Source organism: Pezoporus wallicus, unplaced genomic scaffold (assembly GCF_028554395.1).
Source record: "Pezoporus wallicus isolate ANWC-B61680 ecotype Strahan unplaced genomic scaffold, APGP_CSIRO_Pwel_v1 contig_4684, whole genome shotgun sequence".
Taxonomy (NCBI): Eukaryota; Metazoa; Chordata; class Aves; order Psittaciformes; family Psittacidae; genus Pezoporus; species Pezoporus wallicus.
The window spans coordinates 5,300-144,042 of record NW_026637499.1 but is presented as its reverse complement, the minus strand read 5'-3'; the positions used below and the strand labels follow the sequence as shown (position 1 = coordinate 144,042).

The 138,743-nt window shown below is 53.2% G+C and overlaps 5 protein-coding genes across 11 annotated transcripts; 2 read left to right on the top strand and 3 right to left on the bottom strand.

The window, feature by feature from the left end:
- Positions 1-23,027: 23,027 nt before the first annotated feature.
- TMEM268 (transmembrane protein 268) lies at positions 23,028-31,653 on the bottom strand. 2 transcript variants are annotated; one of them, XM_057405874.1, is made up of 8 exons: positions 31,498-31,653; positions 29,815-29,924; positions 29,194-29,301; positions 27,394-27,543; positions 26,397-26,507; positions 25,165-25,245; positions 24,110-24,295; positions 23,028-23,338 (listed from the first exon to the last, which is right to left on the bottom strand). In XM_057405874.1, exons 1-8 carry the CDS (start codon positions 31,601-31,603, stop codon positions 23,159-23,161), a joined length of 1,032 nt encoding a protein of 343 aa, XP_057261857.1. In that variant the 5' UTR covers positions 31,604-31,653; the 3' UTR covers positions 23,028-23,158. The 2 variants fall into 2 exon arrangements, with proteins under 2 accessions (XP_057261857.1, XP_057261858.1); XM_057405875.1 differs by lacking the exons at positions 25,165-25,245; positions 26,397-26,507 and having other exon boundaries at positions 31,498-31,630.
- A 10,224-nt stretch (positions 31,654-41,877) lies between these two features.
- ATP6V1G1 (ATPase H+ transporting V1 subunit G1) lies at positions 41,878-45,740 on the bottom strand. Of its 2 annotated transcripts, XM_057405873.1 has the most exons (4): positions 45,722-45,740; positions 45,567-45,656; positions 44,356-44,456; positions 41,878-42,630 (listed from the first exon to the last, which is right to left on the bottom strand). In XM_057405873.1, the coding sequence occupies exons 2-4, from the start codon at positions 45,646-45,648 to the stop codon at positions 42,457-42,459; spliced, it is 357 nt and encodes a 118-aa protein (XP_057261856.1). In that variant the 5' UTR covers positions 45,649-45,656; positions 45,722-45,740; the 3' UTR covers positions 41,878-42,456. The 2 variants fall into 2 exon arrangements, with proteins under 2 accessions (XP_057261856.1, XP_057261855.1); XM_057405872.1 differs by lacking the exon at positions 45,722-45,740 and having other exon boundaries at positions 45,567-45,712.
- Positions 45,741-69,355: 23,615 nt separating this feature from the next.
- On the top strand, positions 69,356-107,756 carry WHRN (whirlin). 4 transcript variants are annotated; one of them, XM_057405869.1, is made up of 13 exons: positions 69,356-69,946; positions 81,642-81,857; positions 88,388-88,513; positions 95,734-95,936; positions 96,342-96,378; positions 97,503-97,715; positions 98,218-98,430; positions 99,884-99,916; positions 103,080-103,151; positions 103,485-104,085; positions 105,883-106,061; positions 106,563-106,685; positions 107,342-107,756. In XM_057405869.1, exons 1-13 carry the CDS (start codon positions 69,365-69,367, stop codon positions 107,522-107,524), a joined length of 2,781 nt encoding a protein of 926 aa, XP_057261852.1. In that variant the 5' UTR covers positions 69,356-69,364; the 3' UTR covers positions 107,525-107,756. The 4 variants fall into 4 exon arrangements, with proteins under 4 accessions (XP_057261852.1, XP_057261851.1, XP_057261854.1 ...); XM_057405868.1 differs by having other exon boundaries at positions 105,883-106,067; XM_057405871.1 differs by lacking the exon at positions 99,884-99,916.
- A 5,477-nt stretch (positions 107,757-113,233) lies between these two features.
- On the top strand, positions 113,234-122,803 carry AKNA (AT-hook transcription factor). The gene is made up of 21 exons (XM_057405867.1): positions 113,234-113,703; positions 113,818-114,659; positions 115,051-115,125; positions 116,034-116,178; positions 116,267-116,418; positions 117,247-117,306; positions 117,413-117,510; positions 117,581-117,743; positions 117,832-117,959; positions 118,042-118,215; positions 118,391-118,589; positions 118,668-118,774; positions 118,958-119,172; positions 119,365-119,548; positions 119,860-120,033; positions 120,240-120,343; positions 120,484-120,588; positions 120,667-120,768; positions 121,767-121,880; positions 122,097-122,259; positions 122,542-122,803. The coding sequence occupies exons 1-21, from the start codon at positions 113,250-113,252 to the stop codon at positions 122,786-122,788; spliced, it is 4,005 nt and encodes a 1,334-aa protein (XP_057261850.1). The 5' UTR covers positions 113,234-113,249; the 3' UTR covers positions 122,789-122,803.
- Positions 122,804-125,744: 2,941 nt separating this feature from the next.
- On the bottom strand, positions 125,745-136,273 carry STXBP1 (syntaxin binding protein 1). 2 transcript variants are annotated; one of them, XM_057405864.1, is made up of 19 exons: positions 136,128-136,273; positions 135,867-135,948; positions 135,200-135,276; positions 134,937-135,015; positions 134,743-134,846; positions 133,522-133,670; positions 133,077-133,161; positions 132,766-132,896; positions 132,130-132,237; positions 131,987-132,047; positions 131,500-131,565; positions 131,275-131,355; positions 131,030-131,168; positions 130,697-130,806; positions 130,451-130,552; positions 129,098-129,183; positions 128,106-128,260; positions 127,126-127,249; positions 125,745-126,054 (listed from the first exon to the last, which is right to left on the bottom strand). In XM_057405864.1, exons 1-18 carry the CDS (start codon positions 136,254-136,256, stop codon positions 127,140-127,142), a joined length of 1,854 nt encoding a protein of 617 aa, XP_057261847.1. In that variant the 5' UTR covers positions 136,257-136,273; the 3' UTR covers positions 125,745-126,054; positions 127,126-127,139. The 2 variants fall into 2 exon arrangements, with proteins under 2 accessions (XP_057261847.1, XP_057261848.1); XM_057405865.1 differs by lacking the exon at positions 127,126-127,249 and having other exon boundaries at positions 136,128-136,272.
- Between the last annotated feature and the right edge of the window lie 2,470 nt (positions 136,274-138,743).

Here is a 138,743-nt window from a genome sequence, read left to right as displayed (position 1 = left end):
GGTGTGCAGGACAGCTACAGGACTGTCCCAAGGGAAAAAGAGTAAATGTTCCTTACCAAAGTGATGCTGTCTAGCTTCCGTTCCCACCTTTAAAGGAATTAATCTGAACACAGATGCACTCTGTCAGCCACATGGGGCTATTCCTTCCCATGATGATTTGCAGTGGTGCTTCTGGTGCTTGCTCCTGGCTACTGTGAGATGAAGTTAGTTAGATCAGACCTGTGCCAGTCCAAATATCCCTCCTTTTTTTCCCAAGCCATTGCCAAGCTCTCCCGAAGTTGCTCAAGACAAGACAGCAATAGGAGCGCTCCAGGCCTTGCATCTGCTCAGCCTCCTGCTAAAAGCACGATCTTAGATGAAAGACTGATCCTTATCACCAGGATGTCTGATAACAGATAGGAAACGAACCAGAGCCGGATTTTCTCCAGGGAAGAGTGATGGGGATAGCCTGAGCGCATTCCATCCACATTGCTATGGTGGATGTATGCAGACACGAGGAATGCATTCAGGTGAGATATGCCTGAATTTATACCAGTTTTACTCTCTGCAAACACTCTAGGGGCAGCTGTTTGGCCAGGTCTGTTTAATGCAGGACAGTGTGCTGCATGAAGAATCCCCCAGTCATCCTTGCTAACCATTCACAAGGCATTCAGTCTGATTTTCTCAAACTTAGCTTTGGATTTTACATCTATTTATAATATAAATTAAATACATCATATGGCATAAAGGAGGTAAATACCCTCAGTTAACTGCTGTCTACTTTGAGAGTAAATCTGTGTTCTTAATTGAAACTTCCATATTGTTATCAGCAATGGTATCTCTCCTATCTCAACAGTTCTAGCACTAACTTTTGTTTTCCAGCATGACACATCTCACAAGCTCACCTTAAAAAGTCTTTTCAAAGAGACTATAATTTATTACTTGCTCATCTCCCCAGTGTCTTGGGGGAAGAAAACCCTTCCTGCTCCTGCTTAGACAATCAAAGAAGTCTGGCTCACAGTCCAAAGCCAAAATTCAGACACAAAGACCAGCTCGCAGAGATCAAACACTGACCGGCCACCCTGGAAAATTATCTTCACACCTTTGTTTAAGCTGACGAACCCAAACCCAGAGCACCTAGAACCGGTGCTCACACTGGCTGAGAAGGGAAAACGAAGTTGTTAATGAAAGCAACCAAGCAGTGGCCTCAGGAGCTCACGCTCAGGGACCTGCTGCTGTGTGAATAATACCCACAGAGCAAGAAACCACAGAGCAAACCTCTCCCAAGCCTGACCGAGAGCCTTGCTTGGTTTACTACCATCGTTTCATGCACCACTGGTTGAGCCACCAGGAGTTGGGATGCTCCGTGAGAAGACAGCTCAGCTCATTTACCAGCCTGGAGGGAGAAATGGAGATAACCTCTGAAGAAACATCTTTAGAAAGGAAGGCAAGATGCTGAAGGTGAATTACATACACAGAGATCAAGTCCTGAAAGCTTCACTCGGTCTGCACAGCACCAGGAGAAGCTGTGTGAGGAGACAGTAGTGGTATTTCTGTTCTAACTATGGGATTTTGGAAGCAGGGCTGGCTAAACATTTTACTTTCAAGAGCTGGTTTTGCACCTCTGCATAGCCTTCGGAAGAAATGCATCTTTGCAAAACCAGCGTGAATTGATACCAAATTAGAGCTTTCCACTTCCACCGGTGGAAATGCATTCACTTTCTGCTGGTAACATTCATAGCAGACAGGAACTTAATTCAGACTTAATTTTCACTTTGGTAATGATAATTCACCTCCAGATCTGTCTAGATCTCAGCTAGCCTATTCGAAACGCATACCTACTATTTGGGTTGTGTGGATGACTGTATGAGTAAGTGTTTCTGCTCCCTGAATATGTGATGGAAAGCATGTAAGGAAGCTACACTGAAATAGATGAGAGGATGGTAATTTATGCTAATGTTTGTAAAGTATTTCCAATCTGCAAAGAGCACATCGCTGTGCTGCACAAATACATATTGCCTATCATGCCACCAAATGCTGGTTTAGTTTGTGGAGTTTGAGTATTGCATTTTCCTTCTAATCATAGAAAGAAGACAGGTGTGAGACGCAAGAAAAATCACTGCTCTTGAATCTAGACTATTCTGTGTATTTCAAGGAAAGGCATTAGCAAACTTTCCTTCCACCCTCCTGGTCAACAGCTTGGGCATAGCAAGGTGTGAGCTATTCCCTGCAACTCTTTGAAGGAGCTTTCTTCCCTTTAGAAGAAAATTGGAATATATTTCTAAATATCATTGAGAGAAAGAACAACCAGTGAGGAGAAACAGAGATGGCTTTCCTTGCACATATATAGGTGTATTCCAGGAAATCAAAACAATAAAAACAGGGAATCTTGCAAAAGCAGGTATTGGAACTAGATGATCTTCCAGTCCTAATCATTGCAGTTTTATACTTTGCTTCCACTGAAAACAGCATTTGCAAATGGTTAAAATATGGCTGAAGGCAGCAGCAACACTGGGGTTTACAGCTGAAAAGGTTGGCAGAAGGGGAACAATCAGAATAAAGGTTAGCCAAAGTTCAAAATAAAGAAGCTGAATATTGGTCTGGGAGCTTTATCCCAGCACAACCCCAGTTCCCTTTCTGACGGTCATGACAGGTAACGCAGGAATATAACTGGTCACTGTGGAGCCATAGAGCAAAAAAAGCAGCATCTTGCCCACTGGAAGCTCCACCGGCATGTGGAGGAGGGTGCCCACAGGACAGTCAGCACTGAAGATGGAAGAAGCTGTTAATCTTGCAGAAACATTCATGGTAGGGGGAAAAAAGCAAGAGAACAACAGGTTTGAGCTGCTTCTGATGGGTTTGGTTTAAAGGAGGGACAGGTTCATGGTGCAAGAGCAGTAGAAGAAGCTCTAAATCATGGTAGACATCATAAAAACATATATGAAGAAAAAATGGTACAAAAGCTAAAGAAAAAATTTTCTGACTCCTTAGGATGGATTTTTCCATTTTCATCCTGCTGTATGGTACCACCTGGATCATCAGAGCTAAAGAGGCAGTCGTTCGTAGGGATGCTCACCTGCAAAGAGCATCCAAACTGACATTTCACTGCTCGCAGCCTCTGGGCATCTTAGCTCCAAAGTTAAACAGCTCAGTTGAAGTGCAAAGTGGGGCACGGCCATTAAGAGAGTTATGAGTCAAGTGAATGGTGGATGCATCTTGTAATGGAAAGTGTATTGCTCTAATTGAGTTTCCTGGCTTTGATGTTACTGGGAGAAGTATTTCTCTATGTGTCAGCTTTACTGTCAAGCTGCAGCTGCATGTTCATTGTAAAGGCTCAAACTTGTCTTTGCACAGTAAGATTGACAGCTATTTCTAACTGGCATTCACACAGCACCACTCCCACAGTACCTGCTCCTACATCCTCCATCAGGGATGGAGGGACAAAGTGGTTAACCTCTTGTCCTAACCATGGTAAATTAGTTATCCCCATGCCAGCCACTTAAATCCCAAATGACTGCCTTAGCTTTTCGAGTCTATTTGCTGTGGTTTAAGGTAGACAGAAGTGATGGGAAATAATAAAGAGGTGCTAAGGTTGGGGCAGTTGCATGCTTCCTTGAGCAACAGAATCTTCTAGACCTTTCGAGTCTGGAAATTGCTCAGTTACAACATTTCTTCTTGCTTTCTACTTCCAGTCAGGCTAAAATCAAAGTCTTGTGACAGGCTCCTTTCTGCTGTAACTGTGCTCATTTCATCAGAGTTAAATGGGGTCAAGGATGGGCCACTACCATGTTGGTTTTCAGCAGTATAACTTCCAGTTACAAGCAGAAGAGGGAAATGGAGGGAAATGGAAACCAGCATCACTCTATTGTGCTGCTCACTGCCAGGTCTCCACATCCTCAAAACTCACCCTCATCATCAATTCCAAGGTGTCTCCAAGGCAGCTATTAGCAAGACCCAGCTCAACCCCATTCCTATAAGGTCCCAGCTTTCTCTTTATTCAGGGGCTGCATGCAGCTTAAGGAGGTTTCAAGCTGTCTTGGTTTTGAAGGGCTCTGTCCTGTCCTTCCCTGTCTTCTACAAAATCAGCATATTATTCTGCTCTTGTTTGCTTGGACATGATTCATTTCTACTGGAAATGGTGTATGTGGTGCAGGGCTTCTGTCTGCATGATCTTTTTCCAGGTATTTCTCCATTCCAATAAAATGAGCCCTCCCACAGTGGTATTTTTAGCATCTATGGTACCCGTCCCAGTAACCTCCATCATCAGAGCTCAGGGGAAAGCCCACAGTGTGGGGATGGTTTGCTGCAGCAAATAGTGATAAGAAGGAGACCTCCCACTCTACCTTCTAACACAAGCAGCACAGGGAAAGATGAGCTCTCCAGTTTGGAAGCTGTGTACATTAACAGAAGCCACAAAAGGCCCTTAAATACCTCCTAAAAGAGGTTTCTGTTTTGCTGAGAGCTTGCTGCATCACTGCTTGCTCTTGTGAGACCTCACCTGGAGTACTGTGTGCAGTTCTGGTGTCCTCAACATAAAAAGGGCATGGAAATGTTGGAACAAGTCCAGAGGAGGCCACGAGGATGATCAGGGGACTGGAGCACCTCCTGTATGAAGACAGGCTGAGAAAGTTGGGGCTGTTCAGCCTGGAGAAGAGAAGCTGTGTGGAGACCTCAGAGCAGCTTCCAGTATCTGAAGGGGGCTACAAGGATGCAGGAGAGGGACTCTTTGCCAGGGACTGGAGTGATGGGACAAGGGGTGATGGGTTCAAACTTAAACAGGGGAAGTTTAGATTGGATATAAGGAGGAAATTCTTTCCTGTTAGGGTGGTGAGGCACTGGAATGGGTTGCCCAGGGAGGTTGTGAATGCTCCATCCCTGCCAGTGTTCAAGGCCAGTTGGGACAGAACCTTGGGTGATATGGTTTAGGGTAAAGTGTCCCTGCCCACGGCAGGGGGGTTGGAACTGGATGATCTTAAGGTCCTTTACAACCCTAACAATTCTATGATTCTATGATGGAAGAGGAGAAAGGAACAGGTCCCAGCTTGGGTGTTTAAGAAACCGGTGAGTCAAGTACCTTTGCTGAGCTGCTTGGGTATGGCCATAATCCAGGATACGGCTTTTCACCTGGAGCATTTGGTGAGTTCCTTCCTAACCCCACACTGCCTCCCCATCCTTCAGGCATTTTCCTGTACATCTGAGGAATGTCAGAGAGCTACACTCAAACACAAACCCTTACAGACATACTCAAGACACTCCCTTTGGGGCCTTCTTGCACGCAGGAGAAGATGCTCCCATGGAGAAGCCACACCACTCCAGCCTCATTTGACATCCGCAGCACACCTCCACTCACAGAAACAACCTTTACCATAGCAAAAGTGAAACTTCTACCAGCATAAACAGCACTCCAGCCTGTTTTGAATTGAATCCTCGCCACCCTCCACCAGGTGATGGATGGCTTCAGCCAAATGGAGGTGGTTTTGGTCTCTCTTTCCCAGCTATCCATGTCAGCATGGACCTGCACAGGAAAGATGCACGCTGAGCTTTTCCCTGTGGCCAAAGGCTAAAGTCGAATGTGAATTAGTCAAGCAAAAGACATCAGCAGTTGACAGTTTCTGACCTAGTGAAACCTATCACTGTAAACCTTAAATAATTGCCACCTAAACCTCATCCAGTTTGGTAGAGGCAACTGTTTTCCTTCTGCTTTTAAAATAATGTGAAACCACCAACACCTGGTATTGAAGTCAAGCTCAGAAATAAGAGTAGCCCCACCAGACCAGCCTGATTTAGATTAGATATTTGGAAGTTCTGTTCTGTGAGGGTGCTGAGGCGCTGGCACAGGGTGCCCAGAGAAGCTGTGGCTGCCCCATCCCTGGCAGTGTTCAAGGCCAGGTTGGACACAGGGGCTTGGAGCAAGCTGCTCTAGTGGAAGGGGTCCCTGCCCGTGGCAGGGGTTGGAGCTGGAGGAGCTTTAAGGTCCCTTCCAACACAAACCATTCCATGACTATGACTCAACATACCCTAATTTCTCTTTCGGATGTGGACTTTCTGCTCTAAGCTTAGACCAAACAAGAGAGATGTGCTGAAACAGGACTGACCTTTCACTCTTCAACAAGCATTTTGCCAGGAGTTTATGGCTCTGCACTCTGTGACAGCAGAGCAAGACCTGAGTCAATTAAGTGGCAAGCAAATTCCTAACAAATAAATGGGAAGAAGCCTACATGGGCTGTGTTGTCAGCACAGGAAGGAGATAAGGCTCAGCTCCTTCGTGCAGGGATTTCATGAGAATTGATGATTTTAAACCCTGGCAATGTCTAGCAGCAGTAATTACATTTCACACCTTAGATGAATAGAAAATACCCTGCAGTATCACCTGGTTTCTCTGACAGGGTGAATATGGAGCCCTGCATTCCCCTGGGAAAGGACATGCAGATCAGCAGGAAGAGAAAATATCAGTTTAGAATGCACGCAGGAGCTGAAATATCTCCACATTTTACCTATTTTTCTAAACAGTTCTGAGCTGGACAAATAAAAAATAAAAATTATAATAAACAAAAATCAATCCTTTCAAGCCATGGCTGGGAAACGTTCCAAAATATAAGCAGAAACCCTTGGATCTGATCTTGTCCTTGTGCACTTTCCTGCAGACAGCCCCGTGCACTTCAACTGGGCAATGATTTCTAAGCTGCACCACGGGTATCAGTGGACACTCCATCATCAGGACATCAGAAGGACACTTCGCTTATGTATCCCAAACATCAGCGTCAGGACCTTGGGACATAAAGGGCCAGTTTCTCAGTCTGCTGGCTCTTTCTTGTTTACTGCAAATGACTTCAGCAGCCACCTATTAAATCATTTCAGAAACGCATGGAAATATTACGCAACCAAAAAGCATTCCACATGCATAAGTAAACACAGACAAACACATTTGGGGCTGAACGTCATTTGTACCCTTGCGTTCCTGGTAAAAGTCGCCTGTTGTGTCTTCGGCTGCAAGTTCCCAGGGAACAGGTAGAGGGGCCAAAGCTTAATCAGGAAATCAGAGATTGGGTAGGAGGGAAATGCAACAAACAAGGTTTGTTCTGAGGTTAGGCTCATCACCCAGCCTTGGGACCGCTTCCCAGCACATCGCGCCACTGTGACCTTCAAGACAACCACACGAGAAAGGGCTTTTCAGCCCTCTGAATCCTGAAATGACTGACTGCCTACCCAGGCAGCAGCCTCCTGGGCACATTACTCACTTTGTCACTCCTGGTTTCTTTGCAGTCTCTCTGCAGCGTGGCACCGGAAGGCACCTCTGGGTCAGGCCCATCTTCAATGCCCTCGTGTTGCTGTCTGCTCAAAGGGCATGTTAGTCACTCGGGTACAGGAAGGATTAAGATCGAGACTCTGCAGGACAGATTTGTGCACACCAGAGTGCTTTTGCTCGTACAGGGGTTTTCTTTAATGATGCTTTGTTTTCCTGGCTATCCTTAGCAATTTGCACCCATCCATCCTTTCCCAGAAATCCACCTACTACTAAATTTATCTCTTCTGCACCTCTGTAAAGTGCCAGGGTCTCAAAGAGCAGGAATAAGCATTTTACCAGATATGCCATCCAGCCCATCTGCGGCATTGATGCTAAAGCACTGCGTGGATCTCAGCTGGGACCCGCAATGACACTGCAGGGAGTATTCCTACTGCAGTATGAAGTGGACCCGCAACTGTTTGCACAACTGGATTTTGACACAGATGTTTCTTTCATGCAACTGGGAACCTCAGAGCTTCAGTGCATGGATATCTCCAGCTTGACAGGGACAAGGAGCCTCCTGCCACCAAGCTCCATCACCATAGGAGACTGCAGTGCTGAGCCTTGCCCTGGTACAGTCTGTGCTCTGCTGGCCTATCCCTAGAGACCTTCCCCTTCTCCTGACACCTCTCTTCTGCACGGCCCCGGAATGCTTCCAGCTGGCATCTTTGTTCCTGGAAGGTGGGCAATAGATACCAATTAACCAACTTCATTAATCATAGAATCATAGAATAGTTTGGGTTGGAAAGGACCTTAAGATCATCCAATGATCTAAATGATTATCCATTTAAAAAGAGCTGGGATGAAGCTTTTCTGTGAGTTCTTGTGCTCCCTCCTGTCACTGCTCTGCCATGACTATCTTGTTATCACCTTGCTGGCACTAATATCACATAAAAAACTATCAGCTTGCACCAAACTCATTAAATCTCCCTTGAACTTTGACTTTCTTCATGGTATCTTTCACAACCAAGGTTGAAGGGGGTGACCTGCATAAAATCTGTCCATTCACGCTCAGCAGCAGCCACAGAAAGCTTGTGCTCACTTCCCTCTTTAAGGTGTCACAGTTTTGCAAGTACAGAGGGCTTGTCAGGTGATGTAGTTAGTTAAGATTGGCAGCCTGATTTTCCTAATTGTCCTGAGATTTGGAACCACCCCAAGGAAGCTGATGGCGTTTTGGTTTGGCTCTCAGTACTGGCTCAGATGCTCTAATGCTTTAACATGAAGCAGAGGTGGCTGAATGTTTACGCATGCGGAACCTGAAAGGTTCATACATGAACAATTACTAATCTCAAGAGATAAATCACGATGGGATGTATCAACACACAGCAACTCTGTTCATCAGCAGATCAATGATGCTAACAATGCTCATAAATCTTTCCTGTGACTCGTGTAACACGTTGATGTGCAAGACCATTCATCTTGTATGAACTCAGGTGGAGCGATTAAACCTGATTTTGAGCTTTTAGCTGATATAAAACATGGATTATTCCACCCAAAATTGTTTTCATTGTTTTGCCTTTCTTTTCTTTGCGTGGCATGTGCCAGGAGTGAATTGATCCCATCACCACAGTGAGCGTACACCGCTCACTCTTGGTATGTTTTACATTACACTCAGCTGCGAGAAGGAGGTGACATATTCTCACTTTGGTGACTCACTGTGATGAACTCTCCTTGGGAGGGACTTCTGCTTGCTGATAGGGCACTGCAGACTCATCCAACCCAGCCTGGGACCTCCATGCCTGTGCTGGGGAGCACTGTTGCCCATGTGCCCTCCCGACCCATAGGAACTCTCTTTACCTCCAGTGAGAGAACAAGGTTGCATTGGACCAAACTCATTCCACACTCTGCCCCAAACCCCAATAAGAATACGGTCCTGTCTTTGAGCTCCCTGTTAGCACAAGGTTCATGACTGTGGAAAAAAGGAAAGATCAGCCCGGACAAAGGAAAGGCCCTGCTAATGGTGTAATTGAAGCTGATCGATTGACTTATAAACAAAAAGTGCTTGAGGAGAAAGCAGGCTGAGTTGAGGCTGGTTCAGTCAGCATCACCAAAACAGCTCATGGGAGATAGAGTAACTGCAGTGCCCAGAGAGCAGGAGCAGTCAGGGGCACTGGGTCTCCCTGGAGAGACCTGGAGAACATAGAAGTGCCTCTTAGAGAAAGAGCTTTCCTGCAACTGGAGTACATAGAATCACAGAACAGTTTGGGTTGGAAAGGACCTTAAGATCATCCAGTTCCAACCCCCCTGCCACGGGCAGAGACACCTCACATTAAACCATGGCACCTGAGGCTCTGTCCAACCTGATCTTGAACACCGCCAGGGATGGAGCATTCACAGCTTCCCTGGGTAAACCATTACGGTGCCTCATCACCCTTACAGTAAAGAACTTCCTCCTTGTATCCGATCATATATTACATCCCAGCAGCTATACTTAACAGAGAGGGTGTCAAATGGCTGTTTGGAAGTGCTGGTCATTATGAAGTAAATATCACCAGCACCACCAGGCAGCCCTTGCGCTGAGATTCAAAAGTAACCCCCTGGGATGGAGACAAGTCTCTGCTCTTAACTGTACCCTTCCAGGTCCACATCTGCCACTTTGCTAGGAGTGCTTTGCAGCAACATTCCGAAGGTTTGATAGGATCCGTTGACACCCTGTACTGGTGATAGATTGTGTGAGATCTTTGCACAGAGCTGATGCCATTCTCACACTGCACCAACAGCACCTTGGAGCAAGCTGCTCTAGTGGAAGGTGTCCCTGCCCATGGCAGGGGTTGGAACTGGGTGAGCTTTAAGGTCCCTTCCAACTCTAGCCATGCTGTGATTGTGTGATTCTCCAACCTCAGCTTTATCAACACTGCCTTAAAGTAGTCCTCAAAGCAGGACATGCTTAAAGGAGCAGATCTGGAGCAGACCTCTGTTCCCACAGCACTCAGTTTGCCTTCTCCAGCCCTCTGCCCTGGTTGTGCTGTTAATTTGGGATTTCCACTAAAGCATAGAGCTATACAAAACCAGATTGTTTGCTTTCCAGCTTAATAAATGAACCCCTTTTCCAAGACTGCTGTTTTGATTTGCCAAGTGGAAGCTGCTGTTTGAACAGTATGATGACTATCTGAAAACACAAAGTTCTTGAATAAACCATTCCAAGAGTGCCGAGGTCAGATCCGGTAGCCGGGGCTATCTTTAAGTCTTAGTTTTAATTAACACAGCTGAATTTCCATGTTAGCCCAGAAACACAGTGCTAAGTCTGGGGTATAAATAGAAACTAATCTAGCTGCAAAAACAAACCAGTTTGAGATGCTTGGTTCTGGCTATCTACTGGAACCTGGACAAGGAGCCAGCCAGGAGGAAGGGCCTGAACAGCACGGCTAATGTGACCAACTGCTAAGCAAGCCAGCTAGGATGGTTACCTCTCTGTAAGGGGAAAATGCTTTACCCAGACCAGAAAGAGGATTGGAAACTCATCCTGCACATAGTTTGGCACTCTCTTTGGAGAGAAAAAGCCCATGCATACCCCAAAGTTTGCTCCATTTCTGCTGCAAGCTTCTTTGGGTTTGGGAAGATGAAGTTAAAAAGTAGTTAAGAATAATACAATATTTTCTTCCCCGTGCTTGGCATCAGGCTTTGGATTTTCATTTTTTCCTGTGTACCCATGGCTTGAGGACTTTCAGCACCCAGAGGTGCCCAGTGCCTTTCATTGAGGTATTGAAAAAGCATACAATCATGGAATGGTTTGGGTTGGAAGGCAGCTTCAAAGCTCATTCACTCCAACCCCCTACAATGAGCAGGGACATCTTCAACTGGATCAGGTTGCCCAGGATGACATCCAGCCTGGCCTTGAATGTCTGCAGGGATGGAGCATCCACCACTTCTCTGGGCTAATTGATTTCTTCCTCGCATCTAGAAGTTTGCAGCAGAAATGGAGCAGACTTTGCTGTAAGCACGGGCCTTGTCACCCAAAGAGAGTGCCAAGCTACGTGGAGGTGTGTTTCCAATCCTCTCTTTGATGTGGGTAATACATTTGTTCCTTATAAAGAAGAGACCTCACCCTAGTCACTGCCATAAACGCTTCATGGTGGGATACCGTGGTGGAGGCAGAGGCCATGCTTCCAGTCAGAGGCAGTAAGTGGAGAACAAGCAGTTGTACTCATGACCCTCTAATCATCACGGGCAGAATCCCCAAGCCCCAGCTCCCATACAGTCCCAAAACACAGGCTCATAGACAAGTGCTAAAGCCTGGATAGAGCCCAAATTGCCCAATGAAATCCCTACAAGCCACAAGACTGTGCACTCCCTGACATCAGCAGCTTGAGATCTGCAGAGGAACCACGTTGATGAGTTCTTTTTGCCTTCCAAGCATGTGCAGTATCTTCTTGCCTCAGTAATTTGTAATACAGCTTTCAGTCCTATCTCGGAGTTAATTCAACCCTGTCTCCAGTGCCAGTGGACATGATACAGCAGAGCTGCTGGGATGGATGGATTAGGTACAGAGGTTTTTACCCACAGACACATGGAAGAATGCAAATGTATAAAACCCTCTATCCAGCAGCTTGTCATAGGAAATGAATTCTAAGCATCCTTCAGCAAACAACAGTATTGGCAAAACTCATCAGAATAACATTTAATCTCCTTGGTACTTTGTCATTTCTTTTATCCCATTTCTCAATTTGCTTGCTGTGGTTTTCTTACATAATAAGAATGATAATAAGGTGGCCAAGGACAAAAAAAGGTAGCTGGGATTATTTCTATGAACAGCTATAGTAATGGGCTCGAACATTGAGTGAAAGCAGATGACACCACAATTCTTAACTGCTATAGATTTAGTAATCCAAAGTCTACTGGGAGATGATTATTTGTCCTTGTAGGGAATTATTTATAAAGATTTATACCAATGAGGAAATAATACCCTCCTGAAATTGATGTTTCTCTACTAGTATGCTGAAAAAATGAATGAAAATCATAACCTTTGAGGCCTCTCTGTGACAAAATCTGTACCAACACAAGTTAACTCCCAGACGTGCCCTTTTTCCCTCTCCCATCCGAGTCCTGCTGACACCCAGGACCTGGGCAAGGTGTTGCAGCAGCAGCACTTTAGGGCCTTTGAGCTGCTGGTGCTGGGGATCCTGCACGAATCGGGTTGGAGACCTGCAGCAGGGTCCATGCCATAGGGCAGTGTGAGCCCTGGGAGTGAGCTGCTTCTCGCACAACGCGGTGTGGGTATTCTTACCCCATCAGTTTCTCTCACAGGCAATGCTTCACCCAAACAAAACAGAGCACTGCTCCTGCCCAGAAAAACATCTCAGCTCATCAGATGTGAAGGAAATGGGGAAGTGAAGCTGCTTGTGTAAGAGCACAGCGAGAGCAGAGCCAGGATAGGAGCTGGTGTCTCTTGCCCTGCTCCTGGAACCCGACTGTTGTGGAAACCTTCCACACGATCTGTCACACCCTCCAGGTCTGGTTTGCCTCATGAAGAAGGAGAAGAGCAAGAATTAGAAAGGAGGGCTGTGTCTGCAGGGTGCTGAGTGGATCCACATGGATACAGCTGAGCACGTTTGGCAGGGCAGCCTCAGGGTACCAGCAGAGCATCGGCCTTGCACCAACTTGTGCATCAGTAGACCGTGCCAAATAGGAGAGGCCTTTGGGGATTTCTATACCCCAGGAGACACCATCTGTTCCTTTTAGGGAAGATCTGAAGATCTTCCTGAATTCAGGGATAGCAGATCTCCTAAAGAGCTGTTATCCCTGAATTCCCTCACTCCTGGATGGGGAAGCTGGTCCTAGAGACATTATCTTTGACATAAGGCCAGGTTGGATGGGGCTTGGAGCAACCTGCTCTAGCCGAAGGTGGCCCTTCCCATGGCAGGGGGTTGGAATTGGGTGAGTTTTAAGGTACTTTTAATTGGCTCCAAACCATTCTATCATTCTATGAGTCTGTGAGGTGGAAATCAGATAGCAGAGAGGAGAGGCTGGGTGTAAAACCTTGGTTGAGAAGCTAAATGTGTAGGCAGCAAGAGGTGTTACCTAGTGATGATAAAATACAGACTTGGGGAGACCAAGTGCAGCCCAGTCTCAAACTGAACAACACAGACACCTCTCACAACACAGATCTCAGTCTTTTCACTCATCACAGTCAACTCCAGTGGTGAGACTCTTTGTAGAATCTCACTTAGGGAGACAGCACCTGCTGTGCAGACGGGAATCTCTTGATTTCTTCTTGATTAATAGTTGTTAATATTAATATTAATAGCTATTAATCCATTTTTCCTAGGAACACTTGACTCAGAGACGCTGGGATACGTTTCAGGTTCAGGCAGCAAGTCCTGGCTCTATCACCCTGCCAGAAACTGCTGCAGAAGCAGGACAGGCACCATCAAGTGCTGCTGCCTGAAAAGGAACTTTTCAAAGGGAGAGCAAGAGCATGAGCAAGAGCAAGAGCTCGAGCTGGCCCATGCTGCAACAGCAGCTTTGACTCAGCCTCTGTTTCTCAGTGATCATGAACAACATCCCTGTGTTCCCTGTACTCTTCAGCAGGCATGCCCGGTGCATGTCTTGGGGTTGCACTTAATCCTGATTTCCTGCCAAATTTCCTGATCTTCCCAATTTTTCTCACATATAAATGAAACAGCGTGATTTCTCAGGCATCTCACGCCCCAAAGCTTTAGCTGAGTCAAGCATCACAAGCCGTTTTCCCTGCCCATGCCAGGGGGATGGAACTAGGTGACCTTAAAGTCCTCTACAACCCAAACCATTCTGTCATTCTATGGTTCTGACCCCCCCTTTTTGCAAGCCCCATCATTACCTCCATTGCACAGCACTGCACTCCTAGTGTCCACCAAGAGACAAGTGACTGCATGCAGCAGGCAAGCACCAGGTCTCATCTCCATGGTCACGCTCAGCATCATCACTGCTTATCTGGAGTCTACCTGAAATATCTGCAAAGCCTCCGAGTTTGTCACAGATTTTCTGCACTTCCCAGTTGTGGTTGGGTAGAATTATGTGATGAGAAACACCTGATGGGGGCAACGGCACTGAGATTCCTCTGTGGTGCAACAGGCACTCGGCTGGGAGCAGCGTCTGCTCCATGGACCGCTTTACCCACAGACCCGCTTCCTATTGCCATGTCCCTGTGTGAGAATGACCTTAACCTCCTCATCTAAGGGAGTCACTTGAAACCAGGTTGTCTTAGTCAGGCCTTTGCTGGGGTTTTCAAAGGCTCACAACCCACAACATGGGGATGCTGGAGGTGTGCTAGGTGGGTCTGAAAACCCCACTGTCACTCTGCTCTGGGATGCCAGCATTGCAGAAGCTTTGGCTGGCTGGGCTCTTCACAAATCCACCAATTTCACCTTCTCATAGGAAAAGAAAACTTGATTTTAGCCCCATTTACAAAGCTGCAAAACCAGGCTAAGCATGTTAAGGTCAAGGGAGCTGACTCTGGAGACTGAGAATGACTGAGTAGAAGTCACATCAGGCCCATGCAGTAAACAGCCTGGTCTACAGCCACCCTGGGGTTTGTACAGCAGCCCAGAGAGGTTTTTCCCTTAACGTTCCATTAACAGCCACGTTCCTGGCCTGCTCTAAAACACTCTCCCTCATTTAAGGCAGTATCAATCATTCTTACTTCATTTGCTCTCAAAGCTGACAGACCACACCATCAGTGCTTGCAAGCTGATGTAGTTCCCCTGAAGTCAATCAAATATAGAATCATAAGTATCAGGGGTCTAGACAGAACCATAGCTAAGGATCTTCTTTCAAACTATGGGACAAAATCTGATCAGAAACCACCAAAGATTTCAGTTCTATGAATTCTACCGTGATTTTTCACTCAGTAAAACCTCACTCAGTGGAAAACTTCCCATGAGTTCTGATGGGTTATTTCCCCCCACAGGAAATTACTTTTGAGGCTTTCTAGGTATTCTCCCCCCACAAGAAAGTGGTGGGAGCCACATAAGTAAAGCCTTTAAGTAAAACACACCCTGAGGCTGACACATCAGTCCTTGGATTACGCCCAGTACATGAGAGATGCTGGGCAACATTCACCCAATGGATGGCTTATGATTGAGCTAAAATCAGCAAGTGAGCCAGCCGCCGAGCGCAGCCCTGGGCCATACTGCACGTAATAAATCCTTTGGCATTGATTTCCCACAGCTCTTTGTGATGGTGAAGCAGAGCTCAGCAAGGCTGGAACTTTCTCCAGTTCCCTACTAAACACATCCCAAACCTTCTCTGGGCACCCTGTGCCAGCGCCTCAGCACCCTCACAGGGAAGAGCTTCTGCCTAAGAGCTCATCTCAGTCTCCCCTCTGGCAGGTTAAAGCCATTCCCCTTGGCCTGTCCCTACATCCCTTGTCCCAAGCCCCTCTCCAGCTTTCCTGCAGCCCCTTCAGGCACTGGAGCTGCTCTCAGGTCTCCCCTTCAGGAGCCTTCTCTTCTCCAGGCTGACCCAGCCCAGCTCTGTCAGCCTGGCTCCAGAGCAGAGCTGCTCCAGCCCTCGCAGCATCTCCGTGGCCTCCTCTGGGCTCACTCCAGCAGCTCCACGTCCCTCTTGTGGAGGAGCATAACAAGAGACACTTCCCATCCTGCTACTGTAGTTTCTCATTACTGGAAGCTCTGCTGTGCTTTAGAAGCCATGGTTTATCATGGGAAAAGAATCTGCCGTCACAAAACCCCTCGGAATACTCAGTGTTGAGCCAAAACTCCTATGCTCATTTGGCTGCCCTGCAGCACTGTAACATGATTGAATCACAGAGGCGCTTCTTTCCTAAGGGAAGTGCACCACATGAGATGGGTTGCGGACATAGTGGTAACAGGAAGGTTGTGGATAAATGCTTTCTGTTTGCCTATTAAAGGATACCAAAACTGATTTCTGTCAAAAACAGTTTCTCTCTTGAAGTCAGGAGCTCCAGTTCTTGGTGACAAGCAAATCCGGATGCTGGAAGGCTGGGAGGAAGAGCATCTTCATTGCGCTCTGCCATGGCATGCTCCAGGCAGCCCCTGTCAACACAAAATCCACCCTAGGGACTGGTGTGTACTGGTGCGGTTGCACTGATGCCCACAGAGAGTGAAAAACAAAACCACAGCTTCCAGAGAGCAGGCAAATTTCTGCTTCTAAGATTGCTCCAGGTCATGTGAAGGGGCAGTTTTAGTTTCAGTTCATGACGTGAACGGGCTGAAAATCTGAAACCAGAAAGCAAGCAAAGAGAAGCAGGAGAGTGGGCAGCTCGGCAAAGAGAAGACACACTACCAAACCCTCCCCGTGCAGAAGAATAGACATTGTTAAGAAGCACCAGCACAGCAAGATATACAGCAAAACATGAGGAATGTATACATCAAAACAAAATGCATCTAATATTTGGTAGTGCTGGAAACACTGGTATCTAACGGGTGAAAGACTGGAGTTCCAGCAGCCATCCCAAAATCTCCTTGAAGAGACCATGATCTGGGCGTCAGAAAGGCAAAGCGGAGCACAGGTGCAACGTTAAACCCTACAGGAGCCCTGTGATGACAGCTCAATTACAAGAGAGCCAAATAGCATTTGCCAAGAGCAAACTGGGTCACATAAGAACAGGCATCTGGCTGTGTGGGTATGAAGGAAGCAGATATATCCAGTCTGAGCAGGGCTCTGAGCACTGTTTTATACAGCTGCCTGCTTTGCACAGGTTTTTAAGGCTGCCCTACGTGCCAGCAGGCTGCTGAGGAAGATGCAGACGGGTCTTTGCAGCTCTGACTTACGTGTTCACTCATTTATGTGCTTCCAGAGGCGATGCTGGGGAGTGATCTTGATCCTGTGGGCAAAGCACCTCAAAATACGCTTCCTTGCTAGCAATTAGCAAACAACAGGAGGTGAAATACACCCCAAGGGAGCTCCTCTGTTGGCTCTGCTACTGGTATTTGCTCAGAGTACCTGGGGATGAGCCAAGCCAGGCTGGCACCCATCTGCCCTGGGACAAACCACCCACTGCTCTCTCCCTGGGGCTCTTAAAGCTCCCCATCCTCCCGAAGCCCTTCCCATGTCACAGTTGTTGATTAACGAGAGGTGTCTCTTCCCTCTCAGCAAGGATATCACCTTGCCCGGGGTTGGGAATGGCACAGGGGAACACTTTGGGGGTGTTTTGCCATGAAATGCTTGCAGACACCTTCATCTACCCCCAGACTTGCAAATACCACAAGCAGTTATTCAGAAACAGGATTCTTACAGTGATTGCATCCAGGCTGGATGAGGGAGGAAGAGCAAAGAAAAGAAAAGAGCATCATGCCACTGCAAAGAGGTCAGGGAAGTGACAAGAACATTCCCACGTGAGGAATGCTTGATTCAACAGGACTTCCCCACTATTGATGCCAAAGTAAAGCCTCTGGAAAACATGATGACAGCTTTGGCTCCAAAAAAAGCTTTTCCCTGTGTTATTTATAGTCAAATATAATTGCCATTGCAAGCGACTCAGCAGCTCCTGCACACCAAGACCCCTCCATCCCTGCCTGCCAGACCTCTGGGGCAAAGCCATGTTTGGGCTTGCTCACATTTTGCTTACATCTTTACTACTCCTTTCACCAGCAAGGTTCTCCTTGTGGCAGCTCTACTTTCATTCACACTAAAGGTATCTTCAGGTCTGCCTGCAGAACACACAGGTCATGGATGTGGTTGCAGCAGAGATGCACTGAAACGGACCCTGATGACATGAGGTCCCTCAAGAGCTTCACAAGTCAATGTTGTGTGGTTATGGGCTATATCAGAGGTTTCAGCGGATAAGTTGCCTGCAGCCCAAGGGTTGACAACTCATTTTTAAGAGGTGTTTGCACTTCTTGAGAAGGAGAAGCAGGAACCTGAGGAGTCTCATCTTCAGAAAAGCTCAAGTCTCACATCAGCACTCAGGTACCTGCCCTCATCTTCCCAATGTCCCTGAGCACTGGGTGATGTGCTTTGCAGAAAACAAGTCCTGGAACAGGCTCATATAAATGGCAAAGTGCTGAGCACTTAGGACCATAATTTGCTGCTTAAAAGGGGACAGCTGTTCAGTCTGCTCAGCCCAGATTTGGGGTTTCAAACAGCAGAGAATCTGTCCCTGAGCTCTTAATCTAGCTTATAGGCTCCTCATGAATAGACCTGAGCCATTCTTGGAAGGAAACCTTGACAAAAGCAGCCTTTCACCACTCCATCAGTAGAGACCATGTTCAAAGCTCAGGCCAATAAACCTGGATTGGAGAGTAATCAAAACCTGCAACAGCCTCTCTCCATACGGAGGGAAGGGTGATATCAGGGCAGCAGGAATGGCACAGACACCAAAACCCACTTGTCAGCTTGCTCTCTAGGTCAGGCACCTGGATGGGAGCTGAAAACTCCTTGGCTCCAGTTGAACCAAGGCTGCTTGTGCCAAAGAGCTGCCTCCTGCAGCCCTATGTGAAGCAGCAGGTTGTGCCTTAATGCCATCAGTGCTATGAGCATCTTTTCCTTCTGCAGACAAGGCACAGCGAGAGGAACTTAGTTGCCTCCCAGCAGCATTGTATCAGTATCATGCTACCGAGATGAGCAGAGCTGTTCTCTCCCTATGTATATTTAGTCAAAAGAAAAACAGACCTGAACGTGGCTATTCTTCTTGAAAATGCTCTCCTAACAATAGCTCTCTTTCAGTAGTTTATTTACTGCCCATCTGTGACTCCAAAGTAAAATCTGTTCAGCTGCTGATGTGGCAGACTTCTCCTTCATAGCTAATCCTCAATGATTCTTGCCATTCTGTGCCTGAATTCTCTCTCTGGGTTCGTCACATCAACAAATCATACATTATTTGTGCTTGAATTTGGTGAAGATTCTGGGTAATGACGCATGAGATAGGAGAGGACTCAGCTGATGCAGTAGCTGCAGTTGTTCGCAGTAAAACTGGATGAAGCAGAAAGAATAGTTAAGATAGACGTTTTGCCATCACAAAACAACTGGCCTGATGTAGTGCATGGACAGTGGCAGGTGCGTGGGTTAAAATCATGATGTGGTTATGGAATCTCCCACCAGCACTGGGAATGTGAAGTGGAAGAAGGGCCTGAGAAGTATTTGCTGCAAATAGACATGGTTTGCTCCGTGGAAGCAGTGTAGAACTGCTTGGGTGCATCACTGAGAGCAAGCAGAGATGTTCTCCTAGCCCAGGAGACCTCAGGCAGTGCAAGACCTGCAGAGGCAGTGTCACAGGACAACCTCTCCCTCTCGCCACTGACTTTTCTCTTTAGCTTAGCACCATCTAGAGGGTTCCATCTGCAAACCCAAGGCGTCAGCTCCGCGTCGGCAAAGGATGGCACCCATCTGGAGCACCGGGTCTGGAGACAGGGGGAGCCAAACAACTGGAAGGAAAGCCTCCAAAGAGCCGTTTACTCCTCCAGGCGCCTTCGCCATCTGTTAAAGCACAAGGCTGCGGTGGAATCATTGCTCTTGTCTTGGTGAGCTCTTGTGCGAAATGGAAAGATGGGGTCCTCCAGACAGGGTTGGGAGGGGATTTGGGGATGAGCTCTAGAGGGGGATGCTCAGGGTTTGGGGGTTATTTTCTTGAACTTAATTCTTTCTTAACACCCACACATCTTATGACACACGCTCCTGCAGGCTCCAGTGACAAACCACGATGTGATGGGGAGCCCTCTGTGCTTTAGAGCAGACATCATTCTCCATGTCCATTCACAACTTTGCCTTTCACGCCCACCACAGGCAGCATGACAGGGCACCAGCACAACCAGAGGTTTCTATGCTGCATTTTACAGTTTCCAGCCCCGTGCATCAGAGCTCACTCAGATCTCCTGACATGGAACAGCAGAACAACACCAAGGGCTCCTCTCTGTATCATACACTGATCCTTCTCTTTCTTCTGCAGTGGCCCAGGCTGCTGCCTTTCAGTGCCAGCACAATCAACACCTGCTCTCCATCAACCACAGCTGACCACCCTTTCATAACCCCATAGCAAGGCCATCAAAACCAAAGTCCGATTTGGCTGAATCAGATAGTGTTGGGTTTGGAGCAGGAAGCACATTGTCCTTTTCAAAGCAGAAGCTTTCAGAATCCACCTAACATCAAGATCAATGGAATCAGCAAGCAGAAACCACAGCAAGGCTTTGCACAAAAATCTGCGTTTTGTGAGTAAATGGCTGCAGTGACCCTGAGGACAAAAGCAAGCAGTGCTCTGGAGATGGAATGGCAGAAGGACCCTGGAGAAACCAAGGCCAATGCTACTGCCTATGCCTATCTGCTAGGGGTATGTCAGCCTGCATACAATGGGACGTGGTACAAGAAGATTTGAAGGTCTGGCTGGGTAGGGAAGGACGTTCTCATCCCTGCAGAGCCCAGACAGAAACAGGAAAGGAGAGGGAATGTCCTTTTCTTCCCCTGCTCCACACAAAGTTCACACTGCAGGGACCTTCTCCAGCTCAGCTTAGAGATCACAGCATAAGGTTTAAGCCCCGACACCTCAAACCCAGGTTCTCCATCAGTCACAAAGCACCAAAGGCAGCTCCTCCAGCCAAGCCCAAGTCACATAACAGCACAGTGGGCTCAGCCCTCGGTGCTGCTGCCCAAAACCAATGCTCAGAGCGTTTCTCCATTCCTAGAGCCTCCTGTTTCCCCATGTGTGTCTAAGTGTTACTGGAGCAACATGCCTACGGGAGGGAAGGAAAGAGGAAGCTGCCTGTGAAGAAATAAACCCACCGCAGACATAAGAGAGAAGGACGGGCTGACAGGAGAGAACAGCTTTGCTGCGCTGGGCAGGAAATGGTTTGAGTGGTTACCAGCAGTAAGGAAACCTCTTGTTTGAGGCAAGAGGTCTTGGGGGGATTTCTGCACAGTAAATACTGAGGCTGTTGTGTGGCCTTGGTGTGTGAAGGGGAAGAAAGGCTGGTGATGGAGTGGTCTGAAACACAGCCAGGAAGCCAGCCACAGTAACTAACTCTTTTTTAGCCCGTTAAATCCAGAGCTCTCTGTTTCCTCTGTTACTTTGGGACATAACCTGCCCTAGGTCCAGCACAATCCCCAGCTGTTCCTCCTCTGTCACAGGGATCACATCACATCTCCCTGCCTAAAGGGGAGATGTGCTGGTCCCCATCCCTCTCTGCCTGTGCTCCAGCATCCACAGTCTCTCTTAGAGCAAAGGGACTGTAACAGGCAGAATCTGCTTTACCTTCTTCCCTTGCTGGGTTTTGCCTTTAAATGCTGTGGCTGCATCCCAATCCCTGGCAGGGAGGATGAGCCTTTGGAAGGGAGGCCAGACTGACTCTGGGGCAGTCAGAGGGGTGGGTGAATGCCTTCTCCTAAAGCACCACTTCCCCAGAGCTATGTCTCACCGTGACACTCCTCTTTATTTCAGCACCCTGCTAAACACCAAACTTCATCACCACGCACCCAGCTGGCACTGAGGGATTGCTCTCCTTGCTGCCAACCTTCCCCAGCCTTTTCCTGGCCCATTTTAAACACACAAATCACTGCAAGTTTGCAGAACACTCATATGATACCCCCAAGAGCCGCTGCTCCTCCGGACCCTTCTGCTCCTCAGCCCTGCATCAGGCTGCTCCTGCATCACCCGTCCGTGCTGCTCAGGTGTTAGAACTGTCAAAACGGAATCATTTTGAGCAGCAGACAAAGGAACCTCAGCTCAGGACAGATCCGCCCCATCAATACCTTTGACTGGCTCAGCTGAGTCACTCCTGGATGCTCTGGTGCAAACATGCCCAGAGCTGCACCTTGGCACGAGCACAATGCTCGAGTCATGCCCTGTGGTCTCCTACCTCTGCCAGGGCACCCACAGGGCAGATGTAGGGCTGAGCCATTCCGTTTGGCTCACATGTGCTGTGTGCAAGGGGAGGAAAAGGAACTGCATGAATAAGGGGTCCTATAAAATCTCTGGAGTACCGCCTTTCCCCTAAAATAACAGGATCTGGCTCCTTAATGGGGGGATGTGGTGAGGGGAAAATGGATGTCTCCTTTCGCCAGTGCCTTAAGCAAGTGTTTATGAAGGTGAAGCAGAACCACAGCCATTGGCCTGCAGCAGGAGACCAGACTTTCAGAGGCCCCACATGGAAAGATCAGGGCAGGCACTTGTTTGTATTGGGGAGAGGAATCAGCTCCTTTGAACAAAGCAATTGAGCTCCTTCTCTGCAGTTAAGTGCTGGGTGTTTCATTGCAATAAGGGGAGCTGCCCCGTTGGCACTGGCAGAGGTTCTGACCAGCAGGCAGGATGGGCACACCGGCCCCTGAGCTGTGTTAAATGCAGGGGCTGCACTGGTACGAAGGGCAGTGGTGGTGCTCCTGGGTCCCCTGCTGCTGCCTTGGCCTTCGGTACCAAAACCTTTCTGGTACATCACACAAGAGGTAGATACTCGGTGGCAGGATGGGATGCACACAATGGAGGGATGCTGTAGTAGTGCACAAGCTCAGGAATTCCTGTGAGGCTTTGGCCTCTGTGCAAGGAGCTGGATGGTGAAGCACCCCTGACCATACCAGGAACTAAGGAGGCTAAGGAGGAGGAACTGACCAAACCAAGGACTCCTGGTCCCTGAGTAAGGTGGGAAGTGAGAGCAGAGACAATCAGTCACCCCTTGAGAGCCTTCCCTTGATCATAATCCAAGCGGAACGGTACCATTGGTACTGAGTTTTGAGACATTTCTAGGAATTATTAACTCAAGTTGTGGCCAGGATGGAGATTAATGACTAAATTCAATCACCTTGTGACCCTGTTAATAGTGGTCCAAAGTGAAGCCCTTTGAGCTCTACTGGACCACGGCGGGCACTGAATGTCTCGTATGGTTTATTAGAGTCCTACTTCCACTTGTTCATCCAGCTGAGTCCAGGATGGGCAATCGCAGCCGTTCTCTCTGCTCCACATCTTCACACTGCTGTGTATGGACAGCTTGCCTTTCTGCATACTGCAGCCCCCTCCGGTCACCGTGCCACAAACCAGCTTCGGTGGGCATTGAGCACAGAGCTCTGGATGAACTGGCACAGACAGGGCACGCTGCTCTGCTCCAGGTGCCCCCCTGCCATGGCCCGGGGCAGCCGCCCGGTCACCAGGAGCCGGACATAGCATCCACTGAAGATGACCAGGAGCTGCTGGGCCATCACCTGGAACAAGCAATAAAGGAGTCGGAGGACAAGTAATGACACATTGAATGCCATTTGCTCCCTCATTCAAGGACTGTCCTTCTCTGAAAGGAACAGGACCGAAGCCAATGGCATACATAACTGTCCCAGATCCCTGTCTGGTCAGCAGCGCTGGCACACTGTCCCCATGGGGGTGTGACATGACCCCAACAGTGGGTGGCCAAGCAGCCAGACTGCTTGGGGACCTGCCTGCTCTGTCCTTGCCTCCGATTGCCTTGTTTTGCCTCTAGAGCTTCAACCTGCAGGGATGTCACCTGCACCAAATTCACTTAGTAACAGTGAGTGGAAAAATGTGAAATGAATCAAAATCATCCCATTTGAAGCTTCTTGCTGAGCAGGAATGAGGCCACGTTTGCTGCTCAGCATGGCACAAGTCTTTGAAAGCACATTCATAGAGGAGACAAAGGCTGGGCACATCCAGGCCTCGTCCCCAGCCTGAACAAAGACGCTGGGTCTCTGCACAGACGCCTGCCTTCCCAACAGGGACCCCTGGCCACCAGCAAGGCAAAGCCCAATCCTTTAATTCCTTAAGGATTAAGCACTAGCTGCTCAGTACTCATTAACTACTCAGCCCTGCTAGGGCTGGAGGCAGTGTGTATGGACCTCCAAGCTTCCAGTGATAAAGGAGGTGTCCTCCATGGCCAGAGGCTGCTGGGATGGGGTTTGGAATCAAAGGTGTCTGGAGATGCGATCTGGTACCTTTGCTCCTCGGGGTGGGATACTGGTTCTTACCTCTGGTGGGCCTTCAGGAACGAGGTGGAGCAGCTCATTGCATGTCACAGGCTCCTTATTTAGGTTCACCCCACTGGATAACAGAGGGGACTCCTCACGCGAAGCCTCCTCCTCCGTGCCCAGGTCAGGGGAAACCACTGCTTCCATAACCACACAGAGCTCATCCAGGCTGTGCCGCAGGGCCGGCTGGAAGAGAAACAGATTTTGGGGGCCTCCAGAGCCTGGAAGGCAGCGGTGCCTTGAGGACAGCCTTGATTTGCTCCTGCATGCTCTTAACTCCTAGGAGGTACCCCAAGAATAAAACACAGCAGCACTGCCCACAGACCATGGCCAGCTCTTAGAGCTGAGCGCCTTCATCCCACATCCCTGCTGCCATCAGCTGCCTCTTCAGTGACTTCTCCCAGCACAATGGTCACAGCCTGGCATGGAAAAACCTGTCTTTAAAATAGTCTTTAAAATCCAGATGAGTTATATCAGCCAATTCATGACGTGGTGTGTGATTGCCCACCTCCAACCTGCATCTGCAGCCATCCACGGTGATGGATGAGCCGCCTTGAGATTCCCAGGCTGTTGTGCCCCCTTCACCTCTCATCCCACAACCTTCCAGTGCAGGAGAACACAGGGTTTGTGTATTTATACAACCAAATGGAGGAAACAGTCCCTGAAGGCTGAGAGGACATCATTTTCATACAGTAAACCCAGCTCTTACTCCTCAGGCTATCTCGTTCATTTCAGGAGGACAGCTCAAGGCATTACTTATTTCAAGTTGTGACATGTGCTTTCCAGATTTGCCCTTGATTCTTGATGCCTTTCCTTCATTAAAGTCACACAGTTCATTACCCAGACACATACAGCACCTAAACAAATTCCTGCTGAACTGAGCACCAACAAATGCAGCTGATCCAGCTCCCAGTCTGCCCAGCTCCCAGTTCACAGCAAGGGATGCCCAGGAGGACACTCAGACACTTGGTCCACTTTGCCCAGCTCCATCCCACCCAAGCTGAGGCATCAGAGTGCCCTGCACAGGTCACCATGAGAGCTCGAGCATCATTTACCTCCCGGGTCCTCTGCAGGTCCCTGATGTGGGCTGATAAGGACTGGAGGCAGCGCTCCGGGCTGAAGTGCACAAACCACAGCTGGGATGGGTTGGTTAAGGAAGGAGTCTTTCCATGCTTCCCCCTCTGCAGCCCTCCCTGCGGATCAAGGTATGGATGGAACCGAGGCAGCTGGTGCTTGCGGGATGCCCAGGATACGCCCAGGAGCCACATAACATCACTGGGCCAATTTTAAGCTAAGCTAAAGGGGAAGGGCAGAGAAGGGGGAACATTGCCCCACATGGCAGCCAGTCCTCACACACCTTCTGCAGCCTAGTGCTGACACTGGGATAAACCAGGGCATTGCCCATCACTCATCTCAGAGGCCTTACATCTAAATATAGTGTCATGTTGACTTATCTCCCCTAACCCCCTTCCTGATTTCTTTCCTTTCATTCTAGGGGTTAATCCCATTTATTTTTATCAAAATCAACTGAATCCTCGGGCTGTTTTCTGCTTTCAGGCAGCTCTGGGACTGGTAGGTGAAGGTTCATTGGATTAGACCTCACTTACAGCGTACAACTATGGTGGTCAATAAAAACCATGAAATTCAGGTTCTCTTCTTGTTCCCTCCCCATTCTGCACAAGTTCACTCCCACCAGCCCTCCTGCAGCATTCCCTGTTCCCATTTCTGATCATGTGTTTCAGCCCTGGTCCCCCCTCCATTCATGCCTCTCTGTATACACGGGGTGGTGTGAAGTCCACCAGCATCTCTCACCTTCCTTTAACACTTCCATGCTGTCTTGAAACTCTTCTTTCCCCTAAGCCTTTTTCTAGTGCAGAAAAGGTATCTCTGAAAAGCACCAAATGAGCCCAGGGATGGAGACTTCAGTTTGCTCTGTGTTGGTTTCTTGTTGTTGGGTTTTTTTTTGCCATCGGCACATTGCTGTCACTCTGCTCATCTTAAGAATCATCACTGTCATGTGAGTATAATACACTTTCAGGAATAATTGTCTTGCCCAAAGGACTAATCCCACTTCAATCTTTTAATCGTATTATTCTCAATTACCCCTGGGCATAGCTTAATCCCCATTTATAGAACACAAAACCCCAATTTCTCATGCCATCCAATGGGAGAACAAATCCTAGACATCCCACCCCCTGGAAATCCTCATGGATCATAATATGAACAAATAGCTCCATATCATCAGCTCCCCAGCAGGGACACGAACAATTCCCTACAGAAAGGATACTTGTAGGATGCTGTGTGGCCCATCCAGGACATCTGTAATGCCCAGAATTAAACTGTGTTTGATAAAGACTTCATTGACAGCGGCCAGCCTCACGTCTGTGTTCACATTTATCTGTTAAAGAATGCAAGAGAAGTTAACATGCTCTGCAGCAGAAGTTGGGCCAGACCTCCAGAACCGTGTTCTCACTTCCATGCCACAGCAGTGCCCAAATAAAGGACTCCTGTCCTGCACCTCTGTGCACTCACACGTTTGCCAGGTTTCCCCTTAGAGGAATCATTGCAGAGCTGTCATTAGAGGCTTGCTCCAAAATCCATTCAGATCAGTGCAGAGACCCCTCTGGATTTTGGATCAAGCCTTCCCAATATTATTCTTCAGCTCACTCCTTAGAAATCTCCATACCCCTGTGATTCCTATGAACAAACGTTGACACTGACCAAGCAGTAGATGCTGCAGGCTGGTTGCCTCTCGTGCTAGCAGCATCTCCTCTTTTCCTTCTGCTGCCCAGTCTACCTTGGGTTAATGACTTTATTGCATCTCCTATGGGTTAGGAGCTGCCTGTTTGTTCTAGACCCGCTGCAGGGCAGTGTGGTGGGGTCTGGACCACGACCCTGTGGCTCCAGCAGCACAAGTGAATGAAGCTCTTAATGGCAACAGGAAGCCAAGAGCCACCACGAGAAGCAGGGCAGGAGCCAGCTCTGCTGGTGAGCTCCTGTGGCTTCCCACCAGCCGTGGGAGCATGAACCATGCCCTGCAACGGCTGCTTTATCTCCAAGAAGGAGTGATTTAGGCCATCCTACCCAGCTCCCACACCTACGTTTAGGTATTACAACACCTATCGTGGCTGCAAAACCTGATCTCCGAGTCTGCTGTAAAGTTGTGCCTTCCTTCCTCACATAACTATGCTCTTAGTACGTATCTAGCTGACAACCCGTGTCCCAGCACTCTGATGGGAGTAAGCCCTGCGCCCTGTGCCTGCACACAAGCAGCACCCTCTCACCTTCCTCTGGCGATGGTCAATAACCAGGATCACAACCACAGTGACTGCTACAGCAGCCAGGGTCACCAGCACGCTGGCCTCCCAGTAGCGTCCAAAGGAGCACAGCTGGACTGTGGTGTAAATGTTTGTCCAGAGAGACATGTAGAAAACCTGTGAAAACCCAGAGAAACAGACACGAACCGTGATTGAGAAAAGTCACAGAACCATGGAATGGTTTGTGCTGGAAGGGACCTTAAAGCTCCTCCAGCTCCAACCCCTGCCACGGGCAGGGACACCTTCCACTAGAGCAGCTTGCTCCAAGCCCCTGTGTCCAACCTGGCCTTGAACACTGCCAGGGATGGGGCAGCCACAGCTTCTCTGGGCACCCTGTGCCAGCGCCTCAGCACCCTCCCAGGGAAGAGCTTCTGCCTAAGAGCTCAGCTCAGTCTCCCCTCTGGCAGGTTAAAGCCATTCCCCTTGGCCTGTCCCTACAGGCCCTTGTCCCAAGCCCCTCTCCAGCTTTCCTGCAGCCCCTTCAGGCACTGGAGCTGCTCTCAGGTCTCCCCTTCAGGAGCCTTCTCTTCTCCAGGCTGCCCCAGCCCAGCTCTCTCAGCCTGGCTCCAGAGCAGAGCTGCTACAGCTCTCGCAGCAGCTCCTTGGCCTCCTCTAGGGTTCTCTTCCCTCCTCATGGGAAGAAGAAAAATCCACCAGTCCCTTCTCATAGGGCAATAGCTTGCCATAAATTGTCACATGAGATCTTCAGAGGGTGAAAAGGACAGAGTTGTGGGCTTTTTTTCCATTAATAGAGAAAAGAAAGGACTAGAAGGACTCTGCGCCCTAGTTTATTATAAAGAATTACCAGTCATCACAGAGTGAATTGTTAAGGATGATTCATACCTAGGAAGGATTTCACCTGAGTTATTCCATTCAGATAAGAAACACACTCACCAAGGCATATTGATAATACATCTAACAGTCCTTTCATTTAGAAAGCTCCTGTGTCAAAACACTCTAGGAGGTGCAGACACTACTTGATCACAGTAAATGGTGATGCTGACACTGGGGTCAAGGACTACGTTAAGGACTGACAAACCTGGCCTTTGCACAAAGGCAGGCAGAATTGAATTCAATTGGCCTTTACTTCGGAGAACATGTATTTGGGCAGGAGATTGCCTAGAAGCAAATACGACGTACAGAGCACAGCATGTCACAGCATCACCGTGTTACAGCATCATCCTGCACTAATGTAATGTATTTACACTAAACGGGTACTAAACCCACCAAAACACTGAGCACGAGTTCCTGCAATATTAGGGGAAGGAGGAGAAGACATTTATAATGGCTATCCCAAAAAAATCAATGCAGCTAAACAAAGGAGTCAGACTTTATCACATTATCAGCAGGCTGCAAAGTATCAGCCTTCTGGTAGGTGCTAATGGCTGGGGTCTCTGGAGGAGCTTTTCTCACCAGAAGAAGACTAGACAAACCCCTCAGGAATCAAAAGGTTTACTGGTCCTTTGGTTTGAATTAGCATTAGGACCAGAATCTCTACAGATGTTTAAGATCAAGTTAAAAAACAGCCTGTTATAGGTACAACTACCTCAGTATAGGCTGGTTATTCAGCCATCCCTTGGGGAGACTACCAGCAAGGGGTTGGAGATGGTGCCTTAACCTCCATCCACAGGAAATCTGTGCGCTGAGGTTTCCAAAGGAGTCCATTATAGTGTGAAAACCAGCACCTCCTCTCCACCTAGGCTTCTCTCCTTCCTTGGGCACAAGAACCCCAGCTGCAGGTCTTGAGAACCCCCCCCTTGTACTTACCACAGCAATGGCTATCTGGAATGCCCTGGAGTTGTAGAACATGTACCGTCTCACCTCAGGCTTCAGAACAGCATCCTGGATCAACCTTCTCCACTGCTCCGCCGCCACCTGCTCAGGGAGCAAGCAGAAAACTGGACCCACACCATAGTTTTGGGCTCCAAATCCCATCAAATCCTAGCCTGGGCAGTCATTATGGGCCAGGCTTCACTGCAGCTCAAACTGTGTCCCAGAGCACACCTCCAATCTCACCCATACAGCTACCACAGACCAAAACCTTGTGCTCTTGCTTCATTTGCAGTATTACCTCCCTGGAAAGTGCAGGGAAGGTCACAAGAGAAACCAGCTTTTCATGGCAAAGGATAGATCGTCCCAGGGATGCTCCAGCCCCTCAGAGTGACTTTCAAGCAGCTCAGTGTTGAATGGGTCTCTTCATGGTAGTTTAACCAAGATTACAGCTGATTAGCAGCCCATGGGAACAGACTGAAGTGGAATTGAAACAAGTGACTGTCAGAAGAACTAAGGCAGAGCTGTCTGTGATGTGGGTGCAGATGCAAATGATGCTGATCCCACTTGCGTTCACTCCTACAGGGTTCCCAGGGGGATAACACATGAGGAGCTTACCTGAACCCCAAGGGACTGGAGTTTCTCTGCACAAAGCTCCATATCAAAGGAGGTGGCTGAGCAGCTGTTGTCCATGCTGAGCACCATGAGCACCTGCCCATTGAGGGGTTCTGCAAGAGCCCAAAGGAGGCATGAGCATAGCTCTGGCATGGGTTTTGCTCCCAGCACAAGACAAAGAGAAGACTGAGGCGTTCAGACCACTCTGACCCAGAATCTCCCTTGGTCATCTCTAAGAACATCACAAGGAGCTTTGGAAGAAGCCTCATGTCCCCTGTAAAGAAACAGCCTACAGAAAGGGGGGACAACTCGAACACATTCAAGGAGTGAGGAGATAACTCTCTGATCATCAGCAGGGTAACACCTTGCCTCACTGATCCCTAACTGAAAGCACAATGGACACAAGCTGCTGGGTGTTCTGAGCTCCCTACCTCTTAGAGAGGTCCCCCATTGCCTGCCCACCCCATCCATCACAAGCCTGAGCAACCAAAGTGCTTCTCAACCATCACATTGGCAGGGATGTGGCTCACACTGAGCTCCCTCTAACATCCAGCTCCCTGCCCCAGCAGTGCTCCTGGGCAGCCTGGCTCTGCTCAAGGCTCTCAGCTCTGGTCTCAGCTCGGGCTGAGATCAGGGATGTGCTCTAGAGACCCAGGGTGCAGTCAGGAGCCTGGGATGAGTGAGGACAACCCGTCCTAGATTTGAAGAGCAGGTTGCTGGGAGCTGAGGCAGAGCCACCTCGGAGCAGCACGGGAGGGCTGTGATCTCCGGGCATCCCATCTGGCACACAGAGTTAACACGAGCAGTGCTGCACCAAGAGGAAGGGATGAGGGCTAAGGAAGTGCTTGCTCAGCCGAGCTCCTGTTTCACTGACGTTTCACCCAGCTTCACTTCCCCTTTGCAGATCCGGGGTCAGATCTGCAATGTGTCCCCTGGGGCTGCTCCTGCTGCTCTCCCTGATGCTGCGCCAGCTAAAACACAGTGTGTGCTCTCCTTTCCTTTCTCTCTCTCACATGTCCTTCATTCTCATCCTTTCTTCACTGCTCAGGAACAGGAGATGCCAGGTGAAACAAGGCAATTACATTACAATGGGGGTGTGACTGCATCGAGTCAAGATGAGAAGGGCAGATGCATCTGACACCTCCAGGATAACAAGGTCCTGTGTGCCTGCTGAGGTTTATTTCATCCGAGCAGTGGAGGCAGTGAGTATAAAGCAAGAATAAAAACAAATGGCCTCAGCCCTGGGCTTGACTGTCCTGTCCTCCTTTGGTCAGGATGCTCAGCACAAAAGTCTAGCAAGTTGGGTGCCAAACTGAGATACCCCAGTTCCAAAGAGGGGTTCAGCTCTTTGGTCTCTGCTGGAAAGACAAAAGCTGCTTCACCCCTGCAAAACCTGGGCACTAAGGAGGTGCCATGCACCCAGCAAGCAGAAAGGGTGCCCTGAATGGTGCAGGGAGGTGTCTGCGAGAACAGGCATTCACAGAGCTGCCTCCTGCCTCTGCACAGCACCTCAGGAGGCTTTGGAAGCAGTGCTGCAAGGAAAGAGCAAATTGCTATGGGCAAAAGGAGCCACTTGGAAAGCACAAGTGATGTTTCCCAAAGGTTTCTAGGGAAGAGGGCTTCCAGGATGCCGGGTTTCTATAGGTGGATGTCCATTCATTCCTGCATCTCGAGTTCCTCACTTACCTTTCACCCATTGCAGGGATCCTTCCTTTAAATCACTCTTACAGTAGAGGATGGAGGGCAGTGACCCGTTTTTCTCAGTTCCACCAGTTTGGCTTGCATGGGCCATGCTGAAGGTGCCTCTCCTGTGGGGACGGGGCTGCACTGTCACAAATCCAGCACTTTGTGTGTCTCTTATCTTCCACGGCTAAGAAACACGGCGTCAGCCCCAGGGCAGGTGGTTTGTTCTCCTGGCTGGGGAGCAGATTGTGAAATCCTCATTCGCACTCCCACTGATGGCTTCCTTGAGATCCTGCTTTCCATGGGCAACGAGGCATCTTCCAGCCCTGGAAAAGGGAAAAAGAACATCCCAGACCTTGCAGAGGCAGCAGGGAAAGGGTAACAGCACACACCGCTTGGGTGTATGCTGCTCTTTGGACACCGCTCCCATGGGATGTTATCACCAGGGAGGTGTTGGCCAGCCATGAGTGCAGTATGCACAGCCTCACCTTTTGCTGCAATTACCTTTATGTTTTGTTAATGGGTAGAAAAGTTATCCTCAAATGTGGCTTGTTATCCCAACATCCTTACATATTCCTATTTTGTAAACAGCCAAGGAATAGGCAGGATTTCTCCTTGTGAATTACAGAATCCCAGACTGGTTTGTGTTGGAAGGCACCTTAAAGCTGATCCAGTTCCAACCCCTGCCACGGGCAGGGACACCTTCCACTAGGGCAGCTTGCTCCAAGCCCCTGTGTCCAACCTGGCCTTGAACACTGCCAGGGACAGGGCATAATGATGAAGCCAAGAGGCTTTTTGCTCTTGCTTTCGGCAGGCACTTTCAGAAGAAGCAGAGCCAGTGTAAATGCCCCATGCACCCACACTGGAGGGTGATTCCCCACCACACACAGGACACAGTGCAGACCAGGAAGACAAACGCACCCACTGAAGGCAGAGGCAAGCAGGAGCCCTCACCCAGCAGCAGGGTCTCTGCTTTCCTTTCCCCCCTCCTCTCCACCACGGGCAGTGTCAGGAGCTGATGTTCACACGCAGCAGGCACGGTGCCCGTGGGCTTTCCAGGCAAACGCTGCTGACACAGCCTTGAACCTCCTTTAACAACCACCTGTGGGTGGTTATTAAGGCAAATGCTTGGAGGACTCTGAGGTTTATTCTTCAATTACCCAATTCCCATGGCTCTCCAAAACTAGCATTTACATTTCAACCTCCGCTCACCCTTACTTTAGCACCAGGAGCCTGCTGCTGTCTCTTGGTGCAAAGGTCCCTTGCAATGCTCTTGCACTCTCCTTCCAAAGGGGATTGCTTTCGTTTTGGCTGCTGCTTGTCTTGGTTGGCTTAAATCAGGATAGGCACTGGTTGAAGGACTGTCAGAAGGGAAATAGAGGCAAGGGAACCATGGAATAGTTTGGGTTGGAAGGGACCTTAAAGCCCATCCAGTTCCAAGCCCTTGCCATGGGCAGGGACACCTTCCACCAGAGCAGGTTGACAACACAAAAGATCCCTCTGATTGGAGAAAAACCCTGCAGAGGGCTGCAAACACACTTAAATGAATCAACCAAAATCAACCAAGGTGCACATCGCACAAGGGGTGTGCGGAGTGAGTGTGTGCACACAGGATGGGCACAGCTCTCATTCTACACCGTAGAGGTGAGATTTCCCTTGCAGAGCATGGGCAGCCACGTTACAGAGCATCAAAAGGGGGAATTCAGTGAATTTTCCCACTCCTTTCCCCTTTTTGCCTTCAATCCCCTCAGGTTAGCATCAATTGGAAGGGAAAATGCAAAACAGGGCAGAAATCCCCATACAGAGCAGCAAAGAAGGGAGTGAAAAAACAAGGGAGACAAAGGGAAAACTAATTAAACCTACCACGTCGTGCTGCTGTCAGGTTACCTTCGAGATGAATCAAGGTGCTCTGGCTTAGACATTGGAAGTGTTATTGAGTCTCTGAAGGCAGTCCCAGGAAGCAAGAGCAGGATCAGGGCTCAGCCTGAAGGATGCAGCAGGGACAGGGCTCAGCCCTCCCCAGCCCACAGGAGGGGAGCAGCCTTCCCAAGCCAGGACAAGCTCATCAGGAAAAGCAGCTTTGCTTTCACCTCTTCGTGCAGCACAGACCTCGGTTGGCCTTGTGCTGCAGAACAACCACCCATGTGTGGAAATGGGTCTGCCCCGCATCCTCCCCTGTGCTAACACGAGGGGCATCCTCTCATCTCCTGCACTCTATTTCTATACCTCTTGTTATCCTTTATGCAATGCCAACATCTCTGGTGACTTTGCCTCCTTCAGGCCACGGGTCTCCTTTATAGCACCCCTCCAAGCCCCAGCTAAACAGCAGAGAAGCATTCAGCAAGTCCTGCTCCACTTCCAGAGCAACCGGTGCAGGCTTACCTGATCCAGCTCAACTCTTGCTGCCGGGGAGCGAGCTCAGCTCCCTCCTCCTCCTCCTCACTGTCCTTTATCTGCTGCCATTCCCCTCTGCCCCATGCGGGGTCTCCAGCCCCACAGCCCCAGCCTGTGCTCTGGGTCAGTCTCCTCTCTGCATCTCCTGGGCACCAGGGGCTAACCAGGCAGGGCTCAGCCAAGGCAAGGAGCCTGCACCTCCGCACTGCCTCTTATGAGCTGCAAGCACCAACTTGCAACGTCTCCCTCGTGCATGTGACTTCTGCCCTGGGCTGGTTTCACAAGTGTGGTTTCATGCTTTACAGCGCTCCCCCACCAAAGACACAGCCATGGGAGCAGATCCTGCCATAGGAGTTATCCTCATCTCCGCAGGGTTGGGGGCCAGAGCTGCACCCTAAAGGCAGTGAAGAGCTGAAGTGGCACAGGCAGAAGGCTTCTCCTCCTCCTCCATCAGCTGGGCAGGACTCTGAAGGTTGCATCAGGTTGGTTGCTGCCAATAGAGCCAAAGCCAAGCATCAGTGCAAGGGCTGGAGAAATGAGGAGAGGTGAACAAAGACCTCAAGGCTGAGAACGGGTCACTGCGTACCCAGCAATAGGAGAGGTTAAAGCACAGAGAAGCAGGAATAGCACAGGGGGTCAGAATTGCACCCTCCTCAAGCAGTTGGCTGTGCTGGTGCAGAGGATGGGTGCGAGTTTCCTCTCTGGATGCTGGACTCAGAATAGAAACAGCAGGGTCAGGCAGAGCCCCCAGGACAGCTTCACGTGCTGGAGGAGTCATTTGTGTCCATGTGAAGAGACAACACTGAGAGACACCGCAGGGAAAAGGGCCCATCAGCCTGTGAATTCTGGTTTCATGGCTTGCCAAAAGCCAGAGGATCCGTGGAGGCTGGGAATGGACGGAATTGATGATCCTGGTGACTGCCGGCCTTGGCAAACGGCTTAACAAGAAAAGAAAGCAGCTGCTTGCGGTGCCTGTGTTCACTTCCCGAGGAAACACGGTTCTCCTCTTGCAGGGGTGGATTTCAGACATTGCTGAGCCACGCGTTCATTGCACCAGGAATGGGAATAGAACTGGCTCCAAAGCCATTTAACCCACATGGGATCTCGTTACACTGGAAACTGGCACCTTGCATAGTACCATGGTCCAGGTACCGGGAAAATCAGATAAAGCTTCCTGCTGCTGCCTCCAGCTCAAATCCCCGCCCATGCAAAACCACAGGTTCTGTTGCAAACGCTCCTTGTGAAAAGCTTTGGCTTCGGTTCCTCCCGTTCTCACCCACACAAAGATCCTGGCAGAGGGAGAATGAGGACCAAAGTGCTTCGAAAGAGCCCTGTCAGCTCGCTGCCAAGAAAGGCCCGAGGCAAAGCTCTGTGGGGGCAATAAACTTGAAAGCCACATTCAAAACCTCCCGCAGCGTGCACAGTGCACACCTCTGGCTCAGCAAGGCATGCGTGGATGGGCTGATCTCGGCACCCACACCTCACCCCATAGCACAGGCAGAACGATCCTGCTCCATTGAGATGGGTGTTGGGGGGAAAAAACTTACTCCGAGTTTAAAGCAATCCCTGTTTTGCTGCTCTGAAGCACCAAGAAGTCCACACTATTGAAGCTTTAGAAAGCTTTAGACTGACAGGCTTTGTCTCTGATGGTTTTCAAAGCATCTGCTTCACACCTATCCGTGTAAGAAAGGAGGAAGCTCCACGGCAGCTAAACCCACCCTGCATGGACAGCAAGGGATTCCAGTCGTTCTTCTGAGATGGTTTTCCACCTAAGCACCTCCCTGAACTCGCAGCTCTGCCCCAAAGGAGATGATGGGTCTGCAGGTTGGGCCCTAAGGAGCCAAGGTCTCCCAGCTTGACTCTCCCTGAGCTCAGCAGTCATGAAGCCTCATGCTTAGGAACCTTTGCCACGTGTTTTCTGATCATCTTATTTGGGGCATAATCCTGATGCTTTTTTTTGTTAGGTGAGATCCTACCAGGTTCCTTCTCAATCCAAGCAGTTATCCGGTAGCCACAGGTCCCACAGATCACTCAATAAAATATCCATTGGTTGATACATAACAATGAACACCACATTTTAGATTTGGGCTGAACAATGAGCTGCTATTGTATTTGCACATATGCCTTTTCCTGTGTCTGTAACACTCCTAAGCCACCTGTTAATGCCCCTACCAAAACTTCAGCATAACAAATTTAACTCTCTTAAAGCCGAGAGACAGAACTGTAATCAACAGCAAATACAAAGTCAAACAGTAAATGAGAAAGGGTGGAGAGTGAGGTGAATGCTCACAAGAATAAGGACCAATCTGATGGCAAAACAGAGGGATGATGCTGGCAGGATCCCAGCACAGACTGGAAATGCTTGTTTGACAGAGCCCATAGAATCAGTCTGGTTTGGGTTGAAGGGACCTTAAAGCTCCTCCAGCTCCAACCCCTGCCACAGGCAGGGACACCTTCCACTAGAGCAGCTTGCTCCAAGCCCCTGTGTCCAACCTGGCCTTGAACACTGCCAGGGATGGGGCAGCCACAGCTTCTCTGGGCACCCTGTGCCAGCGCCTCAGCACCCTCACAGGGAAGAGCTTCTGCCTAAGAGCTCAGCTCAGTCTCCCCTCTGGCAGGTTAAAGCCATTCCCCTTGGCCGGTCCCTACAGGCCCTAGGCCAAAGCCCCTCTCCAGGTTTACCGCCCTTTTAGGTATTAGAAGGCTGCTATAAGGTGTTCCCTGTTCAAAAAAGATGGTCTGCGAATGAATGCTTCCCAAAACCAAAATGAGAATCAATTAAATGAGGGTGAATGAAAACGCAGACTTCTGCACTCCAGGAAGCGTTGTGTGAGCTGTACACGCAGCTTGTGCTGGCTGGGGATTTGTGTTACACAAATCAGAGCCAAGGCAGCTTGAGGTTCGCATTGAGCTTCACCCCCTGGTTCCTATGAAGCATGTCCTGACTTCCATTAACACGTGGCAAAGCCATTTGCAAAGTCTCCTTCCCTTTCCTCACTTGCCTGTTTTCTGTTTGACCCTCTGATAATGAAGGGATGAGCTCCCACTGCAGCCCTCTCATGAGGGGACACTTCCACCTTCCCGTCAAATGAGAGCTTCCCCTTCCCTCCAACACAACTCAGCTGCCAGAGCCAACAGTTATCAGGGGACAAAACCCAACCACACGGCCTTCATTCTCAGCTCCATCTCAAGCAGGACCCTTGTACCAATACACTGCACAGAAATGACTTCATTTCCAACCCAAAACACCTTGAGTCTGGGGGAGTTCACCCTGGTTTCAGAGTTTCTGCACTGGATATCGATTCCTTGGGTTTGGTTTCACCTTTCTTAGTTCATTGTTACACTTCCCTTCAGGGAGTCTTTTGCTGTTGGCTTCAGATCATTTCTTCTCCCACTTATCAAGATCATTTTGAATTGTGATTCAGTCCTCTGTACTGTTTGCATCCCTTCCCAGCTTGCTGCTCTGGACACACGTTGTAACCGTACTCCGCATTCCATCGTGCTGCATTAATTAATATATTACACAGAACCTGATTCCAAGGAAAAATACATCTGCCACTTGAATTGCTTTCCCAGAGTGACAGTGACCCTCCGATGCCTCCTGTCCTCAGGGATAACCTCATCTTCTATCACCTTATCAAGGGGGTTGGAACTGGATGATCTTAAGGGCTTTTCCAACCCAAACCATGTATACTGCTATGTATCCTCTCTAGTCTGCTCCTAAGACCATAATCTCTGTATGTACTACACGGGTTGATAGACTTCACTGGCTTGCAGTACTGGAAAGGCTGGTAACACATCCCTTAGTCCTGCTTTATTCTGCAGGTGGCTGCAGTTTCTCCCTGCTCACGTCCTGTCTGCGGCTCAGCAGCAGCCAGCACAGGCAGATCTCCTTTTGTTTTGATGAAACTGCATTTTCAGTGGGGAACAGCTCCATCACCTTCTAAATACCCTTCCCCAGTGAGCTTTAATTAGGAGAACAAAGTGGGTGAAAGCCTTGTCTTGCCCTTCCCATCTCTTCCTGCACTCCACATCTCATGTCACACACTCTAGGTTAGGGTTTGTCAGACAGCTCAGCAACCCTGACAGATAAGACAGTCATTAAATATAAAACATTTCCCAATATCCCTAAATTACACGTTTCAAATGAAAAATGACACTTGCTTAAGGCATAAAGTAAGGGGTTTGGGGTTCTTTTCCCTTTACTTCTGCCTTTTTCCTGTGAAGACTTAAAGTATTCTTCATTATGGTAATGTAAAAAGCTCTTTCTTGCATCTCAAATGAGAAGAGGGGAAGCTTGCTATGTGCCTCAGCTATTGATCCAGAAGATGCTTTATTAGATTGAGACAGCCAAATGTAATTTAATAGCTATTTATTTTCTATTCCTATGTCAGTCAGAGATACAATCTTTTCTGCATGAAATTAATACTTTCTCCTTTCAACCTCAGAGAAAGATTACACTGCACCTTTCCTGGATTAGGCTGGGGAGCTTGTTCAACAAAACACTGATCTTGAGGGGTCTGGATCATCTCTTAATACTTTGAAGCCAAAATCTCAGCTGGGATCAGTGGATTCTAGGCTCTTCTTATTAATGCAAGAACTAGTGATGTCAGGTAAAAGGGGAAAAGATTCCAGATGAGGAAAATAGAGTTTAAAATGAGCAGGTTTCATACAGGCAGAGGGAAGAAGAATCCTTTTACATAGTTACCTGTAACCTACAGATGGGACTGCACGATGCTACAGCAGAATGGCCAAGAGAGCATCTCCAGTAAAGATCATAAGGAATTGTGTAGGGACCTCAAAGGCAGGAGAATGAGGAATTTAAGGTTGCCCAATTTGGACTTACACACTGGAACACCTTCACAGTCTCATTTACATATGGTCTAGCAGCCTGCCACCACAAGGCAGAACAAGGAATGGTTCCTTGACCTTCAGCAGCAGCCACAGCCCTGGGTAAACGTAGGGTCCCCTCTTGTGGTCCTGACACTGTCCAAATGGAGTTGCCAGGGGAGTTCCTGATGAAGCCCTGCAGTCACAACTGCTCCCCAGTTAAGGAAGAATTTCCCAAACTCCTGGACTCCACACCTGGGGTTGTGAGTGATCCCCCACCTTTATTCCTCTGGACCCTGGAAATGAGGAAGGGAAAAGGGCGCACGGGTATCTTTAGAGTGCAAAATTACTCTCTGAAAGCAACAAACCCAAATCAAACATCACACAAAATGCTTCTATAAAAATAATTGATGAATGATTGTTCTTAGGTCATAGGCAGTCCCATGAATCAAAGGCAGAAGAAAACATGCCCCCTTGTCATCGCACACAGAATAAATCTTCCAGCAGCAGCACTGCCTTGCTCCTCACAGGGGCACCCAGGCTGTGAGTGACTGGGGAGGGACTTCCCTGCCATCACTGCACACACGTTTCATCCCTCCTGCTCATCACCAGCCCTTTCTTTCATGTTTTTGCATTAAACTACAACAAATGCTCAGGGGATCAAACCCATACTGGCTCTGAACTGACCAGAAGTTATCAAGCATCATCAGGCAGAGCAGAGATGCTGAATCTAACAGGGATCAGAGGCCATGATTTCCCCTCACACTGCTTCCCAAAGGGGTCCTGAGCTCTTTAACTGCTCTTCACCTCCTTGATTCCACAGACAACAGTGAGGAGATGCTGGCCTTCAGCCCAGAGGCGAGTGGGGATCAAGCCCTGTCAGCAGGGACAAGCCTTAGAAACTGACCTGTGGCTCCAAGCAGCACAGGAGTGTGTCCTAATTGTACCCCGTGCTGCCTGTTAAGCCATCCAGATGACACTCATGTTCTGGCGTCAATAAGCCATTTGTCCATCTGGTGCTGGTATGGATGACACACCTGCCCAGTGGTATTCTAAAAGTGAGCAGTATTAACTCTATAAATACATAGATAATGTCTGTATCTATATATTTACTCCACAGAAATCAAGTCCAAACTGCTGCTGCTGAACATGGACGTGACTGGAGCTGAACACCACTGTGCAAATCCCAATCTGCCCCCAGATCCCCGGAAAGTGCTTATTCACAAGCAGTTTTAGTCAGGAGAAACCAGCACTAGCAGCCACTCACTAGACAAGGTACAAACAAGACAAGATAGGAGTCCTGAGTGCTTCTTACCTCCATACATCCCCAGGACTCTTGAGCATCCTGGCAGTCAGCTGCTATTTCCAGGGATGAGAGCTCACATTCAGGGAATCAGACAGCAGTACCTGTGCCCAAAGCAGCTTCTGGCCCTTTTGGAGGTACAGAGCAAGCTATGGCTTGGGTACATGGGCCACATCTACAAGGGATTATGGAGGCAGATCAGTAGCAGGACAATTCAGAGTCAGATTTGTACCTGGGGCTTACTCAAGGTTTTACTCTTACCGCAGCAAATCAGATTTCAGAGGCAAAAAGCCCCATGTCCAACTCCACACCTCTGTCAGTAGAGGACTATTCCCTGCTGCATGTTTCTCTGGCCTAGTCTGGCTTATGCATGAAGGAGGAGCAGGTCCCCCTTTCCCAGAGCATCACGGTGTAATATGAAAGAATCTGAACTTAAAATAGAACACCTACACTGCAAAGAAAGCCTTCCTGGACAGCAGTAACTGAAACAGTTCAGTTCGGACTTACAAAGCCAGGTAGCTCTTGACAGTTCAGTTTCAGGGAAGTTATTACAGAGAACTGATACTCTTGCAACACACTGAAACTTGTGCATCTCCTAAAGGGAGCATCTTCATTCACACCACCTTTGGCAAGAGGAAATCATCAGGGAAGGTTTTTTTCCTTTAAGGATTGAAAGACCTCATTAAATGGAAACTTAGGAACCAATATGAGAAAGTGGGGCACACACTGTGCTCTTTCTGGACAGTTACGTCTTCAAACAGGAAGAATCTGCCAATTACAGCCTGGAGCCAGGAGGACTTCTTGAGGAGCATCATGCTGGAGCCTGAGCACCTGCTCTCAACAGGAATCAATGTTTCTTCTTCAAAGGACAGACTAGATTTAGCAGGGCTGCAACCCTTCATGAGGCCACATCACCTCTCCATTAGATTAGACTGATTAAAACAGCTTTGATCCTGTTCTCTTTGTACTGACCTAGCTTTATTTTCCCCCCAGTCTGGAATTTTTGACTTTGCAGGAGGCTTTTGCTTCGATTTTACAACCCATCTAATAGTCTGAATTCCTGAAGTGATCCTTCCAGGACTACATTAAACTAATACATTACAAGAGGAGACGCCATAGCAGTCTGCTATTCCACCACCCTGTGTGACTGCAGGCAGACATTGGTTTCTGTGGTATGACATTCATCCATCCTGCTCTCCTCCCTCCCCAGCACAATCCTGGAGATTTGGAAGCTTTTTGGTACTACACTACCAGCCGGTGGGCAGACAGGATGTCCTGTCCAAGGAGCAGCATCAGGAAGGTTTCTTACATAGATCCTGAGCTGCACAACTTTGGTCTGATCAGGTGCCGACTGAGGTCTCTTTCCTGCAAAAAGCCTTAAATTGGTCTTAAAAAAGCAAACCTGCATTTAATATTCTGCAGGTGAGAGGGAGGATGAAACTGCTGAAAAATGAAACTTCTGCTGTATAGCAGGATGCTGCAGGGTATGGTATGACCTTGGTATAACAAGCAATGACCGGTGTTTGATCAATGGAAGGGTAATTACTGCACAGTGCCTGGCTATCAAACTATCCCAGTGAACTGGCAGCATTTTATTTCCCCTAATGGACACAAGAACATTTGCTCCTGAAGGTTTTCAGAATGAGCTGGCAGGTAAAGCATCAGACTGAAGCCAAGAGGAGGAGGCTCTGTAATGGGTTTTTAACTTACCTGCTGCGACCAAAAGACATTTGCGGTGTCTCTTACTCTTTCTTTTATCAACACTTGAGAGGCATGCTGCAGAGTCCTCAGTCCCATGAAACACAAAGACTCTTGAAACAAGTTAGCAGGAACAAGACTGACTAGAGACTTTGGAGTTAAGTGCGTGGTTTTACTTTCAAGTGTCATGGTATCAGACTCGTGACTCAAGCTTAACAGTAGAATATATAGAAGATAGTCAAAACAGAGAAATTCAAGCACCTGAAAATTATCAGCCAGCACTGCACAGCCAGAGAATTATTCTGAACAAGGTTTAACCCCTCTACAAAGGTTCACACCACACTGAGAAATGCATTTTGGTCAACAAGAAAACAGTTACACAGGTCAAATGGTTACTGACACCGGCTCTCCATTTAAACCTGGCCAGCATCTCTCTCCCCTCTCTGTTTGCAGAACAGAACCTCTCACTGAATGCTACCCAGATCAAAAGGGAGCTTTAATGTGCCAACTCAAATATATATGTAACAACTTAGCACAGATTTGAGACGTGGCCATTTAATGTTTGATTAAGCTCTAAACCAGTGTCAAGAGAGAAATTAACAGAACTTCAACAACGCACTGAAATAACTTAACACATTTACAAGAACAGTTAAGGTATGGCTAAAAGCTGTACATTCCACCTGAAGCTCAGCTGTTACCACCAGCCTTTCCCAGGATGCTTACTCCTTCTCCCACATCTACCCGTTGATGCGGTAATTCACATGGATTTCAGGTTTGATGTCACACACAAGAGACAAGAGCTGGGAGAGGACCACCTCCCGGTTCTTCTGGAAGTTCTGCTGGATGACACTCATCTTTTCCTGGGTCTCTTTCTCAACTTCAGTGGTGCAGCTGCCATGAGATCCAAGTGCCTACAAAATAGCAAAGATAAAGAGAAAGCTCACATGTGAGTAATGTAACACGGAGAACATTACGCTTAGCTCTGTATTTTGCTGACTGCCTCAGTGGTGCATCTCAACCATTCATCTTTGCTGAGGGAAGAACTACACTGAAAAAACAGCAACCAAAAAAGTACTGTTGGATTCTCTGCACAAATTTCTCACTCAACTTGTCCAAGCTTGTGTTTTACACGGAGCCCATGCCTTTTGTCCTCTTTTATTCATTATCTGTCAGTTTAGAGCATGAGCTTCTGTAGAATACCTGAAATAAAAGGTCCTGCTGTACTGGTGCCTGGAACTAGGAACCCCTGGGCACTGCTGTACTGGAGAGCTCCAGGAAAGCTCCCATGATTTAGTTCAGGTGCAGCCTTCACATTATCCCATTGCTTCTACCCCAAAAGAGCCTTTATAAAAAGCTCTCCCTTCCTAACAGGACTGTGGGCCAGTAATACACACAGCAAAGAGACTCTCACAGCTTACAACGCTCTTCTTGACCCATAAGCAAAGTCAGAAAAGCAAATTCCCTTTATAAGTGGGGGGGAAAATAGGCACAGAAGAAGCATGCTGAGAACAGCACCCTGGGACTGGCATTCAAAGAGCTCCCCTCTCTGAAGAGGGATACATAAAACCAAACCAGCTGACAAGCAGTGAAGTCCACATTATTAGCCTGGAACTGCCTGGTATCATGTGCCTAATTGGGCACTATTGGGCCTATAAGGATGCTAGGGAGGGACTCTTCATTAGGGACTGTAGAGAAAGGACAAGGCACAATGGGTTAAAACTTAAACAGGGGAAGTTCAGACTGGATATAAGGAAGAAGTTCTTTACTGTGAGGGTGGTGAGGCACTGGAATGGGTTGCCCAGGGAAGCTGTGAATGCTCCATCCCTGGCAGTGTTCAAGGCCAGGCTGGACAGAGCCTTGGGTGACATGGTTTAGTGTGAGGTGTCCCTGCCCATAGCAGTGGGGGTGGAACTGGATGATCTTAAGGTCCTTTCCAACCCTAATTATTCTATGATTCTATGATGAACTCAGCTAACAAGGGATTGTCAGAGATTAGTCTTGACCTCCTGCATGAAGGCAGAAGAACAGAGGAGGTGGGACTGTGCTGACCAGAACATGGACAGAGGGGACACTGTCAGGGCATTTTCCAACAACTTCAGTATTTACAGGGGTACACAGGCAATGGAAACCACCTCAGTTAGTAAAGGGTATCAGTTCCCACCTTCCAGGAATGCCTTCACTTGCCCAGAAGGAAAACGCACCTCTTGGGACACAGCAGGGAACTGTGCTGAGCAGAATACAAGCCTTGCATCTGCCTCACCAGGAGGGCAGCATCTGCGATGCTAGTGTTGTAAAAGACAGCCTGTCACGGGAAACTGAGCTCGGTCTTTTTGGATGCTGCTACATACAGCAGGTTTGGGGAGGCTGCCACCCATCAGGGCACCAGACAGTACATGAGCTTATGAAGCTAACTCCCTGCCAGTCACCAGCTCTGGCTGTTGAGATGTAACACACCACGTTCTGATTCATTCCCACTGGTTTTTCCATGGCACGTGGCAGTGCATCAGAGGAAGGCAGTTAGGGAAGTACTCCTCCAGCACCATGTTTCACCCTGAGGGCTCCTCTCAGGGCAAGTAACTTCAAACACAAGACTAAAGGGGCTGGGTAGATAACAGTGAATGAGGCAGAAAACAAACCGCTGCTTCCTTGGCCTTGAACTCCTTCTCCCTCTGCAGGCGGTACTGCTCAATCTCTGCCTGGGCTTCTTCTTTGGCCTGCTTCAGCCTCCGATTCTTTCCTGTTTGCAAAGAACATGCCAAATGAAATACAGAAGAGAAAGTATGGAGCATATTCCTCCTCCCAGTGCACAGCAACCATGAGAGCATTTGCTATTCCAACAGCTCCTTCTGCAGGAGGCATTATCAACCTCGGGTTACCCCATGTGCCAACAAGCCATCTCCAAGCTCACCATGCAACAAGCTTCAACCAGTGAGTGGGTCTATGGGCCAGTGGATGCATTGGACAACGGCAGGTCTGGCCTTGCTCATGTGAGCATGCAACCCCTCTGAGTTGCAAAGAGGACAGCAGAAAGAACATTAAGTCCTAAGCTTTGCCTCCGGCCAATTGTGTGACTCACAGAAGAACTGGCCACGGCATCAACTTCCCCTCTAGGACTTTCCACCCCATTCTCCCCTTCAAAGCTACCATTAGAGTAAGCTACAACAATCTACTCCTTGCAACGCTGTCAGGGACAGAGCTGCAAGGCAGGGGAGCTTCATTAAACCAAACAAATACGGGTTTGAACCAGGAAACGTTTGTAAAGGTGGGATCTTTGTCACCTGAACTTCTCTCACTCAGCAGAGAAAGCGAACTTGGATCCCCATGGAAAAGCTCGCTCAGCTCTATAAAATCTCTAATTACCAACAGGAAAACACACTGTATTCCTCAAGAAGGAACAAAAAGCGGTTAAAAGGAAGGGCAGCCGCCGATAAGCACAAGCACACCGAAAGGCAGGCCCCGCTGCCATGCAGGACGGGTTCCCATGCTGGTCTCCTGCCAGGGAGACCCCACGGGGCCAGGAGCCGCCGAGCCCGCACAGGCCGCTCCAGCCGGGCACGGAGGCTCCTCACAGCCGCCGGACTCCTGCCTCACACCGGGCACGAGCACCCGGAGCCCGCGGCACCCACCACGGCCCGGCGCTGCCCTCGGGCCCCGCTCCACCGCCGCACCCCCTCCCCACAGCGGCCCTGCACCCACTGCCCCCGGGCCGGGCCGGGCCGCGCCGAGACCTCCCCGCTCCGCGACAGGCCCGAGACGGCCGCGCTGCGCTAGGCCCGGCCGGGCTCCACCCCACCCTCAGCTCCGGCGCCGGGCCGGGCCGGGCCGGGCCGGGCCGGGCCGTACTCACGCTTGCGGGCCTCGGCCACCTTCTCTGCGGCGCGTTTCTCGGCCTGCAGCAGCTGCTGGATGCCCTGAGACTGGCTCGCCATGGCGGAACCTTCCCGGCCTGCCCTGCCCCGCCGCAACACAGCTGTGTCAGGCGCGGCCCCGCCTCCACCGCACGGCCCCGGCCCGGCCCGGCCCCGCCTCCTCCGGCCTGGTTGCGGGGGGGTTCCCCGGCGGTGGAAGCTCAAGGAGTTTGTGATCCTTTGGGGAGGGAAAACGGGATGAAAATAGGGAGGGAACATCCATGAGATCCCTGCGGGGAGGCAGTGAGGAAATGGGGAAAGGGGCTGCAGGAAAGCTGGAGAGGGGCTTGGGACAAGGGCCTGTAGGGACAGGCCAAGGGGAATGGCTTTAACCTGCCAGAGGGGAGACTGAGATGAGCTCTTAGGCAGAAGCTCTTCCCTGTGAGGGTGCTGAGGCGCTGGCACAGGGTGCCCAGAGAAGCTGTGGCTGCCCCATCCCTGGCAGTGTTCAAGGGCAGGTTGGACACAGGGGCTTGGAGCAAGCTGCTCTAGTGGAAGGTGTCCCTGCCCGTGGCAGGGGTTGGAGCTGGAGGAGCTTTAAGGTCCCTTCAACACAAACCAGGCTGGGGTTCTATTACTTTGTTTCATGTTTTCAGTCGCTGGCCTCACAGCACACACACAACTCAGGCTGCTGCTGGCACCATGGGAAGCTTTGCTCCCCTCTGGGCAGCACCGCCTCCCAACTGCCCAGGATATGGGGTCTCACCCCCAGGGACAGAGGAACAGATCATTGTCCAGCAGTACCCACTGTAGGGGCTCCCAAGACCCCAGCTCCACACACACACCCCCCCATACTTCACCCTGACCCCGCTCCAGCGCAACCCCTGGCCACCACATCCCAGGGGCTGATTTAAGGCTGGATGGGCTGATTTAAAGCCCAGGACATGGCTCCCCCAACACTTTAAGGCTATAAATTAGAGTTATTGATGAATAACATTGCACTGCTGAAGCACCAGAGCTGGGACAGGGCCTCACACTGCTGCAGGGAGGGATGGGATGGGGGCTGCTGTCCTCTTCCATCCCCCCGTGATGGAACATGGAGACAGTGATTCAAATGTGTATTTATAGTGTGGAATAGGAATTATGAGTGTTTGCCAGGGTGACCTTCATCCAGACCCAGTGATTAACTAAATGGGCTTAGCAGGCCTGGCCATAGAGTGTCAGATTTGCTTCAGTGAAGAAAGGATGGGGAGAAGAGCTCATAAATCTGAGGACCGAAGCATGGGCACAAAGGGGGCACATTCAGCCAAGGGGATGAGGTTTCTGTTTCGGTATACACCACAGCTAGAAACACCCAGTGGGGCTCAGCTAGGCCAGGTCCAGGCTGCTTTACAACAGTAACACCCAGATACGAGCATCTTCTCATCACACTCCAAAGCTGAAGAGCCCCTGTCCTCACCTCAGACCTCTGCAAAAACCACAGCATTCAGGTTTCCCACTGCCCCCTGCAGCCCTCAAATGGTGCCCCTCTGTCCTGTTCCCATCTAGAAACCCACGGTCGTCATCATCCCCCCATCCTCATCAGCTGCTGCTGGTTTGCATCTGCTACTAAATAAAGCACTTGAGCTGAACCCACAAGCAACCCTGCACAGGATGCTCTGAAGATTAAGCAGAGTTTGCAGCAAAGGGACTGAAACAGGCCCAGCTTTCCCATGTACTAACCCCGAGAGGGTTATTTTTCTCCTGGGTGATTCTGATTTTCAGGCTTGCTGCTTCTGGCTGATAACACTGCCCGTTTCACATGGGGTTGGAACTGAGTGAGCTTTAAGGTCCCTTCCAACCCAAACCACTCTGGGATTCTATGATTTAAAGCAATATTTTGTTTGGCTGTGTTGCCTTTCAGCTTCAGGTTGCTCAAAAGCTAATTGAAACCTCCTGGCATGTGTCATGTGAAGCACACGTGGCTCTAAAGGCTTTTTGAGCAACTTCTCAATTCATTTCAGTTCTCTTTCCAGAAAGGAACAAGCATCCTCCAGAGCTCAGTGGGAATAAACCGTTGTCTTTGGCTGCTTCTGCAGGTCACAGTAATGCAAATGAAATGAAACGGATTTCTTTGTTTTCTTCCTTTCCCCCTCCCCAAAAGCTTTTTTATCTCCTTGCAAGCCCTGAACACTGATTTTCACTTCAGAGTCATATCTTTCATTTCTCTGTGTTTATTCCACACGGGGTCATAACTCTAAGCTTGTGATACACCGGTCTCTGAAACATCAGATGTTTCCAGAATCAGGAAGGAAAAATACAGATTGTCTGGTGTTTCTTTGGGTTCCAAGCACAGAATATAGGCCAGGTCTTCTGGTCCTGCAGTCTTTAAGGATTCCAAGCCAGATCTTGTAAGAATGAGGTTTTAAACATTGTGTCTGGCTTCTTTTCAGGCCAGGTAATTACATTTTTCCTCTCTAAATTCCTCTGCACTCTCAGTTGGGTACATTATTAATCTTTATGCTCTGACTTAGAATGCTGTGCGATTGCCTGCTCCTTTAAGCAGGTTTTGTGTGTGGAACGCCTGGGACCCAAACTGGTTTCTCTCTTCTGAGGTTTAATTCATTAACACAAATCACTTCGAGGCACTGAGATGGGGCAGATGTTGGGTACTGATAAATGATCATTGAAAGACTACCAGTGAATAATTATTAATTAGAATCCAGAGCCTGGAGGTTTCCTGAGCTTCACCCCCGAGGAGGGTCCTCCCTCCCTGCCACAGCCACATCTGCATTGCACTGAGTTGTGCTGCAGCCCTTTCTGCTGGGCTCTCACAGACCAATACAGCTGGTGAACAGGTTCCTCCAGCACTAAGCAGCTGCTTTTGGAGCTTGGTCCCAAGGTCATGGCTGTGCCAGAGCCCTGCTGCAAGGTAGCTTCTCCAGTAGGGCCCCATCCCTGGTACCCATCACACCTTTCCCTCACCACCTAAAGCAACAGAGGTCTCACTGTCAGATGAATCAGTGCTGAGGCGCTGGCACAGGGTGCCCAGAGAAGCTGTGGCTGCCCCATCCCTGGCAGTGTTCAAGGCCAGGTTGCACACAGGGGCTTGGAGCAAGCTGCTCTAGTGGAAGGTGTGGAGCTGGAGGAGCTGTAAGGTCCCTTCCAACACAAATCAGCCTGGGGTTCTATGATTTTCCATAGGAGTCAGGGAAGGTGGCTGTTTATGTATTCTCCTGTTGTGATGACATTTCAGCGGACCTTAGTAATTCCTCAGGTACCAAAAGAAATCTCCAATCCCATTTCCTCAACATCTACTGGTGTCCATTCCCAAACAGGGGTCAAGTGTCCTTTGCAAGGGATGTGTCTGGGAAGTTTAATCCCTTGTTTGATGAGTGACTGAACACTGCTGGGATGTCCAATGACATTAAGCTACTAGGGGTCCCTGCATTAGGGGACACAGCTGTCGTGGACACAGCCACATCTGCACAGCATACAGGCAGTCTGGGCCTCTCTGTATCTTTTAGATACAACAGGAGAACAAAGCAGGTCCTGTTATGCACTAATAAGTAGCTTCTTCTACAATGGGTCTCACCAAAGCTTTGACTGCTGATGGCAACTACCAGTTCTTCCATCAGCTTCTGCAAGAAGACCATTCCTCCTGCTCTATCTGGAAGAAACACAGCCCATTATTTTCCCTATCATAAAAGATTTCTTGGCTTTTCAGTTCAGCTTTCTCTGCCCCGAACCACTGTGTAATGGCACAGTACAGCCACTGCTTTCAAGTGGCTGAATTTCAGTGATGAAATAATCCCTGCGTACATAGATTGTTTGGTGCTTTGGAAGATGTTTAAATAAATAATACACTGCAGTATCAGACTCATTATTAATGTTGCTTGGAGATATGAAAACTTGTCTGAGGCCTCCAGTTAATTTGGAGGCTTATCACAGGCTCTAGAGGAATGGAAAGATGTGACAATAAAACACTGCAGCGGTGTTGCCAACCAGCAGTGGAGAGCTGATGTGTTCCTAGGCCATGAAGGAAGATGTGGGTGCTGGGGGATCCTTTTCAAGCACTTACACAAAAGCAACACTGAAAGCATCCAAGTGACAGCATCTGGGGCTCTAGCAAATACCCTGCTCACCTCTGGGGCTCCGTGTGATGTGCAACAAGAGTTACTGATGTGCAGGTTCCTCACGGGGCTCCTCCTGTCAGTCAGCTACAGGATTCCTGCCTGCTAAATGAATCGGTTTCTCCATAAAGAGTCAGTGGAGCAACAGAGCCTTCACTGCAAAAGCTCAACCAAATGCTCTGAATCGCCACCAGGAAGGGGAACTTTTCCTCACCACCAGCACAGAGTTTGAAGTCAGACAACAAATAGCTCCTCGAGTAAAGTTTCAGAAGTACATAAGCACCTACACATGCAAACAGCTACCTAGTGGAACTAATTTGTTTACAGCTTGCATGGATAAAGCTTAATAACTACTTCTGTATTTAGTCTAAATGCCTTTGGAAAATCTGAGCTTGTCATCCCTGTGGTTCCTGGCCCCATCCACTCACGTGGGGCTATGGGAAAAGGCTGACAATAAACTGACAACCAGCACAACCCTGATGCTTCTGACAAACAAGACCCAAAGGCTGCTGCTCTGCTTTGCAATGCCATATGCCCATTTTTAACTTGGTTGTCAAAGGCACAGTTCACTGCAGAATCAAGTGTACCCAGTTTACCTGAATTACCCCCTCACTGCTCTTTCGTCCCCAGATCAAACCCCTGCTCCATCCTGCCCGTTTCCACTGTGATTTGCCAGACAGCTTGTAGCTGCAGGGGGAAAGCAAATCAATCTCTTTTTCCACCACCTCATCCATCAGCTTCACGCTTCACCCAGTATCAAGCCTTCTGTTGCCAAGATGAGTTCTCCAGCAGCTGGCCACCACCAAACAAGCCTTGGGCCATTTGGTTTGCCCCATGCACAGAGCTGCTAGAGCAGAGGCTGCACTCATCTGCCTGGCTGTGTTCTGGACAGGGCTACAGGAGCAAAGGGTGGGTTCTGTGTAATGAAATGGAAGTTCAGGGGGTTTCAGAACATTGTGTGATTAACCTGAAGCAGCCATGGTAACAAAGGGATTATCAAGAACAATAAGTCATCTTCTTACAGAGGTAGCCTGGGGAGGGGGGTTTGCATTGAAAGCAGTGAGTGCCTACAGGACCAGAACTCCCAGCACAGAGCAGTACCCAGGAAAAAGCCAGACAGCACTTGGTTGTGGGGATGGAGAAGATGGGGGAAAAGGCTGCTGGCTGTTCCATCTTTAAGATTTGGACACAGGTAATGTCACTTGTGTCCAGATCTTAAAGCCTTCACCCCAATTTCCTGCTCCTGCTCACCTCCATTTACTTGCCAGCCCTTTCCAGAAGGCTTTGGGGTGAATTTTACAGGGCCTGGAGCCAGGCTGAGGTGTGGCTGCTCTGGGCAGGAAGGACATAGGCAGGAGTGTGGCTCCTCCGGCACCGAGCAATCCAGAGCCTGCAAGACACACTGAGCTGCTGAGTGATGGGCTGGGCACTCACTGCATCCCAAAATCATAGAACCATAGAATAGCCAGGGTTGGAAAGGACCTTAAGATCATCCAGTTCCATGGACTTGCTGATGCAGGTTTTCATATCCAGCCCTTTGAAAGCAAACTCTGGGCTATTGCCAAAAGCTCAACCCAGCTGTGTCCAGCTGCCTTCCCACCAGCAGAAATAGGGGTCCAACAAGGATCACCATGTTTGAAGAGCCATAAAGCATCAGATAACCAAATCTCACTCACTGTAAGCCACAGCTGGAAACTGAGCTCTCATTTCCTTTGAGGCACAAGGAAACAGCTCCTTTGCATAGAATACAAATGGAATTCTTTGGACACACACAGGGAGGATGAGTTATTGTCTTGCTTTGGTGATTGCACCTTTTGTCCAGAGACCTTCATTAACCATCTGCTGGTGCATTACAGTGCTCATACGCACATCCAAGGAGCTAGAGAGGAGTATGGCTATGAGGGGAACATGTGTGCCTTAGCCTCTGATCCAGGCTGCATTCCCTCTGATCAAGGAACATTTCAGGGGGTAATTTGCAAGTGCTGTCCACAGGCCCAGAAACAGCAGCAGAGAAACAGACGTTTGGTTTGGGGTTAGCACCCAGAGACCTCTGCAACACCCAGACACCATCCACATGCAGGGGGGCATTGGCAGGACTTACATGACACCAGCCCCAGGGCAGACCAGGACTTACTTCACTTCCAGGTGTCTCCTGAATGCTCTTAAGCATAGCACATCTGTAGGAGAGTGGTCAGGTATTGCTATAGCTCAGAACCCCTTTGTCCTATGCCCCTTCCATCACCTCTAATCTGCACTGGGAACAGAAGGTTACAGACCCTTGTGTAGCCCTTCTGCCCTGGCAGGTTCTTCAGACCATAAGGAGTTACACAGCTTCTCGGTGCTCCTTGTACCAAGGCTAAGAGTTAAGCAGGAGTCTTCATATAGACAGATGGGACAAGAAGTACCAGGTGCTGCTGTTAATAAATCAAAGCAAGTCTGCCATTAAGTGCAGTGGCTGGGCCACAACTCACTGCTTTAGCTGCAGAGAAATACACAGCCAGTGACAAAAATCAGATCCAAGCCAAGGAGATCACCAAGACATCCAGAGGCTGAGCCAGGGGAAGTTGGTACCACGCTGTCTGTTGACCTGTATTAATAGTGGCATCAGAGGAATGACAGCCTATGACTTATTTGGGCTTTAAGAACCATTGGGAACTGCAACAGGGCTCCCCTGCACCCAGCTCACTACCTCCTTCTTCCCAGAGGAGACAGTTGAGAGCCAGGGGAATCCAGAGGTTGGCAGATTGGGAATCTCAAAGCCTGTCACACATTGTGGTGGTGGAGTCAGGACATGGAAAGACTGAGACAGCATGTGGGAGAACTTGCCCTGCTCCCAGAGGTGAGACTCAGCTCTGGAAGGATCCTTCCCAAAGGATCTTCTAGTGGCATTACTTCCAGTTCCTTAACAACTCAGCTCTGCTGCCATCCCTAGAGGCACTGAGTCACTGCAGCACTCTTCGCCCATCAGTGAGCTTGCAGGTTATATGGACGTAGAATCACCGAATGGACATAATGGCTTGCTGCTTCTTGGACACACGTAATGTAAAGGCCATAACCTTAGCTCCAGTTTACCCTGCCCTGGCAGCCCTTCCCAACAGACAGAGCTCCCTGCTCCTCACTTTGCCACTGGAAAGAGAGGATTCAAGAGGGAGCTGTTGTTTTAGTTTGCCAGTGCTGAGGCATAGGATCCCAAGAGAGACACTACAAATTCATCCTGCAGATAACATGATATATGAACCCAGGCAATTACTTTGAGCAGGGTGCAATCCATTAGAGCAACACCAGCCCATTGGCATGACAAGCAGAATCCTTGGAGCTGCAATGTAGCTCTGTAGTCACCTCAACCTGATCCACACCCCCTCAGCATGGATCAACAAAACCTACTGATTTCAGGGAGTGTTCATGTGTAATCCCGAGGCAGAACCATGCTCATATAAAAACTTCTTTGCTTACTGAGGGCTTTAAAAGCATCACTTGGGTTTTGCCAGGATGCGTGAGCTTGCCCTTACCCCGTGTAAAGCTCTTCTGTTGGATGGATCTTGTCACTCCTTTTGACATCAGTATATCTAGGCTTAGAAAGAAGCTAGGGATGGGGTTCAGTGCCTAGCTGTGATGACAGTGCTGGAATACTGCTGTTTGAGTGGGAGACCCTCTTAAACCCATTGAAACTCCCACTCCACAAACACTTGGGATCTGTTCACAAACAGAAGTGGATACAAACCAAAGGGCTTCAATAGTATTAGATGCCTTTGATAATCCCACGTTGTCTTCACAAGTAGGTGCTGCAGTACTCAAACAATGCAAGACCAAGCTTTTAAAAACATTTGCACATCTGTAAGTGACACTAAGTGCCACTTGGTGAGAATCCCACTTCTGGGGATCCAAGAATAAAGTTCCTAACTCCTATTCACATACAAAGAGGTGAGAGCCAAACCCCCTTTGGCCTTGCCCATACTCCAGAGCTGCAGACTTGACTGTGCCTAAATCAACACCCACTCTTAGTGGTACAGACACAGCTGAGATTGCTTATTCTGAAACAGGGAAGGGAATAAGGCATCTTTATTCAAGGAAAACCACATTCACTCAAGAATTACACCCTGTATCAGCATCACTAAAACAATCAGGTGGTGGACACATGAAGTGAACCTGGAGGTGCAGAACTGCATCAACTGCCTACAGGTGAGGACGTTGTGCCTGGGCACACAGAGACAGGCACAAGGAAGTGCAGTTGATTCATCCAGGGCTGATTTTGCCGCTCCTTCTGAAAGGATCCATCATTCTTAGACTTGCACGACACCTGCAGCATTGTGAAGTGGCGAGAGCTTGCTTAGAGCATGGATTAACATGTGGCAGGGTGACATCTCTATACAAGCAAAACCTGAAACACCTTGTACCTTGCCAAAAATCAGCCTTCACAGCCTTTTACTTCTGGCCTTAGTAACCTTTATGCTCCAGACAACATTGATGAGTTGGCAGTGTGACAAGGCAGAAGACTCAGCATGGGTAGGACTTGTATTATTAGGCAAAGATGGATGGTGGGGTTATCTGCTTCTGATTTAATGGGAGCTTCTGGGTGATGTACGTACCAAAGTAGCACAACCCAGGGGAGGTCAGGCATACATAAAAGCAGAACTTCTTCCCGAGTTTTTCAATGCATACATGAAGCATTAAGGACCAATCTCTCACCAGGATCTTTGGATGCTGCTGCAGTTTTAACAGGTAAAGTTAGTTACTTGTGGCACCTGGCTGCAACTTTTACATAGTAATTCTCATAAGGCTTCCATAGATCCATTTGCGTACCCAGAAAATGTTCACTGCATCTAGCACTGCTAGAACTGACATCCTTTAGGTCTCCCTGCCCATGCCACTTCCCTTCCTATTCCCACAACACACTAAACACTGGACTGATCCATGTCCAATGATCCATCCAGCTGCATCCTTCAGTCCTTATTCCCCACCTTGCTGGGAAGCAGCAAGCATCAGATACCAGTGGACAAAACTCTGCTTCCTAGGGTCACGCAATTGGTAATTCAGCCTGGGCAGTAGATTAGTTCCATGCTGCCAGTTCTTCACTGCAGAGCCATAGCCCAGACCAAAGCCTGAGCAAGCCTGGAGTGGTACTGGAGCCTGGAATTGCCTCCTAGTGATACAGAGAGACCCATCAACAGCCTGTGCTCTGTCTCTTTATATCCAAATCACATTGATTTCATGACCCATCTCTTTACATAGCTTACAGGAGTCCCTTTGGAGCAGCATACACCTGGCACAACCAGCACAGTAGTGCTTGCTCAGCTAGTGGTTCTGGCCAGTATGAAATACAATAAAGTGATTTCACAATAAAAAGGGAGGAGAAACCTCCAAACCATGAGGAGATTCTCTTTGCAATGCCATTCTGCTCCTGGCAAAGACCAAACACCAGCTCCATTTCAGCCAGGCCAGCAAAGGGGATTAGATCAGTGTTTTCCTTGTTCCTCCCACAGACACCCTGTCCATAGCTCCTGTATACCTAGTGTTGCTCCTGGCTAAAACCACCCCTTCAGTTCTGGGCCAAGTTTATTGCTATAGGAGGCCTAAATCCTGGGGTTTTGACCAGAGGAATGTAGCCTGTCTGTCTGCAGTGCTCCAGCAGGTAAGATTCACAGTGGCAGGTACACCCCTATCTCCTATACATCCACTTTAATCATGGGTATCCTGAACTCCCTGGTGGCCATCATTCCAAGTGGAAGCACAGGAGGAAGGAATAGCTCCCAGTTGTGTTTTCTGGGTGATCTCTGGGTAATTTACCTTTAATAAAAATTCTTGTCAAACCCAACTATTTCCTATATAGAAGGTATATATACACATACATCCCTACCCTCCTCTCCCTCTAATTTAGAGGGTATACGTAATCTGGGGCTGACACTGAACGAACTGCACCCAGCAGAGCGAGATGCCTTCTGCTCTTTACAACAGTCAGGCTTCCCTGGTTCAGTCCCTTTCCCGTGACTGATGACTGGCACTTAAACGAGCACACACAGTGCTTCTGAAAGCATTTTATCCACTTTAATTAAAACCTAACATTTATAGAGCGAGGCAGATGTGCTATACACCAAAAGAAAAGAACAGGCCCTCCTGGGTGGCTGGTGCTGGTCTGCAGTAACAGGCAGACAATCACTGTTAAACTGGAATAAGTACTATTGATTGTTGTCTCTAATAGAGCATATGATTTTAAGGAACTTGCAGCACTGGCCTGTTCAAGCTCACTGTGCTTATTGATTGAGACTACAAAGACTAATCACATGTGAAAACACAAGGTTATTCATCATATACTGGCTGTTCAAAATGAGGATCCAGTACTGCCTGAATGAAATAAAGTACAGGTGCTGCTGGGGAAGGATTTTGTCACCATCCCATGACTACAGACTGGAGAATCCATGTGCTGCTTCAGGCATTATCATCACCAGGCAGAGCTCTTCTGGAAAAAGGAGGGAAAAACAAAAGGGAAAGTCCATGCTTCCCACTAGAAACAGGAGGGAAGGGCAGAAGAGACTGAGATGAGCTCTTAGGCAGAAGCTCTTCCCTGTGAGGGTGCTGAGGCGCTGGCACAGGGTGCCCAGAGAAGCTGTGGCTGCCCCATCCCTGGCAGTGTTCAAGGCCAGGTTGGACACAGGGGCTTGGAGCAAGCTGCTCTAGTGAAAGGGGTCCCTGCCCGTGGCAGGGGTTGGAGCTGGAGGAGCTTTAAGGTCCTTTCCAGCACAAACCAGGCTGGGGTTCTGTGTCTTCTGGTGGTTGTGTAGATGTACAACAAAGCACCAGTCTCAGCTAACAGGTTGCTGTGTAGTATTTTATCCAGTTTCAAAGGGACAGAGTTTCCTCTTCAGCACTGAGTCTGGCTGTGGAACTGACTGCAGGCAAACACTGGGAACACAGGCTTCACATTAGGATAAGAGGAAATTTATGGAGCATCACCTCATTTCTTCTATACAGTCTTTTAACTCCCTTTGTCTAGTAGCTACTACCATTATTCTAGCCCAGCCTCCAGAGTCTTCCGTACAACACCACAGTTCATTGGTAACGTCTCATTACTTTCTTTGCTGTATCATATTGCATCCATGACCAGGGAAACTGCCCACAGCATCACAGAATTAAGGCTGCTGCTATAGTAGCAACTGGTAGGGAACAGCAAAAGAGGGCTGCTGGGCAAGGGAAGAGGAAGCATCCTTACCAAGGAGGACACAGTACCTGCGCAACAGAAGCTCCAGGCTGGCAGTGATCCAAAGCTCTCTAGCCAAGTCCAGAAGGCAAACAGTCAAGGAACCAACTCACAAACCCATCACATATAAGACTGAATGGAGTAAAGGGTTGAGCTTAAGTACCTGTCCTGAGCCAATGGGTGAAAGGCAGTGGCTGGAGAGCCCAGATGGGGCTGCTCATGGCAAATCAGAGCCACATGGAGTACAGGGAGGAGAGTACTACAGTGAGGGAAGACCCTTCATCTGCACAGCCCCATACTTTGCCAGAGTAATGGAGGAGTTATTAAGCAAAATCAGCCCTTAAAGGGACCCCACTCCTGTGCTCCTTGCAATCAGGAGCATCAGTGACCCTTTGTCAGTGACCGTTGCCATCTCTTTCATCAGATCCTCTTTAGTTTTCTCTTTGTCACTGTTTTCTTCCACTTCACTGACAATTTCCCACCACAGCCTCATTGCAGATGCTTTTACTGAAGAGCACCTGCGTGATTTAATGCCTTTCTGGTGCCTATTGAACCAAGCATCCTCCTTAAAGCAGCACTAAATTAGCCTTGCATGTTCCTTGTCACATCATTAGCTATGTTGACGTTTATGCCTTTTTGATGCTATGTAGCAAATAAAAGAGCCACTTTGCTGTGCTGGTGCCACAATGCCATAGTGCTAGAGATTCCCTGCTGCAATGTCCTGAAGGGACAACTTGGAGGTGAGCTCCTGCCTGCTGTGGGTTACTGCTTATAGCAACACCAAGAGAAAGAGGTGGTAAGAGTCTCGTGCTTTGGGAAACCAGAAGCTCTGTGGTGCAGGAGGTTGGTAGTTCAATGTGCAACACTACAGCTAATTTGGGGGATGTGTTCCTGATCCATATGACCCAACTCAGGTTCTTGGAAGGCCAGAGGAAGTTCAATGGTGTTTGCAATGATGGTTTTGACAAAAGTACTCCTCTACAACTTGCTGCTGGCTCACAGTCACCCATGTGAGAACAAGGCACACACAGCTCTGGCAGCGTGAAAGGTTTCTTTTTGCCTTTCTGTTTCCAGCATCTCTTGTTATAATCCTTGCAAAGTTCCCTGTCTGCAGCAAAACAGTTCAGAACCTACACGCTTGACATGCTACATCCTCCTGGCCTGTTTGTCTGTGGTTTTAGATGTATCCCAAAGGGATCTAAGTGACCACTTAAATGCTGTAGTTTGTACAAGGAAAGGGAAGGCATATCCTGAGCCATCAAGGCTATGGACATGACAGGAAGCAAGCAAGAGCAGTGGGAAGCCAAGGTGGGACGGGGCACTCTGCACTTCTATGTCCCTAATGGCTCAGAAAGCCCATCTGTGAGCTGCAGATGGGGAGCAGCCCATCTGAGGCGCCCTTGCAGCTCTAAGAGCTGCTTCTGAGCTGAAGGAGCAAAGGGAACAAGGATACACTCACACAGCGATGGAACCATCCAGCTGCACCAAGAGCTCATTTACACTCAAAGACTCAACAGCCCTCTTGACACATCATCTTCTCCCAGGGAAATCCTGTGAGGGGAAGCAAGAAGGAGCTCAGGTGGTGGGAGGCTCCAAACCCTGATGAGCGTTTACTGGGAGAAGGGAGACAGGCGGGAGGTTATAAGAGGGGAGGGTAGCAGCCAGCTACTCCTAGTAGGAGCATGGTGGCTGTGTCAGCCTTGGGTTTTATCGGCTCGAAGAGTTCATTTTTGAGTGAGGTCTTCTTTAAGGGTAGCATATTTTCAAAGTAGTGAGAAAATGTGGCTAGAGAAGGTGTTCTGCTATCTTCTTACCTTTGCTGGAGCCCCAGCGCAGCACTGTGGTTCCCTTTACAACCCTCCTGTGGGCGCCCAAGGGAAGGGAGAATATCAGGCACCTCCTGCCTTGCTCCCTGCCTGTCAGTTGGCAGCACTTCTCCTTCCTCATCCTTGCAAGTTTTATTGCCAAGTTCCTGTGCAAAGTAAAAAAAGCCTCATTAATTGATGCTGAAAGTGCTCCTCTGTTGATGCTAAAATGTGGCAGCTTTGTAAGGGAGCGCAATGTTCTGTTTGGGCTAATGCCTTGTACGGGTACAAAATGACCCTGCAAGGTGCAGAGCAGGGAGAAATCAGGCCTGGAAAGGAAGGTGAATGGGCTGAGTTCTCCAAGTGTGTCAGTCTCAAAGCTGGGAAACAAGCCCAGACACCCTCACTGTAAGTTTAATATCCAGCTATACATGCTAAGTGTCCTCTGATTTCTCTTACAGAGCTCCAGAGAGCAGATCCAGAAGGACAACTGTGTCCCCTCCGGTTTGCTCTGGTACATCAGCATTGCATGTACTCCGTGGACATACAGAGCTTGGTTTCATGAGGCCTTTGGGGTTGCACTGTTGTGATCCTTTGGGGTCTGGTCCTCAGGCTGATCATCAGGTAGCTCTGATGCAGCCAAAGGTGCTGTTGTGGCTTATACCAGGTGAGATCGTCCTACACTTCTTCATGGCTGCAACCGTGTCCTTCTGTCCATCCTGTGCAACAGCATCTGACCCATAAAGCATCAGCTGAGAGCAAATCCTTGTGGAAGAGATCTGGGAGTTATGTTCAGACGTGGTTAACAATTAGAGCAACACTAACCATGAGCTGAGTACCCAGATGCTCTGAAGAGGCCAGGACCTCCTGCTTCTGTGTGCAGCATCTGGGGGGGGTTGCAAACTCTGGTTCTTCAGCTCCAGATATTACAACAGAAACCCATTGAGCTGGGGGATTGCAGGTAACACCACTCTGCAGAGAGCTCTGGGCTCTGCTGCTGAAACCCTTCAGCTGCTTTGCCTGGGGAGATTCTTCTGGGCTGCTGCCCCCAAAACGGGGCTGGACAAGAATTACATCTTCCATTGTTTGTGTTTCCTTTATTATGGAAGTCCCAAAGGTTACAGAAATGGCACCGTTGCATTAAGTCTTGCACTGGAAACGAGGATCTGATTGCTTCCCTGCTGCTTATGCCGTGTAAAACTTGTTTTCCTCTGTCTGCGATGGGCTGTGCTGGAAAGCATAGTGTATAAATGCAGGATTTGTCAGCTAAAGTAGTGCTTACAACGTCCCCCCTTGCTGCATCCCATTACAGCCCTTCTCCCTGTTGTTTGTCTTATTCAGGCTACTATTAACTCAATTGCTTTAGCTGAGGCTCTGCTTTTACAGCACATCATCAAGTCAAAATATAGCAACAGCTGCTTGAGAGGCAGCAAAATTCATCTCCATTTTCTATTAGCTGGAGGCTGGCGGCCCACAGGGGGAAGAAGGTAAAAAGCAATTCATAAATGAAAGCTGGGAAATTAAATGTTGTACCGCAGAGGAAGATTTAGACCACATAAGAATCCATTTGCTGCAGTCGTCCCTGCTGTCATTCCTGATATCCAGCAAGGATGTGATGACTGGAAGGGGCTGGCATGGAGGAGGCAATCTTCATTCAACTGCCCAGGTGAGCAGCTATTCAGGACTTCCTGTGTATTCAGCTGTCTCAATACAGCTTAGGCTGAATGGAGATATTCTTATTCCAGGCTAAATGAGATTTTTTTAATGTCAGCCACTAAATTATCTCATGTAATCTAACTGCTGCCTCCTGCTGCAGCAGTGCTTGGAGAGATGGAATCATTTCCCTCTGTCTTCAGAGCAGTGTGGTGGTGACCTTACCCTGAGGCTCCTTTCAAAGGTGCTCTGTAGCTGCCAGGAGCAGAGATCTCCTGCCCAGCCCAGGGTAGGGCATAGGACAGTCCAGGTGAGGGACTGGGATGTTGGGCTGAGACCTGTTGCTGGCTCTGCCACTGAATGTGGCAGGATCCTGTCCTCACTTAGCTTTGATTTAGCACGTACCAGATTTATTTAGGTGGGCATCTCATTAATAGTATGTAGGGGCAGAAACCAGATGGGATGGGCACCTTTATCTCAGGGTCAGGCTGGTGATGCAGGAATGGTCGCTAACTGCGCCATGGACTGAAGCCAGCTTCCACCTTCAGTGTTTGACTCTTGATGGCAGAGGGAGAGAAGAGGCAGTATTTGGAGCAAGCCTGAGCCTCCTTTTCTCTCCTTCCCACATGGCAGCATTTCCTTCTTCTCTCGGAGCAAGTCACTGAATTGTTCCACGTGCAGCAGCGACTCCTGCAAGCCCTCCGTCCACATGTGCCTCTGCAGGCAGCTCCTCAGGCAGCTCATGCATCAGTGATGCAAGGACCATGGCCACTTTTAGGTGCTGCTATCACAGTCCCTGTTCTCAAAGATTTGCCTGCAGGGATCTCCCCCTTGTGCCAGGGGAGCTCTGCTTTCCTTAGGATACAGGGAATCAGTTAACTGCTTCATGGGTGGCAGCTTTGCTTGGAACAAACCTGCTGGGTTCACGGCTTCCACGGCAAGATAATCCTGCTCTAGAGGAGAATAAATACCTTTAAAATTGTAATCAGAGTCACTGGGGAAATGTGACAGGCTTTAAACAATGACATAACACGCTTGTGTCTGCTGTCTCTGCTAATGAGCATGAATTGAGAGCATTAGAGATCTATCCATGTGCATTAGCGTGTGTGAGTTGAGATCACAGGCATAATTAGTCTCATCTCTGCTGGCAGCCGAGGCACTGACCTGGCTGGTGCAGTCACAAAACATAGAATCCCAGCCTGGTTTGGGTTGGAAGGGACCTTAAAGCTCCTCCAGCTCCAACCCCTGCCACGGGCAGGGACACCTTCCACTAGAGCAGCTTGCTCCAAGCCCCTGTGTCCAACCTGGCCTTGAACACTGCCAGGGATGGGGCAGCCACAGCTCCTCTGGGCACCCTGTGCCAGCGCCTCAGCACCCTCACAGGGAAGAGCTTCTGCCTTATCTCTAACCTGAACTTCCCCTGATTCAGTTTGAACCCATCAGCCCTTGTCCTGTCGCCACAGCCACAGATGAAGAGTCCCTTTCTGCATCCTTGTAGCCCCTTCAGACACTGGAAGCTGCTCTGAGGTCTCCACGCAGCTTCTCTTCTTCAGGCTGAACAGCCCCAATGTTCTCAGCCTGTCTCCAAACAGGAGGTTCTCCAGACCCTGATCATCCTCGTGGCCTCCTCTGGGCTTGTTCCAACAGCTCCATGTCCTTCTTATGCTGAGGACACCAGAACTGCACACAATGCTCCAAGTGAGGTCTCACCAGCGCAGAGGGGCAGGATCCCCTCCTTCGACCTGCTGGTCACGCTCCTTTTGATGCAGCCCAGCACATGGAGGGGTTCTGGGCTCAGGTGCACACATGCAGGGTCATGCTCCATTTCTTATTGACCAGAACCCTCAGGCCCTCCTCCGCAGGTTGCTCTGTATCACTTCACCCAGCCTGTAGCATGCTCTCCAGTGCTTTGGCATTCCACAGACATCAGCATGACACTGTGCTGCTGTCCATCACCTCTCCAGGGCAGACCAGGCAGTGCCTGCACCTGCCTGTAGAGGGTTTCTCCTATTTGTCTCCTTAGGAGGAATCTAAGTGTGGTTTCTTCTCTGCTGGGGAGCTTCAGAAATGTGATGACAACTCTGAGACAGTTTTTTTCCCCATCTGTTTTCTATTGAGCATTTTTCACTTCAGAAGAACTTTCCGCATTCTGAGCAGCTTTTTCTTTGCTAAAACCTATATTTGTTCTCCCAAATGCTTCATTTCTACAAGAAAAGGGGGTTTGGGGCTGGAGGTGAACAAGTGAAAGCCAGCAGAGGAGGGATCCAGGATTCAAGCTTGTCCTGGCTTCTCTTCCCATCCCTCCATGCTCCTGATTGCTCACTCCTTCCCAGTGAAGGAAGAGCCCCATCAGCAGCGATGTGGCTGCCGGGCGGGAGCTGAGGCAGTGGCTGGCAGCCAGCCCTGCTCCCTGGGCTCCTCTGGCCTCTCTCAGCACCGCCCTGATGCTATGAAATCAATTCTGAACAGGCAAATCAAACGGCTGATGTGATTGATTAGATGCCTTTGCTTGGCTGTGTTTAGTCAATGGCAGTGGGTATTTATTGCATTATATACTACAAATCAATAGTGATTAGTACATCATTAACCTTTGCTTTTGTCTTCTTGCAGTGTTATACTCACAGACAATCCCTCTCCAGCCTGGCAGAGATGGCTGGAGAATATGAGTGTTGATCTTTCAATGAGGAGCATGACCCTGCAGCCCTATTACTACTTTGGGTGTACTTTAAACATGACGTAAATCACCCCTACCAGGAGAGATGCTTGTGGGAAGGTTCACTCACCTCCAGTCTCCCTCAGCAGAAGCTGGTGAGGGCATACAGGCCCTCATATATGTCATAGATCTCATACAGGCTGGGTGCAGATTGGATGGAGCACCAATGAGAAGGACTTGGGACTATTGGTCAGTCAGGAGCTCCCCATGACCCAGCTTCAGTGTGCGCTTGACCCCAGACACCCCCCCTTCCCCCCGTGTGCTGGGCTGCACCCCCAGAGCATGAGCAGCAGCTCAGGGAGGGGATCCTGCCCCTCTGCTGTGCTCTGGGGAGACCCCCCCTGCAGCCCTGATCCAGCTCTGGGGCAGCAGCACAAGAGGGACGTGGAGCTGTTGGAGAGAGGCCAGAGGAGGCCATGGAGATGCTGTGAGGGCTGGAGCAGCTCTGCTCTGGAGCCAGGCTGAGAGAGCTGGGCTGGGGCAGCCTGGAGAAGAGAAGGCTCCTGAAGGGGAGACCTGAGAGCAGCTCCAGTGCCTGAAGGGGCTGCAGGAAAGCTGGAGAGGGGCTTGGGACAAGGGGTGTAGGGACAGGCCAAGGGGAATGGCTTTAACCTGCCCGAGGGGAGACTGAGATGAGCTCTTAGGCAGAAGCTCTTCCCTGGGAGGGTGCTGAGGCGCTGGCACAGGGTGCCCAGAGAAGCTGTGGCTGCCCCATCCCTGGCAGTGTTCAAGGCCAGGTTGGACACAGGGGCTTGGAGCAAGCTGCTCTAGTGGAAGGTGTCCCTGCCTGTGGCAGGGGTTGGAGCTGGAGGAGCTTTAAGGTCCCTTCCAACACAAACCAGGCTGGGATCTCAACCCTGTAACTGTGGCAATGGTTGAGTAAGGAACAAAACTCAGCAGTGCAAAACCTCTGGTGTGGTGAATATGCCTGAGGAAGAAAGGACTGCCCGGTATTCTGGTGGCATTGGAGGTTGTCACAGCAGGAGTGAGCTGAGTTGTTTGTGTTGCACTCACCACAGGACAAGGGACAGTCTCCATTACAATGGTACACACAGAAGGAGATAGGCTCAGTGAGAAGCTCTAAGGAGTGACCCTCCTTTCTCTCCTGGTGGGTTTATTCCTGCACATCAGACCTTGAAGTTGAGTTATCCTGCTTGCTGAGCTGCGCTGTGATACAAACCTGCAGGAACAGCGTGTGCCACTGTGTTCAGGCAGCTGGAATTCCACTGCTGCAGAAAATAATGGGGAGAGAACAGCCCATAAATCCTGCCCAGGCTTCCACAACAGTAGATTTACCTATACTGACTTGAATGAGATAAAGGTCTTCAAATTACATAGCTTCAAATTAGATTAGCTCTGTGTGAGTTTGTCAATCCTCAGTGTGAGTGAAGCCATGGAACTTCTCGCCTGCTGGGAGGCTGAACCTGTGCAAATGAGCTCTGCATTGCTCAGGCCTCTTTGGAAGCTGTCAGGTATATAGAGAGCACTTCAGAAAGGGGCTACTTCCCCCAGGTTCATTTAGGTGCTCTTGAGCCACAGGGATTGATGTAGGTGTGTGTGATATGCTGCACTGGCTTAGGTGCCTCACCTGTAGCTCCAAGGGAGGTCAAGGCTCTGAGGTGCAGACACCCAGTATGAGGCAGTCCTTGTCTGAGGGGTAAGTGAAAGCCCTTGACTGCAAGGGGAAATAATGTACCCATGAGAAGGAGAATACAGGAGTGAAGGCACCCACCATGTGCAAGGTAGACCCTGGGGCATGTGTAAAGGCAATGCTAAGGATAGAGTCTGGGTCTCCCCTCTATCAAAGCACCCTACAACATCACATCCTCTTTTGCTGCCCAGCTCATCACTGGGAGAGGGTTAGATTTGCTTGAGTCGATATAAGTAAGTCCAGTCTTGTGGAGTGAGTTACTTGCACCCCTAAGGCTGGCTCCTTCTGCGTGTGTTGCCTGTGCCATTGCTCTGGAGACTTCACCTCTTGCACCTCAGGACCCTCGTGAGCAGGCTCTGTGTCCTGTATACACAGAGCTGAACCACCAAGGTGCCCAAGTTGGAGCCCAGGCAGTGGCAGAGGCTGATCCTCAGCAAGGCTTTGCTCTGCCTGGCTCTAACATCCAGGGCCACTTCGTGCCTTACAGATGATTTGTGCTGGGCATAAAAAAAGAGCCAGTGACACAAGTGGCTTGTTCAGGCATTCAGGAAGGGCTGGAGAGGGGAGGAGGACTGCAGCGTTCACACCCCCTGGCACTGCTGCAGGGTTACGCTGTGCTGTTGGCACGGTGGAGAAATCACTGCAGGCAAACCTGAGGGAAACTTGTTGATGTTGGGTTTTTCTCACCAGAAAACAGAGCTCTATCTAAAGCAAATGCTTTCCTAAAGTGTGGGTTTGTTTTAATCTGAATTGCTTTGGCTTTGGGGTTTAAGACGTGTCAAAGCATTCCAATGGCACTAGAAGTGTTTCTGTTACAACAGGTGAAACTCTTGCTCTCCGATTCCATTAACTTTTTAATCCAGGCAGTATCTAAAGGACTGGTAACATCCTGTGATGTTCACCCTATGGAAACTCCAGTTTGGAGTGAAAATTCTCAGCTTTGATAATCTCTTGCACAATAGAAACCAACCAGTTCTCACCCAGTTGAACCTGTTTCAGGCTGCCTTTGCTCAGTAATGGTCTCGGTGTGGCACTGAGCAATATGAGCATGAAGATTTGTAGATACCCAGATACAGGAGGATTTAAGAGGTGACTGAATTCCCTCCCTCGGCTCCCTGCTGGAACCATGGTCTTAAGTATCTCTTCTGGCTGTTGGCTGAACTTGGTTTGATTAAGCATGGCAGCACCCATAAATTGGAACATTTCTATTGGGAGTGGATTACATTTGTGCTCATAACTCAGGGTTTAGAGAATCACCTTTAAAATAGTGATTTCTCACTGCTCCTTGGGCTGTTCTTTAAGTCCCCCTTCTGCCTGTTCCACCTGGGGCTGAAAAGATGGAGCGTGCAGCTTCCAGAGCAGCAGGGAGCTCGCGTTGCATTCTGCAGGACTCAGCTTTAAGGCAAGACAATGGTGAGGTGGTGCTGGAAGTCACCGTACCCAGGGCCTCTGTTAGAAAGCCCTCAGGATGCCTTTTTCCTTGCATTGGCTATTTCTGCAGACCACTCAGCCGATTCTTGCCGATGCCGAGGGAAACGTGTCTGGAGCCAGGCTGAGAGCACTGGGGCTGGTCAGCCTGGAGAAGAGAAGCTGCATGGAGACCTCAGAGCAGCTTCCAGTGTCTGACAGGGGCTACAAGGATGATGGAGAGGGACTCTTCATCAGGGCCTGGAGGGACAGGCCAAGGGGAATGGCTTTAACCTGCCAGAGGGGAGACTGAGATGAGCTCTTAGGCAGAAGCTCTTCCCTGTGAGGGTGCTGAGGCACTGGCACAGGGTGCCCAGAGAAGCTGTGGCTGCCCCATCCCTGGCAGTGTTCAAGGCCAGGTTGGACACAGGGGCTTGGAGCAAGCTGCTCTAGTGGAAGGTGTTGGTGGCAGGGGTTGGAGCTGGAGGAGCTTTAAGGTCCCTTCCAACACAAACCAGGCTGGGATTCAAACCAGACCAGCCAGCCAGAGGCAGAGGATAGGGAGCCAGTCTGCTAAATAAGGATTTAGCCCAGAGGCAGCCCTGTGTGCCAGCCGTCTCCTAATGCTCTCTTAAGGAACCTGGCAGCACAAGCTGCTTCCTCTTCCTCACAGTTCAGCTCAGTCCTGCAGCTCTGCAGCAAGACGTTTCCAACCAGAATCACATTTTGTTGTCTTCTTGGTACAGTGCCTTTTAATTAGGAGCACAGCTGCTCTGGAAACATGGAGCTCACTTTTCAAAGAACACTCTGGAACGTGATTACAATGGATTAAAGCAGAAAGGTTGAGCAATTTATTCATGTGGTGCTTAGAATGCAGTGGATTACCTCGTGCTGTAAAAATGATTTAGGAGAAAGAAGGAAAAACACCTTTTTGGCTCTTGCTGGCCTTAAGGCTGCCAGAGGGGAGACTGAGATGAGCTCTTAGGCAGAAACTTTTCCCTGTGAGGGTACTGAGGCGCTGGCACAGGGTGCCCAGAGAAGCTGTGGCTGCCCCATCCCTGGCAGTGTTCAAGGCCAGGTTCCCCATGTCAGTGTTGTGTGTGGTTCTGCTGGGTAGCATTGGATTCAACTTGTCTTAGGCTTGGGAAACTGGCTTTGTGATGATTCCTGGTTGAAATACCAGGGACCCAGAGGCAGCAGTGGGCAGCTCTGGTCATTGAATACCTGCTGTGGCTGTGGTTTGAGCCATGCTGTGCTCTGCTGGAGCAGGGAGAACTGGATGTGTTGCTCCAGCCTGGAGCTGGTGTGGAGCAGGGGCAGCAATTGGTGCTGTTAACACACTTGGTGCCTTCTCGTAGGATAAAAAGGGTTTGGAGCTGCTCACATACGGCGCTTGTGGGAGCAGTAGTGCTTTGGAGGAGTCTTTGAGCAGGATGCTAAACATAAAGATTGTGTTTGAGTGCAATTCAAAGCCAGGCAGTGCCTTGCTTGCCCTTATTTTGTTTGGCTGATGTAGGCGTGTTTTTGTTTTTACTCACTTTTCTCTCCTATATTGTCCCTTTTTCCGCAGCAATGTTGACGGTTCCATCTGCTTATTTATCACCCCCACTTAGAACCTGCATTTCAATTAGCAATCTGCTTTGTTTAGCTTCTTCTTAGACAAGGCATTGAAAGCTTTAGTACATAAAGCTACTTGTAATGCAGCTGTTCCAGCTCTTCCATCATATCCACGAACAGAATGAATTCTATTGCTATCAAGATTTACCTGATAAATTGGGTTTAATCCTCCTGTGCTGTAGCTGATGGAAGGCACTTCAGCAACGACAGAAGGGTTTCAAATGACTGCGATGGAAAATGGTCTTTGCTCCAGAGATGTAAAAGAAACTAAAACCTCGTGTGGTAGGAAATAATTCATCCAGCAATGAGAACAGCAGCCCCTGGGTTCCTGTGCTGATTTCTAATCCCGATCTTTCCCTTTTGGGTGGAATGTCACAGGTTTAAGGAGGTGATCCTGCCCCTCTACTCTGCTCTCGTGAGACCTCACCTGGAGTATTGGGTGCAGTTGTGGTGTCCTCAACATAAAAAGGACATGGAGCTGTTGGAACAAGTCCAGAGGAGGCCACGAGGATGATCAGGGGACTGGAGCACCTCCTGTATGAAGATAAGCTGAGAAAGTTGGGGCTGTTCAGCCTGGAGAAGAGAAGGCTGTGTGGAGACCTCATAGCAGCCTTCCAATATCTGAAGGGGGCCTATAGGGATGCTGGGGAGGGACTCTCCAGTAGGGACTGTAGTGACCCGACAAGGGGTGATGGGTGAAAACTTAAACAGGGGAAGTTTAGATTGGATATAAGGAGGAAGTTCTTTACTGTGAGGGTGATGAGGCACTGGAATGGGTTGCCCAGGGAAGCTGTGAATGCTCCATCCCTGGCAGTGTTCAAGACCAGGTTGGATAAAGCCTTGGGTGCCATGGTTTAGTGTGAGGTGTCCCTGCCCACGGCAGGGGGGCTGGAACTGGATGATCTTAAGGTCCTTTCCAACCCAAACTGTTCTGTGATTCTAGGTTAGGGGTGTGGAAGCAGGATGGAGGGGGGCCCGGCATACGGCAGGTCCCAGGCAGGAATGTGGTCCCCTGAACCCCACTGGTCCCTGCTGGGTTTGATCACTGGCTCTAGCTCCGCCGGATCCCGCACAGGAAGGGCTTCTCCGGGCTGGGTTTGCTGAGTGAAGGGGGTGAATTGGCAGGGAGTTGGGGTTGGACTCCAAGGCCGACATCGTGAACTGCTTCCTCACCGTCGGTATCGCGCTTACCTGTTGATTCGGGGTTCAAACGAAGCCTGCGCTGAAGCTGTCCTTGACCATAAGGGGCTCACCGGGGCCATGAGCTGCGCGCAGGGCTCAGCCCGGGGGGAGCCGCGTTAATGACGGGGAGCGCTAATGAGGGGCGGAGCCGCGTTAATGAGCGGGAGCGCTAATGAGGGGCGGGGCCGCGTTAATGAGCGGGAGCGCTAATGAGGGGCGGGGCCTGGGGGGGGTGCGGTCCCGGGGCCGCTCTGTATAACCCGTCTCCTGGCAACGGCGGGGACGTCACTTCCTGGGGAGCCGCCGCGAGGTGCGGGACAGCGCGCGGGCAGGTGGAGGAGCGCGTTCGGCGCCGCTCGGGTCCTCTCGGTTCTGGGCCGATCCTGCTCGGGTCCCGCTCGGGTCCTCTCGGTTCGGGGCTGATCCCGTTCGAGTCTGCTCGGGTCCCGCTCGGGTCCCGCCGCCATGAGCGCGGAGCTGGACGGTGTCTCCGTGCACTCTTCCTCCTCCTCCTCGGGCTCCCTGGGCTCGGCGGCGGGGCCGGCGCCTCGTCCGCTCTCGACCAACGTGCGGCGGCTGCACCAGGCGCTGACGGCGCTGCTGAGCGAAGCGGAGCGGGAGCGCTTCATCCTCTGCCTCAATGCCTACCACGGCCGCCGCAACGTCTGCGACCTGGTGCGCTCCCTCCGAGCCCTCCTCGACGGGCCCCGCCGCCGGCAGCTCCTGCCGCTGCTCCGGCTCGTCCTGCCGCGCTCCGACCAGCTCCTCTTCGACCAGTACACGGCCGAGGGGCCCTACCTGCCGCCCCTCGTCCCGTCGCCGCCGGTGGTCCCCGGCGAGCTGCGCCAGGTCACCCTGCGGCGGAGCAAAGCCCACGAGGGTCTGGGCTTCAGCATCCGCGGTGGAGCCGAGCACGGCGTCGGGATCTACGTGTCCCTGGTGGAACCGGGCTCCTTGGCCGAGCGGGAGGGGCTGCGCGTCGGTGACCAGATCCTGGGTGTCAACGGCAGGTCCCTGGACAGGGTGACCCACGCCGAGGCGGTCAAGGTAAGCCGGCTCCGGGATGGGCTCTGGCGGCCGTGTCAGCTTCACCCCCGCGGTGAGCCCCGTCCCGCTCTGCTCCCTGCCGGGCGCCCCGTCCAGCTTCGCCCCATCCGGCCTCGGTGCCCGCTCTCCCGCCCCGTCCCATCCCGGCTCTGCTCTCCGGGACGCGGCGGTGGAACTTGCGGTACCCGGCTCGCATCGTGCCGGAGGGACCGGGCCCGTCCCGCCGGGGAACGGGGCAGCAGCAGCGCGGCGAGCCCAGCCGGTGGAGGTACCGGTGTGTGCGGGCGGTAACGCGCTGCCGGGGCCGGCCGGGCACCGTCTGCAGCTCGTCCTCTCCGAGCCAAGAGGTTCTCCTCTGTCACAGCATCTCTGGAACGCAGCGGTGCTGCTTGCGTTTTCCGTTCAGTCCGGGAGGCTTATGGAAGTTGGCAACCAGCGTGATCCAGGTCCTAAGGCGGGTGCTCGGGCTGCTAGACCGTGTTTTCTGCTCCAAAAGGTGGGCAAACTGAGGCAAGGAGGTGCGGAGCAATCTCCCCAGGACCGCATAGTGCCCGAAGCAGGAGCAGATCCTAGGATCCCCTTCCAATTCTATCGGGGAGAGAGAGAACAGTTACACAACCGAGGTGCTCTTCCCACTGCGCAGCGTTTCCCTGTGTCCCTGTTGCTTACATTGCATCAGGGTGCTATGGATGAAAGCTTTCCTGTGAGGCTAGGTGTGGGAGCGCTGTTAACTGTGGGATTTTCCCCTGGAACTCAGTGTTTTGAGCCAAAGTTCATGTCCGAGTGACCCATCCCATTCTCCCATTCCCAGAGGTCATCTTGTGCCTGGTGCGCTCAGCTCAGGGCATTCGCATGGCACAGCGGCACCAGGCACAAACCTGTTAAGCTGAAGAATCAACTTGTAGGGCAGCAGTTTGTAAGGCAGAGCATGGTGGGCCAGGGTCTGGGCTGAGCAGAGTTTTCCAGCTGTTCGTGCTTTAATTTTCCCCTAATAAGCTAAAGCACTGCTGTTTGCAGCCTGCTTCGTGTGGTGCATTCCTCTGACAGCGCATTCATCTTGCACGGCTTTGATCAGCATCTTCATAGCCAGCCTGTGTGGTCCCTGCCCTGGCTTTAAACCTGCACCACAGGCAAGGGCATGTCTTCCAGGCTGGAAGCGAGTCGCTGCTAATCCTGGGACCAGAGAAAGGATTTCATAGAATCCCAGCGTGGTTTGGGTTGGAAAGGACCTTAAAGCTCCTCCAGTTCCAACCCCCTGCCATGGGCAGGTACACCTTCCACTAGAGCAGCTTGCTCCAAGCCCCTGGTCCAACCTGGCCCGATTTGTAGGTATTCCTTTGTTTTTTCCTTCCTAATGCTAACACAAGAGCAGTGTGAGAGCTTTTGGAAGTTTGTCTGCAATTTTGTGTCCTGAAGATTGCAAAAAAAAAAAAAAACACCCCAAACTGCTGTATTTTGGCTGTGGTGTTGGGATGGGTAAAAATGAGGTGTCAGGAGTGCTCTCGTCTGTTAAATGACTTCATCTCTAATTCATCCCAGTCTGCTGGGTAATTCACATCACTTTGTTTGTTCTCTATTACAATATACATGATGTCTTTTAGACGCTATTAATACTGAGTGAAACTAAGGGCTTCCTGCACAGAAATCATTCCTTTAGGATGTGGGTTGCCAAGGGTTTGCTCTGTGACATTGCAGGAAAGAAGGAAAGAGAAGCTTGGAAATGGTCTGCTTGTGAGCAGAACTTGTTTAAATGACAGCTCTGTCACTCACCCAGTTATGCTGGCATCTTGGAGAGCTCCTGCACTCTTGTTACCTACGGGAAGGGTTTATGACCCACGTAGTGGTGGGAGAAACACTTTCCTTGGGAAGAGTCGCAGTGATTTACAGGGCAGTTCTGATAATTCCTCCCTAGGGTTTAGAATAAAGCTGGCGTCCTTGTGTGCTGCACTGAGGAGTGGATTGCATTCAGTGATGCTAAAGGGCAGTCTTTGAAAGATTTCCCTGGGGTTGAGAACCAAATACCTCGGCCTAATGATCTGGACATCCTGCAGGGTGTCAGAGCTGCAGGGAGGAGAGGTGGTGATGCGCAGGGCAGCTTGACCCCAGGTTCTCTGCGTCCCCTTCGAACCTGGGAGCTCAGGCTCAGTGTGTTAACAGCTCCACAAAGGCCTCTGGCTGTGGTCTGGTCTCCTCGAGCGGGACAAGCTCCACCATGTCCTGACACCCTCACTGAGTTCTGTTGGTCTGCTCTGTAGTGGATCGATGGAGAAACAGGATGAAAGCAGCTGGGTTTGGCCCTGGAATTTCCATGTACTCTGTATTTTGGTTCAAATGAGGGGGAAAAAAAAGGTGAGCAGAGGCTTTCTTAATATAAAACCGTGGCTGCATAGCTCCTAAGTGCTGTCTGCTTGCTTTAGATGGGGAGATGTGAATTCTCCCTCGGTCAGAAGCTGTCTGATTAAGGCGCAGCTCCCATTTCTGTGTGTGGAGGATGCTCTGGCTCTCCATCTGTCTGAGCAGGAGCATGTTCCTGTGCTGCACTTCCATCTTGCCTGTCCTGCAGCAAGAAGCTGTCTGTCCAGGGCAGCATTGTTATTCATAATATGCAGAACGTGCTGTTGTGGAGGAGTTGTCAGAGCTTGCTCTTCAGGGCAACTGCAGTAGATGGGGAAGGCTTTGGCTTAGGCTGCTCCTGGCTGCGTCGCACTGTTGTGAGCACCACAAACTTGCTGAACTGGAGATCAACTTTGTGCCTGTCAGGGTGCTCAGCTGCAGGCATGAGGCAGCTCTGCAGATGGAGCATGAATGAATGCATCGTCTTGGCTTGTTTGTGTGATCTAAGAGCATTCACACTAGGTATTGCGTTCATTGTACAAGTCGTGGTAGCTCACTTCCTGCCTTCTCATGCCTGGCCATGCAGCAGTACCCCAGTACTGCCCTCAAGGAGGAGAGAGGCACTAACTGTGGAGCAGGAGCAATTTCTGTCTCTTCAGGCATTGCTCGGAGCTGTGATGTACCAAAGGTGGAATCCTGGCACGAGACGGCAACGGCCACAACACTGTACAAAGATGCAGGTCGGGAGCTGCATCCCGTCCCAGCCAACAGCTGATGTGTGCTTTGTCACCTCTGCAGTGGGGCTCGTGGATGCTTTAGTGTAAATAAGTTAAAAAGTGGAATTCTGCCTTAAATAAGAAGATTACCTAAGCACTCCAAACCCATTCACTTAATGACCAGCTTCTTAACCTTTATGTGAGCAGTGCAGTTTTATGCCTTGCCTGCTTCGTGCTCGCTGTTTCATCCAAATCAAAATGAAATGACTCCATTACAATTATAGCTCTATCATTCCAGCATTCGAGAGTGCACTTCAGTAATAGATCACTCTAATTTGAATTATGGGGTAAGTGGAGAAGTTTGTATTGGCTGTCATATATTTTAGAGCTTGCTTGGCTTTTGGCAGCCTTTCTACGTAGCACAGGGTTGATACTGCAGCAGTTCTGCTGAAAGTTTGACTTGATAAGCTGTAAAAGTAGCTAAATCAAGGTGTTTGTGTGTTTAGACCATCAGAACACTACCCAGGGAGGTATTTGTCCTCTGCTGTGGGGTTCGCATTAAGCTCACACTCCCTTTCCCCCGACTTTTGTTGCTTTGCAATAGGGTTTTATGTCCTTTACATCATTTAGGGCGGAAGGGGAGAAGAGAAAGTGTTAAAGTATCATGATGGATGGATCATTCCTGCTTGAGGATTTGGCTTCATGAGCAGCACCAGCCTCAAAAGAGCTGCACTGACTCCATCATTTGCCCTGCTGTGTCTTTCTGTGCTCCAGCAGGGCAGATCTGGATGAGCTTGATCAAAATCCCCTCAAGTAGACTCATTTGTGTGCACTGGGCATTGAGCATGGTTCTTTTCATCTTGCTGTTCATCTGTGGTAGCTTGGTGAAGTGGGTTGATTCTGAAGGACATGAGGGGGGTTGAGCCCACACTGTGGGGCTCTTCAGAGTGGCTTTGGAGAGAAGCTGCAGGGTTTGTGCATGGGGGGAAGCTTGCGATGAAGTTGGATGGGGCTTGGAGCAAGCTGCTCTAGAGGAAGGTGCCCCTGCCTGTGGCAGGGGTTGGGACTGGATGAGCTTTAAGGTCCTTGCTCAGAGGGTTTCACCCCTTCCAAACTAGCCTTGCCCTCTCCTGCTCGAAGTTGGCATTGAAAAATAATGAAAAGGAGATTAAAATTGGGTTTTTATTATCTTTTATTCATGATGGTGGCAAACAAGGTGATCTCTTCCAGGGAGGTGATATTCCATATGCTGTTGAAAGAGCTCCAGCTGCTTGTGGTACTGCTAAAAGACCAGTGAGAAATGACACAAGAGATGTGCAGCCTTGAGCCTTGGAGGTGTATTTAGAGCGCTTTTACTTTCCGGACAGCTTAAAGAAGGCAAATCTCATTTCATTGTTTCGTGTGATGCCCGATAAATTGTCATCATCTGAGACAACTGCTTTTCTGTAGTCAGTAATCACCACTGCTCTGTACAGGCATTGGAACAGCCTGTAGGAATGAATGCAGCTTGGTTTGGTTGGGTTTTAACCCTTCCAAGTACTTGGAATTGTGGAACATCACACACAGTCATGGGATAAAGGAGGAGTGGAAGCAATGCATCAGTCCCTGGATTCCGTAAGGATACCAGGTTTGTTCCTTTAAATGCCTGCTTGCTTGTGTCTATATATTTAGAAATCACTGATCCGGAGGCTAAAAACCTGTCCCCTTTCCAAGGGATCTCAGGTGGCTGGAGCATGGAAGACAAGGATGTGACCAGCATCTCCCTCAGTAGATACAGTGGTAATCTACTCCTTGGTCTCTGGGTCTGCTTAGAAAACAAACCCCCACAAAAAAGGCTCTGCAGCTTTGGATGCAGGTGCTGTGCAGTGCCATGCACGATGCTCTGCCTTTCTGTCCTGCAGACAGTTCCCATTTTCAGTTCTGTAGCCAGCTGAGCTCAAAGGGATAGAGTGGGAAGTGTGAAGTCACCAAGATCTCCTAGGGAAAAAAAGGGGGAAGGAAAAAGGTCACTCTGGAACCTGGAGACATCTGCATTTTAAATTGGTTTGAATGCTCCTTGAAGGGAAGGGCACACGGCAGTGACAGTGTAGATGGGACAAGTGATGCTCGTGGTTACAGAGGCAGATCTGATGACACGCAGTGGAGCAGGCTGGACCTCACCTGCATGTCGGGTGCCCCATAGCAGGGCTGGGAAGTGATGCTGCATCCTCACTGTGAGCTAATCTGAGGTGATCAAGTTAATGCCATGTGTAGCTTATAGTGGAGGGAACTTGTACCTACAGAGAGCATCTGTGGGAAGGCAGGTTTAGCACTGGAGTTGGGAGCAGGCTGTATTTGCTGCTCTGCCACTCATTTCTCTCAGTGGGCAAGTTACTCAGTCATCTGTTTCCCTTCATTACACCAGCAAATCACAATCAGCCCTAATGAAATCAAATGACATTATACTGATGCGAAAGATGAGAATGAGGTCCTTAATCTCTCCTCTGCTCATAACGCAGGGATGATAGCTCTTGGCATTGATATTGGCTTCTTCATGTTAGGGCATCCTTGAGTTCTTGTAGTGTTAATGTTATTTAGTGGGCTCCTTGTAGATAAATAGTTCTGCCTCAGCAGAGCAATTGATAAGATAACGCAAAGGACAAAACCCTCTTTCCTTCCAGTGTCTATTAGAAGAAAACAGAAGTGTTCTCATGCAGCGGAATCAAAGCATCTCTTACTCAGTTCCTCTGCCCTCAGGGAGGACGATGGATTTTGTTAACACCTTCCTCAATGCCACGTCTGCTTGGAGAATCATTGAGCTCCAGATCCCCTCGCCCGAGCTGACAGCACGTCTGCTGAAAGGATCTGGCTGTGTTTCCTTTGACTGGGTGCTCTGTGAATGCTCCCTGTCGTGGACCACCAAGCGCTCAGTAAATAGAGGTGAAACAGGGACCTGGGCAGCTTGGAGGAGTGCTGCTCCTGCTGGCTCCTTGTTCAGGAGCTGCAGCTGAGCCTCTGAGGGTGGGATGTGCTGGCAGGGCCTGGGTATCACAGGATGATGGAATGGTTTGGGTTGGAAGGGAACTCAAAGCTCATCCACTTCCAACCCCCTGCCATGGGCAGGGACACCTTCCACTAGAGCAGCTTGCTCCAAGCCCTGTATCCTTGGTGCTTGGTCAAATTTCTTGCTCCTTTCCCCCCACTGATTCTTTCCAAGTTAGTTTTTCCACCAACTAACGACCCATCCCATGGTTCTTTATTATGGGTTGTTTTGTTGGTGCTCCTTACGATGTTTTTCAGCATGGTTTGTTGTGGAGTGGAAAGAGAAGGTGACAGAGGAAGCAGGGGCAATGCTTTGGTTGGGATTCCATTCAGGCACTACCACCCCTCTGAAAGCACCTAAACAGCTTTCCAAGCTTGGATTAATGGGATGCTTTCCTGCTCTGTTTTAAATTGTTCTGGGCTTGCTTGTGGATATTCTGGGCAGTAACCAGCTTTGGGAGGGGTGGGAGGTTACAGAGCTCTTGTCTTGAGGTGGGAATGAGGAATGTCAGCAATTAGAGGGAGGCAGCCTTTGAGCTAAGATTTCATTTAACCTTTCCAGGTAAAAGGGACACTGGCTTCCCGATGCCTTGGGGCTAAATATGTGCAATCACCGTAATTATGCATCAATTTGCATTCATTTGCATAAGTGCCACTACTTGAAAGCCAAACTGCTGCCACCTTTGCCTTGGGAGAGGGGGAGAGGTTGGACTGTGCCTCCTGCAATTCCCATTAGTCTTCCTGACCAGGAGGACATCTCGCACCCTCCATCCCCTGTGCTGTGTCACCACCGCTTCCCTCTCTGGTTCCTGTCACCCAGCATCCCATCTGGAGTGTCTTCACTTCCCGTTATCCCTCCTGTTACTGATGTCTCTCCACCTGCCTCTGTGTCACCTTTGTCTTGTTCCACTTGTCTCTGTCCTCCCCATGCAGGGATGAGCTGTTTGGAGGTGTCAGGGCAGACCAGTCTCCTGGTTCCTCTGCACAGCAGCAGTTCCCTGCTCGTTGTCAGGCAGGATGATGGGGATATGCTTGATCCAGAGCATCTTATTCACTGCAACAGACTGATCATGGGCTGGGGACAAGCTCTCCCTATGCACCTGTACAGCACTTGGCAAACTTGGCCTTAACCAAGTGTAGTGGGAGCTGTAATAGCCTTGGATGTGTCCTGCGTGCAGAGGATCCCTTTGGGGGCAGGTAGTGCTGCTGCCTGCATCTTCTGCTCCATCCTTCCTGCCGGCAGAGGAACCGTTCAGCTCGTGTTGTCCAATCCACCTCCCTGTAGAAGGTCTCAGTCCTGCCCCTGCAGCCCCCACTGTCTGTAGCAGACACGGGCATCATTCCTGTGGGCACTCATATGGGTTTGCTTGGTGTAGCGAAGCCCACCAGCTTAGAACTGCCTGGGTCCAGTAGAAGTCTGCTGGTGCCTAAAGGGGCTACAAGAGACCTGGAGAGGGGCTTTGGACAAGGGCCTGTAGGGCCAGGCCAAGGGGAATGGCTTTAACCTGCCAGAGGGGAGACTGAGATGAGCTCTAAGGCAGAAGCTCTTCCCTGTGAGGGTGCTGAGGCGCTGGCACAGGGTGCCCAGAGAAGCTGTGGCTGCCCCATCCCTGGCAGTGTTCAAGGCCAGGTTGGACACAGGGGCTTGGAGCAAGCTGCTCTAGTGGAAGGTGTCCCTGCCCGTGGCAGGGGTTGGAGCTGGAGGAGCTTTAAGGTCCCTTCCAACCCAAACCAGGCTGGGATTCTGTGACAGCGCAGGAAAGAGCAGTTAAACTTCTGCATCTCCATGGTGCTGGAGCGTGCTGCAAAAGCTCCCTCTGCCTCCCTCCTGTGGCATCTCTGCAGTTCTTTCCCCTTTGCAGCTTTTGGTTTTGGACTCTGTAAAGCATCACCCTGTGGGCACTTGGTGCAGGGTTGAGTGGTGCGTGGTGATTGATAACCTCCACACTGACCTTTGCGGCTTGCAAATGGAGCGAGTGCTTGGATGCCCATTATCCGAGCAGCCCAAGAAGCCAAAGAGCTCTGGCAAGGCTCTTACTGCCGGAAGAGAGCAGCTTGAGTCTGTAGCGAGGGGGAGGATGGCTCAGAGTTAATGCTTCTTGCATCAAACTGTGCTCTACCCACTAAGGGCACGAATTGGAATAGATTGCTCATTTCATTAGCTCCGAAGGTAAATGAGTGGGCTGCATCCCTACCAGAGGCACATTTAATTCAGGCTGCCAAAGGAATAGCGGGGATTAAGTGCCATTGATTTCTGACATCAGTGTTCCTACTGGGTGTATTTTGGAAGGCCGGGAAGATGCTTTTACACAGCGTTCAACCCTTTGGCACCCTCGAAGTGGCAGGAACAAGGGGAGCATTATGAAGGTGGGAGGGTTAAGCCTTCAATAATGCAGGCCATGCTGGTCAGGAATGGCTTCACACCGGTGGGTTTGGAAAGAGTGGCTGCTGCCAGGTTCGTGTTAGGAAGGAGCAAGCTGTGTCGTGTCGGTTTGGTGGGGTGGGTACATGAGATGTGTGTTCGCTTTTTTGACTACTTGAAGCAATCTACTTCATTCCCAAAGTTCTTGCTAGCTAATTCCATAGAGTGTTGTGAGGGGATGGGTGGCCTCATGGAACCAACCTGCCCTTCTCTCTGACACTTGCTGCTTCTAATAACATTTCTAGGCAGTTGGTAGCTGTTTCCCTGCTAAATGCTTTGGCACCGATGCCCATATTCAACTGAATTCTTCCCTTCAGCTTGCACGCTGTGGGGCCAGCATTAAACCTTTCATAACAGCCTTCAGATGCGTTATTGATGGGGAAAGCCAAATTCTATCTGAATTTGGAGCAGAACACAGCAGCTTAGAACTGGAGGAGCTTTAAGGTCCCTTCCAACACAAACCAGGCTGGCGTTCTATCAGTTGCCATCTGTATGGATGGCCCCACTCTGCCCCACAGCAGTAAGTCCTTTGTGGGTGTCACTGTCCTCCCCTACCTGTGATCATCCAAAAGGTGCATGTGTCCTGAAGGGCTCCGAAGTGTAGGGAAGGCCTGTGGTGGGGTTCCATTACCTTCCTGCCCTAGCTCTTCAATAGCCATCAACCATGGGAATGTGCTGAGACAGGATGGAGCCAACCTTCATCAGCCTCCTGGTGTCCAGCGTGGAGCCCTGCCTGCGCTCATCACCTCTCCTGTGCCTGGTAGGGTTGAAACCCCAGAGGCTTCTCTTTGGTCCCCAGTGCCCTTCCAGGATGGATCGCCTGTGTAAGGGAGGAACAGGATTCCTGCATCAGTCCCGAACAGATCCATGAGGGAATGTTGTGGCAGTGAACGTGGAGGGAAAAGAGAGCTAGTGGAGGGGCCCACCCTTAGCTCTTGAGGTTTTCCTTTGTTCCTTCCTTAAATGACAGTGATGGTCAGCAGCTGGCTTTGAGGGAGTCTATGAACATGTCCAGGGGAAGAATGCCTGGGATCAATGCAAAGGGAGGGGAAAAGGGTGGGAGCACAGGTGTCAGGATGCCATGGTGTTTCTGTGGCAGGAGGAGGACTGTAGCCGTGTACAGTTAGACAAATCACTGTGTATCCTCATCAGGTGCCTGTGCTTGATGGGGAGCTGCAGCCCCATTCAGAGATGATACTGTTCGTGGGACTGTCATTGCTGTTTGCTGTCTTGGTACTTACGGAAGGAAATGCCATTATCCAGGCTTAAAACGGGTCTCGATGGCGATGGCTGTAGTTTGAATGAATGGAGGATGTTTCGGGGGGAAGCTGAGCCCCATCTCCTAGGGGTCACCCTTGCACTGGTAGCTTGAGGGTGAGAAGCCTCCCTGATCCCAACTCATTGCCATGGAGCTCAGATCATCCTGGGTCTGTCTGCGGGGCAGCTCATAGAGTCATAGGATAGTTAGGGTTGGAAAGGACCTTAAGATCATCCAGTTCCAACCCCCCCCCCCCCCCCCCGCGCCATGGGCAGGGACACCTCACACTAAACCATGGCACCCAAGGCTCTGTCCAACCTGGCCTGGAGCACTGCCAGGGATGGAGCATTCACAGCTTCCCTGGGCAACCCATTCCAGTGCCTCACCACCCTTAAAGAACTTCTCCCTTATATCCAATCTAAACTTCCCCTGTTTAAGTTTGAACCCATTACCCCTTGTCCTATCACTGCAGTCCCTAATGAAGAGTCCTTCCCCAGCATCCTTACAGCCCCCCTTCAGATACTGGAAGGCTGCTATGATGGAGCTTTGGGTCAAGCTATCCCGGCTGTGCCTTGAAGCACGGATGGGTCCCTGCACTATGTTACCCTAGGGTGGACAACGGGCTCAGATACAGCTCCATCATCCCAGTGAGACTTGGAATGACGCCATCAAGCCTGAATGTGCTGCGCACCTCTGTGAGAAGGGATTCCTGGTCCGTGATGTTTGAGGGACCGAGGGGACGGGGCCTGGCCTTAGTGAGCAGCTCAGGATGCTGGAGTGCTCTGTGCTTGCTGTGATGGAGCTGTTGGTTTCACAAACCTTGTTTAAGCTCTCCAGGCACGTGGTGACCTTGGGAGCATGTGACAAACCTGCAGCCAGATTCCTGTCTGTGATGGAGATGCTGAACTGGGAATTGGCAAGCTGGATTCCCACTGGCTCTGGCAGGGAGTGGTGCCAGGGCAGAGCTGGGATCCAGCCAGCCCAGTATGCCCGATGGTGTTACTCTTCACCAAAGAGCTGCTGGGATTTGTTCTTCCTGCTCACGAGCTTTGCTCAGCAGCTTCTCTGCTCAGTGGGGAGAGGAGACCCTGTGGGATTGGTTCATCAAAAGGACATATATATGTGGGAAAATAACCCCAAATCAGTGCCTGGGAGCAGATCCAGAGTGTTAACGTTCCAGAGGCCTTGGAGCACTTACACTTGTCCCCAGGTAGAGCTCTTACCTGTTCATTTAACTTTACTATAGTGCCTATGGCAGCTCCTCACAGTGGAGGCTGGAGGAGCAATTGCAGATCACCTTATCTGGGCCCAGCATCAACTCTGTGCATGCTGCTTTAAATAGATATGTGTACTTAATAGCTATTGTCCTTATTGCTTGTGCTGAGGAAGGCAGCTGGTAATGGAATGGCAAGAGAGGCTGGATTTCCCTAAAGCATCAGGATCTCTTCCAGTGGCAGAGCTTGGGTTGAGGGGGAATCAGCAGTGGCAGCGCCTCTGCACCTTCACAGGGAACAGCTTCTTCCTTAGGTCTAGCCTGAGCTTCCCTGTTTCGCTTTGAACCCATCACCCCTTGTCCTGTCACTGCAGTCCCTGATGAAGAGTCCCTCTCCAGCATCCTTGTAGTGCTCTTCACACACTGGAAGCTGCTCTGAGGTCTCCACGCAGCTTCTCTTCTCCAGGCTGAACAGCCCCAGTGTTCTCAGCCTGGCTCCATGCTGGAGGTGCTCATTCCCTCATGGCCTCCTCTGGCCTTGCTCCAGCAGCTCCACGTCCTTCTTGTGTTGTCTTCCTTACGTAGCTCAGTCACTCAGCCGGTGGGTGCGGAGTAGCTTGAAATCCTTGCACCTCAAGGAAGAGCACAAGCCCTCCAGCCTGGAGTCCTGAGCCAGGCTGACTGCCCCCTCCAAAGGCACTGACTCTCTGCTCTCTTTGGTTGCCTTCCAGGTGCTGAAGGGCTGCAAGAAGCTGAACCTGTCTGTGCACTCGGTGGGCCGCATCCCGGGGGGGTACGTCACCAACCACATCTACACGTGGGTGGACCCGCAGGGCCGCAGCGTGTCCCCGCCGGTGGGGCTGGCGCAGCACCAGCACAGCTCCCTGCGCAAGGACAGCGAGAAGAGGAGCCACCTCCAGCTCCTGCAGGAGGGGGATGAGAAGAAGGTGAGCACAGGGATGTGGTGCTGCCCTGTGGGTGCCAACCGTTGCACTGCTCGTTCCTGTGATACCTCCATGGGGATAGCCTGTCTCTCCTCCTGGATATACTGGGTACTGGTTTTACCCTTGGTCTGTAGCTTTCCCCCTGTCTCCCACAGGGAGTCACAGAATCCCAGCCTGGTTTGTGTTGGAAGGGAGCTTAAAGCTCATCAGTTCCAATCCATTGCCATGGGCAGGGACATCTTCTAATTCCCAGTACTCTTACTGTGTAAACTGGCTTTACTATGAGTGAAGCCAGCACTTCAAGTTCAAGCTTCAGTCCTGACTTGAGGGATTTAGTGTTTCTTCTCCCTTGTGCTTCCCATGCCCAAACAGACCCAGAGTCTTGTAGGTGCAGAGCAGCACTGCCTCTTGCACTGGAGGCAGAGGCTGGAGGGACAGACTCTCTCCGTGATGATGGATAGGGAACCTGTTAGTCTTGTACAACCAGGACATGGTGTGGCCTCACTGGTGGTCATGGGGTACTGGCATATGGGTGAGCATTGTGCTTTTCCCAAAGGCACAATGTTGCTTGGAGTCTATTTCCATTCTGTTACCCTGAGATCTCTTCCCTGTGAGGGTGCTGAGGCGCTGGCACAGGGTGCCCAGAGAAGCTGTGGCTGCCCCATCCCTGGCAGTGTTCAAGGCCAGGTTGGACACAGGGGCTTGGAGCAAGCTGCTCTAGTGGAAGGTGTCCCTGCCCGTGGCAGGGGTTGGAGCTGGAGGAGCTTTAAGGTCCCTTCCAACACAAACCAGGCTGGGATCCTATGATTGTATGCCCAAAGCATCCTCATCTCTGCCTGGAGGGGTCTGCAAGCTGGAGCTTTCCACCTCAGCCAGAGAGGAAACAAATTTAACCCAGGCTGAGGCAGTTTCTGATGTAAAATTCATGTGGGTGCCAAGGGAGAAGGCCCCATTACTTTAAGGATAAGAGAAGAGCAGCTGTGGCTGCCTTGCTGCTGTCCACTACCCCTCCATGTCACCTTGATACAGCAGACAGCAACTCTTTGAAGCTGGAGGTGGGTGTTTCTGTGCACATTGTTCCTTTAGTCCTTGCTGGGTATTGACATGAAATGCTTAGAAGCCTGTACGTGTGTCCTGTACCTTGTGTGGCACCGCACAGCCCCTTCCCGACAGTCCCTGCAGAGATGGGATTCCACGTGCCCTGGCTGTCCCTGGGCACCTTGGCTGTGCATGGACCAGTTACCACCCCAGAGCACCCTCCTCTGGGCTGCTCCTGAGCTCCTCAGGGGGTGCACAGGAAGAATCCACCTGATCTTTGCAAGTTAAAAGAGCTTTAATTACTGCAGCTGAATCTGCTTTGGAAGGAAATGAAGCCAGGTTGAATGAAGGCCACATTAAACTTTGAAGAGCAGCCATGCTGGGCTTGCCCGCTGTTGGATGCGCTCACACCCAAGGTGTGAGGGGTCCCCAGCTCCAAGTGTTCCTATTCTAGCTGAGCCAGGCTGTGGGACCTTGGGTCACTGACCCTTCCACTCCTTGCTCTGCCTTAAGCTTGCTTCCAAACCCAGCTCCTCCTCACAGTCCTGCCCATTGGTGTCAGTGTGCAAGGCTCGGTGACAATAACCTCCACTCCTGAATTCCCATTTGCAGGACCTGCAAAACCCAGTGGATCCTACAACTTGCATCACAGAATCATAGAATAGTTTGGGTTGGAAGGGACCTTACAGCTCATCCAGCTCCACACCTTCCACCAGAGCAGCTTGCTCCAAGCCCCTGTGTCCAGCCTGGCCTTGAACACTGCCAGGGATGGGGCAGCCACAGCTTCTCTGGGCACCCTGTGCCAGTGCCTCAGCACCCTCACAAGGAAGAGCTTCTGCCTTAGATCCAACCTGAACTTCCCCTGTTTCAGTTTGAGCCCATCACCCCTTGTCCTGTCACTACAGCCCCTGATGAAGAAGACGAAGGCCACCAGACCCTTCTGTACCCAGAGGTGCCTTGCTTTGGTCCCCATGAGCAAGCTTGCTGCAGTGAGGAGAGCCTGACCTGGCTGGTAGATTTGAGAGGGGTTATTTGCTGTGACTGCCCGTGTCATTTGCTCAACTCCTGCTTCAGGGCATGAATTAGCTGAGCTGCTTTGTCCTGATGCACTGTGGACCATCAAGAGATGCAAATGTGTCCTAGAGCACAGGAACAGCCTGCCTCTAGTTTTTTCCCCTCTTTATTTGTATGTGTGGGGTTGTATCTATTTAACTGTTGAAAGTGGGGTCACTCTGTTCATAAACATCATGTAAATAAATGCCACGTACCCCTGGTGAATTCAGCCCAGTCGACCGCAATCGACAGGTACTGCTGCGATCAGTTGGTATCTGAACAGCTTTAGATTGTGAGCAAAGGGGTGGGATTAGTTATTTCCCCCCATATTTCTAATTGATCTGATTGCCCTAGAATATGCATGCTAAAGCTTTCAAACAGGGAAAATACAGCAGAGATCAGACTTCAGCCCTGCAGCTGAAGTCATGTAAACCAGGCAGGTTTTAATGCATTGAGATGCTGCTGTAATTAACCTGATGTTTCCAGCTTTACCAAGGTTAGATTCAAGGTTGGTGGAGGCATCCTGCATGCACCAGGCTATAGAGATATTCTGCCTAGCCACCTTTTCCTCCATACAGCTGCTCTGTATGTGAAACAAGTTTGCTTATCTGTAGGCAGAAGCCTTCATTATCAAAGGGCTTGAAATGGAAACTGCTGCTGCTGACGTGTGTGTGATGGGGTAACCGATCCGCCTGGTAGAGGAGGGATCCATGTACCTGTCCCGGGGCTGGCATACACCTGGTCCATGGATTTACACTGCGTTTTAACTGGGAATGCTGGCATTCTTTCACTGTCGAGTGGAAGCCATTATGGGGATTTGGGAAGTTAGCAAAGCCCATTGGCTTTGTTCTCACTATCCTGGTGTCCCCAACATAAGAAGGACATGGAGCTGTTGGAACAAGTCCAGAGGAGGCCACGAGGATGATCAGGGGACTGGAGCACCTCCAGCATGGAGCCAGGCTGAGAACACTGGGGCTGTTCAGCCTGGAGAAGAGAAGCTGTGTGGAGACCTCAGAGCAGCTTCCAGTGTCTGAAGGGGGCTGCAAGGATGCTGGAGAGGGACTCTTCATCAGGGGCTGTAGTGATGGATTTTTCGTCATGGAAAGCATGGGAATGTGCAACAACTTACATACCTCCTTCATCGCCGCATTCCCTTTAATTCTTGCATAGACACACAGAATGGTTAGGTTGGAAAGGACCTTAAGGTCGTCCAGTTCCAACCCCCTGCCATGGGCGGGGATGCCTCACACGAGACCATGTTGCCCAAGACTCTGTCCAGCCTGGCCTTGAACACTGCTGGGGATGGAGCATTCACCGTGTGCTCGCTGTGGCAGGTTGAACGGATGACTCTGTTCCCTCAGGTTTGCTGCGATTCATTTCCTAACTAAGGGCAGCCTTCCCTGTGGTCAGAATCAGTGGATCCAGAGTTTCCTCAGTGCCCATCTCCCCATAGGTGAAGTAGCCAGTGGTGGTGGCCAGTAATAAGCAGGATTTGTATGATGTGTCCAGTGAAGTCCTCTGATGCTTTCACCACATCAGGGACCACTTGTGCTGTGGATTGTCCTTGATGTCCTTCTGGGATCAAGCGTTTATTCCATTAACAGCACTTTGGAGACCATCAGCCAGCAGAAACTTGTAGGTGCTGCTGAGCTGGGAGGAAAATGAACTGTGCAAAATGCTCTGCAAACGTTGGGCTGCTAATTCTCTGTGAAACACCATTTCATCGGCTGGATCGTGGCTGTAATGTGCTTATTGCCAGGGGAGCTGCTTATTCCTGTAAGCTTTTGGTGCAGCAGAAGAAGGGAAAGATACACAAAGAGAGTGTGAGCATCCCCTTGCCTCCAGGCAGTTCTGTTTCCACAAGTAGCTGTTGTTATTAGAAAAGAAGACAAATTTGATCTATGGTAACACTGCATGGCTTAAACATTTGAGGCACTAATGGTGCCTACTTGAGCATGAAGGAGAAGAGATGCAGGAGAGATAAGGAAGGATTTCTTTCTATTAGATTCTAATGACATTTGCAGAGTGAAGTGATAGAGCTCACCACATCTCTCACTGTTTGCTTGCTGGGTTTGCTCTGCTTTACAGCAAGAAGAATGTTCAGTGTGCTCCGGGCTATGTGGTTTGTTCCCTGTGGTGACTGGGGTATGTGGCATGAGCCACTGGTCCCCAGTTCATTGGATCCTTCTGTCTGGAGCAGCATCCCAGCAGACTTAGGCCAAAATGTGTTCCTCGGGTCAGAGCTCAACTCAAGCCATGCTGGTGGGCACCGGAGCATCTCCTTGTTATTGCAGGGATTCTATTGCAGGAAGGCATCTGCGCTCCTGGGGGTTGCTGCCAGTGGAACTGTGACAGCCAAGTCTTCAGCGTGGCCTCACACATCCTGCCCTGGACGGGAGGGTTGGTGTGGAGGCAGCAACGATGGATGCAGCACCCCCAGCAGCCGCGACTGCTGCTCCCAGTGCCTCCGTTAAAGGCTGTGAGCCGGCTCTGCGCTCCTGTGAGCTGTGCCTGCATGTTTGCAGGATGTCTAGACATCAGCCAGTGGGGTTTCCTTGGTGAGCAGGAGGAGGATGAGCCCTGCGAGCCTCCTCAAGTGTTGTTTGTGTTGTGTGGTAGCACTAATGGCACGGCAAGAGCTGTCAGCATGGGCGAAGCCTTCCCATGCGCTCCTGCAGCTGTGTGCTGAGCCGTGCTGATGGAGAGTAATTCTTGTCTGGAAGCGCTTTTTCTGATGGTAAAATTGCATCTATCAACAGGTAATTGCATAAACCCAGAGAAATGAAATCCCGTGTAAAAGCCAGCTCAGAGAAAATGCCTTCTTGATGGTGGCATTCATTTCCCCTCGATTCCCTGCTACAGGAGGTGGCAGATGCTTCAGCGTTGAAATTGAAATTAAAAGCATGACCTTGATCTTCCCAATGAGTCTCTTGTAGCCTGGGGCTGGACGCAGCCCTGGTACTGTGTAGGGGAGGAGGTGGGGATGGGCAGCATCGGTGCTACAGCGAGCCTGGAAATACCTTCCCTTCCCAGCAGGGCACAGGGGGTGCCTTGCATGGGGGTCCTCAAGGATGCCAGAGGGTGCAGATAGTGCTGTGCTTGGGACAGGTAGCACCACGGTGCCAACCCTACTGAGCACCACCTCTGCCCCGGCTGTGGGAACAGCCTCTTCCCTAGCAAACAGTGGGCAAAACAGCCTCCCCTCTTATCCCTAAGCCTTTAACATGGAGTGACTCAGCCTTTGCTTCATCCTGCAAGCAGCTTATCTCTGCTTTGGCTCCTCAGGGCCTTCTCTCTGTTCCTCCTTGCTCCGCAGCCTGCTCGAGCCGACCCCCCTGCCTGCAGCCCTCGCTTTATTCCTCAGCTCTTCCCTAATTCTGCAATTTGTCAGGAAGCCAAATGCTCCCAGAGCTGTTTTTTCCTTGGTCCCTGCTGCTGCTGCCACTCTTTTCCCAACAGCCTCTGTTGCTATTGTGATTTCCACAGGGTTTATTCCAAGAGACGCAGGTATCAGCTGATTAAGAAATGCAATTAAGCCTCAGCAACCCAACCTTGTGGCATTGCCAGCAGCGATGTGGGTTTAACTGGTACTCGGGTTTATTCACACAGCTCTGTGTTGCTGGAAGGTCCTTTCAGCCTCTGGTCTTTGGGGCTGGATCGTTGCTTTCTGCCCCTCACAGGCTGGGTTTGCTGGGATGTGTGTAAATGAACCAGCTCGTGCAGCAGCACCTCAGGTTTGCAGGGAGTATCTCTTATTCCATCTGATGGTATTGGGGTGGGGAGAGCAGCTTCTCAGCTTACCAGCACCTTGGGATAGTGTTAAAGGGAAATGTAAATGCCTTCATGCAGAGCTGCCGTCCTGCTGACTCCAGTGAAGTGCTGCAGTATGATCTGGCTCTTCAGGGCAGGATAGGTGGAAATACTGTCCTGGCATTATTAAATAGGGATCATAAAGCACATGGCTGCGTGGAGGAGCCCTGGGAGCCTTCTGTGCCTTCAGCTGAACCCACCCTGAGGCCAAGTACCTCTAAAGCATCCTTCAGGCAGCCCCGAGTGGTTGTCTGAGCACAGGGAGATGAACAAGAGATGCACTGAGGCGCTGGCACAGGGTGCCCAGAGAAGCTGTGGCTGCCCCATCCCTGGCAGTGTTCAAGGCCAGGTTGGACACAGGGGCTTGGAGCAAGCTGCTCTAGTGGAAGGTGTCCCTGCCCGTGGCAGGGGTTGGAGCTGAAGGAGCTTTAAGGTCCCTTCCAACACAAACCAGGCTGGGATTGTATAAACCTTCTCTTCTCCTTCCTCTGCATTGCAGCGGGGAGGTTTAGAGCTCCATCTGGGGCTGTGGTTGTCTGGAGGTACCTGCAGAAGGGCTTTGTCCCAGTGTGTGGGGAGCTGGGGGCAGCAGGGGAGACACCACATAAATGACTGTTCCTGGTCTTCTGCAGGTGAATCTGGTCCTGAATGAAGGGAAATCCCTGGGGCTCATGATCCGAGGAGGGGCAGAGTATTCCCTGGGCATCTACATCACTGGTGTGGATAAAGGCTCTGAAGCAGAGAGCACTGGCTTAAAGGTAAGAACAACCCCGCAGTGGGCTGGGATGGGAGATAGAGAGATTGAGTTTCATGAATTGAGGATGCAGGGCCACGTTAGTGGCAGTTCCTACCCCTTGTCCCAAGCCAAACGGGTCTCAGTGGAGAGGTGAGAGTTGGTTTCCTGGAGCTGGCTTTTCAGGGCAGGTTCTTTGGATGTTTTGGATATTAAACCTTTAGGGAGCAAGGTGGTTGTGCAGGGAGGACGCTTCTGGAGCAGATTGTGCCTTGTCTTCTGCCTTAGCACAGCCCCACACCTGGTTTCTCCCCTTTGAGACAGCTTGGGGATGGTTTTGATGTAGATACCTGAGTGCAGCCTGGACTGGAAGTGAAGAAAATCACTGCTACCTCCCTGAACTGGCAGGGAAGAGTTTGCTGTTAAAGATCCTGGTCCTGTGTCCTCTTCCTGCATCTCGCATCCAAAGCCCTGATGTTTGGAGCTAGTGTTTTGCACAGGGTGCAGAGCATGTGTTGAGCTGCCGTGGTGAGAGGAGGCCGAGCTGCCTGTGCCAGTGTCCTCCTGCAGCACTGGATTCACAAGCATCATGTCCTAAAAGGCAGAAACAGCAGGATCACCCTCAGGGATAGAGCAAAGCTCATCTATCAGCAGCCTGGCTTGGTGGGACCTCCGGCTATGTCAGGCTCCCTCTGTAGTCTAATAGGTTCCTACAGGGTGTCTGTGGGGTGACTGGGTCCTTCTGAGGCTGCCCTGGTCCAGAGTTGGCTACAGAGACCTCTTGTAAAGCGCGATCTTGCATCTCTTTCATCCCACCATGTACACACATCATCTCCAAGCTCCTCCAGCCTTCCCGCTGTACCAGGCCTCAGAACAGGATGGGACTGGGACCTCAGCTGTTCCTGCAGGGTCATTTGGGTTAAAATCATATATGTTCTAGGGGGTTCACCAGCCAAATAAGTAGAAAAGGGAGCTGTTGGACTGTGCTGCTCATGAATGGAGCACATTTGAAACACGGACACCTCAGGTTGCCGTGTTTCATCACTCAGGGTTTCTCTTCATGTGTGGTTTTGCTTCCTCCAGTGCAATCCCATGGGCTCTGAGGGACGGTTCTTTCCCTGCTCCTTGTGTCAGTCAAGACTCAATAGATGTTAAACTCCTCTGAAATGGTGCTGGGCTGCTGGGCATTGGTGTTAATCCAGTCTGATCCCCTCTCTGCATTCTGGTGGTCCATTTCTCCATTGATCAGCCCTGAAGGGTCTGGGGCTCAGCCTCCAGCTTTGCTCCAGTGGCCCCATAAAGTCACTTAAAGCTGTCAAAGCTGATAGCATGAGGTGTGTGGACAGTGTGGTGCAGGGCTGTGATTTAGGCTGGAACAGATAGTCTTGTTGCTCAGGTTGCTGTGGCACACAACATTGCATCTAACTGGGCACTGAGATCACCAGTGCTTTATAGACAAGCCATTGGTGGGGGTAAGGCAACCAGTTCTGGACTTAATCATCCTCTGCTGGCTCCTGTTTCTTTCTCCTGACTCTTCTTGACACCAAAGGGAAATGCTGAGCTTGGAGTTTTGGATCGGTCCAAGTCTTAACATCTCTCTCAGGTCCTTAGCAGGGAAATCATGGAATGCTTTGAGTGGGAAGGGCCCTTAAAGCTCCTCCAGCTCCAACCCCTGCCACAGGCAGGGACACCTTCCACTAGAGCAGCTTGCTCCAAGCCCCTGTGTCCAACCTGGCCTTGAACACTGCCAGGGATGGGGCAGCCACAGCTTCTCTGGGCACCCTGTGCCAGCGCCTCAGCACCCTCACAGGGAAGAGCTTCTGCCTAAGAGCTCAGCTCAGTCTCCCCTCTGGCAGGTTAAAGCCATTCCCCTTGGCCTGTCCCTACAGGCCCTTGTCCCAAGCCCCTCTCCAGCTTTCCTGCAGCCCCTTCAGGCACTGGAGCTGCTCTAAGGAATCAGCTCAATTGTGGTAACATTCAGTGGAAGCTCTAAAACCCACAGAAGTGTTCAGTGCCTGGGAAGTCAACAGGAACTTCCCAGTGACCCAGCAAGGCTGGGTTGAGCTCCCATTGAATGGTACCACAATTCTTCCATTGCAGAGTGCAGTGAATGACCTGGAAATCACATTTACCCACCAGTTCTTCCCTCCTGGTGCTGTCACATCCCTTCCACCACCACCTGGAGCAGCAACCTACGCCCAGCCATCTCCAACAGCAGAGCATTAAACGTGGCAGGGGTCGGAACTGGATGAACTTTTAGGTCCCTTCCAAGCCAAACCAGTCTGGGATTCGATGAATCCGTGATAAAAGGCCTTTCTTTATCTCCAGACCTCCCAGCAGCTCTAAGCTTACAGCCTGCAGCACACACAAACCCAGGTGGGAAATGGTGCATATCTGAGATCACATCAAGGCTGGCATTCAGGAAAGCTCCATCCTGCTGGCACACACACACACACACACACACACACACACACAGAGGGATGAAGCTGTGTGTGCTGCTGCTGTGACTCCTGTGTGTGCTGGTTTGTAGTGGAACCTTGGCTGTGCTGAGCTCACAGGCGTGGGGATTGAACCAAGGAAAGCAGCAGAAACAGGGGCTTGGGTCAGTGTGGGAGCAGTAACCATGAAATGAACAGAAAGAACTGGAGAAAACCAATGCAACCACTTCTTCTTTTCCTGCCTTTTCAGGGCTGTAGGAGATGGAGCCTGGCACTGGCACAGGGTCTGTGCTGGGGACAAACATCCTGTGACTCTGCAAAGTCACCCATGCAGCACGTGGAGCAGCTCCAGCCAGTCCCACTATTCCCAGCTCTGTTGGGGAGAAACAAATTGTCCTGTGCCTTTTATCATCTCTGTCTTTAATCCTCACGTCCCAGAGGGCTGTCCCTGCTGCCTTTCACCGTGACCTTGCACTGATGCTTGCACTGACATCCCCAGGAGATGCTGTGTACCCTGGGAGGTGCAGGCAGAGTGGTGCAGGGTGGCCAGCAAGGGGTGACCTATGGTCTGGGAGAGAAGGATGCTCTGCAGGGAGCCCCCAGCATCATCTCTCACTTCTTGGTGCCCTCAGAAACACTCGGCCATCTCCATAGGATGCTCCTTGTCCCTGCTTGCCCAAGTGACCTCCTCCTATGGTAGGGTCCAAAACCCCTGTTGGAGCTTGGAGCAACCAGGCTGGGATTCTCCGATTCTGCCAGACTTTTAGTGAAAACCTTCTTGCACCTGTGGCACCAAATCTGCATTTTTGAATGTTTTAATAACAAGTTCCACATTTCCCTTTAATTTTGATGGAAGGGCCGTCGATGTGGTGTCGAAAACCAGTCAAAACCAAGGCAGCTTCTCTGAGGCCCAAAAGCTCAGCTGGCTTCTGTCTCCCACAGAACCAGGGTCTGAGCAGTGTGTCGCAGAGGAGACCTAGTCCTGCCGATGCCCGTTTGGGTACCACTGCATCTCCATGGCCACGAGCAGAGCACTTCAGGTGCCAGCAGAGAGCAGGCTGATCTCTGCAGTCAAGCATTAAACATTCATACTCTTGGCCTTGGCTTTCTTCTGTTTATTCATGATGAAACTTCAGGTTCTGTCCCCACTGACATTCACAGCGATGCCAGTGCAGGAGCTGAGCTTGTTCTGCTCATCCCCATTTCTTCCTCCTTCATTCCTTTTGCAGGTCTGTTTTGTCAGGATGTGGGTCTTTAAGCCAATTTCTCCTCTTCTTGACCTTTACAGCAGAAATCGCAGATTTCGGGTGGCTTGCTTTGAACAAACAACTCAATATTGAGACGCCAGCACAAAGGCTGGGGTAAAAAGAGGCCGCCGCAATCAGTTTATGCCTATATATACATGAGTGAGTAAAAGAGAGACTGTAAATAGGAAGAGGTGAATGATTTTACGTCATTGGTTTTAGTCACAAAGCTGCCTCTCGAGAAGGGGCTCGTCTTTAGAGGTCTGCACGTAGGCAGGAAGCTATAAAAAGCCTCGTGGCTGCTTCGAGTCTGGGGAATCGGCTGAATAGGGAGCGGTGCAATGAGGATGTGCGTGGTTGCGGTGCGCAGATGGAGCCCGGAGGCGGTGTGGAGTGGTCCTTCAAACCATGTCACCCTGATGGGGACAGGCGGTGCTTCAATGGGAGGCCAGCACAAACCAGTGCCTACCCCAGGAGCCAGCCTCCTCTGCTTGTGTGCTTCCATTTCCCATTTGCATCTGCTTTGTTCCACATCCTTGTGCTGCAAGGTTTGGGGAAAAGAACATGTTTTCGACAGCACTGAACCCACTGTTCCCTTGCCTTGCTCCCGCATAAGGATCCTTCCAACAGGCTGTATTGGCCTCATTGGATGTGAGTTATCTGCCCCAACCCTGGGGAAGCTGATTATAACCTCTTTAGTTTTCTGCAAGTCTTAATTTGGACATTTCCACTTTTTCTTGCCCATAGTTTCAATTTCTTAAGGTCTCCTTTTGGTAATTCCTTGTGCTAAAGGGAGAATCCTTCCACTTCAGGAGTACCCATAGGTAATTTAACCTCTCTCCTAGCACATTAGTAGCATTTAATAAGACTCATGCTGGTGCCAAACCATTTGGCATCCCATTAGCCCCGTTATTCCCAGCTCAATTTGGTGTCATTTAGCATTAATTCACTTTAAAAAGCTCTCACCCACCTCTCTGTGTGACTGAATTCCTCCCAGAGCCAATTCTGATCAGTTTAAAGAGACTTCAGGTGCTCACAATGCTTGCCTTGAGCCCATTCGTTTCTCTTGATTGCACCTCCTGTTCTCTCTGGCCCCAGGAAGAGAAGGAGGCGAGGCTGTCATTTGGCTCTGTTGTTTCTGCTCTCTGGTTCTTGTCAGTCACCTTTCACATGTCCTGTTCAGCCTTTGCCTTTCAGGGTAGATTTTTCCTTAAGAAATGAGAATAATCCCATTTTCAGAGCTGATGCTGTTCCCTTTCCTTTCCTGGCTGTTTTCTGCAGGGAGGGCTCTCGCTGCTGCTGAAGGAAGGCACAAGAAAGCCCAACAATGCTTATTTTGCACATCCCGACTCAAACACAGGTCCTAGGACTAACTCTGAGCCTGCTGCAGAGAATCACAGAAGGGAATCATAGATTCCAGGCAATTTCTCCACCTCTTGTTACATTTCCATCAGGAGCTGGGTGCTCCTGGGCAGGAATGTGCCCACAGCAAATAACGTGCCAGGGTCAACTCTTGCTTTCACAGATGGTTCTTTTGCACCTGTGCAGTTTTGCGTTACCTTCCCAATTGTCCTTGACTTTGGAGGGGTAAGGGGATAAGGAGGGGGGAAGTAATTATTATCTATGTTAATTAGCAAAACCAATCCTTTCCAGCTCCAATAGGAGCCTCTCATCAAGATAGGTAGAGGTGGTCCTGTGCTGGGCACTGTGCTGAGCACAGCTGGAGCCTGAAGGACAGATACGGGTGAAGTAGCTTGTCCAGGGCCCCTCTGCTCTCCCTGTTATGGCTTGTCAGGTTCCTTTTGGTCCTCTCTTGAAAGGAGAAACTAAAGGAAGGCTGTTAGATCTGTATAATGTGAACAAAATAAATAAGGACATTTTAATCCCTGATCTGGAAAACTATTAAAGATCCATACTCACAATAATAGTATCGAATCGGACTTGGGTTTTCACTGTTTGATGCTGCAGTGAGCCTGATGCTCCTCATTTGAGTAGCAAAATCCACTCCAGTGGATTGCCCAGTGAATCAGAAAGACCTGAGGACTGATTCTTATTGCACTGCATGCGTGTTTCTCGTGGCAGTTGAGGCACTTGAGTCATCTCCTCTCCCTGTAGTGTTGGTGCTCAGCAGTTTTCACATTGTCAGCTTAGACCCAACAGAGCTCGCAGGGATGAGGAGTTTGTGGAGTCTGATGATGGGGATGCTCTCATTTGGGTCACTTGTCTTTCCCTGGGCTCCTTCCCATGTCTTGGTCTCTGTTACCAGCTCAGACTGCCTTTGGCTCCCTTTCTGCACTGAGAGCATGAGAGACTGAACAGTGCTTGGTGAGGGAAAGCACTGCTAAGCAGCAGTTAACCATCAGTGTGTTATCAGTGTTAGACTACAGCACTGCAGCAGCCACTGGGAAAATTAACCCTATCCCAGCCAACATCAGGACACCGCCTTTGCTGGAGCAGTCATGGAATCACAGAATGGTTTTCTCTTGGGTTGGAAAGGACCTTAAAATCATTGATTTCCAGCCCCCCTGCCATGGGCAGGCGATGGATCCCGGGTGCTTTATGCTGGTGGTGCTCCTGGTGTTCGCTTTCACCCCAGCAAAGTCCTGGGTAGTACTGGTGAAAATTGGGTGGCAGCAGTCACAGCCACCCCATAGACTTGGCTTCTCCCTGGAGTAAGGGAACTAATCCCAGTCCAGGAGTGAGCTGAGAGAATGGTGTTGACTCTCCATGTAGTTCTATTAGACTTAGGAATTCTCCCCATTCCCTTTCATCTCCTCCTCCGAGAGGGAGGTGAGGGACTTAACTGATGCCTCATTCTGTTTGCACTGCAGCACAAAGGGAATAAAACAGTTTTGACAGAGCTGAACAGAGCCTGTGCTTGAGCAAAGCTATGGAAGAGCAGTTTCAAAGAGGTGGCTGTGAGGAGCAGGTTGAATTGTGCTACGGGAGCGAGGAGGGATGGCACTGAGAGCCCTAGAGCAAAGGGAAAGAGGACATGGGGTGCTCTATGGGTGCTGTGTCCTGAGTGTGGCCAGGCTGTCAGGGAAGGCCCCACTGCAGCATGAAAGCTCTTGGGAGGAGCTGGGGAGGAAATAGGAGGAGAGATGAAATCCAGCTCTCTCAGCTCCTACAGTACTGCTTGGAGGCTGAGGTGGGACACTCGAGTTGAACCCTCCCTCCGGCACACAGAGACCTGGGTTTGGGGCTTCCACAGATGGTCCCTGGCCTCCCACATTGACAGGAGGGGTTGGGGCTGGAGGATGAGATGTTCTCTGGGGGTTGTTACAACCAAACGTCTGTAGATGCAGTTAATGGGGGAGACTGGGCAGACTGGTCTGGTTTGGGATCCTTCATAGGCTCCTCCAGGCTTCACTGGTCAGCTTGAGTGCTTGGTCTCCAGCCACCAGCACTTGGCCCATCTCCCTCACTGGTCCCCCCAGTTGCTGTGTCCCCAGTTGGAGGTGGGATGGACGGAGCAGCTCCTCCCTGGTGGGATTGGAAGCCATATCCCTAGCAGGAAAGCCCCCAGGCCATGGCAGCCTCACCGCATCCTCACTCCGCAGGTTGGAGACCAGATCCTGGAGGTGAACGGGAGGAGCTTCCTCAGCATCCCCCATGACGAGGCTGTGAAGCTGCTCAAGTCTTCCCGGCACCTCATCATGACGGTGAAGGACATCGGGAGGCTGCCCCATGCCCGCACCACCGTGGATGAGACAAGGTGGATAGCGAGCTCCCAGGTGGGGGACACCCTCGTCACCTCAGCAGGGTACGTGCTTGGTGCACCCCATGCAGGTTGGTTATCAACACAGAGCTCCTCTGTGGTGGACACAGTCACCAAGGGGTGCATGGAGCCCCAGGACCTGGAATGTACTGGGTACTGTGGAGCTCCAGTACCCGGAATGGTGGCAGCCAGATGCGATGCAATGTGCGTGGGCACCCTGTCCATGGGAGCACCGTGGCTTCTCAGACATGTGGCCCCCATGTGTGGGGCTTAGGAGACAGCATCTCTGGCCTGGAAGGCGGATCAGGGCTTTAGAGCACACTGCTGCCCCTTCCCTGTTCCCTTACGGGCACAGAGAGGGGAGAACATCACAGGTCTGGAGCCAGGCTCAATGCAGTGAGTGATGGGCACGCTCTGCTCGGTGCTAACTGCTCTTCTCCCTCCTCGCAGGGCAGTGGGTGACCGTGCTGCGGAGGTGACAGCCAGGGTAAGAGATACAAGTCCTTCCTGGTACCTTGGCAAAAGAAATCACCATTCTTGCCCCCTGTTTTCCATGGGAGGGAGGGATTTGTGTTCCTGGCTTGAAAGGGATGCTGGTGCTATGAGGTTTAACTGGCTCAAGCCTTTCTCCTCCCCACCTCATGTTGCCAGCTGTGTTTCCTACAAGCAGTGACATGACCCCTCTCCTGTGCCACTGGTGGGTCTGCAGCACATCTGGTGCCTCCAGCCTGAGAATGGTCACATTGACAGGCAAGGACCCCTGCACCCCACAGAGGTGACTCCGATGCCTTCTGCCTGGCAGCTGCCTCTGGGCCCTGCCAGCTCCTGGGGTCATTCCCGCCTGGAAGCAGAGCTGCAATGCCAGCAGGGCTTCTCTCAGCACCTCCTCGCAGAGCTCCTGTCTTTGAAATGGAAATGCAGCAGCGAGGTTTCACAGGTGGCTCTCAGTGATAACAGCTCTGTGCTGTTCCGTGCCTTGTTCACTCCTTGCAGCGTGTCCAGGATAGTCAGGGTCTTGGCTCCGTATCCCTCTGTGAGCTCTGCCAGCACTGCCTGGGAGGGGAGCAGCAAGGACCTCCCCTTAGAAACCCCTCTCCAAGGCAGAAGCCTTTCATCCGCAGCCTGGTTTGTCTCTCCCTTTGGTTCCCAGTAGCTCTTTCTTCACCAGGCTCTGCTTTAAGCTTGCAGCGGGGGTAAATGTGCCTTTTCCACAAGGTGGGAAGCTTGCCCTTCCTCCTGGCCCCATTTCCCCAGCTCTGCCAGGAAGGGAATGCAGCCTGCTATTGAATCAAGAGCTGGCCAAGGGACAACTTGTGAGCAGAGCCCTGAAGGTGCTTTGGTTATTCTGCATAAACTGGCTCTGGAGTTACAGGGACAAGTGACACTGAGCGAGCAGCTATGCTGGTGAAGCCTTGTGGACACCTCCCTCTGGTCATTTTGGAAGCATTCCCCTTCCATTCCCTTTGGTACAGGCAGTTGGGTGAGAGCAGCGGCCTGTAATGCTAGGATAGGGCTGGCAGCAGAGCCCAGGGCGAGGGGCTGTCCCCGCTTCCCTCCTTTCAGCCGATTCCTTGGCATCCCAAGCCAAAGCCTCTCTCCTGTCTCCCGCAGCCCGTGTTCTATCGGGGCCTGGCCGGCTCGCAGGTGACACTGAGCACCATGGTGAACCAGACCCGTGTCATGCTGGAGGAGCAGGCACGGCACCTCCTCAACGAGCAGGAGCGGGCCACCATGGGCTACTACCTCGATGAGTACAAGGAAGGCAACATCTCCGTGGATGCGCTGGTCATGGCGCTCTTCGAGCTACTCAACACACACGCTAAGGTGAGGCCCTCACCGTGCTCCGGGATGGTTCCTTGTTCCTGGTGGACTGAGCAGAGCCATTGGCACAGCAGATAAGTCTCCAAGGTTGTCTGCTCAGGGACAGTGGTGAGGGTGGAAGGCAAAATCCAGATGTAGGGCACTATGGGGGTTAGGGGCTGGTGTTTAGTAGCAGAGGAGCTTCTGGTAAAGGTTAGGACCAAACCTCCTCATGGACTACGTGGAATGGGTTGGGTTGTGTTGGAAGGGACCTTAAAGCTCGCCCAGCTCCAACCCCTGCCACGGGCAGGGACACCTTCCACTGGAGCAGCTTGCTCCAAGCCCCTGTGTCCAACCTGGCCTTGAACACTGCCAGGGATGGGGCAGCCACAGCTTCTCTGGGCACCCTGTGCCAGCGCCTCACCAAAGGCTCCATTACCTGCCAGCACATCCCGTTCCCCCTGGTGGGCAGTGTGGGAGGCCTCCCGTGCTCCAACCTGTCCCTGGTGCCTGTCTCCTGGCGCAGTTCTCGCTGCTTTCGGACGTGCGCGGCGTCATCTCCCCACAAGACCTCGACCGCTTCGACAACCTGGTGCTGAAGAGGGAGATCGAGTGCATGAAGGCGCGGCAGCCCTCGGGGCCCTCCCTGGCCACCGACTCCTACTCCATGATGTCCTACAGCGACACCGTCTCCTCCTCCAGCAGCCACTTCACTGCCACCACCGTCAGCTCAGCCCGGGTGAGTCCCTGCAGCCCCCCCATATCCCTGCGGGCTGGAAAGGCATTCCACCTGCAGGAGAAATGGTGGATTCCTTCCCTGATGCATTCCCCAGAGCTTACCCGGGTGCAGCAGTGTGACCTGTAGGCGCATTGGGTGGTGCCAGGACATGTGCTTGGTATCTCCGTGCTCCTGAGACTGTGACTGTCCTCTGCATGGGGGCTTGACCTGGTGCTGTCGCTTTGTCCCCTGTGCAATGCAAGCTGCATCCACACAGGGATCTCAGTGAGTTGTCCCTCTGTGCCTGCTGCTATCCACCAGCTCTGGTGCCTGAATCACCTCCTTAAAGATGTTTGCTGCTTTCTCTGCATCCTAGCAGGGACCTCGATGGCCTGGGCAAGCCCCTGCCCACTCTCCAGCACTGAGTGGCAGCTCTCCCACGTCTCCCTTCACTGCATGCACCCTCTGAGTTCCTGTAATCGCCTCCAAGTGCACGTTAATCTCCCGGCCATCAAATGCCTTTCACCATAAATGCATCAGCAACCTTGGAATTGAAAACCTTCCTGAAAGGAGCAGATGCCAAGAGGCTTTCTGCTGGTTGGGTACAAGGAAACCAGCCCATGGCCAGGGAGAGTGGGAATGTGGTGCAAAAGGTGCAGGCAAGGTGGGAGTTGGGGGCATTCCTGGGCTGTCCCTGCCTGCATTGGTCAGTCCAGCATCCCAAGAGGCCTCAGAGAGCTTCAGAGCATCAAAGCTGGGCTTTTGTCCCATTGGGCCTTGTGAAGTCATAGGAAAGCCATGTGCTCTGTTCACAATGGGTTGCAGTGAGATGCTTTCTGGATCAAGAAAATCAAAGGTCTTGTTCCTGCTCCATGACACCAAGCGTGGCTGCTTGGCCTGGTGTGTGAGCCGTGCTCCAGCCCTGCCTGGCACGTGAGCTGAGGTCAGGGATGGAGACCAGGATGCTGTGCTGGCATAGAGAAGAGCGCGTGTACACTGCTTTAAGGGCTTCCTTCAATCATCCCTCAGAGTCATAGAACAGTATGGGTGTCCCTTGGTCTCACTCCAGGTCCTCCCTGGCCATGGGGCACCTCTTTCCATGGGTGTGGAAACGTGCCCTGCTCCAAGCTCTGCCTGGGGTGTTGGGAATGCTGACACATGAGGTGGTTGTCACCGCTGCTGCTGGAACAAGTGCCAAGCAGAGAGCATCACGGTGGATGGATGCTTGTCTTAGCTAGCAGGAGACATGAGGGGCAGAGCTCCCGAATGGTTTCTTCTGCCCTGATCTCTTGCTGCTCTCCCTGCCCAGCACTGGCTGCAGCTGGATGTGGATCCTGCAGGATGGGTTTGGAGGGAGGAGGGATGCCTTGTGCTGGGTTTGCTTGTCTCCCTCACTGGTCCTGCACCCCACTGATGGTCTGTTTTGCTTTTGTGCTTGTTTCAATATGCTTCCCCCCCCCCCGCACGTCCCCAGGAGCGGCTCTTGTGGCTCATAGACCTGATGGAGGTAGGGGCTGCTGGAGCGCTGTGGTTGCCATAGCAGAGGGGATGAGTGTGTGTGTGGATGGGTGCCGGGAGGGAACAGGCTGTGCAGGGACCAACATGTCAACAGGGACTGCATGAACAGCGCCTTGATTCATCCCTTAGCCCTGTTGAGCCATTCCAGTCCCTTTGCTCCAGCACAGCTTAAGGCCTTGGTGCTGCAGAGCACACAAGACTCAGCTCTGAGCCAGACCCAGTGTTCTGGTTGCACTGGAGCCCTGTGTGTCACTGGCAGCTCAAGGATGGGCTGATTTTAGGGCCAGCAGCATTGATGGACCCCACACTGGCCCTGCTGTTGCTGCCTGCCTCTACCTGCTGCTCTGCTGCCTTGCTGTATGGGCACCCTGGCTAAATACCAGCAGGATGGTCACATCCTGTCATAGAATCCCAGCCTGGTTGGGGTTGGGAAGGACCTTAAAGCTCATCCAGTTCCAGCCCCCTCTGGAAACAGCAGTGCTCCACAAGGGGATGCTGTGGTGTTCCCAGATGGAGTTTATCACAGGCACCCTCACTGTGGTACACAGAGTTCTTCGCCTCTGTGACAACTGAGTTGTAGCAGCAATGATCAGGTGCAAGCTGTCGATGAGAGCAGGGTGTTTGTCATTGCTCACAGGCCAGGCAGCACTTCTTGGGCACTGCCTCCTGCCCAGTCCTCGTTGTTAGCATTACCCCCAGCAAAGATACTGCCATCGGAACGTGCCTTCTCCTCCACGGGCCTTATCCCACAGGCTCTGCCTTGCTTCCAGCTCCCTGAAGTTGCAGGATTGGGCCCCAGGAGGTAACCCAGTTTTGTTGCTAAACCCTTGTCTGTCTGTGGTCTCTTTGGTCTCTGTGCCACAAGAAGTACAAGTAAGGAGAGGCTGGCACTGAGCTGTCCCTGTCCCTGGGCAGTGAATCTCAAGCACAGGAATGCACAGCCTCTTTGGCAGGTGATCTCTGTGTCCCCATAGGGAGAGCAGAACGAGAGCAGAGGAACAGGGAGCATCTTCCTCACCAATCTCCTGTTATTGCTGCTCCAGCTCCTGGTGTCCTCTGACCCCTCCAGGACAGGCACAGCCATCCCATGTGGAGGGTTCTCATGTGCTTGGCACGATCCTCTCAGGCAGCGAGGTTAGAGACAGGGTGAAGCCACCACGTGGGTGCCATTGTCACCCTCAGAGCCCCCAGAGTCAGGTCTCTGTGCTCAGGCTGGGGCAGGGAAGGGGCTCTGGGGCTCCTCCAGCCCTGTGGATCAATTCTGGGATGGGAGAGGGAAGGGGAGAGCGGAGGGGAGCTGGGCATGGGATGGTGCTGTCATTCCAAAGCAAACCCTGCAGGGTTCAGGCTGAGTGGCTCTGCAAAGATCTCATTAGCAGTAAGTGGAAAATAAGGGATTCCTTTGGAGCTGTGAAGTTAATGAAAGGTTGGGTTGTATTCCCCAGGGAGCTGGGAGCTCTTCCATCACTTAAGCAGTGAATGGAAACTGGCTGGCTGAATCAAAGATGCTGACAGATGCTTTCCAGCTCCATCCCTCCTGCCCTGGGCTCTGGGATAGTAAGGGCCAAGGATTTCCATCTGAGGGGCTGGAAGAGCCTCACCTGCCTCCAGTTTCCATAAGAAACTGGAAAACAGGTTGGGTAAAGGAGCAGCATCAGTGGGAGGGAGCAGCCTCCTCAATAATCACCTCTCAGAGCAGTGGCACTGTAGCTCCAATGGCTCTTCCAAGGGAAATCCAAGCAAGCTGTCTTAAAATAGCCAATGCATGAAAGCAAATGTGCTCAGCTTAAAAGCCATTGCACTGGGTAGCCCGGAGCAGTTGCTGTTGGATTGCTTTTGCTCCCCAAGTCCTCAGCGTGGGGAGAGGAGAACCTGCTGCTTGCACAGGTCAGTGCCAGTGTCCCTGGGTGCTGAGGGAGGACAGAGCCAGGGCTGGGACACAACACATGGTGGATACTGGATGGAATCAGCCTTGGCCAGAGGAAGGAGTTTTCCCAAGCTCAGGCTTCACCTGTCGCTCTCCAAACAAGCCTTTTCCTTCAGTTCTCATTCTCCAGGGCTCTCTCTGAAGCCAGGGAGCTCCAAGTACTTCCCATCGGTGGTTTTGCTGCTTCTCTAATGCTCTTCTTTGTCTCCCGTGTCTATTCTGGGATGCTGACATCTCACGGCACGGCAGCAGGCTCCAGCAGATGGGGGGATGCAGCTGCAGCAGCGGCTCAGCTGATCCCTTGTTTACCCTGCAGTGAATAACACACGGTTGAAAACAAACTGTACCCATCCCGTTCCAGCGCCAGGGAGCAAACAGCCCTGGGAACACGATGGGAATGATGCGCAGCACCGCTCCGGATTGGGAAGTGCTGTGGGAGAAGGATGCTGAGCATGGATTTGCTTGTCCAGGGCCTTGCAGGGGAACCAGATGGAGCTGGGGATGGCAAAGGCAGCAGCAGAGCCTGGCTCTGGGCTAAAGTCAGGAGGAGCTGGGTTCAGCCCTGGCTGCACACCCTATGTCCTCCCATCCCTGCTGGTGCTCAGCCAAGGTGCCTGTTTGCTCTGCTTGACCACATCTGTGTCCTCTCCTTGGGTCCATCCTGCTGACAACTGCCCCTGCACAGGCAGACTGACAGATTCCCATTGCCCACCTTGCTTGCTGGAGCTGGGATGAGTTTGGAGCTGTGTTGGGACATTGCCTATTGCCTCCTAAAGGGAAAGCAGTGACAGCAGGTTCTGCTTGCATCTCACTGCTCTGGTTTGCAAGGGAGGGAGGTTTTACACTTGTCTCTTACCCTTATCCCAGCAAAGATGCAGGTATTGGACCTGCTGGGTCCAAACCAAACAGGAGGAGCTGAGGTTTGGATTAAGAGGAGCACATCCTCCTTTTGCAGGTTCACAGCATGCTCTGAGCACGCTTCCTAGCTTGGGAGAGCCTGTATCCAAACAAAGCTGCTTTGCTTTGGATCCCAGCACAGTTGCTTTGCTCAGATGATGTGTGGGTCTGCAGGGAACCTCGAAGGAAACAGAACCCTTTGGGTGAAAGACTGGCCTCGCATGGGGGGGTTGGGTGAGCACCCTGCATGGACCCCATGGGGCTGGCGCTGTGCTGGGTGCTCAGTGCTGCTCTAACCTCGTTTTCTCTTCCTCCTTTGCCCTCTCAGAACACGTCGGAGTTGGAGGGAGGTGGAGATGGCCACCAGAGCAGCATCAACACCCTGCCGGATGTCTCCCTGGTAAGGCATCAGACTGGAGATGGAGGTAAAATGGTGATGCTGAGATTTGCCTCCATTCTGTAGCTCTTTGCTTAATCAACACCCCATGGGTGTTATTGAAGCAACTTAATCAGACCGGTTTGGAAGGATTCTGGCTGGGTAGCATCTGTGTAGAGCAGAAGTTGGGTGGTTTGTGCTCCGATCACCCTCATTTGTGAGTTACGTTCCTGTCAATAAGGTCAGGAAGGTGTTTCTGTGGAAGTCAGCTCATTTCTGCCATCATCACCATGAGAAGGCAGACGGAGGTGGCTCTGAGCCTGGGGAACGTCCTAAACAGTGTCCTTGCTTTGGCAGGATGACCTCTCCTCCTTCCCAGACGAACCACCCAACTTCAAGCCTCCACCTCCTCCTTCAGCCCCGCAGATGCTTCAGGCCCCCTCCTCTGACCAGCACAGGACCCAAGGGAAGGACAAGCCCAAGCGCCCTTCCTCTGAGTCCTCCCAGTCAGGCCTCTTCTTCATGGCCCCCCGGCACCCCACGCCCCCCCCCAGCCACCCCGAGAAGGACACGGTCAGCATCACCTCCACAGCCAGCGCATCCACCGAGGAGTCAGCCCCAAGCCCCATCTATGCCACCATCTCCCCAGCCCCGCACAGCGCCAGGAGGCAGATGGATGCTCAGCTCTCCTTGGTCAGCCAGCATCACATCGGGCCCTTCCCCAGGGTCCAGTCCCCAACCAGACTGAAGAGCCTATCCCCGGAGGGGCCTGCATCTGGTGGTCTTCAGAGCCCCCCTTCCCCCTCGCCTCCTCCTCCTCCATCCCACCCGGCACCCCCTCCTCCGGACAAGGGCAGCCCCCAGGCTGTGGCCAACCAGCACTTCATCATGGTGGAGGTGCACCAGCCCAACAGCGAGCCTGACGTCAATGAAGTGAGGCCCCTGCCCCAGGCCAGAGGTGGGTGATGTGTTATCAGCCATGGGGTGACAAAGTGAACCCTCTCGGGGGTGCTCCTCAAGAGAGAAGTGACAGATGTTAAGGGCAGGAAGGGGCTGGAGGGTAAGACCTGCATCAGACTGCTGGAGTGTGAGGCTTGGTTGAAGGGCTTCCCCAGTCTCAGTGGGAATGGGGGCTTCCAGCACATGCTGGTTAAGAGCTCTAGGGGAAAACATTCCCATTTTGGTTCAAACTTCTGGTCAGTAGGGTGGGGGAAAGCTTCAGAGCCTGGATCAGTGCTGCCGTGCCCTGTTCTTTGGTTTGCTTTTCATCATAGATGAGTTTCATTCAGAAAACAGCTTGTGGAGTCAGAGAATCCCAGCCTGGTTTGGGTTGAAGGGACCTTAAAGCTCCTCCAGCTCCAGCCCCTGCCACGGGCAGGGACACCTTCCACTAGAGCAGCTTGCTCCAAGCCCCTGTGTCCAACCTGGCCTTGAACTCTGCCAGGGATGGGGCAGCCACAGCTTCTCTGGGCACCCTGTGCCAGCGCCTCAGCACCCTCACAGGGAAGAGCTTCTGCCTAAGAGCTCATCTCAGTCTCCCCTCGGGCAGGTTAAAGCCATTCCCCTTGTCCTGTCCCTACACCCCTTGTCCCAAGCCCCTCTCCAGCTTTCCTGCAGCCCCTTCAGGCACTGGAGCTGCTCTCAGGTCTCCCCTTCAGGAGCCTTCTCTTCTCCAGGCTGCCCCAGCCCAGCTCTCTCAGCCTGGCTCCAGAGCAGAGCTGCTCCAGCCCTCGCAGCACCTTCAGGACGGGCCGGTCCTGCCCCCCATGGCTCTGCCTCCGCTGAGGCGGGGCTGCGGTACCCCGGCCATGTCCCGTTCCCGGCCGTGCTCGGGGAGCGGTGCCGGTGACGTTGTCGCCCTCCTGTGGCGCCGTCCTCCCACTGCAGCTCATTCACCTCGGGGCTGTGGATGGGGCCGAGGGACCCGCTCCGGGCTGAGCGGGGTCGGATTCTGCCCGCAGGGTGTCAGCGGTGTGAGCCCAGCTCCGCCAAGCCCCGGGGGATGTCCCGCACCCGCTGCCCTCTCTGCGGTGCTGCCAGACCTTGCTCCCTGGTGCTCATCTCCATCTGCACCCACACTTCATCCTGAGGGGAGAAAGCTCCTACCTGGCAGCTCCTCTTTGCTCGGGCCTGTCCCCATCTCCTCCCAAACCCTGGTATGGAGCATGGGCCGTCTCCAGCCTCCTCCAGCAGCATCCCTAAACCCATCACCCCCTCATTCCATCCCAGTTCAGGATTTGGGCTGGATCCTTGAGGCCCTTTGTTCCTTGGCACTCTCTGTGCACAGCGCTGCTGTTATCATAGGATCCCAGCCTGGTTTGGGTTGGAAGGGACCTTAAAGCTCCTCCAGCTCCAACCCCTGCAATGGACAGGGACACCTTCCACTAGAGCAGCTTGCTCCAAGCCCCTGTGTCCAACCTGGCCTTGAACACTGCCAGGGATGGGGCAGCCACAGCTTCTCTGGGCACCCTGTGCCAGCGCCTCAGCACCCTCACAGGGAAGAGCTTCTGCCTTAGATCTAACCTGAACTTCCCCTGTTCCAGTCTGAACCCATCACCCTTTGTCCCATTGCTACAGCTCCTGATGAAGAGCCCCTCTCCAGCATCCTTGTAGCCCCCTTCAGACACTGGAAGCTTGGGAACGTCCCTCCAAAGTCCAGGTCTAAATCCCAAGGGCCCTGCCCAGTGCTGGGAGCGGTTGGGATGTCCCTGCCCTGAGGACATCCTAACCCCACAACCTGCCTGGTGTCCCACAGCCTCCACGCTGTCGCAGCTCTCGGACAGCGGGCAGACGCTGAGCGAGGACAGTGGGGTGGACATCGGCGACGTGGAGCTGAGCAGCAGGGACAAGGGCCAGCAGCTCCTCTCTGGGAAGAGCCGAAGCCTTCAGGAGGCCCGGAGCAGTGATGGGGCAGCAGAAGGAGCCTCCAAGCCGGTGAGGGTGGGTGCCCGTGGATGCTGGTGCAGGTGGTGGGAGGTGGGCATCGGGGTTGCCCCTGCCGTAGGCAGCACCCGCTCTTCTGTGCTTCCATGCACAGACATGCACATGGAATGTCGGGAGTCAAAGAGCATCTGCAGGTGGTCTGTCTGTGCCTCTCCTGTGAGCCTTCCTTGGGGTGACCCTGCTTGTCATGGGGTGACCCTGGGCAGGATGGGAAGGGACAAGGGTGCCTATGGGGTGCTGGCAACGGCAGGTGGGAGTACAGCAGCCATGAGGAAAACCACCCCATCCCCAGGGTAGAAGCCTCCGTCTCCATCACATCCCTATCCCCTGCCAGGGGCATCCTTGGGATTGGGGATGCTCCATTCCATCCCCAACCCATCCCAATTCCATCCATATCCCACCGCCTGCTAGGGCCATCCTGGGGACTGGGGATGCTCCATCCCACCCCATGGGTCCTGGTCCCCCTCAGCAGCACTGCCCATCTCTCCCCAGCCAGGGCTCCTGGAGCCCACATCATGCCTGATCCGTGTATCCAAGAGTGCTCCGACCCTGGGCATCGCCATCGAGGGGGGAGCGAACACGCGGCAGCCGCTGCCCCGCATCGTCACCATCCAGGTAGGACTCAGTGCACATCCTGCACATCCCTCTTCTCCCGAGCACCCTCTGGGGAAGGAATTGTTCCTCAGTTCCATCTAAACCTCCCCTGGCGCAGCTTGAGGCTGTTTCCTCTTGTCCCATCCCTTGTTCCTTGGGAGAAGGGGGGATTTTGGAGGTGTGCTTCCCCCCAGAGCATCTTCCCTTGCCGTCAGCATCATTCTGCTGCAGGGGAGGTGCTGAGGGTTGCATTGGTGTCCCATGGAGCATCCCATATCGTAGAGCATGGCCTGGGAGCTAAGGGTTTGCTGTGGATCCAGAGGGGGTCTGGCAGCCCCGAAAGCTTGGCTCTGGTGTCTCCAGATGGCTGGAAGCTCCCTTTTCCTGCTCAGATAGAGGGCTGGGAGAGGGGGAATGGTGGGGGACAGCTGGGGTGGATGCATGGCTGGGAACAGCAGCTTCCTCTCCTGCTCACTTGGGGCAAAACTCAAGTCACTGACAGCAAAGCAAAGCAGAGCCAACTCCACCTTGGTTCTTCTTGGCCATTCCACTGGGACAAGCAAAACGGGAGCCAAATTTATCCCCTCTTTCGGAAACATGAAATGTGTCTCATTTCCCCCCCAAAACATCCCTGGGATGGGGGATGGGATCAGGATCTCTCCACCTCTATCCTGCAGCGCGGGGGCTCAGCACACAACTGTGGGAAGCTGAAGGTGGGCCACGTCATCCTGGAGGTGAACGGCACGGGGCTGCGGGGCAAGGAGCACCGGGAAGCCGCCCGCATCATCGCCGAGGCCTTTAAGCTGAAGGAAAAGGACTACATTGATTTCTTGGTCACAGAATTCAACGTCGCCCTTTAGGGATCCAGGCTTTGGGATGGGGAGCATCCCGAATAGGAGCGGAAGGCAGCGCCGAGGCGGGAAAGCTGCATTCCCACCCCGCGGAGCCCTCTCCCGCTGCGCCATCCCGCACGCACAGACACCCCCCAGCTTGTCCCCAAGTGTCCCCTCTCCTGCTGCAGACTCATGCCTGGGTAGGGCAGGCTGCGAACGGGCAGAAATCAGTGCACATCCCATAATGTCTCTTGGATCGGGGTGGGCGGCGCTGCCCTTTGGGAGTATCCTGTGGTTCTCCAGGGTGGGAGTGGGGCAGGAGGGCAGGGGAAGGTCCGGGTGTCCCCGCTGCCATGTGAGTGCCACACAAAGCACAAGGTGGGCTCCCGGCTCAGGCTGGAGGGGGTTTGGGTGGTCCCTGCTCCCTCGGGTGCTGGCCCAGGCGGGTGGCACAGCCATAGGTGGGGATGCAGAGGGAGCAACCGGAGGCCTTGTAAATCGCTGGCAGAGTCCTTGTGTTTCTATAGACAGAGCTTGTGCTTTAATTTTTCAATAAACCAATCAGGATAGACAAAGGCTGGGATTGCGGGATTCCTCCGGGCTGGAAAAGGGGGGCAGGAAGGGAATGGACAGGGGTGGCTATGGCGTGCTGGCAAGGGCAGGTGGGAGTGTGGCAGCCATAGAGAAAACTGCCCCATCCCCAGAAAGGGGTGCTCCCTCCCCATCTCCTGCCAAGGGCCATCCCAGCCATTGGGGGTGCTCCCATCCCATCCCATCTCATCCCCTGTCCGGGCCATGCTGGGAAATAGGGATGCTCCATCCTATCCCTATACCTATCCCACCCCTGCCCGGGCCATCCCAGGCATTGCGGGTGCTCCATCCCATCCCTTCCCATTCCCATCCTCATCCCCTCCAGAGCCGTCCCGGGGCGGGTGCAGGAGTTCCCCACCAGGGGGTGCCGGCGCTGCATAAATTATGATAATGACAGCCCCTCTGATTGGTCTCCCGCCGCTGGCTATGCAAATACAGGGGAGGGCGGGGTTTATGCTAACGACTTCCCAGTTCTTGCTCTGCGGCGCTCTCCGATTGGCGAGTAGCCGCCGATATGCTAATAAGGGCGGAGGCCCCGCCCCGCCGCCGCCGGCGGCCCGCGCTATTGTCCCGCGGGGCGGGGCAGGGGGGAACGACGGCGGGACCGGGGCCGTGATCGCGATCGTGGTCGCGATAGGGATCGCGGTGCGGAGCCGCCGCGCATCGGGCGAGGAGCCGGCGGCCGGGCCCTCCCTGCAGGTGAGCAGCCGCGGGGCAGCTGTTGTGCGCGGGGGCGGTGGTGCTCCTCCAGCGGTGCCCAGATGTGCTCCCCACATGTGTTCGGGGGGGCCGGGGCAGGGCGATGGGGCTGGCGCCGCTGCTCGATGTGCTCGCTCTGATCCCTGCAAGGCTCCTTCCGCAGCTGGAGGGAAAGAGAGGACCCCCGGGCACCGCTGGGATCACAGCGGGATGCGCAGCTGGGGGCCGCGGGGATGGGCCCATCCCGGGGGGGCCGCATCCTGGAGTCCTCGGCGCTCCTGAGCCCGGCTTAGGGTCCCTGGGCGGAGCGGGGGATCCCAAGCCGAGGGGATGCACCCGGAGAGTGCGGGTCATGCCTAGTGCGAGGTGTCCTTGCCCGTGGCAGGGGTTGGGACTGGATGGGCTTTAGGGTCCCTTCCAACCCAAACCAGGCTGGGATTTCGTGCCGCTGCGCCGCTTCTGCCCACGTTGTCCCCAGGCCACCGGAGCCTTGGTGGCCCTTGGGAAACTTGTCAGAACTCTTCTTATTCCGGTGCTGCCTCCCCGCCCAGGGCTGGCTCTGCCGCCCGCAGGGTTCCGGAGCCTTGCGGAGGGTTTCATCAGGCTGCGAAGGGCGGCGCGGAGCCATGGCCGGGGCTCACTCGCACGGAGGCTGCGGGATGCGAGGCCGTGCCGCTGCCTGCGGCTCCTGCGAGGAAGTGGCCGCTGCCTCCAGCTTCAGTTCCTTGTTTTACTTAAAGGGCAGCTCTGTTCGGGGGGTGCCGGCAGCGGGGCCCGGGTTTCTGTGGCTCTGCAGCAGCCATCCGGGCTGCCCATGGATGTTTAAAGGACCCCTTGGAGAGCGCCCAAATCCAGCTAATACGGGATCTCTGCTGCCGGCTCTTTCCAGACAGGGATTAAGGCCGCCCTTTGCAAGGCATTACTGCCATCAGCAGCCCCCAGCTCCTGTATATAAGGAGAGGTTCAGCCCTGGATCTTGCCGGGCTATGCCATGGGGACAAGGCTGTTCCTATTGAGGACAGGACCGTGTGTTGGGGACAGGAGGGTTCGTGGAGCAGGCAGGAGGTGGGAAAGAACCGCGGGGCTTTGCTTCTGTGGAAGTGATGGAGAGATGCTGTTTCCACAGGGATTTGGTGCCTCTCCGTGGGGATCTGCTGGTGTGGAGGAGCTGGAGGGGTATGGCCCCTCCAGGCAGAGGAATGGGGTGACCCATGGGGTTTAGAGAGGTGGTGCAGTAACAGGCACATGTGCTTTCAGAGGACAGAGAGGGTTTGTGAGGCTCTTCCTCACTAGGATGGATTCTCCCATACTAAGCAAGCAGCCTCTCTGCCCTCTTTCATGCTCATAAACCAGGAATGAACTTGGAAAGGGTTTTTAAACCAGGAATTCCTCCTTCCTGGAGTGCCAAACTTCATCCTGAGGCTGTTGTTCTGGCTTCCTTCAACCCACCAACGGAGATGCTTTGGGGGGCAGCATGGATGTGTCTTAGATAAAAAGGGAGCTGAGGAGGGGAAGGGGAGCATGGAGGTGCCAAAGGAGACCCGTGGGAGGTTGAATGCTGTCTGGAATTGAGTTTTGGATGGGAATGGGTGGTTTAGGAGACTAAAATAGCCATTGCTTGCCTTGGGGGGAGGAGGTAAAGCCTGTTTTGGGGTTCAACAGGGGGCTTTAACCCCCTCCTAGAGCAAGGGATGTCTATTTTAGGGCATAGGGATTATCATTCCCCATTGCCATGTGGATGGAAGTGGGCATTAGCACCCCCCAATCCATCCGCACCACCCAGGGTTGACAAGGCAGCAAAGGCAGAGTGACAGCCCTGTCTCCCCCCTTCCATGGCACCGAGCAAGCCCCGGGGCTGAGGATGTGACAGTCTCCTCGGCTTGTCACCACTAATGAAGCCAGGAGCCCTGATGGGGCTGTGTGCCCTGCATCACACATAGAATGAGTTGGGATGTCTCAGCCTTCATCAGTCCCATGGGATTGGAGTGGTGGAGGTTGAAGATGCCTAAAGAGGAGCAGGCATTAAGAGGTGAGGGCAGGGATGGGCAGAGGTAACCTCCAGTGCCTCAAGGGGCTACAGGGAAGCTGGAGAGGGGCTTGGACAAGGGCCTGTAGGGACAGGCCAAGGGGAATGGCTTTAACCTGCCCAAGGGGAGACTGAGATGAGCTCTTAGGCAGAAGCTCTTCCCTGGGAGGGTGCTGAGGCGCTGGCACAGGGTGCCCAGAGAAGCTGTGGCTGCCCCATCCCTGGCAGTGTTCAAGGCCAGGTTGGACACAGGGGCTTGGAGCAAGCTGCTCTAGTGGAAGGTGTCCCTGCTGTGGCAGGGGTTGGAACTGGAGGAGCTCTGGGGTCCCTTCCAACCCAAACCAGGCCGGGATTCTGTGATCACCCTATTGCAAAATCCTGGCTTTCCCAGAGCAAGATACACAAACAAACACGCTTGGATTGTTTGCATTCACTTTGTGGCTCCTGACAACACTTGTCCGCCTTTTCTGTTACCATAACAGCGCCCAACAAGATCCCAAGTTTTCTCCCTTCCCGCTGTGACCATTGGTGGAGGCGCTGCCTGGGCTAGTGATGAGCGTGGCTGGATTTGCCAGCAGACCCTGCCGCCTGTGGCTGTTGCGGGCAGAGCAGCTCTGGGGACGGGTTGGGGATGGGGTGGAGAATGGGGGTGACAGCCCTCGGTGTGTGGGTAGGGCATGATCCAGGCACCAGCCTGCTGAAACCAGGTAGGAAACAGTTTAACCCTCTTTGCCCTGAGACAACAGCACCCACCAGCTCCTTTCACTCCTCCCCCCCCAGCTGGTGTTTTGGCTCCTCATCTCTTGGGGTGCTGTGGGGCTCAAGGTGGGTTGGGGGGCACTTGGGCTTGGGGCTGGAAACATCCCAGCTCCAATAGAGGCTAAAGCCAAAACCCCTCTTTAGCTCCTCTGAGCAGCCGCAGAGCCTGGAGCATCCCATGGGCAGCCCCATCTCTGCTGTCAGCAGAAGCCATGGAGTGGAGAAAGGAGCTGCTCAGCCAGGGTGTGGGATAAAGCCTTGTGCAAACACCCCAGCAGGTCTGCAAGCCCTTAGGGATGCTCTGGGGTTTGCTCCTTGCTCTGCAAAAGGATGCGGGCACGGCTGGGAGCGCGCTGCTGGTGCAGGGGTGATGCTGAGGACCTCCGGCAAACAGCCCCCAAACCCTCATCAACAGCGGGATTTAAGCCATGGAATCAGTAGATCCGAGGCACGGCAGTGGGTTAGGAGTGTTTCCCCCCAGCATGTGGGTGCCATAGGTTGATTTCCTGCTCAGCAGCATCCTGCTGAATGCAGCCACCCCAGGCCCGCGCTGTGGTTTCATCAGCTCATGCAGCCTCCCCACATGCTGCTAATTACACACTAATGAGCTGGATTAATTGTCTGCCTGGGAGGGAGCCAGGGTGGGCTGTGCTACCTGGTTGTGGCCGTGGGCCTACAGCCATGGGGCTGGACCAGCACCTCGGGGAGGGTTTGGGGGGGGTTCTGCCTGGATTTGGGGGCCTGAATGCTGAATTTGGGGGCTGCTTGGCATCTTGGTGTTCCATCTTGGTGTTTTATGGAGGCTGCTGCTGGTCCCAGGGATCCCCCCCACATTTTGCTCTGGTATCGTGCCCCGAATTGGTTTAAAACCCCAAAGGCTGGGATGGAAAGTGCTGTGGGAGCAGGGTTTGCCCTCCCTCGGGGTCTGATGGGGTTAAGAGCTTTGCAGCCACCTGCAAGCTCACAGGAAGCTTCGCTTCCTCCTTCTACGACAACCCTGCGGCTGCAGAGAGGTTTCAGGGTGCTCAAAGCAAGGCTGCTTTGGGGACCTTCAAAGGGGTCACAGTGATGAGCTTGTCTCATGGATGCTGGTGCAGGTGAGTGCACCCCACCTGCACCCCCCCTATGGGCAAAGCTGGGTTGTGGGGGGCTCAGATCTACCTGAGGGAATGGCTGGAAACCCCAGGGCCTTTCCTGCTGCCCGCCCCATGGCTGGGTTTTGGCATCCGGCATCACTCGAGGTGCAGAGGGAGGAGTGGGATGAGGCTGAGCTCCTGCTTCTGGGTCCCCAGTGGAGCGAGCGTGCCAGGCCTCTGCTGTCATCCCTCTTGTGTCAGCCCTCCAGAGCTGGGGGGACAGCAGGGTGCTCCTGATAATGGTCCCCAGGCTGGGGCTGCCTCAGTGGGGTGATGCTCATAGGGTCATTGTACGGGCTGGGTGCTCCCTGATACCCACCCTGGGGAGGGGGGATTGAAGCCTTTTGGAGTGACCCGGAGAGGCTTCTTCCTCATGGGGACCTCTGGGGACCATTGTGTCCTTGAGAGATGCAGCAGCTCCAGCTTCGTGGTGGGATGCTGTTGGGTGTCACCTCTGATGTCCTTGGGTTGGGGGGGGGGGGGTAAAAGCTTTTTGGGGTTGCCCCTGGGGGCCTCCTTCCTCATGGGGACCATTGTGGCCATGGAGGATGCAGCAGCTCCAGCTTCACAGTGGGATACAGTCGGACGTCACCCTCATTGTTGGGGTTGCCCTTGTCCCCAAGCTCTGGGGGAGAGGGGAAGCACCAGCAGCGGGGGGGACACCCCAAACACCCGCCTGTGTCCTGCTGAGCACCCTCCCTGTCCCTCACCCCCGTCAGGATGCAGCGGTGAGGATGTGACCTACATTCACGGCAAGGATGTCCCCAGCCTGCCACGGCCGGGCCATGAAGCGGCACAAGTGATGGTGCCGCGGTGCCCGCGGGCCATGGCCAGCCCAGCACCATGGCTGCACCGCACACAAACACAGCTGAGGCGCTGGCAGGGAGAGGAGCAGCAGCAGGAGGAGGAGGAGGAGGAAGACGACGGCTTCCAAAGGCAAATGGACGAGTATGGGGTCATCGGCCTGGGGGATGACGCCGGGAGCCCACCATGGGGTGAGTTGTCCCTTCCCCACTGCCCACAGCCCCTCCTGGGGTGTCACTGGAGCAGAGGGGGGCCGCAAGAGGCCCGGGGTGATGCAGCAGCCCCACGGTGCTGGTGTTTTGCAGGCCATGGAGAGGACCTGGAGGAGAGGTCCCCAGTGCAGGAGGGTCGCTGGCACCCGCAGCAGAACCTGGTGGAGGAGGATGAGGACCAGAGCAGCTTTGGTGGGGATGAGGAGCCCTGGGGGGCAGAGAGTGATGGGGACCCCTACCCTGAGCTCTCCTATGAGGGACAATGGGGCTCGGGGCTCAGCAGCAGCCCAGAGCCGTTGCGGGGTCCCCGGGCTCTCTGCCAGCCCCATGGCTGCAGCACAGATGGGGGGGACACCTCGGGGCTGACAGATGCCAGCCCTGGCCCTCCCACCCCATCTCAGTGGGATGCTGGAGGGGGGCACAGGACCCCAAAGCAGAGCATCCTGCTGCACCGCTCCACCGAGGATCATCGTGATGCCACCAGCACCAAGCCTGTGCCAAGCCTGACACCCACCAGGGCCCCCCAGAGCACTGGGGACCCCCCTGCACCTCGGGGCCTCAAAAAGGCAGCACCCAAGGTGCTACCCCCCCGGCAGTCCCTGGACCCCCGGCGGCAGCACGGTGGCAGCAAGAAGGCGAGGAATCCCTCGGGCATGGGCACCAGCTATGGCCAGGGGCAGCTCAACCACCCCCTGCCCGACCTCTCCAAGGTGGAGGCGCGGGTGAAGGTGACCCGGAGCTACCGACCACCGCGGGGCCGAGCCCTGCCCAGCGCCCCGGGACCCAGCATCGGCTTCAAGTCCCCAGCTGAGATCGTGCGGGAGGTGCTGCTGAGCAGCGGGGAGGGGGTCCCCCCGCAGCCCCCCCCCACCGCAGGGCTGCCCCATGGGTTCAGGTCCCCCGAGCAAGCCACCGAGCTGGTGCAGCAGCTGCAGGTAATGCCCGGCACCCCCAGTTCAGCCGTAATGGGGGGGGTGTGGGGGGGGGAAATGGCCCCCCTGTGTCTCTCATAAGAGGTTTGGTGCTGATCACCCGGGCAGGGATGTGGGCAGTACTGGGGGATGGAGGCAGGGATGCTCGTGGTCCCCAAGCCCAGGGTGCTGGTACCCAAACACCGATGCCCGCTGGTACTGGGGTGCTTGTGGCTGCCCCTGGGAGGATATGGAACTTCATTGGGGCCACATCTGCACCAGGTGGGCTGGGTTTCTGCACCCCTATGGAAGAACCCATTGTCCCGACATGGCTCCTTCTGAGCCTCATCCCCCTTTGCCCCCCCAAGCCCCCGTCCCCATGCTGGAGGCCATCCCATGTGTCCCTTCCCTGCAGGATGACTACCACAAGCTGCTGACCAAGTACGCTGAGGCTGAGAACACCATTGACCAACTGCGCCTGGGTGCCAGGGTGAGTGCCAGAGCTGGGGGGGGGGGGGTCCCTGCTCTGATCCCACCTGCCAAGGGTTATAGGATCCCAGCCTGGTTTGTGTTGGAAGGGACCTTAAAGCTCCTCCAGCTCCAACCCCTGCCACAGGCAGGGACACCTTCCACTAGAGCAGCTTGCTCCAAGCCCCTGTGTCCAACCTGGCCTCGAACACTGCCAGGGATGGGGCAGCCACAGCTTCTCTGGGCACCCTGTGCCAGCGCCTCAGCACCCTCACAGGGAAGAGCTTCTGCCTAAGAGCTCATCTCAGTCTCCCCTCGGGCAGGTTAAAGCCATTCCCCTTGGCCTGTCCCTACATCCCTTGTCCCAAGCCCCTCTCCAGCTTTCCTGCAGCCCCTTCAGGCACTGGAGCTGCTCTCAGGTCTCCCCTTCAGGAGCCTTCTCTTCTCCAGGCTGCCCCAGCCCAGCTCTCTCAGCCTGGCTCCAGAGCAGAGCTGCTCCAGCCCTCACAGCATCCCCATGGCCTCCTCTGGCCTCGCTCCAACAGCTCCACATCCCTCTTGTGCTGCTGCCCCATAGCCGCACACAGAGCTCCAAGCAGAGGGGCCGGGTCCCCTCCATTCCCTGCTCCCACACTTCTCTATTTGCCGCCTTCCTCCTCCCGGGGAGCTGCGGTTGAGGAAGCCCAGCCCAGGGATGGGGTTTGAGGCCCCCTGCCCTCCATGGTGGGGCCAACACCACCCCATAACGGCGGAGGGGCCTTCCCCAAGATGGCGGCTGGCAGCGTGTCGCCATGGCCCCCTCCCGCCCTGTGCGGATGGGGAAGCGGGGTCAGGGGCGCAGCGTGGGTGCTCCTGGGTGCTGAGGGGACAGCGGGGGCAGTGCCGGGGTGCGGGCTCAGGCTGGGACCTGACTCCCGTTCCCTCCGCCAGGTGAGCCTGTACTCGGACCCGCCGCAGCCCAGCCGCAGCCTGGCTATGGGCGCCATGGGCGCCGGCGGCAGGGTGCTGGCCCTCAGCATGGCGCAGGCCAGGACGGCGACGTTCAGCGCGGCCACGGTGTCCTCACCGGGTGGAGGTGGGTTGGACCCTGTCCCCATCCATCATGGCGTGGAGGGGTCCCACTGCTGTAGAGGGACCCCCCATGTCCTCCTGTTTTCATGCAGCTCCAGCACCTCCCGAGCAGGGGGGAGCACCCCAACCCTCTCCCAGCCCAACAGCCATGGGGGGCTGCCCCACTTGCCTGGGGACCTGCTGCTGCCCCGGGACCCGGCTGACACGGACCCTGGCAGGGCAGGCACAGAAGCTGCAGGCCCAGGCAAGTGATGGGCACTGCAATGGGGGTTGCATTGGGGCTGCCCTGGGGGTTCATTGGTGCTGCAGTGGGGTTTGCATTGGGCTGCAATGGGGTTTGCATTGGGGCTGTGGTGAGGTTTGCATTGGGGCTGCGGTGGTGGTTGCATTGGGGCTGCAGTGGGGGTTGCACTGGGGTTTGCATTGGGGCTGCAGTAGGGTTTGCATTGGAGCTCCAGTGGGGTTTGCATCGGTCTGCAATGGGGTTTGCATTGGGGCTGCAGTGGGGTTTGCATCGGGCTGCAATGGGGTTTGCATTGGGGCTGTGGTGAGGTTTGCATTGGGACTGCGGTGGGGGTTGCATTGGGGCTGCGGTGGGGGTTGCACTGGGGTTTGCATTGGGGCTGCAGTAGGGTTTGCATCGGGGCTCCAGTGGGGTTTGCATCGGGCTGCAATGGGGTTTGCATTGGGGCCTGTGGTGGGGTTTGCATTGGGACTGTGGTGGGGTTTGCATTGGGGCTGCGGTGGGGGTTGCACTGGGGTTTGCATTGGGGCTGCAGTAGGGTTTGCATCGGGGCTGTAGTGGGGTTTGCATCGGGCTGCAATGGGGTTTGCATTGGGACTGTGGTGGGGTTTGCATTGGGGCTGTAGTGGGGTTTGCATTGGGGCTGCAGTGGGGTTTGCGTTGGGGCTGTGATGGGGTCTGTGGTGTGGGGCTTCATTCGGGTGCTGCATTGATGTGCTGTGGTAATGGGGTGCTGCATTGGGGTGCTGCAGTGGTGGGTTGCCTGCAATGGATTGCTGCAGTGTGGGGCTGCATCAGGGCTGGTCTCATCCCTTTCCCTCCCTGCAGGTGGATTCCTTCGAAGGCTGGACCCAAGCAGGAAAGCCCACACGGCAGGAGCAGCTCCAGGTACATCAGCCCCTTCCCAACACCCGCTTTGCGGATGCGCCCATGGAATAGGAGGGTGGCAGGGACCGAGCTTTGAGGCTGGGATGTTTCCTCCCTTGTGCTGCAGCGCTTTGGGAAGCTGAAGGAAGCACAGGATGCTCTGGAGCAGGCGTACCTGGGAGCGCGGCAGCACCCGGGGGCCTTGGGGGACTTTGACCCTGAGCGGTGAGTGCTTGGTCCTCTCCCGGTGCTGTGGGTCCGGTGCCTCCCAGCACTGACGCTCCGTGTCCTACAGTGCTGTGGAAAGGGAGATTTTCCACCTGGGATTGCACCTGGAGGAGCTGAAGGAGCGGCTGGAGCCCGGGGGCAGGCAGCAGCTCCCCTCCAAGTGCCTGGACCAGCCCCAGTCCCCCCCAACCCCTTCCCCATCATCAGCCACCCGCTGCCCGCACCCCGAGGTGAGCTGGGCAGGGCTGGGGGGGGCAAAGCTGATGGGGTGGGGATGGGGTCATGCTTCTTGACACCCCCTTTTGCTGTGCCCTACAGAGCCCCATGGTGATGGATGGACCCCAGGGGACAGCGGGGGACACTGAGTTGGTGACAGAGGGGCTGCCTCAGCCCCTCTGGCACAAGCAGCAACAAGTGGAGGATGATTTTGGGGACCTGCTGGAGCAGTGAGTGTCCTGTCAGGGGTGCGGGCAGCAAGCGGCACCCCAGAACCACCAGCTCCTGCCTGTGGGTGTTGTACCCCCCCAGGTACAAGCACTTCAAGTCCTTGCCGGAGTCGCTAAGCCTGGAGCAGCTGAGCCTGGCAGAGAGCAGGTCGCAAGAGGAGGCAGATGGAGCTGGAGCACGGGATGGTGGCCCCAGCAAGGTCCCCTGCAGGACACGGTCACTGGAGGAGGGCTCTGACCTCGAGACCTCTCCCCTGTAAGTGCTGGGGGAGGCCAGGTACCCCAGATGGGGCGAGTGGGAGGTTTTCAGGTCAGGTTTGACATGGCTGTTATTGATAGGCTTCAGAGTTAACAGCCCGGCTGCAGCGGGGCATTTCCCCACATCTGGGCTTGCTCTGTCCCATCACTCCTGCTCTGTCCTCTCCCTGCAGGCACCCTCTGGAGAGAAGAGCGGTGCCACTGTCCCCTAGGGAGCCCCCGTGGCCAGCGGGGGCACAGGGCCACCAGCCCCTCCCCACCACTGAGGAGCCACCATCTGCAGCCATGACCTGCCTGGGGGTCCCCAAGGCGCCCCAGGCACCCCTGTCCCGCCAGGTGGGCAATGCTGGCACCCAGCGCCGGCCCCACAAGGTGAGTCCTTGTGCTGGGGTAACCCCAGACCCTGTCGGGGGGGTGCTCAGCACTGATCCTGCCCTCCCCTTCCTGCAGGAGCAGCGCATTGTGTCACCAGAGACGGACAGCGGCTTCGTGGGCTCGGAGGCCAGCAGGGTGTCACCCCCTGTGCACACCCCCGAGCACCGGCCCCCCAGCACCGGGTACAGCTCAGGGTCCCCACTGTCACTGGGGGGGGTTGGGGACATGGGCTGTTGGCTCCTGTGGGGGATTTGGGGTGCTGAAGGGGAGCAGGGAAGGGATGCCTGGCGGGGGGAGAAGTGCAGGGTGACCCATGGCTGGGGGACAAGCCATGGGGGCTGCCTCATGACCCATTCCATCCCCAGGAAGCCCGGCTCCCTGGGACCTTCCATCCCCATCCCTGCAACCCTCCATCCTCCGTGGAAGAGAGAGGTGACACCACTTCCCTCTGAGACCACGGTGATGGACACCACAGGAGGGACCTGCCAGCCCCCCAGCACCCCTTCACAGAGCAGCTCCCCCCGACACTGGACTCGGAGCCCGAGCAGCGAGGCAGGACATGACCATGGTGGTGTTGGAAGTGAGTAGGCAGTGTTATGTGTCCCAAAGGACTGGGATCTGGGGGCCTCTGGCTCTGTGGTGTTCCCCCCAAAACCCCCTTGGGCTTCTGGCCTGAGGTTGTCTTCACCCTGCTGCTTGCTCTCCATGGGTTCTCCGGGGGGGGACACCCCAACCCCACCAACCTCATCTCATGATGCTCCCCCTTCTCCAGCTCACACCGACTCGGACGTGGAAGGCAGGAGCTGTGCCAGCACCAGTGGCCCCCTGGGCACCACCAGGGGCCCAGCCAGCCCCCCAGCATCCCCCAAAGCACCGTCCCCAACCCCGCTGTCCCTGGACCCACCATCCCTCGACCTGGCTCACTGTGATCTGTTGGGCTCCCGCTTGGAGCGCGAGTGAGTGTTTGTACCCCCCAAACTGAGCTGAACCCCCCCGCGTGGTGCAGGGACCCCACCAAGCAACGCTCCCAAAGGTATCAGCATCTTCTGCAGATGCTTCTGTCCTTCTTGGGCAGCCTGGACCTAGATTGGGCTCATGGTGCATGGGGTGGCTGAGAATGACCCCCCTCCCAGCCCAGTCAAGCCCTAAGCTTGGGTTTGGGGAGCATCACAGCATGTCCTGGCCGGTGCAGATGGGGAGCATGGAGCTGCTTCCCAGCACTGCTTGGCTGGAGATGCCCTTCACCGTGGCCTCTGTCCCACGGCAGCCAGGCCATCCGGGAGCTGCAGGATGAGGTGTGGCGGCTGCGGCTGCGGCTGGAGGAGAGCCTGCGGCATTCCCACAGCTATCCCAAGGGAAAAGCCCCCCCGCGTGTCACCCTGGGCAGGAGGCAGCCGGTGACCAGTGCACCATTGTCCCCCAGGGCCGCAGCACCCGTGGGGTAGGTGGCTTAAAGGGACCCTGGGCTGGGTGGGAGGGTGGCAGCACCATAGCCTATGGGTGTGGGAACACTCCATCCCACCCCATCCCATCCCATCCCAGCTGTGACTATGGAGAGGTTGGGCTGGGGGTGGTGGGCTGGGGGGATGATGCCTACGGGGGCACTGTGGTGTCTATGTGGTGACAGCAGCTCTGTCCCCTCCCCAGGGAGCCGAGACCCCCGGTGTGGGGCAGGATGGCCCCCAGGGTGGCCCCCACGAGGAGGGGGAGGTCGGTGTCAGTGCCACGGGACAGGCCAGAACTGGACCTCAGTAAGTGGGACCCCACCAGCGTGGGGACAGTGTCCCAATGGGAGCGTGGGGCTGATGGGGCTGCAGCTCCTGGTGACCCCTTGGGGCCTGGTACCTGTGGGGCACTGGATCCCACCCTGCTTCCCTCTCCTCCACCCCAGCCTCCGAGTCAGACCCTTCTCCCACTGGACCCCGGGTCACCCCCTCCCCATGGAAGACCCCCCGGAGCCCCCCAGATGCGGTGACGTTCCGGGGACAGCACACAGGTGGGTGTCACTGTGCTCGGCGCTGGGGACGCAGGGTGCTCACCGCCACACTGGGGTGCTCACGCTGTGTTTTGGCAGGGACACGGTACCAGGCAGGGGTGCCACGAGCCAGCACAGCACCGCGGGAAGAGCCACGCACCCATGAGGGCCCCCGGTGCCGCCGGAGCAGGGCTCCATCGGGTGAGTGACCCTGGAGCAGCTCCCAGCCCCTTCTGCCCTTCCCTCGTGCAGCTCATGGAGCTGCTGATGGCTTTAAATCATAGAATCGGAGAACCCCAGCCTGGTTTGTGTTGAAGGGACCTTAAAGCTCCTCCAGCTCCAACCCCTGCCACGGGCAGGGACACCTTCCACTGGAGCAGCTTGCTCCAAGCCCCTGTGTCCAACCTGGCCTTGAACACTGCCAGGGATGGGGCAGCCACAGCTTCTCTGGGCACCCTGTGCCAGCGCCTCAGCACCCTCACAGGGAAGAGCTTCTGCCTAAGATCCAACCTGAATCTCCCATTTCAGTCTGAACCCATCACCCCTTGTCCTATGGCTGCAGTCCCTGATGAAGAGTCCCTCTCCAGCGTCCTTGCAGCCCCCTTCAGACACTGGAAGCTGCTCTGAGGTCTCCACGCAGCTTCTCTTCTCCAGGCTGAACAGCCCCAGTGTTCTCAGCCTGTCTCCATACAGGAGGTGCTCCCAGCCCCTGATCATCCTCGTGGCCTCCTCCGGACTTGCTCCAACAGCTCCATGTCCTTCTTATGCTGGGGACACCAGAACTGCACACAGTGCTGCAAGTGGGGTCTCAATTCATTAATTGAATTAATCCATTCATTCATTAATTACAGAGGTTCAGGGGCTGTGGGCCTGCTCCCCAAGGTCTGGGGCTCTCCCCACTCCTTGCTGCAGGCACTGGGAGCAGTGGGAGCCTGTCCCAAGCCCTGTCCTTTAGCTAAAGGTTAACCCAGCCTGTTGTGGGTGGCAGCACAGAGCCGGGCATTGCTGTGTCTTGTGGCTGCAGAGGGCTTTGCTGAGCCCGCTAGTTTGCAGCCCCCCCCATTGCAGCCCACACTGCAGCTTGCAGGGAAAGGCTCCCCTCCTGTCCCAACTGCTCCTCCAAACTGGTCTGCACTTCCCCAACCCCCTTGCTTGGTCTGTGGGGACATTCCTGGATACACTGGCTCCTCTCTCCACAGCAGGGCAGGCGGGCGATGCTGCGAGGCAGCCCCAGCACAGCACCCCGAGGAGGACATGCTGCCCTGCCTGCCGGGCACCCATGGGTGCCCCCTCATCTGATGGAGCCACGCACGGTGGGTGACACGTGGCTTGTCCCTGCAATAGGGGTGGGGAGTGGGGAGCAGGGATCACCCCTCAGACCCTTGGCGCACAGCGCCGGCAGATTGCCTGGGGACAGAAGTGCTCCCCATGGGGCTCGTTTGTTCCCATCCAACCCAATGTGGCACTTGGGGGGCTCACATGGGGACATCGAACACCCCTGGGGGCATCTAACCACCTTCTCCCCACAGCAGAGCACGGCCCTGGTGCCGCATCATCCCCAGGCTCCCACACTGGTCCCAGAGCCCAGAAGCTGGAGCAACCTGGACTTTGGTACTTGGCCAGCCCCGGTGCCAGCGCTGCCATCGGCTGCCTGGCACCAGTCCCCATCGTGCCTTATGCACCCTCTGTGCTGTAAGGACGCTCTGCAGTGGTGGTGTGGGGGGACTGGGGTGAGGTCAGCATGTCCTGGGGAGGGGGGTGAACCCCAGAGGGGCTGTGTGCCTGGAGTGCGTCATGCAGCCCCTGGATCCTTTTTTGGGGGGGTGGGGAACGGGACTGCATGGGGTTGAGTGTATGGAGGTGGGTGCTGGGGGTTGAAGATGCATGAGATGGGGGAGAGGGATGAGAAACAAGGCAAAGGGGGGGCACAACCCATGGAGCAAAGCCAACCCCCTGTCCCCTTCTTCTTTGCAGCTACTGCTCCCCAGTGGTACCTACCTCACCCCACACTATGGGACAGTGTGGGTCAGAGCATCCCCCCCGTTCCCCTGCCGCTGGTCCCCACCGCTGCCTCCCCCTGGATCTGGAGGAGCTGAACTGGTCCCTGAGCAGGGCCATGGCTGCTGCCCGGAGCGTGAGGGTCACCACCACCCGCATGAGCCGGGTGCTGGCGGCTGAGCTGAGCCAGGCACGGGGCCTGCGCCACTCCTGCCTCTTCTGAGCATCCTGAAGAAGGAGGAGGAGGATGGTGTCCCCCTTCATCAGCATCTCTGCACTGGATGCTCCCTGCCACATCTGGGGGCAGTGGGGCTGGAGGCATCGCCGTGGGGTCCTGGCTCCCATCTCCATCCTGCTTGCCTTAGACCTTCTGCATCACTTTGTCCATCTGTGTGTGCACTTTCAGGACCAGCCACGCTGCAAGAGTTGGGGCAAGACAGGGGCAGAGGTCCCCTGAGAGCTGCAGCATCCCATGGGATACAGCCCCACTGGGGTCACACCATCCCCTGGCACCAATGGGGTGACCCCATGTCCCCCAGGGCAGACACCCCCCCTGAGCTGAACACTTCTGGGGCTGCTCTGACGTTGTGTAGGTCCTACCACAACACAGCCCCCAGTGGCAGCTGTGTTTACCTCCATGCCTGCATAGGCAGAAATACATGCAATTCCCTAAGTTAGCCCCTTTTCCAGACTTTAGGCTTCTTTTGGGGGTGTCATACCCAAGCTTTGGTCTGGGAGCCCCTCTCCACCCTCTGCTCTGCCCTTGGACTTGAACCCAGCTGGGTTTTCCCTCGAAAAATGCTTCTTTTTGTGATTTTATGTGATTTTTTTCTCCTTTAAGGTAGCTAGAAACAGCTCAGTCATTCGGTAAGGGCTGACTGATGGTATAGCCTGTGTGTGTGTGTATGTATATGTATCTATATATAGATATACTATATCTAGACACGTATCTATAGCTATATCTAGATATGTGTCTATATAGTATATGCAGATATGTTTCTATATACAGGCATAGTATATATAGATATGTATCTATAGCTATAGTACATATAGATATGCATCTATATATAGATACATATATATATGTTCTGATTTTAATTTCAAGCATAATCCTTAGGGCATTGTTATGGGGTGTTTTTGGCTGCTCCTGGATGTGGCAACCCCCCTGTCTCATCCTGACAGAAACCGAGGAGGATTTGGGCTGTTCCTTGGCATTCCCAGGGACTCCGGGCTCTGGGCAATCACCCTGTGGGACCCATGAAGGGGCAGGATTGAGCCCAGAGGGGTCAGCACCCCATGGGTCTGGCCAAACCCCCTGCTCCATCCTGAGCATCTCAGCCTGTGGGAGCCCCTGGCTGTGTTTATAGGTAGGACCTACCTGAAGTGCCCATGTTTTATTTTACTGTGGCTGTACAAAGCTCCCCTTTGGGGGGGATCACAAATGCCCCCCATGAGTTACTCAGGTTTAGAGCCCCTCCAAAGCCACTGAGCCCAGACCTTGCAACCAGCCCAGGTTGTGGTGATGGGCTGGGAATGGGGGGGGGGTCCCAATACTGTGGTTTGGGGGGGGGAGAGAATTGGGGCACACAGAGGGGCTTTTAAAGAGGGTTTCTATGTCTTTGGTTGCATCTGCTCATCCCTGTGTCCCAAGTGTCCCAGCTGGGAAGCACACAGGGCCTGTGCAGCCATACCCAGCTCTCCCAAGGGCACCAGCCAGGAGCAAAGAAGATGTTATTTAGCGTATCTCTGATTTTGTAAGGCCAAGCAGAGCCCTTTGGCTGCTATTTTGTACTGAGAGGATCACCTATTTTTGAACAAAATAAAGGCAGTTGGTTGCTTTGCGGCTTTGCCTTCCTTTCCCAAACCGCTTCCTGGGCCAGTTTCGGCATCACCGCACCAGGATCCTTCCCCTTGGAAGCGTTTGGGGGCGGGAGAGGAGATTTCCCTGTCCCCTGAGTAAGCAGCACGGCACAGGCAGGTTGCACTAGGGATGGAGATCGCTTTTATTGAGTCACTCGAGTGCTTTAGTACAGAACAGATATACAGAGATGATACATGTTTGTGCTTCAACACTTTCCAACATTTAGATTCCAGTAATTCCAAGGTAAACAAGGTCCAAGACAGACTAGATTAATTCTTTTTTTTTAAAGTTTTCCTTTTTGATAAATTATTTTTTATATAAATAACTGTTAACAGAAAAAATAATAATAATAATAATGTCCAACATACAAGATCCTGAAGCATTTGCATTGCTAAAACCAAGGAACTCAAAACAGGGCGGGAGGACCAAGGAAGAACCAACAAAGATCAGTGCAATGATACAGCCTTTGCCCTAAAAATATATATTTAACTTTATGGGCAAGGAATAGATGGGGAAGGAAAGGGTTTGGGGGGGGAACCACCAACGAGGCAAGAAAGAGATTTAAGGGAAGGAAAAGGGGGGTCACAGCCTTCAAGAACAAAACGATGGACCCCAAAATATTGCAGTGCACCTAACGGCAGGGGAAAGGGGGGGGGGCAATAAAAACCAACTAAAAACCCAAGGTTTGGGTAAATCACTATACACCAAGCTTGTAAGAACATCACAGACACAGTCATTAATATACACAGAGTCTGGGGGGGGGGCCTCGGGGTGACGGCACGCTCGGGGATGCTTCACCACGGGATGACACAAGGAGGCAGGCACAGGAGCGCCGACTTCCATGGGGATGGATGGAGAGGGAGATATATATGTACAGATCCAGGGGTTCTGTCATATATATCTCTCTCTTTCTATATATATAGAGAAAGTCCCAGAGAAGGGGGGGCTGCAGCAGGGCAGAGGAGCAGCCATACAAGCAAACAGGCCCCATCTCCAGGTTTTGACCATTTTGGTCCCTTTTCACATGGGAATTGCCACAGCGTGAAGCATCTCGGGTGCAGCCTGATTACCCCCTCCCCGCCCTCCATGCCAGATGCTGGCGAGCACATCTGGCAGGAGCACCCACCACCCCGTAACAGGAAGGGACAGGCAGAGGCTGGAGCCATGGGGGGGTGTTCACCCATTATCCATCCGCATGGAACCACATTCCCTGGAGGAGCGTTGGGATAAAGGCCAGCAATGGGCTGATGGGGCGCTCAGTGACGAGCTCCTGGGCGCTCCCAATAGCTGCAGCTACAAATAGAGAGAGAATTGGTGCTCTTTTCCTCTTTTCAACGCAACGCATCGGGTTTAATGTGTTCCTTTTGGGCTGTTGTCCCCTCCCTGTGGATAAAATGAGATTGGGAAAGCGCTGGGAGGGGAATGGGGGGGGAATCAACACAAGAACAAGATCAAAAGCGGGGCCGGGGCCGGGTGCTGCTTGCACCCAGGGGGAAGGTTGGATTCGGCATCGAGTGGTGGCGGCGGCGGCGGCAGCGCTTCCTTTTAACTGCTGCTTTCCTCCTCTGTCTTATTGAGTTTCTTCAGCGTGTCCAGCAGTTTCTGTGGGGTGAGGATGTGCGTGGACCCTGCAGGGCAGAAGAAATGGAACGGGAGCATCAGAGATGGCTTTGGGATGCTCCAGTGACGCCCCGGTTCACGTCCGCGCTGTCCCCGGTCCCGTCCCCCCGCCCCAAGCGAGGCCTTACCTGGTGGCCACAGCCCCGCACGCCAGTGGAAATGCTTGCGAGGAAATGTATGTCTTGGGAAGGGTATAATGGGAAAGGAATGGCAAAGGAGATGTGGAAGAGGTGCATGGAGCAGGGTGGGATGAGGCAGGGGCCGGGGGTGACTGTGAAGCAGGGTTATGGTCAGTGGAGATGCTCCTGGACACTTTGGGGATGCCAAAAAGCCACAAGGGATGAGGGCAGGCAGCACAAACGGATCTTCTCCAGCCCCCAGGCTCTTCCCCTGCCTGCACAGAGCATCCTTGGGTCAAAGGGGTGGCTGGGAAGGGAATGGGTGGGAGAGGAGGAGGTAAAGGGCTCTTGCCTTTCGCTGCCCTTGCAGCCTGCCTGGATCCGTGCACACCAGCACATGGCTCATGGGAATGCCATGATGGCCTCACCGGCAGCCTTGGAAAAGGGACCACAAGAGCAAACCTGAACTTTCCCATCAGGATTTCAGCTCCATCACACCCTGGAGCTGGGAGCAGGGCGGTCATGGCAGCACCCAGTTATTGCTGGAAGGGATGAGAGGGGCCGGAGCCAAGACAAGCAACCAGGCTCTGCCCTGGGCACTGAACCTCCAGCCCCAGTGCTGGATGTGGGACGTGGGCAGCATCCCGGGATGCTCCATACCCCTGCCTGACCCTGCGATGCTGCTGCTGGACCCTGACCCACCACCCCCAGCCCCTCCAGCCCTGGCAAAGGGGGAGCTCATGGCATGAAGGAGCCGGCCAGGACCGGCCAAGAGACATGGCAGAGGGATGATGGAGCGGCGCTGGATGCTTTTCCACCCGGTAGGAGGAACTTGCAAGCATTTTCCTATCGGAGAACGAAACAAACGAACCCCCCAGTAATAATAATTAAAGAAAGGAGGAATCAAAGAAAACCCTTCAGGGAGGAAGAGTTTCTTTTTCATCAGTAAGCTGCCTTTACTTGGTTTCTTTGGCTCACTCCATTGCTGGAGCCTGATCCTCAAATGATACCCTAGTGGAGTCCCTGAAGTCGGGGTGCCTCAGGTCCATGAGAAATTTGGTGGGAGTGAGAATGTGAGTAGAACCTGCAGGAGAACAGAGCGGGGCTGACGGCTGCGCCCGGGCCCCCCCACACCCTGCGCCGGCGTGAGGAGAGGAAGGACGCGGCTGCCACCCGGAGCATCGCAGGCGCATGCAGGGGATGGTCCCCAGAGAGAGGTGGGATGTGATGGGCAGCGGTGCTGGGTCCCGGGGGGCTGCGGGAGGTGATGGAGAGGGGGCTCCTGCTCCCAAGGGAATACAAGGAGAGGGATGAGATGCCGGCAAGAGGCTCTGCACCTCTGAGGTGGTGAGGGGCTCCTGCCCCACAAGATGTGTATCCAGCCGTGCTTCCCTGGCGGAATTTCAAGGGACCTAAAGCTCCTTGCTAACATCTGGCAGGAATTCCACCGTGTCCTCCACGCCTGACCCACGGCTCCTCCAGGAGCTGAACACACATCCTGTCCCACAGGTGTTGCAATGGGAAAACGCACTTCCTGATGCACTGCACATGCAGCGTGTGTGCAACCCGAAAATGCATCTCTTGCTGCCCACACAGTGCCCATCGTGGTCACTGCGTGCAGTTGCACACCCCTATTGCACGTTTCCTCCCTGGAACAACCCCACTGCCGATGGCGCAATGGGGCTGACAGGAGCAATGCAAGCTGCAAAACCCCCTTCCCATTCACCCAGCTCTGCTTGACCAAAACCAGCCGGGCAGAGGAAAACTGGGAGCCAAGGCAGTCCCTGGGGAGGAAGGACAGAGGGGCGACACCGGGCGGCAGGAGGAACCCTTTCCGCAGCATTCCAGCTCCCACAGTGCTGTGGAGGCAGGAACAGGCGGGATGGAGGAGGTGGGATGAGCAGCCAGCGCGGCGGGTGCAGGGACAGGGCCCCACTCACCTATTAGCACTTCCCACTTGCCGCTGGCTTGTGTCACCTCGTAGGCGCAGCGCATCTCGTTCATGCTCACACCGCCCAGGATGAAGATAATGAGGCGGGGACCACTCCGGTACTCGCCAGGGGCCTTGTTCTTGTGCCAGTGGCCATAGCGGGCACTAAAGGGAGGAAGAAGAGGGTGAAGGATGGGCATAAAGCATCCCAGAACCCCAGGATCCCCCCATGTGCTGGGCTGCACCCCCATGGTGTGAGCAGCAGCTCGGGGAGGGGATCCTGCCCCTCTGCTGTGCTCTGGGGAGACCCCCCCCCGAGTCCTGATCCAGCTCTGGGGCAGCAGCACAAGAGGGACGTGGAGCTGTTGGAGAGAGGCCAGAGGAGGCCATGGAGATGCTGCGAGGGCTGGAGCAGCTCTGCTCTGGAGCCAGGCTGAGAGAGCTGGGCTGGGGCAGCCTGGAGAAGAGAAGGCTCCTGAAGGGGAGACCTGAGAGCAGCTCCAGTGCCTGAAGGGGCTGCAGGAAAGCTGGAGAGGGGCTTGGGACAAGGGATGTAGGGACAGGCCAAGGGGAATGGCTTTAACCTGCCCGAGGGGAGACTGAGATGAGCTCTTAGGCAGAAGCTCTTCCCTGTGAGGGTGCTGAGGCGCTGGCACAGGGTGCCCAGAGAAGCTGTGGCTGCCCCATCCCTGGCAGTGTTCAAGGCCAGGTTGGACACAGGGGCTTGGAGCAAGCTGCTCTAGTGGAAGGTGTCCCTGCCCGTGGCAGGGGTTGGAGCTGGAGGAGCTTTAAGGTCCCTTCCAACACAAACCAGTCTGATTCCACAGTTATGTCCCAAGCTGCTGTCAGAGCACGTTCAGCCACAAGTGCTGCTGCACAGAGGGAAACTGAGGCACAGGATGCCTGAATGAGCGCAGAGCAGCTCACAGATGCACAGACGAGGGCTGGATGCTGTCAGTGATGCAGGGATCTGTGTCTGGGAGCAGGGGGTTCGGTACCCACCTGACAGCAGTGGTGCTGAAGGAGGCGGAGGAGCGGGTGGAGATGTATGGGTAGTGCTTGGTGTCCAGCTTGTCATCAATAGCATCCTGTGGGCAGAGAGATGGGATCAGAGAGGGGCAGGCGTGAACCCAAGAGGCCCTCCATAGCACTGCATCTGACAGGATTGGCCCATTTACGTCAGGATTCATTTGCATATATTTGCATAGGCTGAATTAATGGGACAATTTGCCTGTGTTCCTGTCATAGGGGGCACTTAGGGTGAGAAGGGTGATGTGATGCTGTGGGGCAGCACAGGCTGCAGCACAGGGTAGGATTCCCCCCAGAGTAAGGGCCCTGCTCCTGCTTTACTCAGTGGTGATTATGGAGCTGGTGAGGTGATGCTGCCTTCTGCAGTCCCCTCTGGTCCTGAAGATGAGGTTTAGGGATTCCCTGGGCACGAAGCCACCCCAGAGGGCTTCCAGGTGAGCTTTTATGGGCTTGTGGGAATTGCTGGAGCTGCAGCACTGCTTGCTGGGGGTGCCTGGGAGCAGAGGTGGCACTGACTGCATGGATGGGCCCTTCCCTATAGGGGGGCTATAAGGATGCTGGGGAGGGACTCTTCATTAGGGACTGTGGTGATAGGACAAGGGGTAACGGGTTAAAACTGAAACAGGGGAAGTTTAGATTGGATATAAGGAGGAAATTCTTTCCTGTGAGGGTGGTGAGGCACTGGAATGGGTTGCCCAGGGAAGCTGTGAATGCTCCATCCCTGGCAGTGTTCAAGGCCAGGTTGGACAGAGCCTTGGGTGCCATGGTTTAGTGTGAGGTGTCCCTGCCCATGGCAGGGGGGGTTGGAACTGGGTGATCTTAAGGTCCTTTCCAACCCAAACTGTTCTATGATTCAGTGATTCTATTCTATTCCCCAAATGTGGCTCCAGGGTCTGTGCCTCATCAAGTGGGATCCGTCCATGCTGGGGAGCAGTTCTGGTGCCTGGGGTCCCCTGGCCATGTCCAGGGGCAGCTCCTGATGGGGCCATGCCTGTTCCCTGCCTTGGCTGGGACACCCCTCTGATAATGCCACCCAACCGTGCCCATTATGGCACACAAGCAGCAAATAGGGCATGGAGCAGGGTGCCCAGAGAAGCTGTGGCTGCCCCATCCCTGGCAGTGTTCAAGGCCAGGTTGGACACAGGGGCTTGGAGCAAGCTGCTCTAGTGGAAGGGGTCCCTGCCCGTGGCAGGGGTTGGAGCCGGAGGAGCTTTAAGGTCCCTTCCAACCCAAACCAGGCTGATTCCATGGAGAGGTCATGGTCCTCTGCAGCCCCTTCCCGGGCGGTGCTGAGGCTCCTGCTCCATCCCTGTCCTTGCTGCTCACCTCCATGATGTCCTTGATGACCGGGGTCCATCGGGAGAGCTGGTAGGTCTGCTCGCTGATCCGCTCCTTCCGCTCCGGCTTGCTCCGGCGGCGCAGGGTGGACTGGGCAGAGGGAGAACACAGACACCCTGAGACTGGTGCGGGACCTCACAGGGGTGCTGGGGGTACCCCATAGGATAGGCACATCCCAAAGCACGCCGGGGGCCGCGCAAGGAGGACCACGGGCAGCGGGAGGCGGACACTCACGTCTGTGATGATGGGCACCCCGAGGTGGGCCATGTTGGTGATGATCTCGCTGTCCTCAGCTGGGATCTGAGCGTGCTGGATCAGCTTGTTCAGGTTCTCCTCAGTGATACCTGGAAATGAAACAGGGAGATGGTGTCCTCCTGAGAAACACCTCCCCATGAGGGACACAGCCCCTCCACTGCCACCCCAGGACAGTGGGACCGGTGGTGGTTGGGGATATGGGGCCTCTCCCTCCAGCATGAGCCTTGTAAAGGGTGACAGAAGCTTTTCCATGTGGCTTATGTTGGTTGAACCCTGAGCTGCTCGCCACCACTGTCCATGTGTCCTCCTCACCATTCTTCAGGAAGATGTAGAGCAAGATGATGCGGATCTTGTCATAGGTGCTGACATTCCCATCCAGCAGGATGGGGACAATGGCCCTCATGGGGTCCTTGATCTTCTCTCCTTCCGCATCGGTGCCCATGGCCAGGTCCTGCAGATAACACACAGCATCCCTCAGCCCACGGCTCAGTGCTGAGCTGCGGGGCAGGAGCTCCCAGCTCCAGTTGTCCCCACTGGGGATGTGGGGCTGGTGGTACCTGTTCGACTCGGCACAGCTTGTCCACCGTGCCCTGGTAGTGCTTCATGCAGTCCTCAGCCAGGTGAAGGTGGGTTGAGTACTGGGGAGACACGAGTCCTGTGGTCACCACCAGCGAAGGGTCCCCATGCCACCACCCCAAGCCCCTGCCTATGGCCAGGGACCCTGCAGAGAGAGCCTGCTCCATAGACGGGCTCTCTGCATGGACATCCCACCCTCCTCGTACCTTGCTGAGCTCCTTCTGGTACTGCGGCATCTTCTTCAGCATCTGGGACAGGTCTCTCATGGTGGTCTGCAAGGGAAGGAGCCACGGTCACTCACCCTGGGGGACCAGGAGCAGGGAGGGGGTGACCTGCCATTGGCAGCTCCGCAAACTGCAGTGATGGGGGGAGAACCCCCCTGAGGACCCTCCTCTGCCCCCCAAGTGTGCTTGGTTGAGGCTGAGATGGAGCTTCCAGCTTCTGGCCACTTTTACATCCTGTTTTCACCACGGCCCCCTCACTGCCACCAGCTCAGGGAACCAGAGGCACCCACATGGCCCTCATACCAGGGGCAAACTGACCCCAAAGTCACCTCCTTCCTCCAAACCTAGGACCCGGGTCCAGCACCCCAGAGCCATCTCCCCCCGTCAGGAGACCTGAGCACCCTTTGCAGAGGTGTCCCCCAGGAGACCCCCATGTGCCCGTTGCCAGCTTGGCGGATGCAGTTGTCACCTTATCGCCTGTGTTCATCCTCTTGCTGGAAGAAAACTCCTTCAGGGACCGGGTCACCTCCCTGGGGAGAGGAGGACAGCGCTGTCAGGGAGCAGGGACACCAACAGGGCTGTGTGGCAATGCCAGCAAGCAGGGACACTCACTGCGACACCTCGGCGATGTGCTTATGGCGCAGGGTGACCCACAGGTCGTCATCCTCATCCAGGAGAACCTCCTTAATCCGGGCTTCCCCAATGCCACTGGTCTCGTACCTGGGAAGAGGACAGGGAGCATCACAGTGGGGCCTGTAGGGATGTGATGTCCCCTTGGTGCCTGGGCTCAAAGGAGGTGGGGGACCAGGGTGCCCAGAGAAGCTGTGGCTGCCCCATCCCTGGCAGTGCTCAAGGCCAGGTTGGACACAGGGGCTTGGAGCAAGCTGCTCTAGTGGAAGGTGTCCCTGCCCGTGGCAGGGGTTGGAGCCGGAGGAGCTTTAAGGTCCCTTCCAAACCAAACCATGCCATGACTCTATGACATGGGGCTCTTCTTGGCTCTGGGGTGAAGTTGCTTCAACTCAGTTTCACATCTCCCCTTCAGCTGCTAAACATTAGGAAGAAGCCATGGGTTGAAGGCAAGAAAAGCCCCTTTTGCATCACTGCCACCCATCATTCCCTGCCATGCTGCAGGCGGGAATGGTTTCCCCCAACCAATGGCTTGTGACGGATGGAGGGATGAGCATCCCACTGCCCCTCATGCCCAGGGTGGGACCATGGGGACTCTGGGGCCAGCAGCACTGCACTCACTTGTAGACATCATTCTCGATGGGCAGCAGGTCGTAGCTCATGGCTTGGAAAGTCAGTTCATGGAGCACCGGGGACGCAGGGTCAAAGCCACGGTCCAGGATGAGAAGCTGGGAACGAGCCTTGTCTGGACCCTGCAGAACGGGGGGAACCATCAGCAGTGGGGCCAGGGGCTCCTCCAGCCCCACAGGCAGTTGGGGGATGCCAGGGACACTTTGGGGTCCCCACTTGGGGTCTGTGACTGCAACTGAGAGCTCCAGTGGGACTTTAGGAGTGAAGCATCACCCGAGCATCCTCCCCTCGTCCCTGCTCACCTCACCCATGGTGGGGTCATCAGCTTTGTAAGCATCCAGCTTGTCCTGGATGAGCTGTGCCAGCATGGCGTTGTCCTTGTAATCCCTGCGGGAAGCAGAGGGAGAGGTCAGCTCCCGGGGGCAGTGGCATGGGATGGGGAGGAGATGCTGGTTTCCCTTTGCTCATGGGAGAGGAGGCACCTCAGCGAGTTTTGTTGCCTAATCCCACCTCCCCTTGGAGTGCTCCACTTGGGTTTTAGGATCCCAACCCATCTCCAAGAGCATCCTTAAGTCTGTGGCACTTTTACACTGAGCACTGCATCCCCATCTCCTCCATCCCCACACTGTCCTCAGCCACATCCACGTCCCACGCTCAGCATGGCCCCAGCTCCACTGTGCTGGGGGTGTGTCCCCATGTCCATAGGGGGTGCAGGGGCACAGGGGGTGCAGTGGGTGCTGTCCTTACCCCCGGTACCGCACAGCCGGGTACTCCTTCAGCGTGGCGCAGAGCGTGGCGATCTGCTCCGCCAGGCGCTCCAGGATCGGGTTCTTCATCTGCGCCTTGTGTGGGCTGTAGAAGCTCTGGAAGGAATCAGCTGAATCCAGGGAGTAAACCTGGAGGAGCAGCAGGAGCGGGGTCAGAGCGGGGGGGGAGCAGCCCCGGTGGGTTTGGGAACTGGATTTAACCCCAGCTGAGCTCAGGGATGCTCGGAGCATCCTTTGGGCTTTCTGTGGTCCCCGGGGTCTTCCCCAGCTCCGTGGCATGGTCCTTACCCACACGCAACGTGAGCAGAGGCATTCCCACAGCACTCGTTTGCCCCAAGCAGGGGCAGAGACCTGGGGACACGCTGCTCCCCTGGTAAAGACCAGAAGCCAGTTTGGCTGCGTGTAGAGATCACAGAACCAGCCAGGTTGGAAAAGGCCTTTAAGCCCATCCAGTCCAACCGTTCCCAGCACTGCCAAGGCCACCACTAACCCATGGCACTGAGGCCTCGTCTCCACGCTGTGTGAACACTTGCAGGGACGGTGACTGCAGCCCTGCCCTGGGCAGCCTGTTCCAATGCCTGAGCACCCCCTGGGGCAGGAATTGTTCCTCAGCTCCATCTAAACCTGCCCTGGGGCAGCTTGAGGCCGTTTCCTCTTGTCCCATCCCTTGTTCCTTGGGAGCAGAGCCCAGCCCCTCCTGGCTCCATCCTCCTGTCAGGCACTTGTAGGCAGCCATCAGGTCCCCCCTGAGCCTTCTCTTCTCCACACTGAACCCCCCAGGTCCCTCAGCCCTTCCCCATCACACTTGTGCTCCAGGCCCTGCACCAGCTCCGTTGCCCTTCTCTGGCCCCACTTCAGCACCTCAATGTCTCTCTTGCAGTGAGGGGCCCAGAACTGGACATGCCAGGAGCTCATCTTCCACCCGCTGTCCCCCCCCAAACACTGAAGGGTGAATGGCACCAGCAGGTCCAGCACCATCTGTCCCTGCAGTCCCCCTCATCGCATCCACTCACCCAGGCAGGCTGGCTCCCTGCTAAATCCCCAACAGGGATCAACAGCCCCGGCAAGTAATCAAAGCAGACAGGGAGGAAGGGCTGAGCAGGGGCTGAGGAGCCAGCCTGGGGTGTGAGGCTGTGACACAGACCCTGAGGGGCTGGAGGAAGAGCGTGAGCATCCCCTGGCTGCCCCATCCCGGCCTCACCTGGGACTCGGAAGGGAGGAAGGCAATGTTGATCTCCGTCAGGGTCTTGATGACCTTGGCAGCACGGGATTTCACCAGCTCATTGAAGAGGGCATCGGGGCAGGCTGTGAGGGGAGGGAGAGGAGGAGCTCAGCATCCCAGCATCCCTGCATGCCTTTAGTGCCAGGGACCTTCCCTCCCCTCCGGGTACTCACAGTCAGTGAAGAAGACATGGGCAGCTCTGTACTTGGAGGTGGGGGGATCCTTGAAGTCGTTGATGAGGGAGTGGATGGACTGCAAGAGAGGAGGGACCGGCTGTGCTGGGCACGGGGATGGCACCAGCATCCTCCCTCCCGGCACGAGGCATGCTCCAAGCCTCTGCTCCATCGCACCATAGGCCTCGCTGGAGCCAAGATGCTCCCTATGGGCCCCACGTGGGCATCCCACTGCCTCCCCCAGCCCCACACTGTGTATTCACCTTCTCGGAGGGGGTGATGAGGTACACGGCCTCCAGGCTGGGCAGCGGCTCCCGGCGCTTGTTGATGTCTTCCACAACTGGAGAGGGGGAAAACAAGGACCATGGCAGGGATGGGCGAGGGCAGGAGCTGTTGGACATCCCACCGGCCCTGCAACACCCCTCACCACTGCCCACCCAGGAGTCCCAACCCCTGGGGCTGTGTGGAGGTACTGGTAAGCAGTGGATTTGTCTGTGTGCTCCCATCCTGCTGTTGCTTTGGGTTATTCTCACATCCCTCACCCGGAGGGGACCGGCCGGGGCAGGTGATGCTTCTGTGGTACCCAGGCTGGGGCAAAACCTCCCAGTGCACAGCCTAGGGTGTTCTGCTGCTTTCTGAGTGCTGCAGGGAGCTATTTAGAAGATAACACCTTGTCTCCTCCTCAGACTGAGATACCACCAGGGAATGAGGTGTCTGGGCTCCTCCAGCCCCAGTGGGTAAGGAGGGAGGCTGTGAACCTGGCACCAGGACAGTGGTCCATGAGCAATGGGAGGTAGCACGGCTCCATCCCAAGTGGGATAGGCATGGATGGACTGGCTTGTGCCAGCCTGGAGATGTCTCTGCAGGCCCAAGAGGGAGGTTTTGCCTTTCCCACAGTGAGGTTTGCTGGGCTGGGAGCTGGTTACTCACTTGTTATGCCCTCGGTCATGATGTCGGTCATCTTGCAGCAGGAGGAGAGCATCCGCATGCTGAGCTGGTCCACCACCAGCACCTGCAGAGAGGGCTGTGAGCTGGGGCACTGGGGGCAGCCACAAGCTCCCCTTTCCCATCCCTTCCCCATCTTTGTCCCATTCCTTCCTCATCCCTTGCCCATCCTCAGGGGCTCCCTGCCTCAACCTACTCCCTGCTTCCTCCTCCTGTCCTCTCCCCCTTGCAGGGGTTGATGCTCACCTTCCATTCTCCCTTCTTCTTCACTTTCCGGATCACATCGTGCATAATCTCTGCAAGGAAAGGAGCACAGGGCAGGGTGAGCACCCCAAGCCCCCACTTTTGCACCCCAGGACCTGCTGACAGCAGCATGGGAGGCGCTGAACCCCCAACCCATGGTGAGCCCCACTCCCCAGCACCTTTCCTAGGGATGGGGCAGGAGATGGGGATGGGTTTGGGGTACCCAGGGAGGGCTGATCACCCCCAGCCCTGTTTCTATCTCATCTGGCACTAACAGCAGAGCCCACAGCAAGTGGGGAGCTATGGGATCACTGTGGGGGGGTCCCACCCCCCTCCATATCTCAGCCCTAATCTGAAGCACCAGGAAAACAACAAGGGCTTAAGAGCTCCTTTTAGAAACAAGACTCAAGCGGCCTCAGCCTGGTCCTTGTAATCCCCCAAATCCCATTTCACCTCCTGCGCTGGCCGGGTTTATGCAACCAACAGGGACAGCAGCAGCCGGGGGTCCCCCCGCACCCCTCGGCCCTATGGCCACCCTGCACCTATACACCATGGGGTGCCGGTGGGGCTGCTCCCTGTGGGGCGCAGGTTAAGGCCATGTGAGGAGTGGGGTGCAGTGGGTGTCCCTTGTGGGGCTGGACTGGGGGATAGGGGGTTTCAAGCCTTGCTAGAATCAGTATTTGCCCTCCTGCCAGACACATGTGCTGCAAAACATCTGCACTGCGGGGTCCCTGAAGGTCCCTTTTGTACCCCGGTGTGTGAAGCATCACCCCTCGCACAGCAGGGATGTGCTGGGAACTGCCCCGCCGATCCTAAGGGAGAATCTGCATCCGTGTCCTCCCCGTGGTGCTTGTCCCTGGCTTTCTGCCCTGGAGGGCTTTGCTCTGAGCCTCTGCTTCCAGGACCAGGGAGTGAAATGCCCAGTTAAAACCCAGCTAAGGAATGTTTCTATGCTATTAAACACGTGCTATGTGCAGCCCACTATTGAGGTGTCACTGCCTTGGGTCCCCCGGTAAAGCTCTTTTTGGGTTTATAAAGTGTCTGCCCCCTTCTTCCAGTCTCTTTGGGGGGGAGCAAGCAAGCGGCTGCGTGGTTCTGAGTTACCCCCAGGGATAAACCATGACACAAAGCTTTTGGAGGCAGCCGCTGCACATCATCTCCTTCCCAGTGACGTCTGCCTATGGGATGCTCCAGAAGGATGCTGGCCATCAACCTGGAGTCCTGCCTGCCCTTGGTCACATCCTTTAGCCTTTCCATCAGTAAAGGGGCTGCATGGCCATGGAAAGAGGATGGAGCTGGGCACAGCTGGGGTGGGAAAAGCTGCTGCCTGCACCTGTATGTGCTGCCCTTCTGAATCCAGGTCATCCACACAGCAAAAACGTGGAACAGGAATTGCTCTCCCCATAGGCAGGAGCCTGGCCCCATCCCGCGCTCTGGTCCTTCACTGGTGCAGGAGCACGGTCGGGAAGCAGGGATGCCAGCCAGAGCATCCCTCCTCTTCCTTCCATTACTCACATTTGGCTCCTTCCCCGGAGCAAGGCTCCAGGAATAACAGAGCTGTTTACAGGCAGCTCCAACCCTCCATCCCATCCCAACAACCTCAACTGCAAAGTATGTGGAGTGAAGCACAGGGGCCATGGTGGTGCCCCATGGATAGAGACCAGGGTCAGGGTCTGGCTGTCAAAAGACTTCCTGCCCCTGTGATGGCTTTGCTCTAGGGCTGGGAGGGGAAGGAAAGAAGGAAGGAGGTTGGGAAAGAGCATTGTGGGGCCCACTGGTGCAAAGGCTCCATTGCTGAAGCAAGAGGGGACAGCCCAGGATATGGGAGCCCCAGAGGTGGCACAGAAAGGGTGGAATGTGGGAATTCTGGGGTGCAAAGGAGATGGAGGAGGGTGCAGCCTATCCCTGGGGCTGTTCTGGCTCATGTGGCTGCTGGCACTGGAGTGGGGATGGGATGCTGGGCAGGACGTGAGCACTGCTCACACCATGGGGAGGAGCGTGGAGGTACCCAGGCATCTCCGTACAAGGACCCTGCATCTCCTGCTGGGTGGGAGATGAGCACATGGGGATGGATGTGGCACCAAGGGCTTGGCCAAGGCCAGATGTGAGAAGATACCAGACCTGTCCTTGAGCAGGGCAGTTCCTAAGCAGCACCTCTGGCACAAGCACATCCAGCCAGGAGAAAGGATGCCAGCACATACTTTGCTGTTGATGTCTTGATGCTATCAAGGATGAGCGATGCCAGGGAGAGCATCCTTAAGCCAATTCTTTATGGCCCCTTCCAACCCTAACCATTCTGTGATCCAATTCCACACTCAAGAGAAGTTATAGGATGAGCAAGAGACCCTTCCATTCCCTGAGGTCCTCAAGTCAAGCCTGGCCACCTCTTGTGAACCATCAGCCTGGCACCAGGACAGTGGTCCATGAGCAACATGAGGTTCCCACATTAGCAGGTCAGATGTTGCCATCAATGTCCCCAGGTGGTCTGGCCAGCCAGGGCTGTGGGACTCTAGCATCAGTGGGTGATGCTCACAGCCAAGCTTTTCACCTTCACCAGGGGAAAAAATGCATATGTGCATCTCATCCAGTGCCTTCAACACTTGGCTTGTCTGGACCTAC

Coding starts and splice junctions, on each gene's coding strand:
- AKNA (XM_057405867.1), top strand. CDS start 113,250: ATGGAGGATGCAGCAGCTCCAGCTTCACAGTGGGATACAGTCGGACGT. Junction 113,704..113,817: donor CGCCGGGAGCCCACCATGGG/GTGAGTTGTCCC, acceptor GGTGTTTTGCAG/GCCATGGAGAGGACCTGGAG. Junction 116,419..117,246: donor CACAGAAGCTGCAGGCCCAG/GCAAGTGATGGG, acceptor CCCTCCCTGCAG/GTGGATTCCTTCGAAGGCTG.
- STXBP1 (XM_057405864.1), bottom strand. CDS start 136,256: ATGCTGCTGTCAGCAGGTCCTGGGGTGCAAAAGTGGGGGCTTGGGGTG. Junction 134,847..134,936: donor CCATGTCTTCTTCACTGACT/GTGAGTACCCGG, acceptor CTCCCCTCACAG/CCTGCCCCGATGCCCTCTTC. Junction 131,566..131,986: donor GGATGAACACAGGCGATAAG/GTGACAACTGCA, acceptor CTTCCCTTGCAG/ACCACCATGAGAGACCTGTC.
- TMEM268 (XM_057405874.1), bottom strand. CDS start 31,603: ATGGCCCATGCAAGCCAAACTGGTGGAACTGAGAAAAACGGGTCACTG. Junction 29,925..31,497: donor ATCCCTGCAATGGGTGAAAG/GTAAGTGAGGAA, acceptor GGGCTCTTGCAG/AACCCCTCAATGGGCAGGTG. Junction 23,339..24,109: donor TTCCTGAAGGCCCACCAGAG/GTAAGAACCAGT, acceptor TGCTTGTTCCAG/GTGATGGCCCAGCAGCTCCT.
- WHRN (XM_057405868.1), top strand. CDS start 69,365: ATGAGCGCGGAGCTGGACGGTGTCTCCGTGCACTCTTCCTCCTCCTCC. Junction 96,379..97,502: donor CTGCGGAGGTGACAGCCAGG/GTAAGAGATACA, acceptor TGTCTCCCGCAG/CCCGTGTTCTATCGGGGCCT. Junction 106,686..107,341: donor CCCGCATCGTCACCATCCAG/GTAGGACTCAGT, acceptor TCTATCCTGCAG/CGCGGGGGCTCAGCACACAA.
- ATP6V1G1 (XM_057405873.1), bottom strand. CDS start 45,648: ATGGCGAGCCAGTCTCAGGGCATCCAGCAGCTGCTGCAGGCCGAGAAA. Junction 44,457..45,566: donor GGTGGCCGAGGCCCGCAAGC/GTGAGTACGGCC, acceptor CTTTGCAAACAG/GAAAGAATCGGAGGCTGAAG. Junction 42,631..44,355: donor TCAAGGCCAAGGAAGCAGCG/GTTTGTTTTCTG, acceptor GCTATTTTGTAG/GCACTTGGATCTCATGGCAG.